A 144,179-nucleotide genomic window follows, 5' to 3' on the forward strand; every position below is an offset into this window, starting at 1 on the left:
CACATGTCACCCCAAACCATATTTTCTTTCGGTCCTCTCTCACTCCACCACTTGTTCAGCCAATAACACTCACCATTAGGACCTAACTACTCTTCTTAACTAAGCCTAACCCAAGCAACCAGCTGCTGCACCACACGTGAATACAACGCCCGAAACTATCACCTTCTTCCCAACTCACACCAAGCCTCCGAAGACCGAGCTTCTCCCTCAACCAAACTCCCATGACTCCCTCCTAACAACTCACTAGGCTCTACACCGTCTGAAACATGGCTGGGTTGGGTTTGAGCCCATGCACAGCTCGATCTTACCCCTTTGCGCGCGATCCACCGAAACCATCCAAACCCCCTTGCTGCAAACTCACGGTTTTTAGTCCCCACCCCCTACAGATCGTTCCCGACCCAAGGACAGCAACCTCACAAGTAAAGGGACCCTTTCAGCAAGCCATGAGACAGCCCCCTTGCACTCAACGTGAAAATATGAATAACATAACATATAATGCATAGAAATGGTGCAAAAACCGAAATATTAGCCATGTGCTTAACTAGATCAAACAATTTCATGAAGGTTTGCACACACAACAGTAATATTGACGTGTATGAAGCAAAACAAAGTAACAAGCGTGCCTGGGGATGATTTGGTGAACAAACCAAGGAGAGGGAGACCCGAGAGGATTTATCCTTTGCCAAGACTGGTGTAGTCAAAAGTTTCCTTTGCAAGAATGGAGGATGACCGAATTATTCAGCTGAGATTTGATGAAACCGAGAGGCTTTTGAATGGAAAAAGGGGTGATCGGCTGATGGGGGGTTACGGGTAGGTAAAGAGATGCTTAGGATTAAATGATATTGTTAATTAGAAGGTTAGTGGACAATAATCATGTTAATTAAATTTTTAAAAGATGTTTAAGCCCAATGAGCTTAAATGTAGGCTCGTTAAATCCAAACGCACTCCCGAAAAATATTTCGTGTTGGAAAGATTTTGAAAATATAAGCCGAAATCTCATAACGTCCCCTGATTCGATTAAATTTGCGTACCTTTAAAAAATAAAATCATATAGGTAAAAATACTCAATCAAATCTCATTTTGAAAAATACCCTTAAAAACACCTTATATTAATTTATAAAAATAAATTGTGTGATAAAAATAATTTTCCTGAAAATTCTCTGATCTCTGTTCCTCGTTCGATCGTGAAATGCATCTAGAAATCCTAATGCATGAACTTTTAAAATTTCATGAATTAAATCTTATCATGCATGAATGATGCATAAAATGCATAAAAATAATTAAACACATATTTAATAGAATAAACATGCATTTAACGCTTTAAAACGATTTAATAAAATACTAAAGAAATTTAATAACTTGCATGCGTGTGGTTCCTTTGGACCTTCAAATTTCGGGACGTTACAATCTACCCCCCTTAAATTGAATTTCGTCCCAGAAATTCGCTCATCCTCGATAAACAAAAAGTTCAGACTCTTAATTCTAGTATTCCAATAATTCACAGTTTTGTTGCGCTATTCTGATAAAATAAGTACTAAGTTGTCTTTATGTCTCCTCAATCCTAATTATTATGCCTACCAAAATCCTCCTTTGTGAATCTTAACTTAAAACGACTTATGGTGATTTAGTTCTATTCTACCAAGACCTCGTATTTGACCTTTCTCGGAATTCCTCATATTAGAAATGAATGTCCAAACTTATCGCACCTTAGTTTTCTTATATTATACCTAGAATGTTCATTGTCCTATTACATTAGCATTTAAGCAGTTCAACTTAGGAAACCTTAGCCCAAACATTTACTGTCCAACTTTTATCCTCGATGATACACTTAAAAGTTAACATTATCTCAACCCCATAACAAATTTAGCCTAAGATCCTTGAATCGTCTTTATCCTACGGCATTAAACTTACGTAACTTACTATGTACAAGTACATCCCAAATTTAACAGTGTTGCAAATCTTAAATTCGAGTAGTGATAATCTATAAAACTCATAGTATACCATATCGATCTTCTATCTAAATAATAAAACCTTTCTAGTCTCAATTGCATGCTTAAATTATTCTCTTCCCAATTACAATAAAGTTGAGGCCTAAAACCCTTGAACTTTCTTCATTGAAACGAATGTCGCATTCTTAATGCTTAATTAATTCTAGCGTATAAAACTTAATAAGTTATCCCATGGTAGTCTTAGACTAACTCTAATAAATCAAATTCTCTTATAACCCCTAGAGTTCTAGAATTCCCATATCACGATTTTAGATTTCTTACTCGGTAAAAATCTTAACATTCGTTCCTTAGTAACCTATGTTGAACACCACTAATTCTCTTTCGTTTTTATTGCACCCAACATTTTTGTTTGAACACCTATTTCATAAACTTGAAATTCAAGCTTACGCAACCCAAATCGTCCTAGATAACCTAATTCCAACACCCATATCCACTTATTCTCAAGTTTCTTAATGACTTTCAAAAATTTCTCAAGACAAGGTGTCTACACCTCACCTCTTACATACGTCTATCAAATAACATAACCATCAATCATACCCAACTTTCTAGAAAAATTAAATTCCAACAAAGGTATAATCTTAACTGTTAAGATCATGACTAAAGCTTATGACACATCAAACTTAAGTTCCCAAAAATATGTTAAATCAATGTCTAATCTTATAACTTATTTAACTGCTCAACTTTATCTTAAATTTTCATTACTTTAAATTCTTAATTTACCACAACATTATTTCACTAACGCTTAGCCCAAGGTTGATTTATCCTACAATGTCCTTAATTATCATTCCTTATAACATTATAATCCAGATATCTAAAGGTTCTAAATATCCTTCAAGCCTAAATCACCAACAATTCCTATCATTTATACCATTTAATTCTCACTTACTGCTAAATGAGTCCCCAAATTTCTTAAAAATTGCAAAATTAGTTCTTAATTTCCTCGAATATTATCCGATTTGTCCCTAATTTCTAAAATTTCACAATTACCCATAAATTCTTGGCGTTTCTAATTCCATTTTATAGATTTTTCGTAATATAAATTTCAGAAATTTTAAGCTTATTGAACCCAAAATCAATTCCCATAACCTCGAAAAATTACTGATTTTACCCAAGTGTTCCCCAAAACTTCGAATTTAATCCTCAAAAATTTTGGAATTTGCAATTTGGTCTTTAAAGCTCTCGAAGATTACAATTCTGACCCTAAAACTCTTCGAAATTTGCATTTTTGTTCCCATTAAATTTTAGACTTAGCCTCATTAAACCTTAAAATTCTCGAAACTCGGAATTTAATCCCTAAATTCGGTAAATTCGAAAATATTCCCTTAGAATTTTATTTTTGCACTTAGGTACTCAAATCATTTGTTATTACAATTAGGTCCTTAAAATTCTCAATTCATGCAATTCAATCCCTAAATCCAACTAGGTAGAGCATGCATCCTAAATAAATTCTATGTTTTATATTTCCAAAGATCGTCGTAGTTTCGAATCATTAATCCTTATAAGAAATCCTCAAAAATTAATTCAGCTAGCAACCACGAACCATCAGTAATTTTTTAGAAAATCTACAAGTCCCAAAGGCATTCATAATTTTTAAGTTTAACTTATGACCCACGAGTAGAACATCAGTACTACTAACCGAAATTAATATAGTCAAATCATTTCCGACCTCTCTCCTAATGCCCAATAGCAAAATTCCTATTCATGTCCAATTCCACCACAAAGCCAACTTGTATGAAAATCATATAATTTCTCATTTCATGTCGTAACATTCATAAAAATTGTAAATAAAAAAAATTTAAAGTATCTAATCTCAAAACATACCGACAGATAAACATGTACTGCAAATCACTGTAAAACGTATATCGTGTGTACATGCAGGTGATAACAGTAAAACATTTAAAACAATTAAAACATAAAAGCTTACAGACTTGAGGCTTTGAAGACTAAGCGGCAGAAGCTGGCGGTGGCACAACCCTATACAGAACCTTTACTCTGATACCAAATGAAACGTCTACTCGTTTTAAATAAGTGCGGAAACATTTTTTTTTTAAAAGCTCACATTTGCGAATCGAAATAACATTTAAATGTTTCTCATGCATGCGCTGTACAGAAAAATATAACATTTAAAAATGATCTTAAATATTTGACAGTTTAAAATAACCAAACTCATCCCAAAATCATACGTAATCATTAACCAGACAAAATCTTAAAAATCATCAACGTAGGAAAATATTCATCTCCACTCAATCTAATAAAGTATAATGCGGAAAATATGCGGTCATCGGGTCGTGTCACCGCACCAGGTCTGCCTACTCAGAGTTCGGCACCTCCAGTCCCCTCATCATTAACCTCACCTGCATCACACACGTCTAGTGAGTCTAAAGACTCAACACACCTGTACCGTTAATAGCAAATACATATACATAGCACACAGTAGTGAAAAGTATCATACTCAACATACCTTTCATGAACTTTAAAAATGTAACCTAAACGTGTCGTGTAAAATCATGACGTGTCAAAACAGCTCATCATTAATAATCATTCATCGTTCATCATTCATCGTTTATCCTTTATCGTTCATCATTCATCATTTATCATTGATGAATTCAGTTCATTAGAGGTGACTATCGTATATCATTCATCATTTACGATGGATCCATAATACATAGAACCGCGGTACCCAGCGGCTGTCGGACATCACTGACAGGATTACTGATTGACCGACAATTTCGGTTAGGAATAAATCTAGCAAGCGGACTAGGTCAAGTAATAGTATTTGGAGATGAGTCCAGGTATCGTACCCACAGAGATCGATGTTTAATTACTAGAATATGAATTATTTTTCCTAATTTAGGCTAATAAAGTTCAAATGATGGGAGATAGATTAATCAAAACTAAATTAAACAATTTAAATAAATTAACTAAAGCAAAAAAATCGAAATTATTAAATTAGACGAAAATTCAAATTATTTAAAAACGACTAAGGCGCACAACGGTACCGAGACAACTTATAATCTACGTGTCAAATTTATATTCATTAAATTAATTATTTAATTCACGACGGAATTCACAAAATTATTTATTAAACGATTCCTCGAATTAATAAACCTAATTGAATCTAACAGTCCAATTATTCCTAACTGAATTTAATTAGATTTAACCGCATTAGATCGCTGTGAAATTCCAGTTTTTCAACCTAAAGTCGCACACTGAAATCGAATATTATTTCTAGTCAATTTAACCATGTGTTGATTGATGTGTGAAGCAAATATTAATCTATCGTCTTCCGGTTTTAGATTAACCAAAAAATATTCAATTTAATTGGCCAGATTAAAAGAACACGTGATAAACGACATCAATCAATGAATAAAATAAATAATATAATTGAATTAAATTCAAAACATCAAAAAATAATATGTCTCGGCCCCTATCATGGCCTTAGTCTATAAAAATCTACTCCATAAACTTAAAATAAAAGTCAAAATCAGTGTTTAAATTCAATGAAGAAAACATAATTAAGAAAGAAGGAAAAGATTTCTCAATGATTTGTAGCGTGTGTGCGGAATTCCTCTTGCTTCTGTCCTTCACTCTTCCTCCCTTATGTTCTTCTTCCGCGGTGATACTACTTCACAGTTGCTTCTGTTCTCCTCTCTTCCGTGGTCTTCTGCGCTTCTTTCTTCCTGTGTCGGCTGCTTCTCTGTACGCTTTTCTTCCTTTTATTCTTCTAAATGGGCCTCTCCTTGTATTCTTTTTAAGCCCATCTCCACTTAAACCTTATAGATAATAAGATTATAGATTTTATTTTCAAATATTAGACTCCATCTTTATCAAGAACTTCAATAATATCAAGATAATAAAATAAAAATATTTTATTTCCTTTGAAGTTTTGTTAATTTATTTTATTTCCAAATTTAATCATTTTTCATCTTTTATTTAAATCTACAATTATCAATTCAAACAACCACATAATTAGGGATAAAAATATTAGATAAGGGCAAATATTATTAAATCAAATCCCTAAAATCTTTAAAAGATTTGGCCTTATCAATCCCCCCACACTTAAGATTTACACTCTCCTCAGTGTTATGCCATTCAATAAGGATATAGAATTTGGATGTAGAATAGTAAGAGAACACTTCCCTGGCAGTGTGCTTTGATATCCATGGAGTACAACATGGGGATGGTGGAATTCTTCAGTGCTGGAAATCTTTTATTTCAACAGTTTAGTTTGTCCAGAGTCTAAATCATATTCCTTCATTCCAATATTCCCTACACACACCAAAATCACAGAGGACTAAACTAACAAAATGAAAAAAAAAAACTAATAAAATGAAATTAAATAAAATAAATCACTGGGTTGCCTCCCAGCAAGCGCTAAATTTTTTGTCTATAGCTAGACAACTCCCTTTAGAAATTAGTTTGGTTCATGCAAAGGAGTACTCGGCTCCTCTTGCTCCACAATTCCTTCATGAAAAATTTTCAGTCGATGTCCATTCACCTTAAAGGGATTTCCAGAATCTCCACGGATTTCTACAACACCAAAGGGAAAAACATGAGTAACAGTAAAAGGCCCGGACCATTTGGAACGAAGTTTATCTGGCATGAGTTTCATACGAGAGTTATAAAGAAGAACTTTTTGTCCAGACTCAAATTCCCTGTGCACAATCCTTGCATCATGCCACTTCTTTGTCTTTTCCTTGTAGATTTTTGCATTCTCATATGCATCAAGACGAAATTCCTCCAGCTCATTGAGTTGTAGAAGACGTTGATCACCTGTAGCTTGCACATCAAAGTTCAAAAATTTAGTAGCCCATAATGCCCTATGCTTTAGTTCAACAGGAAGGTGACAAGCTTTTTCATAGACCAAATGAAAAGGGGAAGTTCCTATAGGGGTTTTGAATGCTGTTCTATATGCCCACAACGCATCATCCAATTTACTAGCCCATTCTTTCCTCGAAGATCCAACGGTCTTCTCAAGAATTTTCTTAATCTCCCTATTTGACACTTCTACTTGACCACTAGTTTGAGGATGATAAGGTGTTGCCACCTTGTGCGTGACCCCATATTTAGCCAAAAGAGATTCAAAATTGCAATTACAAAAATGTGTTCCCCCATCGCTAATATTGGCTCTAGGTGTGCCAAATCTTGCAAAAATATTTTTCTTTAAAAATTGGATCACAACCTTAGAGTCATTGGTTCTACAAGCACTTGCTTCCACCCACTTGGATACGTAATCCACAGCCACCAAAATATATTTATTTCCTAAGGAATCTGGAAATGGCTCCATGAAATCAATTCCCCACACATCAAACAATTCACAGACTAAAATATTATTCAATGGCATTTCGTGTCTCCTTGAAATATTACCAACACGTTGGCATTCATTGCAATTCAAAACATAAGTGTGTGCATCCTTGAACAGTGTAGGCCAGTAGAATCCAGCTTGAAGGATTTTTGTGGCCGTTTTACTTGCCCCAAAATGTCCTCCAGTTGGACCACTATGACAATGAGCAAGTATAGAACTTACCTCTTCCGCTGGAATACACCTACGAATAATGCCATCTGCACAAATTCTAAACAAAAGAGGATCTTCCCAAAGATAATATTTTAATCTGAAAAGAACTTCTTTTTCTGTTGATATGTAAGATGAGAAGGAATAAATTTGCATGATAAATAGTTGACAAAATCAGCATACCATGGTAAATTAGAGATGACATAAAGTTTTTTGTCAGGAAATTCATCTCTAATTACATACTTACCTTCCTCGGGCTTCTCCAATCTCGATAGATGATCAGCAACTTGGTTTTCAGCCCCCTTTCGATCCACGATCTCTATGTCAAATTCGTGCAGAAGAAGGATCCATCTTATCAATCTTGGCTTGACATCCTTCTTGTTTAAGAGATACTTCAAAGCTGAATGATCCGTGTGGACTATCACTTTACTCCCTACAAGGTATGACCGAAACTTGTCCAAAGTAAACACAACAGCCAGCAACTCTTTTTCTGTAGTAGCATAGTTTAATTGAGCTCCTGAAAGTGTCATGCTTGCATAGTAGATTACATGCAAGCATTTGTCTCTCTTTTGCCCCAAAACAGCCCCTAAAGCAATATCACTTGCGTCACACATGAGTTCAAAAGGTAGATTCCAATCTGGTGCGACAATGATCGGCGTGGTGGTCAACTTTTGCTTTAATACCTAAAAAGCTTGTAAACAATCCTCAGAAAAAACAAAAGGAACATCTTTCATTAGCAAATTAGTTAAAGGCTTAGTAATACTCGAGAAATCCTTGATAAATCGCCTATAAAAACCTGCATGACCAATAAAGCTACGAATTCCTTTGACATTAGTAGGAGGAGGAAGCTTTTCTATTATCTCTACCTTAGCTCTATCCACTTCAATACCTTTTTCATAAATTTTGTGACCAAGGACAATTCCTTCCCTTACCATGAAATGACATTTCTCCCAGTTAAGTACAAGATTTGTTTCTTCACATCTCTTTAGCACTTTTGACCAATTAACCAAAAAAGAGTCGAAGGAAGAACCAAAAACAGAAAAGTCATCCATGAAAACCTCAATATACTTTTCAACCATATCATGAAAAGTCGACATCATACAACGTTGAAAAGTAGCAGGAGCATTACACAAACCAAATGACATTCTTTTATAAGCAAATGTACCGTAGGGACAAGTAAAAGTTGTCTTATGTTGATCTTCGGGGTCTATTGGGATTTTCATATATCCAGAATAAACATCTAGAAAACAATAAAAAGCATGACCTGCCAAACACTCTAACATTTGATCAACAAAAGGTAAGGGGAAGTGATCCTTTCTTGTGGCATCATTCAAATTGCGATAATCAATACAAACACGCCACCCAGTCACAGTTTTAGTGGGGATTAATTCGTTATTTTCATTTTCAACAACAGTGATTCCCCCTTTCTTAGGAACAACATGCACAGGACTTACCCACTTGCTATCAGATATAGGAAAGATCATACCTGCATCAAGGAGTTTGATTACCTCCTTTTTGACGACCTCTTGCATAGCTGGATTCAATCTTGAGTAGTGGGAGAGTGCTCCTTCTCCATTAAAATTTTGTGCATGCACATGGATGGACTAATCCCCTTGATGTCAGCTATGCTCCATCCAATGGCACATATGTGATCCTTCAGCACTCCTCATCACCTGTCAAGGAAGAAGAAAAAATTATTGGCAGTTTATCTTTTTCCTTCAAAAATAAATATTTTAAATGAGGAGGAAGTGGTTTGAGTTTGAGGAATGGGGGTTCTTCTATGGAAGGTTTAAGTGATTTTGGAATATGCCCCAACTCCCCAATCTTCGAATTCAACGATCTTGGCAAAGGCTTTGATCCCTCCAAGTAGTTCATACATTCATCCACCTCTTCTCTGCTGGATTCCGTGGACTTTGGGCTAACCAAAAGCTTTTCCAGTGTGTCTTCAATTAAAGTATCCTGCACACTACACTCAACAATATCATCAATAGCATCTATTCTATAACAATCAGAAGATCCAGCAGGATATTTCATACTACGAAAGACATTAAAAGTTACATTCTCATCGTTCAACCTCAAAACTAACTCACCTTTTTGCACATCTATTAGAGCTCTTCCAGTAGCTAAGAAAGGGCGACCTAAAATTAGGGGGATCTCACGATCCACCTCCATGTCTAGCACAACAAAGTCAACTGGAAATATAAATTTATCAACTTTAACCAAAACATCCTCTATAACCCCTCTAGGATATTTAATAGACCTATCAGCAAGTTGAAGGGAAATAGTGGTTGGTTTAACTTCTCCAATCCCCAATTTCTCAAAGCATGAATAAGGCATAAGATTTATGCTAGCACCAAGATCACACAATGCTTTATTAAAATTAGAATTACCTATAGTGCAAGGAATGGAGAAACTACCTGGATCCTTAAGCTTAGGAGGTAATTTATTTTGCAGAATAGCTGAGCATTCCTCAGAAAGCTTAACAGTTTCAAAATCAACAAGTTTCCTCTTTTTAGTCAAAATATCTTTCAAGAATTTAGCATAAGAAGGCATTTGAGACAAAGCCTCTACAAAAGGAATATTTATGTGCAATTTCTTAAAAACTTCAAGAAATTTCGAAAATTGTTGATCCAATTGTAGTTGTCTTGCTCTTTGAGGAGAAGGAAATGTATTAATATCAATATTATCATTAGAATCAAATTCATTACCTTACTTACCTGTCTTCCATCTAGTGGTGGCGTGAGTGTTCTGTTCCTTAGCATCTTCTGTCTTTGATTCCACTCCTCCATCATTCTTTGCCCCCATATCTGTAGAATTCTGCCTTTTTGGTTCCTCTTCCTCGGCCTTGATCACTGTACTCAGTGTGTAGAACCCGTAAATCAGTAGACGTATAAGCCATGCATAATTCTAGATTTTTAAAAATTAATTGACTTCATTGCATGATTATTTTAAATGCATTTCTTTGAAGTTAATTATTTATTTTTTTCATTTCAGTAGTTTGATTTTTAGCATTCCAGTTATTTCATTGAGGCCGGACTGGAGTTGGAGTTTTGAGATAGAATTTAAGATTTGAGAAATATTTCCAGAAGTTAATTTAGCTAGCAAGTAAGTTCATTTAAGTTAAAAAGAAGGTGTGAGGATTTAATTTAAGTTGCTTAAGGTGATTAAGAAATAAGCCCATTTAAGTTGCTTAATTAAGGGGTTAGCTCACTAAATTAATTAAAGGATTAGTAAGGCTTTTAAGGATTATTAGTTGACTAGATAATCAACATCTCCCCTACCTTTTTTTTTAAAATTTCGGCCCCCTTAGATTTTTGATCAACTCATTTGCCAACTCACCCTTGACCAATTCTTTGCCATCTTTTAGCATGCTAATAATTCCAATTATCTATCAACCTCCATTTATTAATTAATTAGCATGATCCTAGTCTAGATTAGGATGGAAATAATCGGCCACTACACCTAGCAAGCACAAACAAATCAATTGATATCAAACTAGAATTCAAAATTCAAATGAGAAGACTTAGTCTTGATATGATCCTATTATAGTGCACCCTTCTCCTCACCTTCATAACCATCATTTCTCCCCTCTCCTTTTCGAAATTTAGAGTGTATTCAGATTAGAAAATCGTGAGCCATAGCTAGGGAGAAAGGCAAGAAAAATCGAGAGCCAAGAAAGGTAGAGAAGCAAGCAACTCCGTCTCCTCCGCGCCGTCTCGTCTCTTCTTTTCGTTTCTATTTCAAACGATAACCAAGGCATGTCTAGATCCTTTCAAAACCTCAATCAAGTCCTATTATCATATTTTTAACGTTACATGATCATCATTTTATAGCATAACCGAAATATATCAAGAATTTTCAGAAAAATACAAAGTGCAGATTTCGGCCCCTTCATGATGCTCTTCACGGTTGTGCTTGTTTGTGTATATTCAGGTGGATGGTTCGACTCCAGGCTCCCAAGGCGACATCTATACACGTAATAGGATGAATTAGGATCAGATTTGTCCGTTCCTTCAAGCCCCTGGTTGCTGGAAATTCAGAAATGGACAGCAACCTCTCATTTGGTCCATTATGAGTTTCGAAATTCAGTTTTGATGGCAAGGAGGAAGGATCTGATCTTGGCTGCCCCAAGGGCCTATAGCCATGGTTAGATCACTCCCCTAGCATGTCTAAGACGTGACTAAGTCGCCCTTTTTGGTGGCTTGGTCCATGGCTCATCGGTTTTAATAAAAACATCACAACAGCCCCATGTCCCTTCGGCCCCTTCAAATTTCAGCATATGCATTTCGGTTTTGGGTTGCTTGGTATGGATCTTGGTTGGCCTATGGCCCATAGCCACGGTTCATACCATGCTCTTAGATGTCTGGATCGTGCCATGGTCAATCAAATGGCCACTGGAACGACGCAAGACATCGATCAAAGCAAAACACTACACACGCATGCACGTTGGTTCTCGGTTGGAGTTTCGGTTGAGTTATGGTGTGATGCGGATTGTGGCTGGCCTAGGGCCCTTAGCCATGGTTCAAATCACTCCTTGGGATGTTGGTAAGAGTCTCTGGTCGGTGGTTCACGCCTCCAATAGCCGGTAGTCTCGAAAACAACACAAGTTACGCAATGGTACAGTTGCTGGAATTTTACAGCAAGTTGCTGTGTCGGTTCGGTGGCTCGTTCGAGTTCTAGGTTGGCTTTTAGCCTATGGCCTTGGACTGGACAGTGCCCCTTTGAGTTGGGAAGGTTGTGTTTTTGACCGTTCGTGATTCGGATCATTTTTGAGGTCGTACGAGAATTTACGGTGCGATGTGCCAAATTGACTCTCGAAAGAGCGTCTCATGTTTTGGCCTCCATTTCACCTAGATTTCGACCCTCATCATTTTAGGAGCATTAGTTCATAATTTTAAACTTATTTTAATCATGATTATACGTCGGTTCAGTGTTGGTTCGGGTTGGTTCGGAGTCATGATTAAATACGAAGTCGGTAGACGTAATTGTCGCATTTTCAAACGTAAATTTGCATAGTTGGGCAAGTTTAAGCTATTGCATATTCTTCATGACAGTTAGGTTGCAGCGAGCCTGGGGACGATCCAACCCAATCCAGTTGGTAAAATTACAGGATTTTTCATTATGCCAATTAATTATATTACGTGCATGAAAATAGAAAATACTTATTTTTGAGATTTATGCGATATGGCTTGTGGTCAATTCACTATTATGGGAGCATTATTTTATACGGTCGCCAGTGACCGATCAGTTCAGTTTGGTACCACCCGGTCGCCAGTGACCGGCCAGCTCAGTTCAGTTTGATACTCCCCGGTAGCCAGTTACCGATCAGTTCAGTTCAGTGCAGGGGCCACAGGCGTAGACCATAATCTCAACAGAAAATTTTTATCGGTTATTTCAGTACAGGGCTCCAAGGAGCAAACATTTTCACTATGATTTTTAGTTCAGTTATGCACGTATTATAATTGCTCAGTACAAGTTATTTTCAGTATGCCTCATGACATGATATTTTATCCCATGCACATTTTACTTCAGTATTTACTCGTTACCTACGATATTTGCATGCTGAGTCTTTAGGCTCACTAGACTTGATTGTTGTAGGTACTGATGAGGCCAGGGCCGAGGGCGGGGACCAGTGAGCCAGCTTGGGTCGGCAGTAGTGGCACCCGAGGACCTCAGTTTCAGCACTTGCCACTTTTTATGCTCATACATTTTATCAGCTGTTGAATATTTTTAAATTGTTATTTTCGGCAAACTTTATTTTCTTCCGCTGCTATATTTTAAACATTGAACTTGAGTTATCAGTTGATTTTATGAATGAGGCACTCCATTTATTTTTAAAAAGAAAATTTTTAATTTTCCGCAAATTTTTCAAGCAAGGAATTCTAGGGCCTTTGCAATTGGTATCAGAGCGGTGGTTCTGTATAGGGTTACACTACTACTGACCATGAGAAGCTCATGAAGCCACGCCTTCGGTCTGTAAGTTTTACAGTTCAGCATTTTATTTATAGCACGAATTATTTTGACAGCATGCTTCCATGAAATAATTTCAACCAGATTTTCAGCATTTCAGTGTTCATTTAAAATAAATTATGGAATTATGCATGTTAGTTACGTATGGGTTATGTTTGGAACAGTATGCCCCCTAGACGTCAAGTAGGACGCCCGAGAGGTAGTGGCGAACACCGTCGAGAGGACGATGACGATCAGAGACAAGAGAGGCAGACACCTCCTCCTCCTCCTCCACCTCTACCACCGCCCCCACCTGACATGAGTGCCCAGATGCTAGCTGGGATGACACAGTTTGCGGGAAACAATGCGGTGGTGACTAGGCCGACAGGGCCAGAGGCTGTTTACAAGCGATTCATGAAGATGCGTCCAAAGGAGTTTTCTGGGACGTCTGACCCCATGATTGCCGAGGGATGGATCAAATCCCTCGAGGTTATCTTCGAGTTCATGGAGCTGGGAGATGCAGACAGAGTTCGTTGTGCCACCTATCTGTTTAGTGGAGATGCCCGCTTATGGTGGGAAGGAGCGTCGGTAGCCCTGACCTTGGCTACACTGTCATGGACGCGCTTCACGGAGGTATTCTACTCCAAATATTTTGCCGAGGAAGTGCGCACCAGGTTGACCACTGAGTTCATGAGCCTGAGACAGGGAGATATGACGGTTACGGAGTTCATCCGTAAGTTCAAGAGGGGCTGTCATTTTGTGCCCCTGATCGCGAATGATGCCAAAGCCAAGTTGATGCATTTCCTGGTGGGTCTACGGCCGATCTTGCGCCGGGATGTTAGGGTGTCTGACCCTGCTACTTATGAGATTGCTGTCTCCAAGGCCCTAGCTGCAGAGCGGGATCTGCGGGATATCGAGAGGGATCGCCAGGGCAAGCGCCCAGTCCAGGTACCACACCGCCCTCCTCCTCATCAGCATCAGCAGCAGAACAAGAGGCCTTTTCATGGACCGCATAGAAACAGAGGCCAGCAGCAGCGGGGACGCCCAGCCCCGAGGACTTATGAGCACCCAGTCTGTCCCAAGTGCTCACGCCGCCATCCTGGAGCATGTATGTCTGGCTCAGGAAAGTGTTTTACGTGTGGCAGTCTAGACCACATGTTGCTGCAGTGCCCTCAGAGGAATCTGCCTACCCAAGGCAGAGTTTTTGCTCTCCATGCCGCGGAAACCAACCCGGAGACTATGTTGTTGACAGGTACCTTTAAGCTTTAAGTTATTATTTGAATTTCGTGTTTTGGGAATAAGGATTAAGATTGAACTTAGAACTGTGATATGATTGCATGCTCTACTCAGTAGTATTTTGGAGATTTAAGTTAGAAGAACTTTGACCATTGCATGTCTATAAGTTTAGTTCTTGTAGCTACTGGATTCAACTTAGAGCTCCGCTCTTTCAGGGAGAATTTTTATATCTGGTTCCGCTACCAAGGCCTTGATAGATTCAGGGGCCACTCACTCATTTATTTCGGAGGTCTTTGCAAACTTTCTCAAGATCAAGACCATTGGGCTAGACATAGCATTTTCAGTAGTGTTGCCGTCAGGCGAGGAGATGGCAGCCACCAATGTTATCCGAGATATAGACCTTGAGCTGCACGGTAATCTTGTTTATGCGGATCTGATTGTGCTACCGATGCCGGAATTTGACATCATCCTAGGGATGGACTGGCTATTGAGGAACAGAGTGTTGATAGACTTCCAGCGGAGATCTGTTCTTGTCCGACCGCCTGGAATGGAGCAGTTCTTATTTGAGCCGGACAGGTACTTTCCTTTACCGCGCATTATTCATTATGTTCAGGCCAGGAAGCTCATGCATAGAGGGTGTCGGGCATTTCTAGCGACCTTTTTATCTGTCCCCGAGGAACCCAGCCAGTCAGCCTCAGATGTTCCGATTGTCAGAGATTTCTTAGACGTTTTTCCCGAAGATGTCTCTGGTATGCCACCCGAGAGAGAGGTGGAGTTTTCCATTGAGCTTATGCCAGGTACGACTCCGATATCCAAAGCGCCGTACCGACTAGCACCGACAGAGATGGCAGAGCTTAAGAAGCAGATACAGGAACTTGTGGACAAGGAGTTCATTCGCCCTAGCTTCTCACCTTGGGGCGCGCCAGTCTTGTTTGTTAAGAAGAAGGATGGCTCTATGAGACTTTGCATTGACTATCGGGAGTTGAACAGGATTACAGTGAAGAATAAATACCCACTTTCGAGGATTGAGGATCTGTTTGACCAGTTGCAGGGAGCTTCGATTTTCTCCAAGATTGATCTGCGCTCTGGTTATCACCAGTTGAGGGTGAGAGATGCTGATGTTTCCAAGACTGCTTTTAGGACTCGTTATGGCCACTACGAGTTCCTTGTGATGCCGTTCGGACTGATGAATGCGCCAGCGATCTTCATGGATCTCATGAATCGCGTATTTCAGCCATACCTCGACCAGTTTGTGATAGTGTTCATAGATGACATTCTCGTCTACTCCAAGAGTCGGGAGGAGCACAGCAGACATCTGACCACAGTGTTGCAGACATTGCAGAAGCACAAGTTATTCGCAAAGTTCAGTAAATGCGAATTCTGGTTAGAGAAGGTGGCGTTCTTAGGCCACATCGTTTCTAACAGTGGTATTGAGGTAGACCCAGCAAAAGTTGCAGTAGTCAGAGATTGGGTTGTGCCTCAGAATTCATCAGAGATCCGCAGTTTTCTTGGCTTAGCAGGATATTATCGGAAGTTCATTAAGGGGTTCTCTTCGATTGCAGTTCCACTCACAGCACTGACCAAGAAGAATGTGAAATTTGTTTGGAGCGAGGAGTGTCAGAAGAGCTTCGATACTTTGAAGCAAGCTCTTATCTCAGCACCAGTTTTGGCCGTGCCGTCAAGGTCCGGTGAGTTTGTACTGTATACCGATGCTTCGAAGCTCGGTCTTGGCGCCGTATTGATGCAGCATGGGAAGGTAATAGCTTATGCTTCTAGACAGTTGAAGACTCATGAGAAGAACTACCCTACCCATGATCTAGAATTGGCGGCCGTAGTTTTTGCCTTGAAGATTTGGAGGCATTATCTGTATGGAGAGAAATGTCAGATCTTTACCGACCACAAGAGCCTCAAGTATTTCTTTACGCAGAAGGAGCTGAACATGCGTCAGAGGCGTTGGTTGGAGCTTGTGAAAGACTACGATTGTGACATTAGCTACCACCCGGATAAAGCTAATGTAGTTGCGGATGCATTGAGCAGAAAAGTCGCAGTGATGGCTCATTTGACGATTCAGAAACCTCTTCAGTTTGAGATACAGAGGTTTGATCTCGAGACTTATCCTCGAGGTAGAGTTCCTCGTCGATCTACCTTGACCATTCAGTCTTCCCTTTTGGACCGTATTCGCAGTGGTCAGTCAGCAGATGAGCAATTGGCACAGTGGAAGAAGAGAGATGAAGCCAAGGACAGTGTCTTGTATTCAGTCAGTGATGGTATTGTGAGATACCGAGATAGGATATGGGTTCCTAGCAGTGATTCTATTCGAGCAGATATCTTATCAGAAGCCCATACGTCGTCGTACTCTATTCATCCAGGGAGTACAAAAATGTACAAGGATCTGCAGCTATTGTATTGGTGGCCTGGTATGAAGAAGGACATCAGACGTTTTGTGTCCGAGTGTCTGACCTGCCAGTTAGTGAAGGCCGAGCATCAGAGACCAGCAGGTTTGCTCAAGCCTCTCCCTATTCCCGAGTGGAAGTGGGAGAATGTTACCATGGACTTTGTGACCGGATCGCCGAGGTCAGCCAGAGGATCGAATGCTATCTGGGTGATTGTAGATCGTCTTACCAAGTCAGCGCACTTCTTGCCTATTAAGACGACTTTCACCATGGTTCAGTATGCAGAGCTGTATATCCGAGAGATAGTCCGACTCCATGGTATTCCAGTTTCGATCGTATCTGACAGAGATCCCAGATTTACTTCCTCATTTTGGAAGAGTTTGCATTCGACTTTGGGTACGAAGTTGCTGTTTAGCACAGCTTTCCATCCGCAGACAGATGGGCAGTCAGAGCGAGTTATTCAGATCTTAGAGGATCTTCTCCGTGCTTGCGTCATTGATTTCTCTGGGAGTTGGGAGTCGAACTTACCATTGGTAGAGTTCACCTATAACAACAGTTTCCAGTCGTCTATAGGTATGGCTCCGTATGAAGCGCTGTATGGACGCAAGTGTAGATCTCCTGTTCATTGGGATGAAGTAGGAGAGAGAGCAGAGTTGGGTCCAGAGATTGTTCAGCAGGCAGCAGAGGTAGTAGCCAAGACCCGTGATAGGATGAGGACTGCTCAGAGCCGACAGAAGAGTTATGCCGATCAGCGGAGGAGAGACTTAGAGTTTGCAGTGGGCGATCATGTCTTTGTGAAAGTGGCACCTATGAAGGGTGTCATGAGATTTGGCAAGAAAGGGAAGCTCAGTCCGAGATTCATTGGACCGTTTGAGATCCTCGACAGAGTTGGGACGCTAGCGTATCGTGGCGCTCTTCCGCCGAATCTGGCCGGAGTACACAATGTGTTCCACGTCTCCATGCTGAGGAAGTATATGGCAAATCCTTCGCATGTGCTGAATTTCGAGCCGTTGCAGCTTACTCCGAACTTATCTTATGAGGAGAGACCCGTGCAGATACTAGACAGGCAGGAGAAGAAGCTTCGGAACAAGCTGGTTAAGCGAGTCAAAGTCAAATGGCTTAACCATTCTGAGGAGGAAGCTACGTGGGAGTCTGAGTCAGAGATGAGGGAGCGTTACCCCGAGTTATTCGGTGAGTTCTAATTTCGAGGACGAAATTTATTTTAAGGGGGGAAGGATTGTAGAACCCGTAAATCAGTAGACGTATAAGCCATGCATAATTCTAATTTTTAAAAATTAATTGACTTCATTGCATGATTATTTTAAATGCATTTCTTTGAAGTTAATTATTTATTTTTTTCAGTTCAGTAGTTTGATTTTTAGCATTCCAGTTATTTCATTGAGGCCGGACTGGAGTTGGAGTTTTGAGATAGAATTTAAGATTTGAGAAATATTTCCAGAAGTTAATTTAGCTAGCAAGTAAGTTCATTTAAGTTAAAAAGAAGGTGTGAGGATTTAATTTAAGTTGCTTGAGGTGATTAAGAAATAAGCCCATTTAAGTTGCTTAATTAAGGGGTTAGCTCACTAAATTAATTAACGGATTAGTAAGGCTTTTAAGGATTATTAGTTGACTAGATAATCAACATCTCCCCTAACTTTTTTTTTAAAATTTCGTCCCCCCTTAGATTTTTGATCAACTCATTTGCCAACTCACCCTTGACCAATTCTTTGCCATCTTTTAGCATGCTAATAATTCCAATTATCTATCAACCTCCATTTATTAATTAATTAGCATGATCCTAGTCTAGATTAGGATGGAAATAATCGGCCACTACACCTAGCAAGCACCAACAAATCAATTGATATCAAACTAGAATTCAAAATTCAAATGAGAAGACTTAGTCTTGATATGATCCTATTATAGTGCACCCTTCTCCTCACCTTCATAACCATCATTTCTCCCCTCTCCTTTTCGAAATTTAGAGTGTATTCAGATTAGAAAATTGTGAGCCATAGCTAGGGAGAAAGGCAAGAAAAATCGAGAGCCAAGAAAGGTAGAGAAGCAAGCAACTCCGTCTCCTCCGCGCCGTCTCGTCTCTTCTTTTCGTTTCTATTTCAAACGATAACCAAGGCATGTCTAGATCCTTTCAAAACCTCAATCAAGTCCTATTATCATATTTTTAACGTTACATGATCATCATTTTATACCATAACAGAAATATATCAAGAATTTTCAAAAAAATACGAAGTGCAGATTTCGGCCCCTTCATGATGCTCTTCACGGTTGTGCTTGTTTGTGTATATTCAGGTGGATGGTTCGACTCCAGGCTCCCAAGGCGACATCTATACACGTAATAGGATGCATTAGGATCAGATTTGTCCGTTCGTTCAAGCCTCTGGTTGCTGGAAATTCAGAAATAGACAGCAACCTCTCATTTGGTCCATTATGAGTTTCGAAATTCAGTTTTGATGGCAAGGAGGAAGGATCTGATCATGGCTGCCCCAAGGGCCTATAGCCATGGTTAGATCACTCCTCTAGCATGTCTAAGACGTGACTAAGTCGCCCTTTTTGGTGGCTTGGTCCATGGCTCATCGGTTTTAATAAAAACATCACAACAGCCCCATGTCCCTTCGGCCCCTTCAAATTTCAGCATATGCATTTCGGTTTTGGGTTTCTTGGTATGGATCTTGGTTGGCCTATGGCCCATAGCAACGGTTCATACCATGCTCTTAGATGTCTGGATCGTGCCATGGTCAATCAAATGGCCACTGGAACGACGCAAGACATCGATCAAAGCAAAACACTACACACGCATGCATGTTGGTTCTCGGTTGGAGTTTCGGTTGAGTTATAGTGTGACGCGGATTGTGGCTGGCCCAGGGCCCTTAGCCATGGTTCAAATCACTCCTTGGGATGTTGGTAAGAGTCTCTGGTCGGTGGTTCACGCCTCCAATGGGCGGTAGTCTCGAAAACAACACAAGTTACGCAATGGTACAGTTGCTGGAATTTTACAGCAAGTTGCTGTGTCGGTTCGGTGGCTCGTTCGAGTTCTCGTTTGGCTTTTAGCCTATGGCCTTGGACTGGACAGTGCCCCTTTTAGTTGGGAAGGTTGTGTTTTTGACCGTTTGTGATTCGGATCATTTTTGAGGTCGTACGAGAATTTACGGTGCGATGTGCCAAATTGACTCTCGAAAGAGCGTCTCATGTTTTGGCCTCCATTTCACCTAGATTTCGACCCTCATCATTTTAGGAGCATTAGTTCATAATTTTAAACGTATTTTAATCATGATTATACGTCGGTTCAGTGTTGGTTCGGGTTGGTTCGGAGTCATGGTTAAATACGAAGTCGGTAGACGTAATTGTCGCATTTTCAAACGTAAATTTGCATAGTTGGGCAAGTTTAATCTATTGCATATTCTTCATGACAGTTAGGTTGCAGCGAGCCTGGGGACGATCCAACCCAATCCAGTTGGTAAAATTACAGGATTTTTCATTATGCCAATTAATTATATTACGTGCATGAAAATAGAAAATACTTATTTTTGAGATTTATGCGATATGGCTTGTGGTCAATTCACTATTATGGGAGCATTATTTTATACGGTCGCCAGTGACCGATCAGTTCAGTTTGGTACCACCCGGTCGCCAGTGACCGGCCAGCTCAGTTCAGTTTGATACTCCCCGGTAGCCAGTTACCGATCAGTTCAGTTCAGTGCAGGGGCCACAGGCGTAGACCATAATCTCAACAGAAAATTTTTATCAGTTATTTCAGTACAGGGCTCCAAGGAGCAAACATTTTCACTATGATTTTCAGTTCAGTTATGCACGTATTATAATTGCTCAGTACAAGTTATTTTCAGTATGCCTCATGACATGATATTTTATCTCATGCACATTTTACTTCAGTATTTACTCGTTACCTACGATATTTGCATGCTGAGTCTTTAGGCTCACTAGACTTGATTGTTGTAGGTACTGATGAGGCCAGGCCCGAGGGCGGGGACCAGTGAGCCAGCTTGGGTCGGCAGTAGTGGCACCCGAGGACCTCAGTTTCAGCACTTGCCACTTTTTATGCTCATACATTTTATCAGCTGTTGAATATTTTTAAATTGTTATTTTCGGCAAACTTTATTTTCTTCCGCTGCTATATTTTAAACATTGAACTTGAGTTATCAGTTTATTTTATGAATGAGGCACTCCATTTATTTTTAAAAAGAAAATTTTTAATTTTCCGCAAATTTTTCAAGCAAGGAGTTCTAGGGCCTTTGCACAGTGCATTCACTCCTTTCGGATTTTTCTCAGTATCACTTGGTAGTGTTCCAAGGGGTCGATTTGCTAATTGATTGGCTATTTGACCCATTTGAGCATCCAACCTTCGTAAGATAGCATCATGATTCTGCAGTCTTGTCTCCATCCCCACAACATGTTTCATCATAAAATCCTCATAAATTGGTCTTTGATCTTCTTGTTTGAATCCTGGAGGTGCTGCAGGTACCAATAATCCTTGTTGTCTCACTTGTTGAGGAATGGGTAGTGGAGGAATATGTGTTGGATTAAGGGAATTCTCCGTATTCTTCCAAGACAAATTAGGGTGATGCTTCCATCCGGGATTGTATGTGGAACTGTATGGATTTGATTTCTGTCTCCATTGATTCCCCACAAAATTCACTGCTTCTTCATCAAAGATGGGTTGTTCCTCGATGAATATTCCTTGGACCTGATTTGCTTGATTTGATTTCAGCTGAGAGAATTGATGGACCAACCCATCAATCTTAGCAGTAAGTGCATTCAACACATCCATTTCAAGAACTCCGGCCTTCTTTTCTCGTTTAATATCTGTCCAACCCGCACTATTTTCAGCCATATTTGAAATTATTTCAAGTGCAACTCGTGGAGTCTTCCTGTATAAGCTACCATTGGCTGCCGCATCTAGCATGGAACGCACAGAAGGATCAACTCCGTTATAGAAAATCTGAACTTGTTCAGATGAAGAGAAACCATGTTGAGGACACCTCCTCAACGTCTTTCTAAATCTTCCCCAAGCTGTATGTAATGTCTCCCCATCCTTCTGGCGAAAAGATGAAATATCCATACGCAGTTGTGCTAGCTTGGTGGGTGGAAAATATTGATTCATGAACATTTCCACCAAACCATTCCATGTAGTAATAGAGCCAGCTGGTAGATCTCTAAGCCATTTTGCTGCTTCACCATGCAAAGAGAAAGGGAATAGTCTCAATCTTATGGCATCCGTGCTCACTCCATTGAATTTGATTGTGTCACAGATAGATAGAAATCCCTCTAGATGTGCATTAGGATCCTCGGTCTGCAATCCTCCAAATCTCACTTGATATTGTATCATTTGAATGATGGATGGCTTCAACTCAAAATTATTTGCTTCCACAGTAGGGCGAGTGATGCTAGAACCATAACCTCCAGTAGTTTGTCTAGTAAGATCACAGACAGTGCGATCATCTTCCTCGTTGTCCATTACTTCAATCTCCGTTGTTTCAACTTTCTTCTCTTGTTTTAATTGTTCTTCCACGTCGAAGTCTGAGGATTTCTCCCTTTGTGCTCTACGTCTCCGTCGAAAAGTATTCTCAATCTCTGGATCAAATGGCTCTAATTCTGTGTCTCCTCTAGCACGGCTCATGCACAGTAAGATAATTCCTGAAAATAAACAAACTTTAAACGTACGAATATGCGTAAAATCAACAAAATTAAATAAAAACCTAATCTCAAGAAAATAGTAAATCCTAATATTAAACAATTCGATCCCCGGCAACGGCGCCAAAAACTTGACCGACGATTTCGGTTGGGAATAAATCTAGCAAGCGGACTAGGTCAAGTAATAGTATTTGGAGATGAGTCCAGATATCGTACCCACAGAGATCGATGTTTAATTACTAGAATATGAATTATTTTTCCTAATTTAGGCTAATAAAGTTCAAATGATGGGAGATAGATTAATCAAAACTAAATTAAACAATTTAAATAAATTAACTAAAGCAAAAAAATCGAAATTATTAAATTAGACGAAAATTCAAATTATTTAAAAACGACTAAGGCGCACAACGGTACCGAGACAACTTATAATCTACGTGTCAAATTCATATTCATTAAATTAATTATTTAATTCACGACGGAATTCACAAAATTATTTATTAAACGATTCCTCGAATTAATAAACCTAATTAAATCTAACCGTTCAATTATTCATAACTGAATTTAATTAGATTTAACCGCATTAGATCGCTGTGAAATTCCAGTTTTTCAACTTAAAGTCGCACACTGAAATCGAATACTATTTCTAGTCAATTTAACCATGTGTTGATTGATGTGTGAAGCAAATATTAATCTATCGCCTTCCGGTTTTAGATTAACCAACAAATATTCAATTTAATTGGCAAGATTAAAAGAACACGTGATAAACGACATCAATCAATGAATAAAATAAATAATCTAATTGAATTAAACTCAAAACATCAAAAAATAATATGTCTCGGCCCCTATCATGGCCTTAGTGTATAAAAATCTACTCCATAAACTTAAAATAAAAGTCAAAATCAGTGTTTAAATTCAATGAAGAAAACATAGTTAAGAAAGAAGAAAAAGATTTCTCAATGATTTGTAGCGTGTGTGCGGAATTCCTCTTGCTTCTGTCCTTCACTCTTCCTCCCTTATGTTCTTCTTCCGCGGTGATACTACTTCACAGTAGCTTATGTTCTCCACTCTTCCGCGGTCTTCTCCGCTTCTTTCTTCCTGTGTCGGCTGCTTCTCTGTACGCTTTTCTTCCTTTTATTCTTTTAAATGGGCCTCTCCTTGTATTCTTTTTAAACTCATCTCCACTTAAACCTTGTAGATAATAAGATTATAGATTTTATTTTCAAAGATTAGACTCCATCTTTATCAAAAACTTCAATAATATCAAGATAATAAAATAAAAATATTTTATTTCCTTTGAAGTCTTGTTAATTTATTTTATTTTCAAATTTAATCATTTTCATCTTTTATTTAAATCTACAATTATCAATTCAAATAACCACATAATTAGGGATAAAAATATTAGATAATGGCAAATATTATTAAATCAAATCCCTAAAATCTTTACAAGATTTGGCCTTATCACTCATCCACTGTGCCTAGGCCTCATCATCAACATCAGCATTTACATATACGTCTTAAAAATTTACATATAGTTCGATAGCCACAACTAATTCCCATCATTCAAAACATCATCATTTACATTACTTATAAAAATCAAGCACAAATGCAATTTCCTTTAAATTCAAGCATGCAACGTATATTTTCATTAAATCTTAAAAATCGTGAATCATGATATATAAACATTTCAAATATCATAAATTTGTGCTCAGGTCGCTGCCAGAACCAAAATCTCATCCCGGGTGCAAAATGACCATTTTGCCCCTGGAAACCCAAAAATTATCGTTTAACCCCTGGACCTCTAAAATTGATCCGAAGCTTACCAAACTCCTTAAAATGTCCCAAAACATATTTATAAGCATTCCTTCACGTAAACTTGAGCCAAAATCAGAACTTAACCGATTCGTTTTAAAACTTGGACCGAGGTCCCCATTTTAACCCGAATCGACTCGAAACTCGAACGAATTTTTCCCAATTTGTTCACCATATCTTACATACACTTAAAGCTCCTAAAACATGTACTCAAGCTCCTAAAACCACAGCTGAAACTTCCAAGAAATTTGCAACCCTCGGCCGTCCCCTTCCCTTGTTCTCATCTCAACACATGTCACCCCAAACCATATTTTCTTTCGGTCCTCTCTCACTCCACCACTTGTTCAGCCAATAACACTCACCATTAGGACCTAACTACTCTTCTTAACTAAGCCTAACCCAAGCAACCAGCTGCTGCACCACACGTGAATACAACGCCCGAAACTATCACCTTCTTCCCAACTCACACCAAGCCTCCGAAGACCGAGCTTCTCCCTCAACCAAACTCCCATGACTCCCTCCTAACAACTCACTAGGCTCTACACCGTCTGAAACATGGCTGGGTTGGGTTTGAGCCCATGCACAGCTCGATCTTACCCCTTTGCGCGCGATCCACCGAAACCATCCAAACCCCCTTGCTGCAAACTCACGGTTTTTAGTCCCCACCCCCTACAGATCGTTCCCAACCCAAGGACAGCAACCTCACAAGTAAAGGGACCCTTTCAGCAAGCCATGAGACAGCCCCCTTGCACTCAACGTGAAAATATGAATAACATAACATATAATGCATAGAAATGGTGCAAAAACCGAAATATTAGCCATGTGCTTAACTAGATCAAACAATTTCATGAAGGTTTGCACACACAACAGTAATATTGACGTGTATGAAGCAAAACAAAGTAACAAGCGTGCCTGGGGATGATTTGGTGAACAAACCAAGAAGAGGGAGACCCGAGAGGATTTATCCTTTGCCAAGACTGGTGTAGTCAAAAGTTTCCTTTGCAAGAATGGAGGATGACCGAATTATTCAGCTGAGATTTGATGAAACCGAGAGGCTTTTGAATGGAAAAAGGGGTGATCGACTGATGGGGGGTTAAGGGTAGGTAAAGATATGCTTAGGATTAAATGATATTGTTAATTAGAAGGTTAATGGACAATAATCATGTTAATTAAATTTTTAAAAGATGTTTAAGCACAATGAGCTTAAAAGTAGGCCCGCTAAATCCAAACGCACTCTCGAAAAATATTTCGTGTTGGAAAGATTTTGAAAATATAAGCCGAAACCTCAGAACATTTCCCGATTCGATTAAATTTGCGTACCTTTAAAAAATAAAATCATGCGGATAAAAATACTCAATCAAATCTCATTTTGAAAAATACCCTTAAAAGCACCTTATATTAATTTATAAAAATAAATTGTGTGATAAAAATAATTTTCCTGAAACTTCTCTGGTCTCCGTTCCTCGTTCGAGTGTGAAATGCATCTAGAAATCCTAATGTATGAACTTTTAAAATTTCATGAATTAAATCTTATCATGCATGAATGATGCAAAAAATGCATAAAAATAATTAAACACATATTTAATAGAATAAACATTCATTTAACGCTTTAAAATGATTTAATAAAATACTAAAGAAATTTAATAACTTGCATGCATGTGGTTCCTTTAAAGCCTAAAATGCATGTTTCTTTCATTAATTTATGTTTAATTATTTTTATGCATTTTATGCGTAATTCATGCATGGTAGGATTTAATTCATTAAATTTTAGAAATTCATGCATTAGAGTTTTCTAAGTGTATTTTACGTTCGAACGAGGAACGGAGACGGGAGAATTTTCAGGGAAATTATTTTAATTACATGATTAATTTTATTAATTAATATAAGGTGTTTTTAAAGGTATTTTTCAAAAATGAGATTTTATTGGGTATTTTTACTCGTATGATTTTATTTTTAACGGTACGCAAATTTTATCTGATCGGGGGACGTTTTGAGGTTTCAGCTTATATTTTCAAAACCTTTCCAACACAAAATATTTTTCGGGAGTGCGTTTGGATTTAATCGGCTTAATGTTAAGCTTGTTGGGCTTAAAACTCTTTTCAAACCCTTAATTATCATATTAGGGTCCATTAATTATTTGATTAACTACCTAATTATAATCAAACAAACCCTTAAACTACCGTAACCCCCCCACAGCCGATATACTTCCCTTTTCCCTTCAGATTACCCTCGGCTTCACCCCCAGTAGCCGAAAGGAGTGGATTTCTTCACCATTCTTGCAAAGAAAAGTTTCCCCGGTGTCCCCTTCGTCTCGTTTCGTTCAGCAAATATCTAAGGCACGCATTTTACCATCCTTTTACGCATCATACACGCTATATACTTGCTGTCATATGTATATTTGTCTGTGAAACTTCCGATCCAAACGTGAGTGCACATGGTTTACGATTTCTCAAATGTTTCTTGCATTCTTTTGGTTTGCCACTCACGTTTTTCCTTCAGTTTGTGCAAGGGCTCTGCTGTAGGTTACTAGGTTGTGTTTGAAGGCTGTTATCACCGTAGGGAGTGGAGTGGTAGGCTGGAAACGAGGTCATCACAGTATTTTGTAAGGGTGGTCTCGGTTATTGTTTATTAGTTCGATAATGGGTTTGATCGACGTAGGGATGATTCGGCTGTACATGGGCTCGAACCCAGCCACGTTTCAGATCTTGTAGAGTCTAGTAAGATGTTTGGAAGAATTCATGGGTGTTTGGTTGAGGGAGAGGCTAGATCCTTGGAAGCACAGCGTGAATGGAGATGGAGACGGTAGCTTTCGGTCGACTTCTGCACGTGGCTGGTGCAGCAGCCTTAAGTATCGGTTGGCTTAGTTTAGAAGGGTCATTAGGGTCCTAAATGGTGAGATTTAAATGCTGGACAGGTGGTGGAAGAAGGAAGGACCGACATGTCTAGGAGTTGGGACCATGTGTTGCATTATGATTGTATTGAGGGAGTTGGCCGAGAGTTTAATGAGAGGTAGGGTGCTGGCCGAAATATTATAGTATTTAGGAGCTGTATAATGTTTTTAAGATATGGTAAAAAGTTCGGAAAATTTCGATTAAGTTTTGAGTCGATTCAGGTTAAAATCGGGACTTCGGTCTAAGTTTTAAAACGAATCGATTAAGTTTGATATTGAGATCGAATTTACGATCTAGAAATATTTTTAAAAAAAATTTTGGGACATTTTATGGAGATTGTAAGCTTCGGGTCAATTTTAGAGGTCCAGTGGTAAAACGGTAATTTTTGGGTTTGCAGGGGCAAGATGGTCATTTTACACCCGGGGTGAGGTTTTGGTCCTGGCAGCGCCCTGAGCACAAATATATGATATTTTAAATGATCATGCATCATTTTCACGATCTTTACGCAATTATGATAAATACGTTGCATGTTTGGTTTAAAGGAAAAGTTACGCATATGCATGTTTTTATTAAGTGATGAAAATTATGATATTTTTGAGGGATGTGAATTGGTTGTGACTGACGATGTATATGTATACGATGACATGAGATATGATGAGCTGAGGCCCGGGCTCAGTGGGCGGGTAATGTTGTCGCTGATGTCCCCCGCAGTCGGGTACCACGGTTTTATAGATGGATCTATCGATAGAGCTGATACGATAGAGCTGATACGAAAGTCACAACTAATTAACTAAATTCAATCAAGAAAAATAAAATGTATACGTTTATGATGACATGATTTGACACGAGAATGAAAATGTATGTGGGGACCCGGGCTCTAACTCAATTATCTTTGGGATTAAGTGGATCTTTTCTAGGAAATGTGGGTCAAAATTTTGCTTTTAACAATATAAACAAGTGTATCTAAATCATACACAATACACCATACATATTGCTGTCATATTATTTAATTCAAAATATCATTCACTTGTTCGATTACAAGTATCCTACTAGTGTTTAGAATTTCAGTACATGTCTAGTAATAAACTACTAGTTCTTCTTCTCCGCCCGAATCTCCACGCTATCTTGATCTCTCATCTTTGTCTCGACCTTGATCATGTCCCATCTGTTGTCATGCACACATACAGACACAACAACAGCCGGAAACTCCAGTGAGAACAAATCCCAGTATAAAACATGTACACATGCATATACACAATATCAATCATGAACATACTATCATGAATATAATCAATAGCAATACGTCCCATAGTCTATGAAACATAATTAATATAAGGCAAGCAATTTAAATCAAACTCATATCTTTGACTCGACTCGTATCTAAGTTTAGGGATCCCGGTGTGAATAAGACGTAACAAGTCTCCCACCTACTCTCCCAATCGGGGTGGCGGTACGTCTTATTCCTAGACTTCGGCCCTGTCTGTATCGAATATCTACAATCGGAGTCGATCTTCTCCTATGTCTAGATACCACCGAACGTCTAGAAACTTGGCATATCTGCCAATGACTCTCCTATCTCAATGCTTGCATATAAATCAATATAAAGCACAGCACAACAAGGTATAGAAATCTAGTATGTGATTTGTGGGAAACTCAAACCGGATCTGATTCGAGTTATATCTCCCCAATCAAACATTGAATTATACCTTTCGTAGTTCAGTCTTTGTCGATGTCGAAATCTCGATGTTGAAGTTTGTCAAGACCAATCTGAAATGACATATTCAAGATGCATTCTATCAATTTCTAACTCAAATCAATACATGTGGGTATCAATATTCATTCCTGGTACATTTCGACGGCATAACGGCATAATCTCGCGATACCGATCAACTCAAACATCAATAATCAATAACAATAACTCATAATTCTCATCATAACATCATCTACCATGCTGAAATCTGCATAATCTCATACACATATATGCTGGAAAATCGTAATAATCGCATACGGTAATATTTCTTCGATCCGGTTTCGATTCCACTTATCTCAACATATTATGAACACATCATATAGCTCAAAATCTGATTTCCCCCAACATGCTATTTCAATTCAAGTAAGAACATAACAAAACTTACATCCTTTAGAAGTCTAGGATGCAAGGAGCAAGAATCTAAGCTCGGATTCAAAATCGGATGGTTAGATGTTGCACAATCAAGTTTCTAATATGGGATGAAGCTTGTTGATATTTTTTCCCTGGAGGTTCGTTCTTCAGCTGAAAATTGTGAAGGAGTGAAGAGGTGGAAGCATTTAAATGCATGGCAAGGACACTTGGCTTATTTTTCATTCTGCAGGTCTCACCGCAGGTGCGCTCACTTTGCACCGCGGGTGCACTGAGCATACTGTATCACATCCAACAATTCAGAAGACACGGCCGCAGGTGCGCTGCATTTTATACCGTGGGTGCACGGACCTTACTGCCCCAACACCGCGGGTGCGGTTGTTTTTATGGCGCATGTGCAGTGTCTCTTTGCCACCAAAACTCGAATTGCAACGTCGCTTCTCCATGTATGTTCTTCCATTCCCTTATTCATAATATAGGATAACTCAAAAGTATCAAACTATAATCTCGGGCATTACATTTATCCCCCTCTTAGATACGAGTTCGTCCTCGAACTCACAAGCAATAAATCAAAGCATGTAAAAGAAGTAATATAATCAAAAGCTGAATAAATACTCACTTCATGGAAATAACTCTGGATATCTCTGTCTCATCTCTGATTCTGTCTCCCAAGTCGCTTCTTCAGTGCCATGACGACTCCACTGGACTTTCACTAGCGGAATAGTTTTCGTTCTGAGCTGTTTTTCTTTCCAATCAAGAATCTGAATTGGATGTTCAATATAACTCAAAGTGTCGTCAAGCTCTGCTTCATCAAGCTGAATTACATGAGGAACATCAGGCATATATCTACGCAGCATTGATACATGAAAGACATCATGTATCCCAGATAGAGAAGGAGGAAGAGCAAGTCGATATGCACGATCACCAATCTTCTCAAGAATCTCGTACGGACCGATGTATCTAGGAGACAATTTCCCACGTTTGCCAAATCTGACAATACCTCTTAATGGAGAAATTTTCAAAAATACTCTATCTCCCTGTTCAAATACTAACGGTCGACGACGTACATTTGCGTACTTGGCTTGCCTATCCTGCGCTGTCTTCATTCTTTTCTGGATCACTTTAACTTTCTCAGTCATTTCTTGGATCATATCAGGTCCAAGTTCTGGTACTTCAGATATATCATCCCAATACAGAGGAGATCTGCACTTCTTGCCATATAATGCTTCAAACGGTGTCATCTCAATGCTCGTCTGATAGCTATTGTTGTACGAAAATTCACAAAGAGGTAGTGAATCTTGCCAACTAGTGCCAAAATCTAGCACTACAACTCTCAGCATATCCTCCAATGTCTGGATAGTCCGCTCTGACTGTCCGTCAGTCTGAGGATGATATGCAGTACTCAGGCACAATGTCGTACCTAAAGCCTGCTGCAAACTGTGCCAGAAATGTGAAGTAAATCGGGGATCACGATCTGATACGATAGATTTCGGCACACCATGCAATCTGACCACTTCTCTGACATATATCTCTGTCATCTGATCATGTCGGTACGTCATTCGTACGGAATAAAGCATGCTGATTTGGTCAATCTGTCAATCACGACCCAAATCACATCTCAGCCCCGGGATGATCGTGGTAACTTCGTAACAAAATCCATGGAAATGTTATCCCATTTCCATTCAGGAATAGATAGACTCTGAAGTAAACCTCTGGGTTTCTTCCGCTCAGCTTTCACCTGTTGGCAATTCAGGCACTTAGATACAAACTCTGCAATGTCTGATTTCATCTTTTTCCACCAAAACTGTATCTTTAGATCGTTGTACATCTTTCTGCCACCATGATGAATACTGAACCGACTACAGTGCGCTTCTGATAAAATCTGTTGTCTCAAATCTGAAACATCTGGCACTACAAGACGGTTATTCACATACAAAACATGATCATGTACCTGATACTCTGACTGATGTCCGGTTCTGACCATCTCAATCGACTTCTGAACATTCTGATCATTTTTCTGTGCTTCTTTAATGCGAACAATCAAATCTGGTTCCATTTGAATCGTAGCAATTCTCAATGGTCTACTATCTGTATCAAATGCTAATCCAGAAAAACAGCACTCTTCAATCAAATTCGAAATACCTATCGTCGACAAAGATAGAGCACATACCTTTCGACTCAAGGCATCCGCTGCTGCATTAGACTTCCCTGGATAGTACTTGATTTCACAATCAAAATCTTTCAACAAATCGAGCCATCTACGCTGTCTCATATTCAATTGTTACTGCGAAAACAGGTATTTCAAGCTCTTGTGATCAGAATAGATTTCAAACTTCTCGCCATAGAGATAGTGTCGCCATATCTTCAGTGCAAACACAATGGCTGCCAATTCAAGATCATGAATTGGGTAACGAGTCTCGTGGGGCTTCAACTGTCTCGAGGCATATGCAATGACATGTCCTCGCTGCATAAGAATACATCCTAGCCCTCTGTGAGATGCATCACAATATACAACGAAATCACCAGTACCTGAATGAATAGTTAATACAGGAGCACTGGTCAGTCGTCTCTTTAACTCCAAGAAGCTAGATTCACAGGCTTCAGACCACACAAATGGCGCATTCTTCTGTGTCAACTAGGTAATCGGCTTCGCGATACTGGAGAAATCTTTAATAAATCGTTGATAGTACCCTGCCAAACCCATGAAACTGCGTATCTCTGGTACAGAAGTCGGTCTAGGCCAACGGATCACAGCTTCAACTTTACTTGGATCAACAGAAATACCGTCTCCAGATATGATATGCCCCAAAAAGACAACCTGTCTCAGCCAAAACTCACATTTTGACAGTTTAGCATATAGTTTCTCATTTCTCAACGTTTGCAACACAGTTCTTAAGTGTTCGGCATGCTCAATCATACTCTTGGAATATACCAAAATATCATCAATAAAAACAATAACAAACTCATCCAGATACTTCTGAAAGACACGATTCATCAGTCCCATAAACACCGCTGGAGCATTCGTTAAACCGAAAGGCATGACGATAAACTCATAATGTCCATACCTGGTTTGGAACGCTGTCTTCGGTATATCAACATCTCGGACTCTCAGCTGGTGATATCCAGATCTCAGATCGATCTTGGAATAGACAGAGGATCCCTGCAACTGATCAAATAAATCATCGATACGAGGCCATGGATATTTGTTCTTTACCGTTGCTTTATTCAATTGTCGATAATCAATGCAAAGTCTCATCGAACAATCTTTCTTCCGAACAAACAGTACCGGAGCACCCCAAGGATAAACACTCGGACTAATGTAACCCTTGGCCAATAAATCTTCGAGCTGTTCCTTCAATTCTTTCAATTCAATAGGTGCCATTCTATAGGGAGCTCGAGATATAGGAACGGTACCTGGTAGGAGATCAATACTGAAATCTACCTCTCGGACTGGAGGTAACCCTGGGATCTCATCTGGGAATACATCCGCAAACTCGCATACCACTGGCAGATCTGCCAATGCTGGGCTCGATTTCAGTGGATCTACTGAATATACAAGGAACCCCTCTGCTCCTTTCTGCAACAATCGGCTCATAGACAACACAGATATCAAGGGAATCCGAGCTCTGGAACCCTTACCATAGAATTTCCACTCATCAGCCATCTCTGGTCTGAATCTGACAATCTTCTGAAAACAATCTACAGTGGCTCTGTACTTGGTTAACATATCGATACCGACAATACAATCAAAATCAGACAACCCAAGCACAATGCAATCTAAGTCAATCTCGTTACCCTCAAATTTTAGCATGCAATGTCTAACCAATGTCACTGATATCAAACCACTCCCCAAAGGAGAAGAAATCGATACTACGGCAGATAATGACTCGACAGGTAAAGCATGCATTAATGCAAAATGCTCAGAAATGAAGGTATGAGATGCACATGTATCTATCAATACATAAGCAGGATAACTGCAAAGAAAACAGTTACCTGCTATCACATCGTCTGGTGCATCTTGGGCCTGCTTTTCTGTCAGTGCAAAGACTCGAGCCTGCTGTTTGGGAGGTTGGCTCACTGTCTGGCTACCTCTGGTTCGGGGCTGGGTCTGTGTAGGTGTCGGTTGAAAGGAATGAAAAGATAAAGCTTGCCTCTCAGGCTGAGTTACTGAACCAGATTCTTCTACACTCTGAGCTTGTTGTACCCCTTTCTGTGGACAGACCCTGGCGAAGTGTCCCTGTTGTCTACAGATATTGCAGTGACCCATCACACCCTGACACAGCTCGGTGGCATGTCTGCCTCCACAAGAACTGCAATACACACCTGTATATTCTGTACTCTGGCCAGGACCTCTCTGTCTGGATCCACTGGAGCTTGACGAACTGCTCCCTGATCTCTTGAACTGTTTGCCTTTCACTTTCAATTGGTCTTTCCTCCCGCTGCTACTACTCCCGCTCTCAAATCTGGGAGGGGGTTGAACTGAGGGTTATGGCGGTCTCGAAGTCGGAGCGACATAGGAAGTGCTTCGTTGCCTAAGCAATCCAGCTTCTGCACCCTTGGCACGGTTCAAGGCATCTGCAAAGTTATTGGGTCTACCGGTATTCACCAAGGTAAAGATATCAGGATTCAAGCCATTGATAAACTGATCTGCAATGGCCTCGTCATTTTCTGCCACGTGACGAACAAATCGAAGCAATGTCGAAAACTTTGCCACATATTCTTCGATGTTTAACTGTCCCTGTTTCAAATTGGAAAACTCATCACCTTTATCCTTTTGGTAGGACACGGGAAAGAAGCGTTGATAGAACTCTGCTTTAAAAACTTTCCAAGTGATCTCTGTGCCACGATGCTCCAATGCTCTCTTCGTGGTAAGCCACCAGTTCTTTGCAACTTCTTGCAGTTGATGCCCAATAAGTTTAACTCGTCGCTCGTCAGTGTAGTCAAGAGACTCAAATAGCATCTCAATATCATCGAGCCAACTTTCACACTCAACTGAATTTTCTGTGCCCTTCAGTGTCGGTGGTCGAAACAACTGAAACCTCTTTAGCAAAGTCTCCATCGGTGTAGCGGTCACATCCATCGAATCATTGGATGTACTGCCCTGTTCTGGTGCCCGACCTGCTACTGGTTGCGGTACTCGTCGAGGAGGCATATCTGATTATCAAACAGATTAGTACACAATCTATACAATCTGTCTCTGTCCTTCTCTGATCATATACCTCTGATCCAGAATCGTTTCTGATTCAGTCTTTGCAAATACGTGCTGTAATCAACTCAGATAACAATACAACATGTAATAGGGAAAGCAATAAATCATGCTAGCACAATAAAAGCAAGGAAGACGACTCGATCTACCCCGCTCATTCACTTCTATATCAGCCTACAGAACCTACTGCTCTGATACCACCTATTGTGGGGACCCGGGCTCTAACTCAATTATCTTTGGGATTAAGTGGATCTTTTCTAGAAAATGTGGGTCAAAATTTTGCTTTTAACAATATAAACAAGTGTATCTAAATCATACACAATACACCATACATACTGCTGTCATATTATTTAATTCAAAATATCATTCACTTCTTCGATTACAAGTATCCTACTAGTGTTTAGAATTTCAGTACATGTCTAGTAATAAAATACTAGTTCTTCTTCTCCGCCCGAATCTCCACGCTATCTCGATCTCTCATCTTTGTCTCGACCCTGATCCTATCCCATATGTTGTCATGAACACATACAGACACAGCAACACCCGGAAACTTCGGTGAGAACAAATCCCAGTATAAAACATGTACACATGCATATACACAATATCAATCATGAACATACTATCATGAATATAATCAATAGCAATACGTCCCATAGTCTATGAAACATAATTAATATAAGGCAAGCAATTTAAATCAAACTCATATCTTTGACTCGACTCGTATCTAAGTTTAGGGATCCCGGTGTGAATAAGACGTAACAAGTCTCCTACCTACTCTCCCAATCGGGGTGGCGGTACGTCTTATTCCTAGACTTCGGCCCTGTCTGTATCGAATATCTACAATCGGAGTCGATCTTCTCCTATGCCTCGATACCACCGAACGTCTAGAAACTTTGCATATCTGCCAATGACTCTCCTATCTCAATGCTTGTATATAAATCAATATAAAGCACAACATAACAAGGTATAGAAATCTAGTATGTGATTTGTGGGAAACTCAAATCGGATCTGATTCGAGTTATATCTCCCCAATCAAACATTGAATTATACCTTTCGTAGTTCAGTCTTTGTCGATGTCGAAATCTCGATGTTGAAGTTTGTCAAGACCAATCTGAAATGACATATTCAAGATGCATTCTATCAATTTCTAACTCAAATCAATACATGTGGATATCAATATTCATTCCTGGTACATTTCGACGGCATAACTGAATAATCTCGCGATACCGATCAACTCAAACATCAATAATCAATAACAATAACTCATAATTCTCATCATAACATCATCTACCATGCTGAAATCTGCATAATCTCATACACATATATGCTGGAAAATCGTAATAATCGCATACGGTAATATTTCTTCGATCCGGTTTCGATTCCACTTATCTCAACATATTAAGAACACATAATATAGCTCAAAATCTAATTTCCCCCAACATGCTATTTCAATTCAAGCAAGAACATAACAAAACTTACATCCTTTAGAAGTCTAGGATGCAAGGAGCAATAATCTAAGCTCGGATTCAAAATCGGATGGTTAGATGTTGCACAATCAAGTTTCTAATATGGGATGAAGCTTGTTGATATTTTTTCCCTGGAGGTTCTTCAGCTGAAAATTGTGAAGGAGTGAAGAGGTGGAAGCATTTAAATGCGTGGCAAGGACACTTGGCTTATTTTTCATTCTGCACGTCTCACCGCAGGTGCGCTCGCTTTGCACCGCGGGTGCACTGAGCATACTGTATCACATCCAACAATTCAGAAGACACGACCGCAGGTGCGCTGTATTTCATACCGAGGGTGCACGGACCTTACTGCCCCAACACCGCGGGTGCGGTTGTTTTTATGGCGCCGGTGCAGTGTCTCTTTGCCACCAAAACTCGAATTGCAACGTCGCTTCTCCATGTCTGTTCTTCCATTCCCTTATTCATAATATAGGATAACTCAAAAGTATCAAACTACAATCTCGGGCATTACAATGTATACGTATATGATAACATGAGATGACATGATTTGACACGAGATGATTTTACACGACACGTTTACGTTATGCTTTTAAGTTCATGAAATATATGTTGAGTATGATATTTTTCATTGATGTGTGCTATGTATATGTACTTGTTACTCTTGGTACAGGCGTGTTGAGTCTTTAGACTCACTAGGCGTGTGTGATGCAGGTGAGCTTCATGATGAGGAGACTGGAGGTGCCGAACTATGAGTAGGCAGACCTGGTGCAGTGACACGACCCGAGGACCACATGTTTTCCGCATTATGTTATTATGAGATTTGAGAGGAGATGAACATTTTATATACGCTAAGGATATTACGATTTTTACTCCTTTACATTTACGTTTGATGTTGGTCATTTTAAACTGTGAGATTTTTATTGTCAAATAAAGACGATTATTTTAAATGTTATTTTGTAATGGCGATCTACCGTTTTAAAATGCGGAAATATTTTTTTCTAAAAAAATCTCACGTCTTGAAAATAAGCATTTAAAAATCTTGCATGCCTGCAGTCCTACTAAAAATACCAATTAAAAATAATCATAAATATTTGCCATTAAAAATATAGAGAAAACATAAACGAGAAAAATCTTAACATCCATCAATGAAATAAAACAGCGTATATAAAAATCCTCAAATCCTCTAAACTCATGAAATCATAAATATGCGGAAAACATGCGGTTCTTGGGTCGTGTCATCGCACCAGGTCTGCTTACTCAGAGTTCGGCACCTCCAGTCGCCTCATCATTAAGCTCACCTGCATCACACACGCCTAGTGAGTCTAAAGACTCAACACACCTGCACCGTTAATAGCAAATACATATACATAGCACACAACAGTGAAAAATATCATACTCAACATACCTTTCATGAACTTTAAAAACGTAACATGAACGTGTCGTGTAAAATCATGACGTATCAAAACAGCTCATCATTAATCATCATTCATCATTCATCGTTTATCATTTATAGTCCATCATTCATCGTTTATCATTCATCCTTTATCATTGGTGAATTCAGTTCATTAGAGGTGACTATTGTACATCATCATTTACGATGGATCCATCATACATAGAACCGCGGTACCCGGCGGCTGTCGGACATCAGTGACAGGATCACCTATCCACTGTGCCTAGGCCTCGTCATCAGCATTTACATATACGTCTTAAACATTTACATATACTTCGATAGCCACAATTAATTCCCATCATTCAAAACATTATCCTTTTCATCACTTATAAAAATCATGCACCAATGCAATTTTTCTTAAAGTCAAGCATGCGACGTATATCTTCATAAAATCTTAAAATCGTGACCATGATGCATAAACATTTAAAATAACATAAATTTGTGCTCAGGACGCTGCCATGGGAGGTGGGGGACATGTGTTGGTTTGTTGGTTGGATAATGTGAGTGGCCGAGGATTTGCAATAAGGCAATAGGTTTAGCCGTGAGTTAGCGTACTAATTTTGAAGAGTTTAGAGGTTGTTAGATGGTGTATTAAGTATGGTAAAAATTTGGAAGAAATTTGGTTTAGTTTTGACTCGATTCGGGACAAAACCGAGACTCCGGTCCAACTTTTTAAAGCGAATCGGTTAAGCCGCAATTTAAGCTCGAGTTTACGTCTAGGAATGCTTTTAAATATTTTTTGGTATATTTTAAGGAGTTGGTAAGCTTCGGGTTAATTTTAGAGGTCCAGGGGTGAAATGATAATTTTTGGGTTCTGATAAGCACGAATTTCATAGCATTTTGAGGGCTTTATTTTGTCATATTCGTGCTTATCTGGCATTTTTATTCCGAGTTTTGCGCTTAATTCATGTTATTATTGCTATTTGCAGGTTTGACCAAAAGATAATAATAGCCGAAGAAAACAAAGAAGAGTCAAGCGTCACAATGCCATGTCAGAAATACCCGGAAAAATAGGAAAATAGAGGAAGAGAGAACCCGGACCCAGACACGGACCCCGTGTAAGGGTCCATGCCTCAGAAGCCAAAAGAAGACATTGACAGAGCCTACACGGACCCCCTGCCAGACCTGTACCCGGGGTCCGTGTCATCTGCCCTCGAAAATGAAAAATCCAGTGTGTACACGGACCCCGAGACGGATCTCTACACGGGGTCCGTTTCCAGTATTCCGGAAGAAGGTTTGGACAGAGTCTACACGGACCCATTTCCTGATGCATGCACGGGGTCCGTGTCCTTGAGATCAGAATAAGATTTTGACGAAGATTTGTTCGTGATTTGGAAGGAAATAAAAGCAGGAAAGACCTAAACAAAAAAGGTTTTTTTTTTTTGACGTTTCAGAAAGAGGCCGCCATTCAGGGAAGAAAAGGAGAACTTTGAGACTTTTGGAAGACGGCGACGGCTTGGGAGAAATGAGAGGAAAAACGTGCCTTCCACGCAAGATTCGCCCACCATCACTGAGATTTGCTCTTCTCTCGTTTTCTTATTTTCGTCATGAATTTGAATATTAGATTTTCTTCTAGTCTAGAATTTATGGAATAATTTTTTATTGTGATCGGGACCACGATAGGGACAAACTATTGATTTTGTTCGTTCATTGGATTATTTGATTTATGAATTAATTTTATGTTATTGATTAATGTTGGCATAATTTTCGTGCTTTTAATCTGGCCAATTATTTGCATGTTTGTTGTTTGATCTTGACTCGAAAGAGAATAAATTAAATTTAGCTTCAAAAATATTAATCAACACACGGTTAAATCGACTAGAAGTAGTATTCGGTTTCAATGTGCGATTTTAGGCGACAGCTGTGATTCCATCGTTGAATAATGCGTTTTTGTTTGATTAAATTCAATTAGAAATAATTGGACTGTTAAATGAAAAAAGGATTATAAATTCTAGAAATAGATTTATAGTTAATTCAGGGAATTTCATCGTGGCATCGAATAAGTTGTGGTTAATTAATTCCAATGCATGATAATAATCAAAGTTTGGACCGTTGTGTGTTCCCGATCATTTTATTAAATTTGAAAATTCCCAAGTTTCAACATGTCCTGAAAGTCGAACGTAGTTAACAATTTAGCATAATTTGATTTAATTTCACCGGTTTAAATTATCATCAAATCACTTATTATTGTTCGCCTAGATTAAATCGAGTAATTTAAATCTTAGTATTTAAATAATAGTCTCTGTGAGATCGGTACTTGGACTTTTCGTCGAATTACTATAACTTGACCTAGTCCGCTTGCTAGAATTTTTCCCAACCGAAATAGCCGGTCAAGTTTTTGGCGCCGTTGTCGGGGACTATTTGTTTAATATTAGGATAAATTATTTATTTGAGACTAGGCGTTCTTATTTTTATTTCAGATTTTTGCTTTCTTTGGAGTTTGAATTGCGCACTTGAATTTTGATTGCAGGAGTCTAGTTCGTGTTATATGAGCCGTGCTCAAGGCGTCGAAAGTCTAGTGCCACTTGATCTAGAGATTGAAAGCACTCTCCGCCGCATTCGTAGTGCTCGAAAGAACAACAACTTGGCTCTTGAATTCGAATCTGAAGAGGAATCTGAAGTAGAACTTAAACCATAATTTAGAGACATGGCCGGAGAAGAGGATGAGCGTACTTTAATGGAGCTTCATAGACCAGCGTTTGGAGGTTATGGCTCTAGTATCGTCCGCCCTACAATTCAAGCAAACACATTCGAACTGAAGCCGGCCGTCATCCAGATGATTCAACTCCAAGTCAAGTTTGGAGGCGCACCTTCTGAAGACCCCAATGCACATCTGGAGAATTTTCTGTCAATCTGTGATACAATCAAGTGCAATGGGGTGAGTACTGATGTCATTCGACTCAGACTATTTCCATTCTCCCTGCAAGGTGAAGCTATGGAGTGGCTTCGAGATCTTCCCGCTGGTTCTATTACTACATGGGTTGGGTTAGTCGAGGTCTTCATGCACAAGTATTTTCCCCCAACCAAGATTACACAGTTGAGAAATGAAATTACATCATTTAGACAGAGAGATGGGGAATCATTGAATTCAGCATGGGCAAGGTTTAAAAAGATGTTAAGAATGTGCCCGAGACATGGTTTTTCGATAGGCCAGCAGGTTGAGACGTTTTACTATGGGGTGGATCCATCTGTTAGATCTATGCTTGATGCGGCTGCAAATGGTAGCCTGTACAGGAAAACGCCAACCGCAGCGCTTGAAATCATATCTAATATGGCAGAGAGCAATGTGGGTTGGCAAAACAACCGTAGGGAGAAGAAAGTCGGATTTCTTGAGATGGATGCTTTGACAGCAATCACAGCAAAGCTTGATGGATTGACACATCAGATGGCACAGTTACAGGCAAATAAATCAATACCAGCCAAGCCAGTGCATCAAATTCAGGGAAACGCTGAGATAGTTGGTGGATCATCATCTAGTGACACGCCATTCATGCCAGATATGTCTTGTGAGGGAATACAGTGTTTTGGAGGGGACTCGGTGAATTATGTGGGGAACCAGGGTCGACAACAATATAATCCATACAGTTTCTCATATAATCCGGGCTGGAGGAATCATCCGAATTTTGGGTGGAGACAATCAGAAAATTCTTTTGAGCAACCACATTTTAATCGTCCACAGCATCCTACACAGCAAAAGCCTCCTCAGCAACCACCTAAACCTCCGCAAGGTACAGGACCTTGTATGCCACCCGGTTTCAAGCCACAGGATAGCAAGTCAAATCTTGAAGATATGCTCGCCAAGTACATAGCCGGGAATGAGATGAGATGGCAAAATCACGACGCTATGATGCAAAGGCTGGAGACTCAACTAGGGCAGTTGGCGACACAAATGGCTACACGTGCTCCGGGTTCACTACCTAGTGACACGGAAAAGAATCCGAAAGGTGTCAATGCTGTCACGGTGACATCCCCCCAAAAGCAAGAGGTAGTTGATGTTGAGGAAAATGTGCAAGAAAATGGGTCATCCAAGCAAGGGCCCGAGGATGCAAGGAAAACAGGTAAGTCTCTATACTCAAATCCCACTGTTGATATTAATTCACTCCCGTTTCCCCAAAGAGCAAAGCAATTGCAACTGGATATCCAATTTTCAAAATTCCTTGAGATTTTCAAAAAGCTGCACATAAATATCCCGTTTGCAGAAGCTTTAGCTCAAATGCCCTTCTATGCAAAATTTCTTAAGGAAATTTTATCAAACAAGAGGAAACTAGTGGATTTTGAGACAGTGAAGCTTTCGGAGGAATGTTCTGCAATTCTACAAAATAAGTTGCCTCCAAAAGCTAAGGACCCAGGTAGCTTCTCTATCCCTTGTACCATAGGAACTTCATTTTTTGGTAAAGCTTTGTGTGATTTAGGTGCAAGCATTAATTTAATGCCTTATTCATGTTTTGAGAAGCTAGGAATTGGTGAAGTTAGACCTACTACAATTTCCCTACAATTGGCTGATAGATCTATTAAATATCCTAGGGGAGTTGTAGAAGATGTTTTAGTAAAAGTTGACAAGTTCATTTTCCCAGTAGACTTTGTGGTGTTGGATATGGAAGAGGATCGTGAGATTCCTCTTATTTTCAGAAGACCATTTTTAGCCACTGGAAAGCTCTGATAGATGTACACAAGGGTGAGTTGGTGTTGAGATTGAATGATGAGAGTGTAGTTTTTAACGTTTTTCAGTCCATCAAATACCCCAATGATACATCTGATTGTTTTAGAATTGATGCTACTGACGAGTTTGTTGAGTATGGTTTGCAGGGACTCCTTGATGAGGATCATTTGGCGGTCTGTTTGACCCATTCATGCCCTCAAGAATTGGGAAATAAAGAGCTGGATGAATGCATTCATTATCTGGAAGCAGGCAGACCGATCTCAAAAACGGTAAACTCTAGGATTGGGGAGCTTGGGCATGTCCCAAGACCTTTAAAGTCATCCATCGAAGAAGTCTCAATCCTAGAGATGAAACCTCTTCCTTCACACTTAAAATATCTATTTCTGCTTGATAATGATAATTGCCAGTAATAGTGTCCTCTACTTTGACAATTACGGAAGAAGAAAAGCTGTTGCGAGTTCTGAGAGATAATATCAAAGCTATAGGTTCGAGTATTGCAGACATAAAAGGGATCAGTTCATCCATGTGCATGCACAAAATTCTGATGGAGGCCGATCACAAGACATCTACCCAACCTCAAAGGCGTCTGAACCCAGCTATGCAAGAGGTGGTGAAGAAAGAGGTGATAAAGCTACTGGACGCAGGTATTATTTACCCGATTTCTGATAGTAGGTGGGTAAGTCCAGTACAAGTAGTTCAGAAAAAATGTGGGATCATGGTAGTAAAAAATGAGAACAATGAATTGATTCCTACCAGAACTGTTACAGGGTGGCGTGTTTGCATCGATTATAGAAAACTGAATGATGCCACCCGTAAAGACCATTTCCCCCTCCCGTTTATTGATCAAATGTTGGAAAGGTTAGCTGGACATCCTTTCTACTGTTTCCTTGATGGCTACTCGGGTTATATGCAAATTCCTATTGACCCTGAAGATCAGGAGAAAACCACTTTTACAAGTCCTTACGGGACATTTGCATATAAACGAATGACATTCGCAGCAACTTTCCAACGCTACATGATGGCGATTTTTCATAACATGATTGAGGATTTTATAGAAATATTCATGGATTACTTTTCTGTCTTTGGATCTTCATTCAATACTTGTTTGATTAATTTGTCTAAGGTCTTAGAGAGATGTGAGGAGTCAAATCTGGTCTTAAATTGAGAAAAATGTCATTTCATGGTGAGAGAGTGAATAGTGTTGGGGCACAAAATTTCTGAAACTGGGATTGAAGTTGATAAGGCTAAAATTGAAGTAATAGAAAAACTCCCAGCCCCAACAAACATCAGAGGATTGCGTAGTTTTCTAGGACATGCAGGGTTCTATAGGCGCTTCATAAAAGATTTTTCTTGCATTGCTAAGCCACTGACCAATTTGCTGATAAAAGATGTGCGTTTTGATTTTTCTGATGAGTGTGTGCAGGCATTTAAAATTTTGAAGGATAAATTGATCACCGCACCTGTGATGATAGCACCTGACTGGGGGACGCCATTTGAGGTGATGTGTGATGCAAGTGACACAGCTCTAGGGGCAGTGTTGGGGCAAAAGAGGGAAAAATGCATCCATGTCATCTACTATGCTAGTATGACACTGTCAGCTGCCCAACTGAACTATGCCACTACAGAGAAGGAGCTTCTTGCTGTGGTTTTTGCTCTGGATAAATTTAGATCTTATTTAATTGGGAGCAAAGTTGTAGTGCACACCGATCATTCAGCCTTGAAATACTTAATGTCTAAAAAGGATGCAAAGCCAAGTCTAAGTCGCTGGATTCTTCTGTTGCAGGAATTTGACTTGACGATAATCGATAGGAAGGGGACAGGGAACCAAGTTGTAGATCATCTTTCGCGTCTAGAGAATCTTATTCAAGGTAATGACATTATTCGCTATGATTTCCCGGATGAACAACTCTTTGAAATCAACAGTTTACCATGGTATGCTGATTTTGTTAATTATTTATCAAGTAAGTTCATTCCTCCCCATTTTACGTATCAGCAAAAGAAGAAGTTTTTCTCAGATTTGAAATATTATTTGTGGGAGGATCCTTATATGTTTAGAATATGTGCAGACGGTATAGTCCGGATATGTATTCCCCAATGAGAGGTAAGCGAAATTTTGTTTCATTGTCATGCTGGTCCGGCTGGAGGCCATTTTGGGGCAACTAGAACTGCATCCAAAGTCCTCCAGTCATGTTTTTATTGGCCTACTCTGTTTAAGGATGCGCATGAATATGTCACAAAATGTCCAGATTGTCAGCGCACAGGTAATATCTCTAGGAGCATGAATTACCTCTCAAAAATATTCTTGTGTGTGAAATATTTGATGTGTGGGGTATCAATTTCATGGGTCCATTCCCGGTTTCTTTTGGGAACAAGTATATTTTGGTGGTTGTAGATTACGTGTCTAAGTGGGTGGAGGCAACTGCATGCAAGACTAATGATTCTAGGGTTGTCGTTCAATTTCTTATCAAAAATATTTTCTCACATTTTGGCACACCTAGAGCCATTATTAGCGATGGGGGTACTCATTTTTGCAATCGTCAATTTGACAGTCTGTTGGCTAAGTATGGGGTCCGACATAAGGTGGCCACACCTTATCATCCTCAAACTAGTGGCCAAGTCGAGGTATCAAACAGAGAACTTAAATGCATTCTTGAAGAGACTGTCGGTGCTTCAAGGAAAGAAGGGTCTAGAAAACTCGACGATGCACTTTGGGCTTACCGAACTGCATTTAAAACCCCCATTGGCATGTCCCCGTTTAGACTATTGTATGGGAAGTCGTGTCACCTACCTGTTGAACTTGAACATAAGGCTTATTGGGCTACTAAATTTTGATGATAAGGCCACAGGTGACGAGAGAGTGCTGCAACTGAATGAACTAGATGAGTTTAGGTTGGATGCCTATGAGAACGCCAAGCTTTACAAGGAGAAAACCAAACGTTGGCATGATCAAAACATTGTTCATCGAGAATTTGTGGTGGGACAACTAGTACTGTTATATAATTCTCGACTAAAATTGATGCCAGGTAAGTTGCGTTTATGGTGGTAAGGACCATACACCATCACGCAAGTTTTCCCCTATGGGACGGTGGAGATCACTAGTGAAACAACTGGAGCATTCAAGGTGAATGGGCATAGGCTGAAAGTTTATCATGGTGGTACCGTGCCCGATGAGCCAACCAATGTGGATCTGCAAGATCCAAACTGAATACAGGTAGCACAATCAGGCTATTGACTATAAATTTAGCACTTGCTGGGAGGCAACCCAGTGTTTATTTTAGTTTTCTTTCGTCTTTTCTTTTAGTTTTTTTACGTTTTGTTTTATGCATATCTCGTGAGCTAATCTCAGTTAATGGTGGTGCAGGTAATTTATTCACTGGCGGTGGGATTTCTCAAGTGTGGGAGAGTCTATCAGGGCGAGCGGTTTCAGGACGTCAAATAGACCAGGGAAGTTTCTGTACAATTCTTGCATCTTGTATGCTTGATTGAGTTTCAAATTTGATGTATAGATTTATAGAATTGTACATTCATGGCTTCACATATGGATTTGGTTCGTAGTGTTCAGGGAATTGATATAAAAAAATGTTAAACTCGATCTACCCGAGTCGACACGGACCCAGCCCCGGATCCCTGCACGGGGTCCGTGTCTCATTTCTTCCAATTTGCCAGATTCCCGAGCCTAGCCGGACCCTTACACGGATCCCTACACGAGGTCTGTGCCTTCTAATTTTTCAGGCAGATTCAGAATAAAATCGCGCAGCCCTTCCCCCAAACCCCTAAATCCCCAAATCGATCTTACACCCACACACATCTCGCACCGCCGCCTTCAGCCGAGTACCGCCGTGCCACTCCACAACCACACCAGCTCAGCCTCTCCGCCAGCCGCACCGCCCTACTACCGCCGTCTTCACCATTTGCGAAATAGCACCTCTTTTTTTTTTCTTCCGGTAAGCGTGGCTATCCTTTGTTTCCAATCTCCGAGTATTATACATTAATTCAGATTAGGTGTTGGGTATAGTTCTTAAATTGTTGGGCATTGATTATTCTTGGATCATATTGATAATACTTTTGAGATATTGCTTCGGGTATATTGTTGTGGATTGCTTAGCGGTGGGTTGGGATAGACTTGAATTGGTTCGGATTGTTTGTGATAAATCGTGGATTTTTGTGAATGCACTGTTAGGGTGATTTGCTTATATCGTCATGCCTCCTCGCCGCCACACTAGTAAGCGTGCTCGGGCCGGTACATCCTCATCTTCTGGGTCCGCCAGGTTGCCATTTGATGCTTCAAGGTTCACCTCCCGAGAGAATTTCGAATGGTACTCGGCACTTCGTGGAAATTCCATCATTGTGGAACGTTCTATTCATCCACGGATCGACCACGAGGTGCCACTACGGGCGGAGTTTGAAAATTTTGGTTGGGGACCACTTCTAGACATCGCCGGACCGTATTACCCTGACTTGGTCTGGCAATTCTACGCGAATGTGGAGGAGAAAGAGATCATCGGGTTGCCTAATTTGCGTACTTATGTCAAAGGCGTTCCGATTGAGTTGACCAGCGCATACCTCGCCACTCTTCTGAATGTCCCTAATGAAGGGCCGCCGGTGGTCTTTAATCAGTTGGATCTATTCATGTCCGACATCACACTCCGGATCCCGCATGATCGGAACCGTCTACATTATTTCACATCTCCTACCGGCTTTCGGTCCAGCGTCCTCCTGACATCCCTCCCGTTGCTGGATCGTCTCATCTGTTACTTCACAGGGGCGAATATCATTCCGAGGAAAGCTGGGAACAATGAGATCCGTCATATGGATCTCTATATCATTGACAAAATGTTGAATGGATTGGGGGCCATTCCTGCTATTCCGGTGGCATCGATTATGATTTCACATATGCGATCTGTCGCTCACGTTGATCCCACGAAGAATGGGACACCTTATGCCCCCTTCCCTATCATCATTTCCAGGATCTTGGCGGCCCATGGCGTCGATCTCACTAGAGAGACCTCCCTCATGCCCACTTCTACACAGATGCTCACCCCTCAGGCCATGCAGGGTATGTACTTCATTTTGAGACAGGGTGCCTGGTACCGTAATCCAGGGAGTCGACATATCAGTCCCCATCCCCATGACCCACCAGTACCTCCCCCTACCATTGATGAGCGAGCCTGGGAGGATCGTGTGGAAGAAGAAGCGGCATTGGATGCCCGGGCTGGATCTCAAGCTGGTTTGCCCCCTCGACAGCACGCCCCGAGAGGTACACGTCAGGCTTTATCGTCCTTATTTGATTGCTTGGACGACATACGCACTCGATTGGCTCGAATCGAGCAACATTCAGCCGATGCCTATGCACCACCTTGGGACAGATCCGCAGTTGATGGCTTGGAGGACTTGGAGCTGGGATCAGATGATGAGTAGTCAGCTTTTTTTTTTATTCTAGGATTTGTGGCAGACTGTATCGCTTTTCTAGATTTGAGCATTTTATTCATATATTGTATTGATGTTTCAGGACATGTTCTTTATGATTATACTCTTTTGGCTGTATCCGGGTGCTTGAGTGTGTCTTTTTCCTATTCCCTTTTACGTTTCCTTGTGCATTCGATGTCGGTCTTTTCAGGAATTGCTGTGCTCTACCCCATTGTCACCACCTACTCGACATTTTTCCAGGGAAGTGTGTTTGCTTTAACTGTCTTATTTATACATGTTACATCGCTTTACACTGAGGGCAGTGTCGACTTCAAAGTGTGGGGGTGGGTCAGTTTTGTTACACATCGTTGCACACCACTTAACGCCACTTTTCACGTAGGATGAGACTATATCTAGAGAAAGAATCCTTGTTTTACTTGATAACCGGATTAATTTGTTAGATTTTGGATCACTCGGGAAATCGTTTCATGACTAGTTTTGAATAAGAGGAGTCGTAGTTGCAAAGAGAGAGTCAGACATAAACCAGTTCTGTATTGACATTTCATTCCATGCACGTGGTCAGTCTTTTGCTCATAGAAAGCGAATTGGTGCAAGGTGAACTTAAAAAAAAAATTAAAAACCCTAGAACTCGTCTGATTAGCCCTCGAAGCGAAAATACGAACGATGATGACTTAGGGATGATTTAGGCGATCTTTGGACCGTTTGAGCCTTTCAAGCCTACTTGATACATCATTTATTGTCTCTAGTAACCCCTCTTGAGCCTGTAAAAATCGAATGGTGTGTGTCAATGACACACAATTAGACCCCATTCGTAATTTATTCAATGTCCCACATCAACTACCTGAATTTTAGCCTATACACTTTTATCCTACCCGAACATTTGAGAGAAATAAACCCTTCGAGCGCTCTGAAGTGTTCCAAAACTCACATGTGCGGAAAAAGATGTATCTAAAGGAGTTGTTGAATTGCCTTTGAATGAAAAGAAGTGGATAAAAGACGTATCACATGTATGGTATTGAAGACACCCGAAATATCTGTGGTTGAAAATTGAAGGACAATAGAAAGGAAAGAGATAATAGAGCTCTAAAGATGATAAAAGTACAGTAATCAGTGACGAGTTAAAGAGTTGAATGAATGTGCCGCAGGAAAATATTTATCTTCTCACTTTTGATTTCCATGCCTTTTATTGTAGCCGTGAACCTTGGCCTTACGTTATAAACTTAAAAAGACCTATTAACCAAGTCATCGTCGTTCAACATTTAGTAGAGAGGGGTATGAAAGTCGAGCATATGGGGCGTTACGAAAAAAAATGAATATAAGTGATCCTGGAACCAAGTAGCTATTGATGAGTATGAATTCTGACTTGCACACTACACACATCTCGTTTCGTTGATCTTTACTGGGTAATGTTTGAATCTTGATTTGTGATGAAAACGAATCTTGTGATATTCGAAGCATGATCTTTTGTCTGGGAGTGAAGGAGTTTGACAAATTGAGAAGTTTTGATTGTACTACTTGAGTTCTGAATCTAAAATATGTTTCATCTTTATTTCTTGTCTGATTTGTTCGAAGACGAACAAAGGTTAAGTGTGGGGGAGTTGATAAACACGAATTTCATAGAATTTTGAGGGCTTTATTGTGGGGACCCGGACGCTAATCAAGTTCATAATCGTCATTGGGACCATTTAATCAATTATAATAAACAGGGTCTAATTTATTTTTTTTTAAAATGCGGAACGTAATGGAAATCATACTAGTATACAGATCAGTATAACATGAGGTACAAGTCCTTTAAAGCATACATTCAATACAGACGAAAGTTCAACAACTAGCTATCAAGTGTTCAAACCCTATCTATAGCAACGTCAAAGTCCGTGGTCTCCACTCTATTCATGATCTCTCGTCATCTCCTCGACCCTGATCATGTCCCACCTGTTATCATGCACACATACAAACACGACAACAGCCGGATAATTCCGGTGAGAATATAATCCCAGTATAAATCAACGAACATGCAATCATATGATAAACATAAAAGCATGGACAGATAACAGCAATATGTATCAAAATCTGAAACATAATCAATATAAGACTGTCGACAATGCTCGTGACTCCACGACTCAGACTAGACTCAATCCTAATCTAGGGATCCCGGTTTCCAGACGTTGGTATTCCTATATTGACCAACAGTAATAGAAGAAACTCCGATTCTATCCACGTCGATATAACCAAACATCCAGTGTCTTGACCTATCCGTCACAGACTGTGGCACTATCACCAATACACTATCTTGTGACATCGTGCAATGTGCCCGTGGCGATCCCACCACTATCAGGCACTTCTGTCACAAGATCACTCGACTAATACCTGCTTTACATCCATAGAACAAGCATATCAAGTCAAAGCAATGAACATAATAATAAGAAGTATGTGATTTAGGGAAACTCAAGTATATCCTACTTGAGTCGATCTCCCAGTACCACATTGACTTGTACCTTTCGTTTGTAGTCTCGGTCTGAAGCAATATCAGTTTTGAACTCAAGACTGTCTCTGTAAATCTGAAACGACATATCGAGAATCATAATATCAATATTTCATTCTCAATTCAACACTGAATCTGATTAATCTGGATTTAAGTCAAATCAACGGCATAACGGCACAATCTCAGTATCCCCGTCAATACCAATTCAACAGACATCAATTACAAATCATAACTCATATCCGATACAATCTGTAATTCATTCAACAATCCAAATCTGTCCAATATCAATCGATATATTCTGAAAAATCATAACAATTCCATAATCAACTTGTTCTTCGATCTGACTTCGAATATATGATGTCTAGTACTCCCAGAACACATAATATAGATCAAATAACAATTCCCCCAATATCATAATTTCAAATTATAACAGAACTCAATACAATTTACGTCCTGTAGTAGCTGTCGACGAGAGGAGTACAGTACTGTGTCCGGATTCAAATTCTGATATACGGATCTGTCACAATCGAATTTTAAATAAATTCAAAGCTTGAGGTTTGCTCTGGAATTCTAGCCTCGATTTCTCGTGAATAATGAAGGAGACTTTCAATTTTATATATGCATGGTGAGGACAAGTGTCCCACTCAATCCAAGTAATTGCACTTTAGTCCCTAAAACCTTCACTATTTACAATTTGGTCCTCAAAACTCTTTTTAATTCCATTTCAATCCTAATTAATTACAAAAATCGTGGAATTTAATTTATCATTCCAAAATTCATAAATTAAATAATCTCGGATTAAAATGATAAAATCTCGGGCATTACATTTATTTTGTCGTATTCGTGCTGATCTGGCATTTTTATTCCGAGTTTTGCGCTTAATTCGTGTTATTATTGCTATTTGCAGGTTTGACCAAAAGATAATAATAGCCGAAGAAAACAAAGAAGATTCAAGCGTCACAATGTCATGTCAGAAATACCCGGAAAAATAGGAAAATAGAGGAAGAGAGAACCCGGACCCAGACACGGACCCCGTGTAAGGGTCCGTGCCTCAAAAGCCAAAGGAAGACATTGACAGAGCCTAGACGGATCCCCTGCCGGACCTGTACCCGGGGTCCGTGTCATCTGTCCTCAAGAATGAAAAATCCAGTGTGAACACGGACCCCGAGACGGATATCTACACAGGGTCCGTGTCCAGTATTCCTGATGCATGCACGGGGTCCGTGTCCTTGAGATCAGAAACAGATTTTGACGAAGATTTGTTCGTGATTTGGAAGGAAATAAAAGGAGGAAAGACCTAAACAAAAAAGGTTTTTTTTTACGTTTCAGAAAGAGGCCGCCATTCAGGGAAAAAAGGAGAACTTTGAGACTTTTGGAAGAAGGCGACGGCTTGGGAGAAATGAGAGGAAAAACATGCCTTCCACGCAAGATTCGCGCACCATCACTGAGATTTGCTCTTCTCTCGTTTTCTTATTTTCGTCATGAATTCGAATATTAGATTTTCTTTTAGTCTTGAATTTATGGAGTAATTTTTTCTTGTGATCGGGACCACGATAGGACAAACTATTGATTTTGTTCGTTCATTGGATTATTTGATTTATGAATTAATTTTATGTTATTGATTAATGTTGGCATAATTTTCATGCTTTTAATCTGGCCAATTATTTGCATGTTTGTTATTTGATCTTGACTCGAAAGAGAATAGATTAAATTTAGCTTCAAAAATATTAATCAACACACGGTTAAATCGACTAGAAATAGTATTCGGTTTCAATGTGCGATTTTAGGCGACAGCTGTGATTCCATCGTTGAATAATGCATTTTTGTTTGATTAAATTCAATTAGAAATAATTGGACTGTTAAATAAAAATAGGATTATAAATTCTAGAAATAGATTTATAGTTAATTCAGGGAATTTCATCGTGGCATCGAATAAGTTGTGGTTAATTAATTCAAATGCATGATAATAATCAAAGTTTGGACCGTTGTATGTTCCCGATCATTTTATTAAATTTGAAAATATCCCAAGTTTCAACATGTCCTGAGAGTCGAATGTAGTTAACAATTTAGCATAATTTAATTTAATTTCACCAGTTTAAATTATCATCAAATCACTTATTATTGTTTGCCTAGATTAAATCGAGTAATTTAAATCTCAGTATTTAAATAATAGTCTCTGTGGGATCGATACTTGGACTTTTCGTCCAATTACTATAACTTGACCTAGTCCGCTTGCTAGAATTATTCCCAACCGAAATAGCCGATCAGGTTCTCAGGGGCAAAATGGTCATTTTGCACCCGGGGGAAATTTTGGTCCTGGCAGCGCCCTGAGTTCAAATTTATGATATATTAAATGTTTATGCATCATGATCACGATTTTAAGATTTTATGAAGATATACGTCGCATACTTGGCTTTAAGAAAAATTGCATTGGTGCATGATTTTTATAAGTGATGAAAAGGATAATGTTTTGAATGATGGGAATTAGTTGTGGCTATCGAAGTATATGTAAATGTTTAAGACGTATATGTAAATGTTGATGATGAGGCCTAGGCACAGTGGATAGGTGATCCTGTCACTGATGTCCGACAGCCGCCGGATAACGCGGTTTTATGTATGATGGATCCATCGTAAATGATGAGGTACGATAGTCACCTCTAATGAACTGAATTCACCAATGATAAATGATGAATGATGAATGATTAATGATGAATGATGAACGATAAATGATAAACGATTAATGATGAATGATGATTAACGATGAGCTGTTTTGACACGTCATGATTTTACACGACACGTTTATATTACATTTTTAAAGTTCATGAAAGGTATGTTGAGTATAGTATTTTTCACTGTTGTGTGCTATGTATATGTATTTGCTATTAACGGTGCAGGTGTGTTGAGTCTTTAGACTCACTAGGCGTATATGATGCAGGTGAGTTTAATGATGAGGAGACTAGAGGTGCCGAACTCTGAGTAGGCAGACCTGGTGGGTGACACGACCCGAGGACCGCATATTTTCTGCATTATAATTTATGAGATTGAGTAGAGATGAATATTTTCCTACATTTATGATTTTAAGATTTGGATTGGTTCATGTTTACATATGATTTTGGGATGAGTTTGGTTATTTAAACTGCAATATTTATACTGCTTGGATGTAGGATTTTCTCATATTTTACTCCGTTTTATATAGATAAAAATAAAATTATTTCCGCATTTTAAAACGAGTAGACATTTCAAAAGCATATGTTTCAGTCGGTTGTTAAAAGATTTCAGTTGATTCAATGTATTTAATCAGTCAGTTAATGAATATATTTCAGTTGAAATTTCGAGGACGAAATTTTTATAAGGAGAGGAGATTGTAACACCCAGAATATTTCTAATGGTTTGTATGTGTGCTATGTTAATGTTAATGATGTTTAAAAGCATGATTATGGTTATGAGAACATGGAATGAAAGTTTGTTGAAGTATTTGTTTGTTTGGTTGGTTCGAATTGTGGCGGTAGTTACGGGTTTTAGCAAAAATATTTGGATATTGATTCAAATGATATGAGGTTTCTTTCATTAGATAGCTGAGATATAATACTACAACTTTCCTTACCCGGAGTCCGTGTATTTAATTTTTGGCAGCCGTAATGGCACTAACCCTTACACGGACCCTGTGTAAGGGTCCGTGTATGTTTAATTTCCCAAAAAAAAAGGATGATATTTCAGTAAGTTCAATGGGTTTAATCGGTCGGTTATTGCATATGTTTCAGTCGGTTAAAAAAATATTTCAGTTGGTTCTGTGGGTTTTATCAGTCGGTTAATTCATATGTTTCAGTCGATTAATAAAATATTTCAGTTGGTTCTGTGGGTTTGATCAGTCGGTTAATTCATATGTTTCAGTCGATTAATAAAATATTTCAGTTGGTTCAATGGGTTTTATCAGTCGGTTAATGAATATGTTTCGTCGGTTAATAAATTATTTCAGTTGGTGCAACATGCATTTCAGTCAGTCCAACACACCCACAAAATCATTCATGAAAAACATCATTCAACCATACATCACTTCGACAAACCCATTTCAAATCTGTTACATTTGAGAGACTCACATCAACATAAATCCGAGAGACTCACATCATACAAAATCATTGCAACTTTATAAAATCCATTCACCATATCACACAGATGTTGCTAAATATTTTCTATATGAATTCACAATCTGATCATTCAATGAATTTGGAGACTGCTGAGACAACTCCACCTCAAATGTCTTGATCATCCATGCACCGCAATCAGAACTGTAAAATAAATTATTTTAAACTCATAAAAATATTTCGAGTTCAAATTATATAGTAGATCGTGTATTATTTTTTTAAAAAATCCAAAAATTCAAAAACATACCTGCTGGCATTTTGCGAAAAATCTTTGGGCCTTGCTACTGTCCAAATGTCTGGAATATTGACCTTGCAATAATGTAGAAGATGTTGAACTACATCTTCTACCGGCTCAATATAAACATTCATTTCAGCATCTGTGTAGCAACTATGATTGCAATCATACATAGTAATGATTCCATCTTTCACGTTGACTACAACTGCTACCCAATGTATAGGCAAATTTAATGGAATCAATATGAAAGATGCATTTGCCCATGGTACTGAACTCCAACGACGACAATATCCATCAACATAGCGAAATAAATTCTTCCACTTGCTATTTTCAAAATCATCAGGAGCATAACGATATGCGAAGACTATATCTTGAGAAAAATATGGATCCATTATGGCAACATCCTGTTTTACCAAATGTGGGTATGTCTTCTGCAACACAGATAGACCGTACATGCTCTCTTGTATGTGCTGCACATGTTGGAAGCATGTTATATATATAATATTATGATTATAACATAAATAGAACACAAAATCCTACTCACGCTTTGATCGAGCCAGTGTCTCAGATTGAGAAAGTCCGTAAACCACGACTTGTAATATGATCCAAACACACCTGCTTTAAATAGATCATTCAATCTACTTATTTCTTTAGTAATAGTTGGCAATACTTTCTTGATGGAAACACATTGCACCGGTTCAAATGAACCATTGTAAGGACCGGTATAACCAAGTGTTGCCAAAGCAGGTGTCTCGGGTAGCTGTACATATGGAGAGCGACAAAATTGAGATTTCTTACTCTTCCGAGCATCTACATATGTAATGCATGTGTTTTAGATACTATTCCATATCGTCAAATCATAATTCCAAAAAAATAAGAATAAAGTACAACACATATCTTGTGAACTACAAGAGATGGTGTGATTTCCTGTTGTAATGGATTATCGTTAACAAACATAGTTGCTACATCACCAGCACCAGCTAGGCTAGCATGTGCAGCTTCTTTATCACCACATTCAACGATAGAGGTCTTTTGTGGCTCACCTACAACTAAAATAAAGTATTGTATCATAATAAAATAAATGATTATTTCAAATATATAATTTACAAACACTTAACATATATTACTATTCTTTTTATTGGACCGTGCGTAGAAAATAATCCGTTCTCCAAATCGTTGTCATTTGGTGGAGGTTGGCTCATCTACGATTCAACAAATAAATCAAGTTAAATAAAAATATGTAAACGTTTAAATTAAAATTTGAAAATCAAGCGTACGATGATGAGTGGCGTTGTTAAGTGGATCAAACACTTCTTCCTCTCGGCTCATTCCTTCATTCAAGTCTCGATTGAAAGAAGTTACCTCTTTGACCGGGTTATCTATGATTTAACAAATTAAATTGGATTTAAAAGAAAATATACCAAGATGTGTAAGAGGAGATATGAATGGTTCAACAATCGCCTCTTGCCCAAGAGTCACTCCTTGATTTGAAACAGTTATCCCTGGCTCACCTACAATTAAAAAACATATTATTATAATCAGATAAATAATCATCTCTAAGATTTTAAAACTCACAGAGCTTACATTTTTCATGGGTCTTCTTTTTCTTAGATTGGGCAAAGACAGTGGTTGGTTCATCCGAACGTCTTTTGGATGAACTTGAAATGTTCAAAACTTCCATTATACGTTCAAGTTTGTTATCCAAATTTGAAATCATATCTTTCAACTCCACAAAGTTTCTGTCCACGTGCTCTTATAAAGCTTTAACTTGTCCACTAGTATCTGATTGGCCAAGGACATCATTTCGTTCGACTTGATGGGATTGTTTTTCTAGTGCTTTCTTGGCTGGACAAAGTTTAGAAGACCTCTTTGACTTATTTTTGGGACAAAGTTTCCTTTCATGGACTTCTTATTTGGATTAAATGGTCTTTTTAGATTCACAAAGAGTGAGATTCTTAGTTCAGTACACAGATTTTCCCTCCAACAACAATGAATTAATATAGGACAAATGGGAATATGTACAAGAATCTTCAATGAAAATATTTCTAATATAAGAAGCAATAGATTCTTGATCTGTAGGTGACAAAATACTCCTAACAATCTGTAAATTTAACATATTTTAAATTAGTAATACACAAATAGAAAATATATTAATAAAACTAAATTATATGCTAAATACACTAACCTTTTTACCACTATTTGATGCATCTAAAATGTCAATATATCTAGGAGATCCTTTTTTTGACCAGTTGTTAGAAATCCATTAGCACATGCGTGGAAGAGATGTATTGTCTCCTTCTCTTTGTTTCGCAAAACGCTCCCCAATACCACGAACGCATTCGTATTCAAGAATATAAATTCAAAAATTATAAAAACAAATATAATCAACCATATTCGAATCATATGGAAAAATGCAAAAAAAAATTAATTACCTATAGCGGATTGATGAATCCAACCATATCATGGGTTCCACTGTTCGAAAACTGGCCGTTTTCTGTTTTTTTGCTCAACACAACTTCTTTTTTCTTCAAATCAAGCTTCAAATCACAAACAGCTCCTTTGAAAGCTATTGTACCCCAAGGGTACTTATTAAAAACATCAATATCATCAATCAAGCTAAAAATCTCTTTATCAACTTGAGGATTCTTAACTGGAGCTAGAGGCCATAGTACACCACAGACGAAGTACAAACAAGCCATCGTCACTCTCTCTATACTCAACAACTCATCCACACTTTTCAAATCCTTCAACTTCATTTCAACTTCTTTCACAGATACTTTATCACTACCTTGAAAATATCTATTACAAAAGTCTGAAACTTCTACTACTTCATCAGGAAAATTATCAGAACAATCCAACCCTGTTATCAATGCATACTCCATTCTAGAAAACCTAACTGGTTTATCATTTACAACAAACCACATTTCATCATCGTCTGTTGCATACACTTGTCTCATCACCATAAACCATAAAATCTGACTAGATAAATTATAATCCGCATCATACTTAATCAGATTGCCAAATTGTGTGTTTTCAACCATGAAGTCCATGTCATGCTCATTCAAGCAATCTAATATAAATTCACTGACTTTTTGATATTTGGAATGTACACGTAACTTGCAACTAAAATACTTCTCCTCTGATAGTTGAGATTGAAGATTAACCTGAAAAAAAATTAATCAAGTCAACTAGTAGTATCAATAAATTAAATTCTAAATTATGTGAAATTCATTAAATTTATATGAAATTTAAAGAGCAATACAAAAAATAAATATTTTTCAAAAGAAAAATGAACATACCCAAATCTTTTGTGCAACCATCTCTGACATTCTTCGTTCTACCAACAAGAAGTTTCAAAGAGAAGAGATCTTGATCGAAAAAAATAATCAACTTCAAATTTCATATATTACATGAAATCTTTGATATTAAAAGATTGAGACAAAGTCAATCAATAATATCAACAATTCAATCATTTCAATCTACAGACATGCTTATTGGTTAATTCATTAACAAACTGAATATGTTAAAATTCATGAAATTTCTAAAACAATAATGAACATACCTAAATCTTGTGTGCAACCATCTCCGATTTTTTCCTCCTTTAGGAATTTCAGTTGGTTGATGCCTTTAGTTGGATATAGATATGGATAGTATACTTAACCCATCCAAAAACTGAAATAACAAAATTTCATTAAATTTATGAAATTTGTTCCAATAACAAAAGAATTATGCTATACTTAATAACAATATGTAAACTTTTGTTTTAAATCATTATTTAACTAATATGAATTGCTATTGATATTGTATCAAGTTCATTCTCTCTTATAGTATCCATTCTCTCTTATTTCTTCTTTTCTGGAGCTGTCAAGTTCAAATTGGAAAATTTAAGAACTCAAACTCCTCAGCAACCCATCAAACGTGTTATGAAATATTTTTTTCTTACTAACTCAAAACCACTCACTATTAAAAAAATCGCCGCCTAAATAATCGAATCATCGAAAAACAGAAAGAACATCATTCAATTTCAATGCAACAGGCTTTCTTTGCTGCCTCACTTCCTAAAAATTCTCAATCAACACCGAAAAATAAATAGTGTTTGTCTCATAATTATAAAATAATATACAACTAAAGCATATGCCTAATTTATTTAAATATATCTTTTTCTACAATCTTGTAGAATATTCTAACAAATCAAATATTTGTGAGATAAAAAATATTACAACAGAACAAACGAGATATTTATGCAATACAATGCGTACAAGTAGCTTTTTGTGCGGCTGCCTGTGGTTATGATTGCAGCAGAATAAAGAAAATTAACTGAGACAAAGCAACACAGAAAGATAGAGAACATGCAAGATTATAAATTATGGGACCTGGGATTTGGACCTGAAACAATCTGGCAAATGATGCAGCCGCAGTGGTTTGGTGTCATCTGTGGCGGGCCTGAAGAAGGGTTTCTTTACTTCCTCGAAATGGCAGCAGAGGAAGATGAAGGAAGATGAAATGGTCGAGAACGAATGGAAAGAGAAGAGGGGCTGGGGAGGAGATTACCGATTAAGTGATAGAGATTACCGATTAAGTGATATATTAGGTTTTTTATTATTTAAAATAATAATTTAAAGAGGGGCAAGAATGACATTTGTAGTGAGAGGACTATTTAAATGACTTTTTGATGGAGTCTATTTTCCTAAAATTTTTCCCCAAATATTTTGTGCAACCATCTCTGATATTCTTTCTTCTATCAACAACAAGTTTCAAAGAAAAGAGATCTTGGTAAAAAAAAAATTAAAATCAACTTCAAAATTGATGGAGGAAATGAAATATTTGATATAAAAGAAGTTGAACAGTTAGGAAATTCATCTCCTACACAATTCCAATTCATCCATAAACAAATAAAATAAAAAACGGAATAACCATCTATTACCTATCAAGTGTTTCAAAGTTCAAGCTTCTATCTATCACCATTAATTGATGCATTTAGCTTCTAACATTTTTTGAAGCATTATGATGGTGAGGTAGGAAAACATATATGTAAATTTAGCATTGTAAATTCTAAACTATCTAAAGAAGTAGGAAAACAAATCCATAAAACTTGAATTTTCAATTCTCAAACAATTTCAACTTTAACTCACTAGCCCAATAGATGTTTAAAATTATTTTACGCAAACATTCATTTCAAAAATGACAAGCAGAAGCTCAACTATTTTTCTCTTAGTGTTTACCATTCAAATATATGGTTTATGACTGAGGAATTCACACGCAATCGAGAAATCAATCTGTCCAATCCATCGTCTTTTGTGCTTTTGAGAAGAAAGGAGAGTCTAAGAAAAAAACTGAGAAAACTGGCACGTCTGTTGGAGGGAACGTGAGCTGTTGAAGGAAGGGGAAGAGATCTTCTGTTTAAACGTTTAAGTATTTTTTATCACTTATGTAAGGTCCAAAATTAAGACGACGTAATCCAACTGCATGCGAATCTAGGAAATAATGAAAAATAAGTAATAATCGATTTTAATTGCTAATTAATTATGTGACATACTTATTCATATGTTAAATGAGATTTTATTGTCATCATGCATAAAAATTGTATTTTTAGGAATATTCAAAGTGACGATCGAGGAACGGGGACCGAGGGCTGAAAAATGTAAAATGTTTTTATTAAATGATTAATTTTTAATTATTTAAAATATGGTCGATGCTTTTCATATTTTTGAAAATAGGGGGTTTAGAGGTGATTTTATACGCCGGGACGTAAATTTTATCGGTGTTGGTTTTTCAACTAAAATACGAACTTTTTGGCAACCCGGCTAATAAATTCACATATTTGCTAAAAGAAAAACTTTGTTAATATTTTAATTATGTCCTAATTAGACTAATGGGCCTAATCAGATGGCTTAATAGGCCTAATAAGCCTTGAAGGTGATTTAGTAGTATATAATGTATTAATTAAATTGAAAACCCTATTCTCCTAGCATAAACAATCGGACACTTGGTTATTTTCTGAAAATACTCTCCCCAACCCCCTCAACCCTCACGGCACACACACTCCCAATTGGCAAGGAATTTTCGAAAGTTGCAAGCAAAATCAAGCCAAGGTTCGCGTCCCGTTCTTCGTCGTCAACGGATATTCGAGCGTTTATAACGCAAAGGCACGCCATACATCTCCTTTTCTCATCCATCATATCATACTATTGATTGAATTATTGTATGCATGAAGAACATTATATTTTTTCAGAATTTTCGGTCTATGGCATGCATACATGAGAAAACATGATTTTTGAATCCATTAACTTGTGTATTGTTTGGTTAAGGGGCTGCCATGACATAAGGATGGGTCAAGAGTGGTTTACACCTGTTTTAGAGTCACACACACTCACCCTAAACACCACAAAGAATCGGCAGAACAAGAACAAACAACAACTGTGAGTTGCTGTCAAGTGGGGAGGGATCGGGTTTCATGAGGGAGAGGCTGGCAGGGTCTTGGCTTGGGCCAGGGCTCGGCCAGGGGCTGTCATGGGTCAGGGCTCGAGTCCTAGCCAAGCTAGGACTCGAGTTAGGGGCTGGGGAAAGAGTCCTAGCCATGCTAGGACTTTACCCGAGAGGCTACCCCCAAGTTGCGCAGGGTTCGTATGACTTCCAGGAGATTGGGGCTCGGTCTGTGGTTCAAGGGCTGGGCTAAGGGGATGCACTAGAGTCCTAGGAGGGTTCAAGGGTGGTTGGTTCAAGGGCTGGGCTCGTTGGTAAGGGTTGGGATGCAAATTATAGAGTCCTATTGCCATAAGGGTTCTCGACCAGCTTAGGGGGTTAGTGAGGGCTCTCGTTTTTTGTGGTTTGGGCTGGGTTCTTGGTGGTCCAAGGGTCCGGTAGGTCAATTTAGGATGTTGGGCAAGTTTTGGTTGACATGGTTCGGGGGTAACTCGTGAAAATCGAAAGTTGGCTCGGGGTCGAAGTTTAGGTGTCAATTTGAGTTTTTAAATAAAGAAAAATTGGAAAACGGCTCATGGGGGATCGAATCGTGATCCATAAGGGCTAAAATAATATAAAAAGACTAAATTTAGAATTTAGGAATTTTATATTAAAGTTTGGGATTTTTCGGGATTAAAACACCGTCAAAACAATTAATTAAAAATAAATGAAAATGTCTAATATTTAAGCTAAATAAAATTATGAAAAAAATTCATGTAAGCTTAAATAATTATTTGGGATATGTTAGAGTCATGAAATCACGAAAGAAGTCGAAATCGTAAAATGTCGAGTCTAGGGGTAAAACGGTCGTTTTACACCCAGAAATTAGTAAACGTCATGGCATTGCCCTAAATGCTGTTTTTATGATATTATGACTATTCTTGAATGTTTATGAGATGTTCATGATTAATTATGATTTATTTAAATGTCCATGAATTTTTCTGATTTAAGGCTGATATTTAAAAGACATGTTGCATGCTTGGTTTCATAAACAAAATGTTATGTTATGCATGATTTTTATAAAGTGATGAGATAAATGTTAAAGGAAGTGAAGTGATTGTGACTAATTCGTTAATGATGGCGATGTCGTGAGGGTGATGGTCCCAGTGGGAGCCCGACGATCGTGTTTCCATTATTACGAATATGAGGATATGATGTTTGAGGTAATAATGGGAATATCGTGAGGGGAGAAGGCCCCAGAGGGAGCCCATTTATGGGAGAAGGCCCCAGAGGGAAGCCCCGACGATCGTATTTCTTTTCGATGAGGATAGGCCAGTGCCCAGTTGACCGGTGAGAGTGTTGCTGGTGTCCCCCGCCGCCCAGTACTGCGGTTTCATGTAGATGGATCCATTGACTTTTGAGGTTTGAGGAAAGTCACAATTAACGATCTGAATTCAACAAAGGAAAAAGAAAAGGAAAATGAAAAATGTTTATGATCATGAATATGTTTTATGTCATGTCATGTTGAGGAAAAAGGAAAAAGGTTAAGGTTTATGAAATGCATCATGAAAATATTTATGAAAATGTTTATGTTTAAGTTTATGCATCTTCATGAAAACGATATTTTAAGTACAAGTATTTTTCACTGTTATATGTTGACTGTATTACGTATTACTTGTTATCAAGATTATGGTGTGTTGAGTCTTTAGACTCACTAGGTGTGATGGATGCAGGTGAGTTTGATGGAGGTCTTGATGGTTGACCTGACTGGGCAGAAGGTACACACAACCCGAGGACCAGCGCTACATTTTCCGCATTACGTTTTATGATTACTGATTTAAGTTAAAGATTTTTAAGATTATTTATTTATGCATTTGAGAGATTTTTGAGAGGTTTAGTATGGGTTATTCTTTTCAAATTATTGCTTTTTAGGTTTGGTAAACAGTAGACGATTTCAGTTTTATGACCTTTTCACTTGATTTTTAAAATGCTAGTTGGATGATGTTTTATTTTAAAAGGTAAAATATTTTATAAAAATATTTTCATGAGGTTTATGTATATGGCCGAATATTGAGTGTTTAAAAAAAAATTTCTAGTACTTTTAAAGCAATAAAAAGGACAGGACGTTTCAACTTAAATAATGGTTTTAAATTAGTTAAGAAAAGGATAAATTGGGAATTTGACAAATAAGGGCTATTTTTTTAAATGAGATTGTGAGGTCTATTTTTCTAAATTTTTCCTATTTCTGCAGTGGCGTTGTATATTCAACAATTACTACTTTCGCCTAATTTTCTATCATTACAACATATGCGAAAATCTGTCAATAGTGTCGCACATACTTTAGCTCGTAAAGCTCTTTCGACATTCAAATAGTCTAATAACGATTTACCTATTTGGTTGTCTAAAATTGTAATCAAAGACACTGCAGGTTCTTTATGATGAATGTGTTTTTTTTTTAATAATAATAATAAAAAAAACAAAACAAAACAAAACTTCCCCAATATCCCAACATCTTTCCTCCTACGGGTCGGGTTTCATGAGAGTTTGGTCAAATCTAACCCGACCCGTGATCTGACGGGTCCGATCCGGATTAAATCCATGAACTCGTCAAATTTATTTTTTTCAAACACACGATAAAAAAATTTTAAAATTAATTAATCATTAAATTTATTTTTAAATTTATATTAGTAATATTTAGGAAAAAAGTATTATCACATGTTAAAAATTTTATATTTTTATTTAATTGATAATTAATAAAAATGTGTAATTATATGTTTTCATATTAAATATATTTATTTCAATATTAAAATATTATAAAATAAAATTATGAATAAAATATTTATTAATAAATACAAGAAAAATTATAAAGATATTAATAATATATATATATATATGTGTGTGTGTGTGTATGGGTTGGATCCGTGCGCGTCTGGCTAAATTTAGGACTCGTTCCAACCTGCTTGTGCATTTAGACGAATCTAGACCCTCTCGTCGGGGTAGGTTTAATAAAAGATCGGATTTTGACCCGACTCATTGTCATCTTTATTTCCTACTCCAACTATCCTCATATCTTTCATCTCAATGTATTTTTTATATAATTATTTTGTTTTCAAAGTTTCCAGTTTCATGTAAATAAAAGCTAAATTTTAATATTAAATTTTTTACAGTTATATGTTTTAGGTTTTCCTTTATAGTTATGTATTAATTATATATATGAGACCAGGGGCGTAACCATAGTATGGGCTATCAAATTTTTTTATATATAGAAATAGCGTAGTCCAATTATTTTCTTAAGCTCATCAATTACAAAATAAAATGAAAAGAAAAAAAGAGAGAAAAGTAAAAAAAAATAGAAAAAAAAGCTCATCTCTCACAGCTTCAGGAGCGCCTGAAAATTGGAATTCTCATCTCAATAGAGCTTCTCACTCTTTGTGAAGCCTTGAATCCCAGTGATGTCTTCAAATCATTCTTTGAAAGTGCTATTTATTCTTTGATTGATAAATTTTATCTCTATGATTTTTACATGAAACATTTGAAGACTCAATTAGATCATTACAAGTTTGATGTATTTGAGGATCCGAGGTTTAAAGATGTTGATTCTCTTCCTAAATTATGCCGACTACTAGTTGAAACAAAGAAGTCGAGGATCTATTTCATTATTGATAGACTGATTCGTTTGGTCTTCACTCTTCCAGTTTCCACTGCTACAACTGAGCGAGCATTTTCAGGAATGAAACTTCTCAAGACACCGTTTCGCAACAAAACGGAGCAGGAATATTTAAAAAATGCAATGATTTTTATATCGAGAGAGAGATTGCTCATGACATTGATATAGATTACATAATTGATATATTTGATCTTTTGAAAAATTGAAGGTTGCGACTAAAGTAGTTTTTTTTTAAATTACCCTCTTTCGCGTAATTTTTTTTTTATTATGCTTATTCTTTCATATGATTAATGTTTGAACTTTTGGAAAATATTTACCCAAATTTGATGATTATATTGTGAAAATCGCTGGCTACGCCCCTGTATGAGACGCCTATGCAAGACGGCTAATTTTAATAATTTATGAGGTACTTTGAATTTAAAATTATGTTTGAATTCATAATAATATTTCATATGTAATTAAATTATATTTATTAATTAATCACGCCGTATATTTATATTTATTTAAATGATACTTTTCAATTTGTCACTCCAAAACTCATGTTAATGAGTCACTAGACAATTAGAACAAAAAATTCACGTTAATAATATTCATATAATTTTGTATATAATTATAATAAATGAGTTATATAATAAGGACGAAGTCATAAAAATTAAGGGAAATTGATTTTTTCATAACTAATTATAAAAATATATAATAAAAAATAATAATCATTTTTTATTCGCACATATTGTAACAAAAAATATGATTGTTTCAGTAAAATAAAAACAATAATTTCAAAATAAATTACCTGAAATAGGTTAAATGTGATTTTAAACAACCAAGGCATAAACATATTAAAAGTTGAAAAGTGGTAATTAACATTTAAAAAAAAGGATCTAAAAGTTAAAGAACTAGAGAACGAAGAATTGGGATAAATTAATATGGAAGTTATATTTTTACTATTTTATCCATTTTATTATTAGTTTTTATTATTTTGTTAAAAAAAACTTATATTCATGTTATTATGGATACTTTGCTTAAGAATGATGAACCTTTTTAAGAATCTTGCAAAATGTTTATTTTTATTTATTTTTCAGAATCTTGTACCTTTTATAGTATCATGTACTCTGGATCCAAAATTTTGTTCTAATTCGAATAACTAAAAGTGAAAATTAATTTTCACATGTTACCAACAACTTTAACTGATTAAGTTATTTATAACAAATATATCATACATCAATGATCTTTATAAATTTAATAAATCATCATGAATCCTTATATACGGTAACAATTATCATCTTTCTGATGCAGGTTGCATGTCAATAACGAAATTAAGAAAAATATAAATGCTATTTTAAGAAAAATATAAATACAAAATGTTTCACCAAAGATCCAACATATAAATAAGGATGCAGATAAAAAAAAAATGGTTCGTCGGTTGAATTTGTCACCCAATTATGATAGTATAACTTATATAACTTATCAATCTGTCTAAGCCTCTAACTAAGAGGATACAAAATTTATTTTGTGTTTACGAGGTGGAGAAAAGAACACATGGAGATGAGCAGTCAACACAACTCTGATACAGAAATTAAGAGTGGTCAACTTCAAATGCTATAACATAATCACCATATACCTCCATTTGGTCCATGCCAAACCTTGAAGATAGTTAATCCCCATGCTCTCCAGCATATATCGGTGACGGCTGAGACAAGCCACATCTGGTTTATCCAGCTACAGAGAAAATGCAAGAGAAGACTATTTGAAACTCGTGTCACGAATCTATCCTGAAAAGAAATGCACTTGTTTGATGATATCTTCAAATTCTACTCGTGGAAATCCTGATAAGGAGAGGATCCACTCGAAGAATCACTTTCGTAGGGTGTGGTCTCCTTAGGAGACGTGGGAAGTGATTCTTTTGACTGCAACAATAAACCTGACATAGAAACAACAGTCAGCTTGTTTTTCATCAAACAAAAGACAAAAATAGAGTATTGTTGAATTGAGATATTGTATTTAAAAGAATTGAGCTAAACCCCGAATAATTACATGTTTAGACACTACCACTGGATTTTATTTGCCTACAAAACTAAGATATATAACCGATACGATACGACGAAGTCTAAAGAGAGGGAGGTGCACTAACCTTTCTGTCCCCTAGAACGGAACTTCTTAGTGTGCCGTCTAATTAACCTTTTAGCTTTGGTTATAGTTAGCTGTCTGGCAAATGGAGAGAACTCTGCATCACTTTCACTCCAATCCACATGGAGCTCACTCTCTGCTTCACCCCTCATAGTCCGTAAAACAAAAGCCTTGGCCTTGCGACGCTGAGAATTGAAAAGGCCCCTTACAGAGGTAACAAAACCATCGCCTGCCCCATCACCAGTACGTTTTGGCCAGGATATTGGATACTTGTCAGATTTTTCAGCTAAACCTCCATCGCTATCACTGAGATTGAGATCATTTTCTGTAACAGCAACACCAGTGGCTTGCGCTTTATCTTTAAACTTTTTCCCCTGTGAATAACAACAGTACCAGCATGAAATATCACTGAGGTAAAACCTTACATGGCATGCAAATAATTTAAGACAGTCCCTGGGTGATGAAAAACTAAATCATTCATCTTTTCTGCCCAAGCAGCGAATAACCCATGCTTTCAATCAGTTATAGCCAATATATATCATGCTTGTGTTGGCAGCTTTACACATCAGAATGGGGTTGCGTATTTTCCAGTGGATGGAAAAACATTCGCAGTATAATTTACACCATTTCCGACTTTTGTAAGGATCCATACCATGCTTGTACATGGGGTATATGTGTTTGTACGAGAGATAGCAGATAAAGTACACACAATATTACCTGCATGCCCGTGACAGATTTTAGAACTCCCCAAATAATATGCTTCTTAACACGAGAGAACAACCGCCTCCAAGTTCCAGTAAATTCAACACGATGGAATGTGTCCATAAGCAACCTTAAGTCGCTTACCGCGAATCTTGATCCTTCATACGTAACTAGCAGCTCAACCTACTCCATGGTGGCGCTTGAGTAAGATACAAAGAGCCTAATAAAAAGAAAACGAACAAGGGACATCAATCTTACAGAGAACCAACCTGACTAATCTTGATATTGTGAAACTCCCTCAGTTTTCGGGGTCTGGACCTTTTCTCATCTTGCATTTTCGCCACCTTTTTCTCCTCATGAGAGGACCGACCAGGTTTGACTACTTTGATCTCCTTCAATTTATTTTTTATGGGCTCATCATGCTGGTCAAGAATAGCAAGAGGCCCACTTTTTGTTGAAGTGTGCAATTGTAACACCAATTCATTGGCAACAGATTCTGCCACATTTTCTTCCCAAGTTTTATCGAAGGATGACGTTCTTCTTAATTCAGGGGTTGAATCACCAACATTGTTTGCTTTTAGATTCTGAAGCTTTGATACCTATGCAAGGAACACTCAGATAATCTGCACTGTCTTTATGTTGACATTCAAATAAGCCAACACTGTGGACAATTTGCATTTGTTAATTGGAGGGCCAACAGATGGATTCACCTGTCTACAAGTCATTGGCAATAGAATTTTACTGTGTTTTTATGTTTCCCATTTCAACAATTTGCATAATTAAGTGTTACTCCTCATTGGTCGTGACATGGATAGTTGAGGTGTTGGGATTTCAATCTAACTTGCGTAGTTGGACAGTGAAAATTCTCCATCTCTATCACTAGTCACTAGTCTCACTAGTAAACTAAATGGATGAGATAATATGAGCCCATAGCATCTTATTACTATAAATAAGGAGATTCGGAGCTTTGTCAGGATCTGAATTTGATCAAATTCATCTATTATAGGTGTAAGGCTCGAGATTGATTAGTCTTCATTGATGTGATATTCGGAAGATATGAGTATGCATGACATGTAATGAGAAGCACTAAATGAGATTATGAAGTGTTGCATAAAGTCTAGACCGCACCCGCGGTTGATGGACAGAGAGTTGGAGATTAATTACGGAAGTGACACCGCACCCGCGGTGCTAGACAGACCGCACCCGCGGTGTTGTACCAGTAGGGTCAGCGCACCCGCGTTAAAAGACAGAGCGCACCCGCGGTCCAAGCTTCGGGGAAAGTTGATGCATATCAATACATGGAGCGCAACCGCGGTGCAAAAGTGAGCGCACCCGCGGTGCGACGTGCAACATGAAAAATAAGCCACGTTTCCTGGTGTTGCATGTAGTATATATATAAGAATTTCACGCTTCTTCTTATCAAAATTCAGAAAAAGTGGCAAAGCTTTTGAGAGAAAAACCTTACGCCTTTTGTGAGAAATCCGTCCGTCTGTTTTTGAATCCGACTTCAGTACTGTGTTTCTATCGACGCAGGCTACAACTGGACGTAAGTTTCGTTACGTTTAGACATGATTTGAATTTATGATATTGTCAGAATTGAATATGAATCAGATATGATGTTTCTGCTACAGTAGACATGGTATAACTAAAGTCAGATTAAAGAATAGACTGTTTATGAAATTGTTATGAATTTCAGAGTTGATTTAGTTGAGATTCTATATCAGAGTTGTGTTATTATTCAAATTATGAGTTGTACTGGTACTGGTTATGAATTCTGGTATTATATCTGTGATGTTGAGATAGACGGGGTTATCGTGACTGTATTGCTATGCCGTCGAAACATCAGTAGATTGATATTGATCAGATTCAGTAATGATTTCGATTATATCGTGATATTATTGATATGAATTAGATTGTACCTTGTTCAGATATGGATCAGATTATATACCGAATTGAGTATTGATCAGAACAAGTTTTGAACTGAGTTATATACTGATGCTGTATTTATATGATTGTCATTATCAGAGGTGGATATGGACAGATTGGAATACAAGACTTCGTCTTCGTCAGACCGGGAAGACAAAGGTATAATTCATGTGAATTCGGGAGATACGACTCGAATCAGACTTGATTGGAGTTTCCCTAAATCACATACTAGATTTATTATTTATATTTGATTATGATTAAGTCTTGTTTATAGATTTATATTCAAGCATTGAAATAGGAGAGTCATTGGCAGACTTGCTAAACTAGATGTTCGGTGGTATCGACGCGTCGGATCAGATTCAATCCGATTGTAGACATTCGATACAGACAGGACCGAAGTCTAGGAATAAGACGTACAGTTACCCCGATTGGGAGGGTAGGTGACAGACAGTGACGTCTTATTCACACCGGGATCCCTAGAGTTAGAGTTGAGTCGAGTCAAGACATGAATTGAATTGAGTTGCATGCTTATTTTATTTTGATTCCAGAGATTATGGAATCCATTGTTACTGCATGCTTATTTTGATTTAGTTTCATAGACTATGAAACCTATTGTTATGAATTCTATGCATGATAATATGCTTTATGATTTATATTGTGTATATGCATGTATACATGTTTTATACTGGGATTTATTCTCACCGGAGTATCCGGCTGTTGTCTTGTTTTGTATGTGTGCATGACAACAGGTGGGACAGGATCGGGGTCAAGAAGATGATGAGAGAAGATGAGTTAGAGTGGTGATTCCGGACTTATTGTCGACTTGGTTTAATACTTGAAATTTAGTAGTTGAACCTTGGACTAGTTTGAATAATTGTTGTACATTATTGTAATTTTATACTGAGATGTATAATAGATTGATTCCATTACCTTCCGCATTTTAAAGAAAAATTTTTAGACCATGTTTATCTTAATTGATAATTAAATCCCAAGGATGATTAAGAAGATGATTAGCGTCCGGGTCCCCACAACAGGTGGCTGAGAGGCTGTTGAATTCTTCCCTCTTGTTCTACTCTAATAGTACTCATTATTATAGCTCAGGCCTCTGCGATTCTTGCGTATATAATCATGTTCATCTTGTAAATATCATGTAATAATTATGTAAGTTGAAAATATTGAAACAGGCACAAACAAAACATATCCACCATTAAAATTGGGACATTTAAGATACTTGAGTAAAATTGAAAACAGCACCAACAGATTATAAACAAGTTACTAATGCAGCTGACGAAGGCATTATTTGTAGGTTTTCTCCAGCTGACTACTTCGTAAATTTGCTGACAAACCTCGACAAATTCACAGAGACGAATAATTTTCCTGAGTCTAATCTTGAAAATCAGGAAGCTTTGTGATCTTTCCCTCTCTATGTTCTTCAAGGTAAGGCCCTTGATTTTTTTTAGGAGTAAGATTCACGTTATATATTTCATGATCAATTTTTTTTTCAATAAAATTATTTCACTAAATAATAAACATATTCATGATTATTGCAACTTTAAGATACTCACTTGCAGAGCATCATCATGAATGCCAGATTGGATAGTTAAAGATACTGCAGAGAGGGTAGATGTGCTTGATTTGGTAACATCAACATCTTTTGTTAAATGGGTGCTAGATGAAGATGCCTCTTGAACTGTTGACCCTTTTTTTATGCGCCTTGCACCAGCTGTTGTTGAAACCATCCATACTTCCTATACATCACATAGAAATATGGAGATATTAATTTTTCGTTTTTCTTATAAGGTAATTATCTGACTGGAAGCTTCAAAAACATAGTTATACCAACCTGTCGCCTTTGGGAGTCTTGTTCTTCTTCAGGAAAGAAATATTGCCACATCAATTTGTAACATGTCTCAGTCAAATGTATCTTTAAAGGGTAAATATCCACCTATACAGGGAGACAGAATCTTGTTATGCACGAAAAAAGAAAACTATTCTCGACCACATTTCAAACGATGTTTCATTTACCAAGTAGAACTTTAAAAGTCAAAAGTGATTCCACTATTCACATACGTCAAACATAAGCTGCCAAATTTTTAAGAAAGTGTCATACTCTTTCACCATGCAACTGACAGACACTACTACCATCCATTCCACAGATAGGACGGATTCAGCAGTCCACCTTAGTCAATTCCAAGTTTATTCTCTGCTGTAGCATCGATAAGCTACTTCAACTCACTACCATCGTCTGATGTCAGATGCAAACCCTCACAAGTTACCGAAGAAGACTAGTTTTCATTGATGCAGTACTTAGACCAGTTTCACTTGTAGGACACTTCTCTTTAATGAAGAAATACTCCCACGAAAATTTATGTGAATCATTTCTTAAATACTTGGGCTACGAGTTAAAGTTCACTACAGCACAAGTAATACACCAATGACTTTCCAGTAGGGATGGCCTACATAACGGGCCACGGAACTGAGACTAGCAGTTTAGCTGATGTCATGCATGGATGGGGTCCGGTTTTGGCGATATTACACACCAGTAAAATAAGATGATATTTTTCTATATATAAGAATTCATTACTCTGCTGACCTGGAATAATTCAAGAGGTGCGTTTCCATCTTTGGAAGATCCTTGCTTTGCATCCACACGAAGCATCACTTGCCTGCATTCAAGATGACATAAGCAGCATCTCAAACTTTTGATTTATTCAAGAGGAACATCCATCAAACTTTTCGGGCCTTTTGAATGCCTTACTGAATCCAATGAAATTGATAAATATAAAATGCCATGCCATATCACAATCGTGAGCATAAACTGTAAGCACTATTTTAGTTTTCTTTTTTTCTTATACGTACAAGAGTGGGGCGACAATGTCCTTTCAAAAAGAGAGAGTATATATTTCAAGGGATATCGACTAGGAATAAACGGAGAGTCACTGCAGTAGTTCAAACAGGAAGGAACAGTTCTGGTTGTATATTTTATGAAAGAATGCCAATCCAAAAATTTCATCATGTATATTATCACAAACTGCTCCACATCAGAGTTAGCTGATATTTCAACAAGACAGGGATTTAATAAACCCGGAATGACTTTAAGGATACAAAAGAATTTCTTTCATAAAATTAAACCATACGCCAATCATAAAATCATACGTTGGAACAAGGGATGGTATGTGAGAAAGCAACAAGAAAAGTAAACCAGCGAGGAAAATGACCAGTGAAGAGATTCATATAACAGAAATGCATACTTTCCCCATTCAGAAGGAGGATTCCACGCAGACAGAAGCATGTCAGACTTTGCATTGGGAAGACAATTTCTTACAACAAAGTACTTTGTTGTAAACTTAGCAACACCGACGTCCTTGTAATCCCGGTCAAAATCATAGATCTGCAGCAAGAGATTTTTTTCAAATAGGATCTCTGTTACAAGGATAATGAACAGTCACAGTCCTTATAAGATCTAATGTAAGTATTTTATACAACAAAATATTAGGAGTCAGTCAAACACAACTGGTTAGCTACCATGTTTTCATTGCCTATATGGAAAGAGAAAAAAATTGGGAAGATAACATAGAAAAGCCAACTTGGAAGACCATAAATTTAAAGATGTGAAGATCAACAAGTGGTTACCAGAGAACTATTGAATTAGGAATGATCAGTATTTGATAAAAGATTGGGTGGGTTATGGGTACCACCGTACCAGCACTAGAGATATGATTAAGTTGGAGTTTTAAGCTGATTTTAATTTGTTCAAAGTGAGGCACTTGTTAGGTGTAATGGTTTAGGAGCCAACACTTTCAGCTTTAACAGAAACTATAGGTATTGGTAACTACACAACTCAAATTTTTTTAATCACATGACATCCCAAATGTCACATTACATTTACTTTCTTGATCGGGCCAATTGTTGCTCCATTACAATTCTCTTTCTAAATTGCACCAACTTCCACTTCATGGGAATTGAACACATGATATAGTTTCCAGTACCAATTGTAAAAGTCTAATGCTTACCAATTTATCAAAAATAATAACTAGTGGTAAGAGTGGAACTTAAATGTTTTAGTCCATAGAGCAGCAAAGCACCACATTTGACCACTCATAAACAATAACCCACACACATTTTTTAATCTTTCATCATTTGGAGAAAAATAATCATACTCATAAGCAAAGTTAGCATAGACATGTTAATAAAAACAAAAAATAGCAGTGTTCTAAATGGCGGTCGAGGCGGCCGCCTAGGCACCGCGGCCCTTGACCGCGCCGCCTACGCATGAGGCAGTTGTTTAGGCGGCCCAAGCTATACGGCGTTGGGGAGGTGGGTTGAGGCGGCAAGCGGCAGTCAAGATTTTTAAGTGAAGTCAATAAATTTTAAAAACCTAGTCTCAAAGTCAACTAATTTTAAATCTCAAAACCCTAGCACACCTCACTTTGTTTTTTTTCTTTTGGTTTTCACTCTCAAGTCTCAACCATTATATTGTATGAAGATTTGTTATGTTTAGTCTAGTACTTGTTCTAATGATGGATAATGGATTGAAACTTTGAAATTTAAACTTAGTTTTTTGGTATAAGTAATTATATTACTTTGTGAGCATAATAACATTAATATAATGATTAATCTTTATTAATTATCTTGTTAGTTTGCATTTATATATTTATTTGCACATTATCTAGATGATATTATATTGTATGAAGCTTCTTTGTGCTTAAACATTATTTAATTACACGTCTTACATAAAAAATGATGACTATTTGTGATTATATTGCATGATTGCATATGATTATCTATAAAAAATTACTTAAAAAAATTCAACAGCCTGGGCGGCCGAGGCGGCATGCAGTCACCGACCGCCCCGTCACCGTCTCCCGCCATTTACAACCTTGAAAAATTGTGAACAAAATGAATCTGACAAGAGGTTTTCCATAGCCAGGAAAATGCTACATGGGCATGTTGACATTTAGGAAAACAGCACATCATTTTGCCAATGGACACAACCTGTGGGGCTGGAAACATTTAGCAAAATATCTGTCCGATTTCTTGTGAAGGAAAGAAACAGATGTCGATGAAGCACGGTATAGATAGAGGGCAAGTAAATCATGCAGTTCAGAAAGAAAACCAAGCACAGAGGATTCAAATGCCAGGGAAGTTTATAGCTAAGAACAGTAGTAGTCATCGTGAGGACAAGAATTGGAATGAAGCACTTGTTATTACCAAGGGACGGGTTTATACTCTGTGGGAGCTGGTTCGGGATGTTCTTGGTAAAGCAGTCAAGAGGAGGCTTGAAAAATTTCAATTCCAAGCTAATAAGGCAGTGTGGTGGCCGAACAATGATGAAGAAGCTACGTATTACTTGAATTTTAAGAGATGTTTTCTTGAAAGGAAGGTTACTCTGTCTTTTGAGAAATGGAATTCGGAAATTAATAGGAAGGAGATGGACTTTGAATGTTGTAATAATTGGTTCAAGATTTATGGAATCCCTTGGAACTCGTGGACGACAAATACGTTCAAGAGTATTGGGAACCATTGCGGTTGCTTGTTTGTGACACTGCAAGGCTAAAGGATTTATTGGCAGCTAAGAGTAAACTGAGAGGGCCTGAAGGTGGATTCATTAATAGTGTGATGCAAATCCCATTAAAGGCATTCGACTAGTGGTGGATTCCGTTGACATTGCAGCTTATGAGTTTTTCAAACGACGGTCTTATGCACAAGTGGTGATTAATGGGTTGAGGGTGAGGGCTGGATGGGGGAACTCGAATGTTTGTAAAAAAGAAAATGGTGAGCAGAAATGAAGATTGGCACAGATCAAGAGCAGAAGTCACATCAAGATGACAGTGTAGAAGCAAATGGGTACAGTGTGAATGAGATAAACAAGCATGACAGGTCGAAGGAGGAAGATCATCGTTCAGCAAGTAATGTTTTTATGCCGGCATCATTATTAGGAGGGAAACAAATCAAGATTTTTAAAAGGATCATTCCAAAAGGGGCCACCGAATTTGGAAGATTGTCTATTCAATCTATGAATTTGCAAGATTCAGAGGGGGCCGAAGGCAGTAGACTAAAGGAGGGGAAAGGGAAGACAGTGCATAAATTCGAGAAGACCTACTGTCAAAGGAAATACCTAAACAAAAATGACAAGGTTGGATCAATGGATGAATTTTAGAAAAAGAAGATCCAGTGATTCTGGAGAATCAAGTGTTGGGGGATGTAGGCTTGGATAATTTGGAAGACAGAATTCTAAATGATTTAGAAGAAGATTGTGAGGAAGGGTCTGAATGTTATGTGTCAGATAGTCCTAAGCTGTTAAATCAGGTTTTCCAGCACCTAATGAGGAGATCGTGGAAGATATGAAGAGGTTGTTTGCATCAACACCAGCTCTTTCGCATACAAGCAGATACAAGCAGGATACTTCCACAGGAATATGAGACATCTACAGTGGGAGAGGTACTTTCTTGCTTCCAAACCTCAATTCTTAAACATTCATTCCACCTAAATTCTAGTGGGAAAGGTACTTTCTTGCTTCCAAACTTCAATTCTTAAACATTCATCCCACCTAAATTCTATCTTCCCATCATTTTTTTCTGTTCTGGGGTTGTCTAGAGGACTACTAGGTGGGGGAGGGCAGCCACTGGTGGGTGGGTTTGAGCCGGGTAAGGAGGGAGATAAATTCAGAAGGGAGGAGATGGGGAGAATCCCTCAAGTTGAGGTACAGGAGTCGGGAGTGGGTGTTGAATTGGGTGTTGTAGGGAGGATGCTTGGTTCATCCCTCCTTTGGCTCGAGTTCTACAATAATTGGAGATCAATATATTATCCACACAGCATAAATCTTTTATTATCCATCCCATAAGCCAAGCAGTGCTTAAGAATATTAGTTGAATATTGATGTCAGCAGATTGTAATTTATTGATTGCTTTGCAGAAATATGGCAGATAGCAGGACTCCACAAATTATAAGCCATGAAGAAACCAAAAATATATACAGAAGATGGTTAATATAAAACAAATGCGCATTTCTGCTGGTATTCACATAAGCTGACCATTAAGAATAATTTCAATTCCAGCTCTTTAATTGAAGATGAACACAAAAAACACTATAACCGACATTCAAGCAAGCACCACGCAATATCTTTATACTAACATAGACTCACCATATCATTTAACTCTGCTTCCGCAAAAGATTTTCCATCAACAAGCATGCCCCAAACTACTTTATTAATTTGCAAAGAAATTCGCATAGCATAAGATGGGCTTTTATTTCTCTCCTTTTCCATTAATCGTAACTGTGCAGCTTTCTGCAAAGCTATTCTTAGGGAAGCTGATGCAGCCTTCCTAGCCTTTTGCGCATTCAAGAGCTCTTTTCTCAGTCTTTGCACCTGAGAATGACCCCGATTAAGTAATAAATTCCATCACATTGAAGCAGGCATATGCAGGTACGCAGAAAAGCAAAGAGCAAGTAGGTGCCTATATTTTTTTTAAAATTAAAATTTCAAGTCAAAAAAGTATTAACACAATTTTCAGGACTAAAATTTTTGACTTTGAATACTTAGATTCTCATATTCATAATATTTCCAAGAAAGATTGCCCTTTGTTTATAATCAGCAAAATCAAACATCAACTGTATCCTTGCAATATTTGTAGATCACAGTTTCAATGCAAGTGAAAACTCATGAAGCACACAACGCAGAAACAAAGTATGCTGTAACAAAGCATATGCTAGCACACCAAAAAGGACACTATCCCAACAAAAATTAGAAAGAGAACTATCGCAAATATAAAAGCACTTTGACGTGTTAAAAGTCTTACTAATGTGGATCTTCCACCAGTTATCATACATCGATCCATTTCAATTTCGGGGTATGGATCCCCAGAATTGTCAACCCGAAGAGACAATTTCCGTATATCGTCAATAATCAACTTCTGGATTCTCTCTTTCTGTTCAAGATTTACTTTTGCTAGTTCTACCTCTTCAACACCATCAGGAACCACTTCATCTGCCTCCTCTTCAACATCTTCGTCGTCATCAACAGGATATGACAGATTGCTTTTTCGAGGCCTGAATAATTAACCTCGTCACTTGAAGTCCATGAACAAGAAATCAACCACAAATTGCTACAAACCTAAATACTGTAAATCTAAGTGCACTGTTAATACTACATAGACTACAAAATTTCTGCTTAGTATGAAATTATACCTAAAAGTACAAAACTTAGTACTATTCGAAGAGGTTATTTCCAAGTTTAAATTCAGAACACAATGTACCATAGACAGCTTAATAGACATCAAGACTTCACTTATCAACCTCAATTTGAATCATCAACTCATAATTCTACATTAATGATTAATTTCAAGTTTCAACCCACGCATGCACACAAACACACAACTTTCAAAATAGGTCGATGAAAAAAAATTCAAAATAGGTAATCCAATAATATCAGTCATATAAAAAGAACCCTATCCAGCAAGTTACTATATGTGACAGATAACCACCTCATTCAAATCTAGAACGGGTTAAATAAATATTTTATACATATTTGATGGAATCAATTAGAATTACAAGCAAAAGTTCTCAAGTGATAGAAGTATCTAAATGCACATAAAAAGAAAATTTTGGGCACCCATATCATTTCTTGCCTCAAACTTTAAAAGTTTCATGATTCGACCATATATCATATGAGCAGTCTCCATAATATAAGATCTTGAGGAGCAAAATTTGTACTCTCTGTACTTTTAACTAGTGCCAAAACATATGCCCATACATAATAATTGCATCAAATTTGGCATTGACATAATTGAAATGACAAAACCCCATGTAAAGGCATTCACATGTACTACATTGCCAGAATATCATGTAAAAAAATCAAATAGTAGATTGTGGAATTCTTACTTAGGAAGCCGAGCAAACAGAAGATTGGTCAACACATCAAGCATGACTTGAAATTGTCTGGATGTCATTGTAGCCGTAATATTATGAGAATTGAAGGACAGCTCTTTCAAAGGCTTTACCTGCAATACAAAGTAAATTAAGAACTTCAGCATTTATATTTAGCATATTTAACTTTCTTTCAGCCATTAGTAGCTTTTATCCCATGAAACTTAGATCTTTACTTTCAAATCAGCAGTTCCTCCTTTATGACGTGTGTAGCGAAAGTACATGTCACAGGGCATAAAAACCCTTTCAAGCAAAGCTCCAGTGCGCTTCACTTTGGGTGAACTCCGACGAATTTTAGGAAGCCACTGCAGCCCAGCACCTGGATCCACATCAGTTGGGGCTACATGAGCCTGCACATGCTCCAACATAACAGAGAATTCCATGCGATTCCATGTCATTTCAGGCTGAGATTCAGGTAGGTGTATCTTTTCTCCCCCAAGTGCTTGTTCGATCATCTCATAGCCAACAGCAAGGATTGAATGAAATGACCGAGCTAAAACACGGCCACTTACAGCTGCAAGCAAGAATCTACCCTGTCAAACAGTGATTTATCGTGTTAGTCATGACTAAAAGCTATAAAAATTTATTACTAATATTGCAATCATCCATCAACTTTATTTTTCCCTTTTCTGTTGATTTCTACCTTATTTTCATTTGTGACCCTCCATTAGTGGAGCAAGTTGATATAGATCAAGCCCTTTATTAAAAAGTGTAGGCCCATCTTGCTAATCAGTGGTTAAACCAAGACTTTATCATTTAAAGAATATCCACAAATCAGGTGTGTTGTATTTTAGATTCCCCTGATAATATATAATATTTCTATCCCAATCAGAGTGAAATCAAATATTACAATTACAAGCACGAAGGTGGCCTTGAACAAGCTTGAACACTTCAATTTCATGTATGATACAATACGTTACATATACGGCAGTGAAACATGGTCTAAAATGATAGGGTTAAACATCGTATAAGCACATTTAGAAATAAATACTTAGCTTAATTTATGTTGAAGAAATCTTAGTTAATATTTATGGCATTTTTACCATCAAGTGTACACGATGTATCAATAAGTAATATAATGAATAGCCAAAGGCCATAGGTTTTGTAGCAATTATCTAAAATAACAAGATTAGGATTCTCAAGTAAGATTCGCCAGTTCATCATTAACTATTAATGGTCGTTGGAAGAAGAAATTTGTGACATGCATTGCTTGAGAGATTAGGGGATAAGATCACTGGTATTCATATTTGCTCTCTCTTTACTCTCTTCAAAGGATTATTGTCACTGTACATCAGTACCAGAAAGCCAAGAAACTTGCTAAAATCCTTCCTTCAGTTCAAATATCATTTCTAACAAATATACAAACCCATGGACCATGTAATCACAGAATACCAAATTTTTATTTTTTTTTTTTGGTAAATGAGGCACCATGAGATCTATTGTCGGAGGTTTTGAAGATAAGTTCCCCAAAGTTGTCCTATTAACATTCTGATATACATTATAAAGATGCCCATACACTTCAGTAGCATATAGTAACTCACATTAGATTCTTCTGAGTGAAGATTGAATTGCGGCTCAATGACGTTCACCATGAAATGGCGTGTCCCCTCTTCCTCGGAGTCATCAAGATTGCTATATTTTGCTGTAGACAGGCACAAAAGATACACATTAACTAGGAGAAAAGAAGGTAGCTAATATTTTGCAATTGTGAAGGATTTCAATAAAGGAGGCATGATGTGGCTAATTCATAATAGAGGATAGATTCACAGCATGAAAGACTTTAACTAAGTAACAACACTAATTTACCAATGCAAGGAAACAATCCCATGTAAAGGGTAACAGCATTGCTGAAAGAATCAAATCAATGGTAGTGACAGATATTGAGAAGGGACAATCTAGGAATGCAATTAATGGCTCAATTAAAATATATATTCAAATATGTGACATCGTGTAAAAATTACTAACTCATGCAATAACTTTGCGAAAAGGGAGGTTGATTTTTAAAGTGGTACTGTACTTGAGACATCCACATTACCACAACAATTTATGCAGTTGTTTCCAAACAGTGACATGGTTAAGTGAAACAATAAGAGCATATGTATATATATAAAAAAATTATAATTTCAGTTCTGGAAATGTAATTAAGACAATAAAGGACACTTCAAAAACAAAGACAAGATTATTTACAAGAAAACATGATGCAGGAGACGACGGTTCATTTATTTTGTAAAAAATTATATTGATACAATAATATTCAAGATTTACAACTTGTTATACTACATTCTCGTGGATCGTGCCTTTGGGGAAACTTCCCACTTGTGACTCGGTGCAAATAAGGTGGTCTGTCTGTGTCTTATGCTCGCAATGGTGTAGCTTATGTCGGAAGCAAGTGGAGAATCAGGACCATCTATTGGTGCCTTGTTTTTTTCGAGCGGTATATGGATAAAAGTGTTGCAAAAGTTGGGCTTTGAATGAACTTTTTCGAGTAAGGCACAAGACACGTTCATTATGGAGCCGGACCTTCCCAACGGGAGAAGATTTACGAGCTACTGGTATCTGGCAATCCATTGCATTTTTTGGTCAATATCGCTGAAGAGGAAAAACAGAATATTTTCAGATTTGTCGGAGTCCATGGATGACGTCTGGGAGAAGATAAAATTCAGAGTTGCGAAATGACCGACTAAGCTGACAGAGTTTATCACTTATCTATTTCAGATTTAGTTAGGGATTGAAAATTTACATGTTCATGACGATAGTGTGGTAGTATTTTTTCGATTTCAATTGTAACTTGTTTTGCGGATTACTCATCCGCTCTATTGTAACACTTCTACTATTATAATAAAGTTTAGTTTCCTATCAAAAAAAATTCCCATCTACAAGATTGAAACTATAATTTACGATTAAAACCAAATCAAAAGTGCAACACACTATAGTAACATAGATAGAAATATGCATACACTCAAAGTCTCAAATATAATGGAAACATATACGTTTGTGTGTTTGAGAGAGAGAACTTTGAATTTACCAGTCACACTTGAGGAGGGATTTTCCATTGCAGCCGACTCTGATGGTGAAGGCAGTGCTTTAGAAGTCTCGATATACTGAGAAGAACTGGAACCATAATACGAAGACGGTGACTTTTGGTTATCATCTTTGGGTGTTTCAGGTCTATCAAGGACCTTGTTCTCCTCATGCAATTTTCTTTGAGCATATTGACGAGAAGGAGAAGGTTTTGGAGGTTCAAATGCCTTAGATATCCCACCTACCCAAGACCAAACAGCATCTCTATTTTCAAGAGTCCACAGAAGCTTCAGTCCGTAAACAAAAATACGCCTGCAATTGTCAGCAATGACAATGTTATATCCATCATCATCACTGGGGTCAGATCTTGTATGCTCATCACTCTCGCTCCCATTTTCAAACTCAGATCTCACATATGTCATCTCAAGATTTCTTCTTCCAGCTTCTTGCCATGCTAATAACCTTGCAGGGTCAGCCTTTGGAGCTTGCCGGCGGATTGTGAAGTAATCAGATGATAACAAAAACCCATCATCATGATGCCTTTCTGTGTGGTTGCTAGAGGAGCTATGTTTATCGCCATAAACTCTGCCTGTTGACGTGGGCAGGGATTGCTTCCTTGTCATTTGAATTACTTTTGCAACAGTTGGGCAATCTTCCTTATTTATAAATACTTTGGGTATGTGTAGGTCAAGACCCTGATACACAAGATCGAGAGGATCCCGTCTGCATTCGATGGTATATTTTTGTTTACCTCGACTATAATAGAGTTCATATTTCAACTTTGTCATCTTAAATGCTAGTCCCTTTGCTGGGTCATCGTCATGTAACGGCATGTGCCTAACATATGTGGGGGTGACATCAACCCTGAACATAAATTCTGTCATTACTTTGTCCAACGACAGATTACCTGATCTCGGAATCCTAGGGAGCCCATAACGGGGCCACCTAGAAAAGGTTCGCAACTTATGGGGAGGAAGGTAGTTTAGGTTCCAAAATTTGATCAACCATGCCAAATCATGATGTCCAAGATTCATAATCGGTGAATCAATTGATTTATTTTCTAATTGTGATGGACAAACTGAAGCTCCGTCCTGAATGACCTGATCATTGATGGAAAAGGATTGTGATCGACGATCACCGCAAGGAACAGGTGGCCTAAGGGAGAAATTCCATTTGAGAGAAAGAGATGTGGATCTGAAGGGATCGTAAACCTTTTCACGAGCTTTACCTTCATTAGGAAGTGCAAACAAATAATGATTTAGGGGATTTCCAGACTCACAATCCCATTCCATTGTCACTTCAACAGTGAAAATTGGGGCCTGAAGGAAAGGCCCAGAAAATCCAACAAAATGTTTCGACATGGAATTCTTTAGTAAGCTCTCTAAGCTGCTCACTAAAATCTTGAAATCGTTGGAGGACAAGTAAACACGACCATCTGATTGTTGAATTTCCATGTAGCCTGATATGATATGAAGTTTGTCTAAGTTTTCGTAGGGATCAGTGGTTGCAAGAATGTTCCATCTCGTCTCAGAGAAATATAAAGTGGTGTGTCCATGAATGTAGTTTCTCATTTCATCCCACCAAGGTAAACTTTTTTCCTTCTTAGGTGATTGAACATCTGGATTTGGATTCCTTGTGCTTAAATTGGCTCTACGAAGAGCCACAGTAAAAGCGTAGCTAATATCAGCGAAAGATGGTTCGAAACCAGTGCCAAACGAAATTTCTCCTTTCTGAAAATGAATAGGCAAATCACAATAAGTTTTGATTGGAGGAGTTGTGCCACTAGCTGAACGTAACATATCCACTTTCCTCCATTTTCCGATGAAGACATTTTGGTGAATCTGCGGCTGAAAACAGGTTGCCTGCAATCAAAATTGGAACATTTGAGAATGTCGTATATATGCTCATGTTGTTGTCTCAAGATAGTAAAAAATAAACTGCATAACAGATAGGGTAAGGCTACAATCAACAAATTGGTCTATTGAAAGACTTATCAAAAGGTCTAGGCAATAAATTTTCTAACATAGACAAGGTGAATCAGTTCACTCAAACATTTCAGTTACAAGGCAGCGTGAATCAGTTATTGAGAGAATGTCCTGCACTGAAGGATCTGCAAGAATTACAAACGCATATAATAAATAGACTACCAGGTTGTCGACTGAGATATCAAACATGTAAGGTGCCTTTGCTACCGGCATATGATTTTGACATAGGTGTGAATTTGCTGTCAGACCAAAAAATTATTTGCAACGCATGTCAACCAGAACCAAATTCTTTTTATTTATGCAAGAGAATATTTCCCACTTTAGCTTCTCTGATTGATGGAAAATACTTTAATTTATACCATTTGGTATCTTCATATCCGAGAATCAACAAATTCGACTCCGCATTGTTCACAAAGTTTTTAGAAGTATGTCTCAGCTTTACCAAGTACAAATAGATAGGTAGGATTTAGGAGACATTTGTTGAAAATTTATACAAAAGGGCTTGGTGAATGCTGAAATTTATCCATCAGTTAACTGCCGCTGAAATTTATTCATCAGCTAACTGCCAAATCAGGGCATAAAAGAGCATGAAAGAGAGAGAAACACCAAAAAACACAGACCTGCTGAGCCAGCAGAAGACGACCTTCACATCGACCAGAATTTGCAGCAAATAGTGGACATGTGTAGTTTCTTATCTGAACTACAAGAGAGCCTGCATGCAAAAGGATGTTTCCTCCATAAAGTCTTGAAAATGGAATGTTATGGGCACGACATACTGGGTCAAGCTTCTGCAGAACTTCAATCATCCCTGCATCACCACCTTCAATTTTTGTGAAGCTTACATCTAATTCTGTAGCACAAACAGAGAAAAGAGAAGTTCTGGAAGTGCTAGGTTTGAAACCAGATTGGAAGCCATCTTTACATGCCTCAGATCCCTGGCCCTGTACAAGACTCTGGCATGCCTGGTAATATGACCGGAATGACTGCCTGTATATTTCCTCACGCAATTTCTGAATAGCTGAAGCATCTCGAAGATCTATCTCCTCCCCATTGTGATGAAGCTTTCCTTCGAATGAAGAATTGTCTTTTTCAACAACCTCATGGCATTGTCCATTCCGAGAAATACGCTCATCAAGAAAGTTTAACCTAACAGCTAATTCACGAGCCTCATTCTTCAGGAGTTGATAATGCTCGTCAAGCCAACCCTGTATTGGTTCCTCCTCAATCTCAGCTGTTAATTTACGTATGCTGAACTTTATGCACCCGGTTCTAGACAAACTACCCTTTTTGTGTTTTGACTGCTCTTTCTTCTCTGGAAACATACATTTAGTTTTAGCAGAAGTCACAAGCTTCAAAGCTCGAAGCATATCCTCCACAGAATCATCAATGGCTCGCAGCTGCAACCTAAATGGCATGCATACATGGACATCAATGGCTTGAATAACCCAGTCCCAGATAGTTACTGTTTCAGATTTCGCATCAGGTACTCTGCCAGAACCATTAGGGATTCGAGATATTTGCATCCTGCTGGTTCTAAAAATTTTAGCTTCATTGAGGTGGAGAAAGAGTCCCTCAAGAAGCACACCTATTTTGGCATTCTCAGAGAAGATGGACTGCACCTGAATCAAGGCTTCAACCCCATCTCCAACCTCAGCAGATACACTAAGCATCTCCACATCAACAGCAAAAATGGATTCCCTTTTGTTCAGTCGTTTGTCAGATGATTCCAAAGTGGTCTCTTTCTTTGGCTCATTGTCATTCATAACAGAAATTGTTTCCCTGTTACACTCCTCTTGCAGCTTGTAATTGTGGACCATTAACTTCAAGTGCAATCCTAGTTCAACTAATGCAATATGCACATCAGGTTCCCACCTTATTGATATATCGGTGGCACTGAAGAGAGAGCAAACAACGATATCTTTCAGACCACCTGATCGCCTAACAAGCTTCATATTCTGCATGTCAAGTAACACAACTTTTGGTCCAGGATTGTTGTCTTCGGGAAATTCCTGATAGATAGACCTAGCTCTTTGAAGCTCCATCTGTACTGATTTTTTTTCTTTGTTCATGCAAAAACTGAGATGATAAACATCGAGTGAAAGAGAATACTTCAACCTTGTACAACCATATGATGTAGTCGACATTACATGTGCAGTTCGCAGAGACCCATCTACTAAGTTAGTAATTAAAACCTTACCACCTTGTGATCCATAATTAACACGTTTGGGATCTGGAATAACCGCATCCTCCAACCCCACATCTCCACATATATTTACAGAGCATCTTTCTAGGTTGAGTCTCAACAGTTGAATTCCTTTCCTTGATGGCTTGGAAGACCTTGTTTCTTTGCTTTGTGCTGGTTTCTTACTCGAAGCAGCTAAATCCTTCAATAAGGCCTTGAAGGATAGAGCAGCTAATATCAGTGATTCAAGACGCCTGAAAGTCAAGTAGACACTCATGCCAGTGACATCGGCTCCAAGAACCATCATACACTTCAACCCATCTTCAAGGGAATCCATGTCTTTCTTGCCCCAGTCCAAGCTCACCTTAGCAATGTGCATTAATGAACCCGTGTTTGTTTCCACGCCAAACAAACTCTCTTTCAAGCATTCTTGATATTCATCAGACATGTGTAGATTTATTTCACCAAGTTCCATGTGTAGAGTTGCACCAGTATTGGATATGTTGTTTGCAAAGACGTGTGATGATTGCGAGCAACCCTGCAGTTGCAAAATAGGTAATTATTCAGTAAATGGCATTGCAATCAAAGCTAAAGAGAAAAATGAGTCATATCAACTACTTCTAGGCATAAAAGACGAGGGCAGGTCCTAATGAACTATCATTAAAAATAATATACTTGTTGACGCCTTTCAGAATTAATTGTTGTCTTTCATATATACCTATTGTAACTAGCTAAAAATATTTTAAAATAATGCCTTACCACAATGTAAAAGGTACACGAGCAAAGGGAACTATCTTAAGAAATCAACATCCGCTTGTAAAAAGCATGTCTCGCCATAATTTAGACAACCAAAGGACCAAAACTTTTTCATAGAATAGGATTTCTCATATCCGCATAAATTATATTTGGTGCATGTGAAACCTCATGGAGTCCATGAAATACAAATATGGGAAAGAATTCAGAGAGATTAAAAACAACATATAAAGGACTTTTCATAATCCACCAAAAGAACAAAAAGTTCACAATAGGAGAGCAGCAGCAAAGAAAGTAACTTATGCATATAAACAAAACAACTGTCAAACAAATCCTCCATAACTAAAAAGCAATCCATGGGATATGTTGAAACTCAAAAGGAAAATTTACATGAATGGAGCCCTTAACATTTGGAAGATGCGCTTGTACCAGAACTAGCATCTGAGGTATTTCGAGTCTCATTCACTTGAGATAACTTTGGCTTAAGGTAGGAAAACGTAGGATAGATAAATGAAGTAGCTTATCTGGTTTTCTCATTAGTCAAAATTCTTTTATGCTCGAAACTTATTATGGATATTTCAAGAAAAATATTAGAGTAACAATAATACACTACTATTTATTAGTACAAATTTTGCACTACTTTCTGCTTTATTTTGGTATCTTCTTCTCATACAACTCGTCAATCTAAGCCCCCACGACCCTGCCACATATTCCCTAACAACCATAGCATAAAAGCATTGAAAATCATGTTTTTGAAAATAACTTGCATTAAGCCCTGCAAAATCATGTAATATGCAGGGAGCTAGGGATCGCCAAAGCACCATAATTCCAAAATTAGGTTCGATCAAACCATATATATGACCGATAAGTTCCTAACTTAAGGGATCTTTTATTATTGTAACAGAAATACATCATGCTCGAATGCCTCCATTGATTGAAATTACAGTTCACGACGAGATAACTCTTTGAAGTGATAGAAAGACTGGTAATTTATTCTCAGTAGGTTCTTACATGGTACAGAGGAGAACCATTCAAACTGTAAAGAACAACAGTCATCTCTGGGGCTGAAACAGTGCAAGTCCACATGACAGCTCTCAGTTCAGGGGACTGTGATTTTTCTTTAGCAGAATTTTCTTCCAAAAGTCCCATTTTAGGCTTTCGTGGGGGACGCACACGCATGAATAGCTTTAATCTGTTCAAAATTAAGTTGCACTGGGTGCCTCCAAGCTTGACATCAATTTCAGATCTGATGGGAGAATTATGCTGCAAAGGAAAGCATCCCACGCAAGTAAATGATAAGACTAAAATTAACAGGCAAGACTTGAAAAACTGAAATTAGTATTATATCTTCCGGCAGATGTTAATTGAATGATTCCACCGATCCATTTACATATATAATGTAAGTGCCAAGTGTCTGTGGTGCATTATAGCAAGGATAAAGTCGACATCATAAATTTCAAGTATGAAATTACATGCAAAACCAAACAGATGTTTTACCCAGGTCCTATTATTGTCAAGATGCTAGCCCAACTGGATAGAGCTTGTTTCATGTCAAAACCTTAACAGTAATTTTGTAAATCCGCAGAAACACCCTCTTTAAGTAGATAAGCAAGGTAGAGAAGTAGGAGCTGAAAAGTGCCTATTTTAAACTTAAGATGAATCGGTAGCACAGAATTTTGCCCGCATGTTAAGTTTGAGGGAGCGGGAGCCACAACTTTATGGAAGCATTACGATGTCCGTCAGTTCTATTTCTACAGCATGCAAAATATCGGAACTAAGGCTTCCATAAAGTGAACTTTTTAAATTGCAATTCTCACAAAAAGAGAGATTATTCCAAGGTTAGTCTTGGTTTGAATGAAGGATAAGCCCCAATCACAGAGTGAATAATTTTAAATACATTTAGTGGTGATACGACACACAAAAATAGAAAGAAAAAGAAAACACATGCGGGCTTTAATAATTAGTCAATTAGGGCTCACTTTTAAACTGGATGTTAGCAAGTTAATACTCTTGATGCACTTCAAAGCTAAAATCCATTACAAATTTCCAATAGCATCAAGTTTCGTCCCACTTAACATCCTCTACAACCAGAAACCATCTATAAAAGTTTCGATTAATCTGACTTTGTTCTAAATCACTCCTCGAATATGCAACAAATATTAATATCAAAACGCTTACAGAAGCAAGCAGGAAAACAGAGAATGGCCTGTTAATAAGAAAAAAGACAGATCTTTTATAAGTTTTAAATTAGTTCGGAACAGCAAGGCAGATGAAACAATCTGATAACCCCCCACAGCGCTGTGAAGGTTAAAATGTTGCATTTTTTATTTAAACAGAAGTTGAAATGAAAGAAAATTTCTATTCGATCCATAAGTTGCTTGGTAGTCACCCTAAACCTCTGAGGATTTTCTAAAACAGATACGGACTAACATTTTGGATGCAGTTGTTCCAACAAAGATAATTCTACTGAATAAAACTTGAGAAAACCATACCTGAAGGGGTATGTAAACTGAGGAAACAACATCAAGTTTCAGCACTTCCACAATCGAGATGCCGACTTCTCTGAGCAGCTACAGCATGATAAATTAAATTAATAAAAGAGGATAAAAACAATATAAGCACAATCTTTGAACTTACATAAATCTCGCTGAATTCCAACTGAACATCAAGCCTCACACTTTCCCCAACTTCTTCAACAGATTTAGATGTTATGCATTTCAGTTGGATTCCCATTATGTTATTCTCAACCACCAAACCATAACCACGATGAATAAACTTTACATCAAGTTTTGGCAAGGTAAAGCCAACCTGTTGAAAAAAAATCACAGATAAATCAATTTAATCAGTGAAAATAGCCAATGTAAACACCCAGTTTAACGAGGCGAACAAAATAGAAGCAGCCAACCGTAAACACCACATTGTGAGATGCGCACTATGTCCTTTTCTTATAAAGGGGAAATGTAACTATAAATTTTTAACCCATACAGAATATCATAGGTTTGATGGATACAAACCGAGGTCTTTGAAGGCAATATTCAAGCAAAAATACATACTTAGCGTAATAGAACCTCCCTTTTCTAGTTACCATGCATTTTATCTCATTTATTGGCCACACTCTGAATAATAATCAATCGTGAAAACTGACCAAAACTTCTGCCTCTCTCAAAACAAACCACTGCATCCACAATAGAGGTCCACCTTATAAAATCCAAGATCCAAATCTGGCAAAAATTCTTTCAATCTCAAATCTTTCGTTCCTAAATCAACCCCGTAACTTGCATCTACGATGGATGAGCCCACGGTCCTTTAAAATATGCAGCATAGTTTGTGTTCCTGTTCTATACTCCTGGTGGTTGGCCACTTAAATGATTCGTGTCACAACCATCAAGTTTTATATATATCATAGACCCATGTTCATGTCAGTATAAACATCAAACCAGATAGATATTCCAACATATTTTTTATTCCTTTTGCTTCGTCGGTTTTGACAGTAAAATCACCGACCAAAGCCACCAAAAACAGATATTGTATAATGGCTCTCAACACTCTTCGAACAGTTCAATTAGTACATATTTCCAGCAAACTTCTCCATCTTCAGCTTGTCTGTTTCCTCATGAGATTCAGTCATTAATGCCGGAAACAAACAATGATACTCTAAAGCACAAAATCAGATTGGTGGTTCCCATTACTAGCAGTAGTTATTTGATAATAATTTTAAAAAAAAATTCATTTTCATCTTCAGATTCTTGTCATATCATAATTTCAGAATTAATACAGGAAAGAATAATCTGGCAATGTTTTAGATTTGTGATCTTTTTCACGACTCTACAGGACATACCATAAATTTAAAATTTCTTTGGATCAATATAAACTCGTAGATTAGATCAAATTGATTAAGTGATCGGTTCTAATTTGAATCCTGATGCTAATCTTTTTCCTAGTTGCCGAAATATTTTAAATATGTGTAAAGTATCTTAAATTATTGAGTTTTCAATACCTTTTTTCCTGAATTTCAATTCTTGCTAAGGGTAAGCACAGTCCCATCTCTTTTTTTCTGTTACCTGTCCTATGTTTCTCCTGAAATGCAAGAACACGAATCTAACTCCCATACTATATCCCTTCCGTTTCATCACTAACAAACAATCAACCAAAATCAACTCCAACAAAGAATTACTTTTATCAATCCAAATTTAATAGCCTCTTTTCTAGAAATTTCAGTTCGAAGATTAACAGACACGGGCTTCGGACATTTTTGAAATTCAGATTAAGTTCCATCCAAAAGATTCCGTAATCATACACCAAGTCGCAGTATAAGTTTCAACTATCAATTTCATTCAAAACACACAACAGACTGATTTATTTAAACTGACCTATATGTACACTACAGAATGCAACATCCTTTGACAAACTAATAAACTTAACAATTAAAAATACAAATATAGCTCGATTAAAGCTGCCCTAATATCTTTGTCCTCCAAACACAGCGATGCATTCAATCTACCTAACGATACGCATGTCACATGAGAGACTATGAACAGAAAATTTACTCAACCTTCTCTGGAAATATAGAATTGTACTTGGATACAGCAGACAATGCATTTGTTCCCCTTGGTTTTTTTGCATGCACAGATTCTTCTATTGCTGGGGAAACTTCTGGAAAAGGCTGAGGAGAGGTGTCGGGCTGATCCTTCTCCTTAAACAGCAGATCCTCACACAGATTTATGCGAACTTCTCCACAGGTAGTATCCAAATTCTTAACAACTACACCTGCTTCCCTGCATCAACAATAATAAAGCTCATTAAACACCTTAACAAACCACTATATATTTGAGATTTAGAGAAATCATTGGGGACGAAAGAGAGGCACCCAGTAATAATCTTTTTATCCCACTAACAACAAACCAATTCATGGCTTAATAAATAAATACCTTCTGTTCTAATCAACAAAAATGATAATACTCTTCTTGCGAGACTGATTAAGGATATCTGCAAATCAGTTACTCTGAAGTAGAAATTCCATAAAATAAAAGCCTGCGAATTCATTTCCATTTTTCATTTCATAAATTCCTAATCCAACAATTTTTGAAAACCAATATTTCCATGACGCATCTCATTTCATAAAAAAACTAAAGCAAATTAATGGAAAACAATGGAGAACTAAGACTTACCTATTATGGCCAAACTCACACAAGAGAGAGAATTCTTCACAACTGAAAGGAGGACTGGTGTTGTCAACAAACTGGTTGGTAGTGATAGATCCGTCGGAGATTACTGATTGATCAGATGTTACTCGAGATTGACTTAAGTGAACATTAATGGGAACAAGCTGCAGCTTTACAAACAAGCCTCCCTCTGATCCACCATCTTTTGATATGTCTACTCTCAGTTCTTTGACATCCAAGGAAGCTTTAGATGTCTGAGGTTTTAAAATACAGAATTCAATATCAACTTATGATATAAAGATCCTTGAAATGTGTTTTAGTACATATCATAATAATACTAGAGATCCTGATTGTGAGAAGGAAAAAAGATAATAAAGTTGTACATGATCCAAATCCAAGTATGTAATAAATTTGGAAGCTTTTCCCTTTGAATCCCTTTCCCCTAATTGTGCTATTGTGCCAACCCAATGACAGAGATATGAAGTTATGGAAAACTATAATATATCGACAGAAACTTATGTTCTTTCTCCTTCATTCTTCGTTTGTATTAGTAGTATCCATCATGACTTTAATGTTCAAATAACACAAAAACACATAACCAACAAAAATGATCTCAAGTAAATCAATAAAAAAATCTATTGTATGTCTATAATAATTTTGTAACCTAAAATTATGTTTGGTTGCTTAGATGAGATTTAATAATTCAATCCCATCAAATGTTTGGTTGCAAATTTATTTATTGATTATTTATCCAACATCGATTAAATTATTAATTATTTATCTGACAACAATCAAATCAATGAATACTATATTACACTTCATATCTTAATTTATTTATTTTTAATAATTATTGAAAAGAATAAAAATGTAATTTTGTCATCTTATCTCAAATTAATCAAAGCAAATATTTTTTTTATAAGAAACGATATTATATTAGGATAATAAAAGATAATTGCCGATATGTCAAAGATAGTTGAAGCTCTGACTAGGGTCCATTTAGTTAGTTGATGTGAATTGTGATTTGATAGGATTGGATGGATAAATAAATATTATGATAAAAATATTCGAGTTTCATGTTGAACCAAACATATTATTATTTATTCATTATTATTCAACATGCAATTCAAATATTTTAATAATCATAATATTTATTTATCTATAATCCTATCAAATCAAAATTCACATCATCCTAATTAAACAGACCCTAAATATATGGTCCTCATTTCTTTCTTTTTACGGCTTCTGTATAATTGGAGACAATGTTCAAGGGAAATTTTATTGCTGTAATTAAACAGTTTTGGAATTTCAAATTGTTGTGCTTCTTCGTATCTAATTATCTCGTGAAAGGTTCAAACAAAGGCTTAGTACAACGAATCCTTTTGATGAATTCAAGCTTCTATTTTGTAGGAGGATATGCAAGGACAGTGTAATTGCTGAGAGACCTTAAGTAAATTTCACTGTTCGTTGCAGCAGTTATTTTTTACTCAGGAGCTATCACACATTTACTTCTTTTTTCTTAAATAACTACAGCTTTATTATGATATTATCATTTCCTTCAGTAATTATTTGGCTAGAATTTCCCCCTTTTTGCGTTCTTACATAGTTTGTACAAGATTATCAACAATAAAGTTCTTGATCGCTTCATTTGGTTACTTGTTCTTGCTGATTTATTGTGACTACCTCCTCCATGTAAAAGACATGGATGTGTGGATGAAAGTTTTATAGCAGTCAACCAAAAGGTTATATATCCTCTTTTCATTACAATTATTTTATTTATTTCAAATATATAGCTATGATTAAATGTAGACGAAAAAGCAAATAACTTTCCTAATGTCTTTGAATGAGAATTGAACAAGAAAATGTAGTGATATAGGACTAGAGAGGCCAAGAAAAAACATGGATGTTAACAAGTTCATTTTACCTTTAGACCCAAGTCAGTCACTGAAATTGACAAGAATCTTGCCATGTTAGCCACAACCATCCACTTTCCTCTGCCTGAGGTTCTAGGTTTTTTCATTCTAGATTTCTGTGTGCTTTTCTTTGAAGACCTTATTACAACTTCTAAATCACATATTAACACCTGCAATTTTGGATCCCTGGAAATAAAACCAACTCCTAGCTTAACCAAGGACTGCCGCAAACTTAGCCTGATTTCGCCTACAGATATGGATTCAATAGCACCCTGTAACATAAGACCCGTCAGAACGTGCAAAACAAATTTCAGTAATGAACTGCTGCAGTACGTGTGAACATTTGATAAAAATGCTTTCATCAAAACAGAAAATCAATAAAATTACCAATGTAACAAACATTGTTTCGTCATTTACAACTGTTATTACATGAGCAACACAAGCAGGAAAATTCCAAAGTTTTCCTCCCGTATCTCAACATTTTTAACTACATGAGCAACACATAACCAGGAAAATTCCATAGTTTTCCTCCATATCTAAACATTTTTTCCAAGTCATGTGTCCACAAATATTCCGTACATTTACAAGAGTCAATGCAGCTTTCAATAACACAATTGAATTAATCTTTATTTAGAGATATGTCAGAGACACTAATTAAAAAAAGAAATACCTTGTTGAACTTCACGACAACATCTCTCAAACATTTCCATCCAGCAACACGAAATCCAACTGATGCTCCCATGAATCGGCTGAGGACCCATGCCAGCAACCTGGAAGCAAACCTGAAACAAGATGCATCAATAAAGTCAAATGATTGTAAAGTAATCCTTCATTGACATACAAACTTGAATATCATGTAGTGGATCACAATAATTAATGAAGAATTTGCATGAATAGTTTAATTATATTCAAATTGTACAATAAGCAGCAACTAGCCCCTGCACAAAGAAAGAAAGAAGTCAAAGACTCAGAAAACTCATAAACAACGCATGTTTTGTACAACACAGCAGATATCAGTACACAAGAAGGAAAATAGAACAGTAAGCAACCATATATTGTGGCACCACTCCAATATTAATGTCTACGCAGAGATGGAATGATAAGCAAGAAAATGCAATTCTCAGACAAATATAATCAGTCTCTTTGATGTGGAAATTATTATGAACTCAAAAGAAGATTCACATAGGCATCTCAGTTGTGCAAGCTTGCCTTCAATGTAAATTAACTTCCATTATTTTACGCCACCCTTCAGGTTTTTCTATCCAATTCACCACCAAAAAGAGCAAACTCAGAGAACAGCTGCAGCTAAATGTGTTGCAACAGCAATTTTTAACAACTGTTTTTGTGAATGATAATTGATAGGTTATTAGGTCTTTAAGTTTGTTCCCAAAAAAAGTTATCTATACGCTCTGACTTTAAAGTTTTTCAGTTGTTTAGCACTCCATCGATCATATATCGCCGGGCATCATGGTGTCACAAAGATGCCACCACCATCTATTTTTGAAATCAAACTTGAGAATAGAAAAGGCATCATTTTGCCAAATCATTTCCAGCTGTTTGGTAGTAAGATGTGGATGATTTGACGTTCACTTTGTATTCTGGTGCCCGGTATAAAAACAATACTAGTTTAAAAGTTCAAGTCGAGAGGAGGTTTGAATTTTCATGTGCCACGAGGGCCACATTGAAGTACGAACAACTACATATTGTTAAACAAGAAATGCGGAAAATAATCCAGAGAAGGAATCAGCGGGGAGGAAGTGATATGGTCCCCCAAAGAACTTCAAATCTCATGTCCCATTTTTTAATAAATTTAGGCTCCGCTTGGATGCATTATTCACAATAAAACATCTTAACCATCCAATGAGTTGATAAATAAAGAATCAAAAGGACATGATGATCAAATAAGGAATCAAATTCCTACCTCAAAATTAAAGAAAAGGATCACCGTTACTAACAAATCAAGAACTCAATCAAGAGCAGTATCGAGCGCCTCATGATTTCAAGAAAACTACTGGCAAGAGTGCACGCACATTACACCACATACATGAATTCCAAATAAAAATAAAAACTTAAAAAAAAGCCATAAACTCAAACGGCTGACAGACATTACATGAATATAATCCATAGTAAGATGGAAACGATAAGGAATCCAAACAAGAACTTGGCCGGGGAAGCCCCCATTATAATTCTATCAAATTTTCTCCGATCCGGCAGCAATATCTTCCCCACAATCTGCACGCATTTGGTAAAATGAAATTAAAAAATGAATCTTTCGACTAAATGAGATAATCCCGTGTAGAGCCCATCACAGAAGTAGATGAAGAATCGAGCATTCATTATCCTGGAATATGATCAGACAGAAAGTGAGGAAGAAATGGTCGTAGATGTGAAGGAGTGTTTGTAGGGGAGAGGGAGAGAGAGAGAGGGAGAGAGAATCGACAATTATAGTAATGGAGAGATGTGGATGCTGACTGTGGGGCAACCGGGCATTCCTTCGACCCGGCATACATATGGTTCTTGGTTACCCTGTAATTTACAGTTTGGCCCTTGGAAGAAATTAAATATCCATAAAACACCCCCCATTAACATTCAATTATAAAAATTTAGCCTTTTATATTTAAAAAAGAGATATATTGAAATATGTTGCATCCTCATTGTTTAAAATTGTGAAATTCACTATTTAGAGAGTTTATACATTTGCTTTGTACAAAATAGATTTGCAATCAACATAATGTTGAATTTAAATTCAATTGCGTGATAAATTTTGTTATCTTAAGTTCTAAAAATAATAATTATAAAAGATCTTTTAGATTTCTTAAAATAATTTTTGAATTTTTAAGTCATTAAGACAGGTAGTGAGATTATGTTTGCTCTTTTGGGTCATTTGGGGCTAATAAATATGCTAGAAATAAATTCACATATTTGTTGAGCAATATTATGATTGAATGATTAATTTTAAAATGATCCTACTCGATTTTTTATTTATAATTTTAATCAACTATGAAAACATAATGCAATAGAATATCAAAAATTATAATAAGTGATGCTCATTTATAAAAAAAAAATTACTGCTTTTATCTTTTATTACATAAAAGAAAATGAAAGATAATATTTAAAAATATACACAGTTTTATTTTAATTAGAAAACCTAAAATATTACAACAGTAATCATTAAACACTCGATCTAACGTAAAAATTCATTCAAATTTCATATTTCAAATAAAATTTTATTAATTGATATCATTATATACATTTCCACGCACATAAAAAAATAAACACATTTTAAAAAATGCATATCACTTGACATCATAATGAACAATTGTCATTGATAATGTCAAAAACCTGGAAGAATGACTAATGATAAAGTAAACCAAACCAATAAACTTGAGAGAAAATTTGAATAAACTAGTTCAAAGCATGTACTTGCTGACATCCCAGACAATACAAATTACAGCATCTTAAACCATATCTCAAGGTGTTCCTACAAGTTCCCTCATTTTTCGACAGGAAAAACATGCACCAACTACAAGGCTACAAGGCTTGTGATTTCATGAATCCATGAAACACCAAAAATTAGAAGATTGGTCGACGACTCCAAGTATCATAAAATTATTTAGGTACCACAGCTTACAGTGCATTATTTTCTTTCTCATTCTTTGTTCTTCCCTGCTGACTTGGACTTCCAATAGTTGAAGGGTAACTGTCTTTATCAACCGATTCGTTTACTTGATCCAAGTTCCTCTCCTTCAAAAGATTGCTATTTGTCAAAGTCGAGCGCATTGCTCTTGGTAACTTCAATGGGATATCAATTTCATCATTATTTTTTGGTTGCATTGGCGCTTCAACATTCTGTGCTAGGGATGTAGGAGGTGGAGCAGGGACAAGTTGAATAACGGATTTACGCCATTTTTTCCTGTTCATGGGTTTTGACGCCCCAGATATTGCCTGAAAGTTAAGAGGGGAAACTCAACAACTTAACATGGTTTGATATATAATTAGAACTTAATGCCAGCAACTTCAAAACAATGGTATTATACCATTTGGCAACAAAAGTAAAATTAATATAATTTCTTTCACTATATAACTTGAAGACTACTTACTATGTTGTTGCTGATGTCGGATAATGGCTTCCCAGTATTGCCTCCATCTTTCGTGTTGGCCGGCTTCTCAGATAAAGCATTCTGAAGTAGCCTTGCACCTTGAGAAGCAAGGCTATGATTTTGTTCCGCGTCATCTGTCCCAGAAATATGTCCGGCAGATTCAAGAAATTCAGTTTGAACTGAGTCCTTTGCATAAACTTCTTCCCTGTTGCTACATCTGGTGGGTTCACAACTGCACGACATGTTACAATTGCCCCTCGCAGCACGACACTCACATCTAGATGTTTTGCAGAAAGAACCTTTGGTACAAGAGCAACAAACTTGCTCTGTTGAGCTCACGGGATTCTTTTCTTCTAAATCCATGGAAATTTCTAAAGCATTGTCTTTTTTCGAATTTCTCTTGTTAGCTTGTCGTCGTTTTCTCTTTGCACACTCCCACACACTGTCATCATCTGTAAACAGATCAGAAGCCTCTGGTTCATATTCATCAGATGTATCCATGTCTTCCAACAACTCGTGTCTGTTCAATCCACTATCAAATACCATGGAGCTCCGGAATCCCTTGGAATCAATGCCAAATAAAAATGAGAGGTAAATTGTAAGAAAAGATTAAATTAAATACTCCAATGTTTTTCAAAAAAGAGGAGCTTCAACAATTCTTGATAAAGCAAAATACTATGTAACGAAATTATAAAGTAAAAATTATTTTTGTTGGATTATGGTTGCAAGGGTATTGACGCCAACAAGACCATACCTTGGGCCGCAAATCATACACATGACCTTTGCTAATATTAGTCAGACTTGTTTCAAAGTTCATCGTCTTTTCTATGGAGTGTCTCTTCCAAGCCAATTTCTGTCGGAAGTATTTTAATTACTGACATTTAGTCATCATAATTTTAAGTTTGGAGGCAATAAAATCATATGTGGAATGAAACTAAGATTAAAAAAAAAAGATCAATCAAGAATTACAATTATTTAAGTCATCTCCCACTTAACACAATTTTTTGCACCAAAATGGAACTTCTACACCAAACTTAATTTCATCCCCATTCTTAGAAAAAAACGTTCCCAAAATTATCTACTTCAAATCACATTAAAAAAATAAAGATTTTATAAATTACTGTTTTATTTACATTAATTCTTTTATTTCATCCAAATATAATTATAAAGTTATTAATAAATTCATTTATTATTTTAATGTTTAATTTATTTAAATAATTAATCAAGTCATATAGTAAATTAAACAGTATACGTAAATAAATCAATAAAGTGACAACAAAACTTAATAAAGTAACTTTAAATACAATTCATGTAATGATAAATGTTATTGAAATACATTTAATTATCTTATTTTTAATAAGTTTGTATGTCAATACAACAAAAAAATTAAATTCCTCATAAAAATATTATATAAAAATTAATCAATACTGAATTAAAACTCTTTATATTAAGAAAATAATTAAAATTTTCTAAAACTATAATGTGAATTAGTATTATTTTCAAATTAATTATAATGATTCAAATTTGAAAAAGAAAAAGAAAGAAAGATCACTAACACAATTATTTGTACATGTTTTTGTAGGCGCATATTGTCCCAACCAGGCACATCCCTTATGTTAGAAATGCCATAATAGACATCATTCAATATTGTACAATAATATAGAACACGAATATTTCCAAAAAAAATATGATGTAAAACAGGAAAGATACAGTTTTTCTGACATAATCGAAGATTCATAATATATATCACATTGTTAATGGATTAAACTACAACATTTTAACATCAAAACTAATTTTCAAATATAAAGTTTATATTTATTCTTTTCACGAAAACCATTTAAAAATTAAAAAATAATTTTCATGTTATATGTTACAGTGTTAATATGACGCAAATTTATGATTTATATTAATGCACTTCCCAATAAATTAGCATATGTTCGATAAATAGCATTATATATGAGCTGTTGACTGGTGAAATAAAATCAATTCTTTCATAATATGAGTTACCATTAAATTCTCCCGGCGTGCGAATTCAACCTTTGTTAATTCCAACTGCTTGATCAAATTGACTATTTTTTCCTTCATATCTTTGATCTCCGTATCCTTCTCACTGCAATCAACTTCCATGTCTCTCAGCTGGCATCTGTTCAGCATAGGTAGAATGTCATCCATTAAGGAAACATGGATGTTTTAGTTTTCTAGACTCATTCCATCACTTAAAGAGCCAATTACCTGGAGGACGATGCCAAGTTAAAAAGATAATTCATAATATTCTTAGCTTCCACCAGCGAACGAATTTGGTTCCACCTTCCTCTACCACTAAATGCTCGCCCACACTCCTCTGCTTCTGATAATTGAGATGCCATGGAAACAAGAGTGCTTGAAGAAGTAGCAAGCATATTCTCAAGAGCTAAAATTCTAGAATTTCGAGCACCCGGAGACATTGTCTGAGGGCATTCACTGCAATAGAAAGTTAGAAACAATCAAATGCTTTAGTGAAAATCCCCCCGCACTTGATGCCATTTCTTCATATAAAAAAATTAGAGCGGTCAACCAAAAATATTAAGGCGAGGAAATTCAACCTTAAATTCGTCTTCTCAATCAATGCTTCTTCCTTCAATCTTGCCACTTCTTCAGCCATTTTTGCCCTCCTATATATACACACACACACACATACACAAATATACACACATGTATATCAAGAACAAATTCAAAATAAAATAAAAGAGATGTACAATTTATAAAGCGTGGGAAAAGGATGACAAAAATTAAACGAGGTGGACCAAAATACAATTGGTTTGAGAAAAAGTAAACACTGCATCACCTAGGATTTAATTGAAATATGAAAGATAGCCACGAAAGGAACGAAATCGTTCCACATAATACCACAAAAAGGTATTTATGTCCATGCATTTATTGGCTGCATCTTCTTCAAACACAGTTTAGGGATAATGTTCCTCGTATAGCATGGAAATGACAGATTTATTTGATTATGGTTATACGGTATGCAACATAAGATGCATTCTACATTTGGAATATGTCTAGCATTGCATGGCATATAAGCCATTTCCATTGGCACACTCTCACAGATGGCATATGTCAAGAGGAACTTCATTAACATCATGCTTTCACTGGTTCTCTCTCCAAACCATGTAATATGAATATTTACAATGATGAAGCACGATAAAAATTATAAAAAATAAAAGAACCATTCCAAAATGAGTTGCTAGACTTACTCTTGCATTTGTCGCTCGTACTCTGATCGAACTTCATGTACTCGAACAGTAACTTCAAGTTCATGTTCAATCGCCTGTACTAATGCCTTAAACAAAAAACAATGAATGTAGAATTAGACTAAAGGGAAGATAGATTCATGAACAAGGAAACGAGTGTAACATGTGAAGAATTATTTAATCAATGACGACAACAAACATGGAGCAAACCCTTCCTGTGAAGATAGATAGGTACCTGAATCCCAGAGCCATTCTTATTATTTATTGCACCTACAAATATTAAAATGTATCAGATAATTCAAGATAACAAAAAGCATAAGCATTACAATTTACACATGGCAATACTACTTCAAAATAATTTAACCTGGGAATTCCCGTGATGCTTTGCGAGAATCCACCAAATCTTTAAGGCGCTTGGTAGCCATAGCAGCTTCTTCAGTCTTTCGTTGCAACACCTGAAAACCCACACTTAGTGTGATCTCTCTGATATGATCACTACCAAGTTTGTGTGTTGTCAAAAAATTACCAGTTTTTGTCTTTGGTTGAGTGCCAACAGCTTGTGCATCTCATATTCATTCCTCCTTCCTTCTTTCTTTAACTACAAAAAAGACATCAAGTTACAAGTTAAGTTACGTGAAGAATTGGTAGCATTTTAAGATGATAATGTTATGCAGCAAAGTATAAGCGGGTTTGGCACATATAGACTTGTCATGCTGTCATTAGTCAGAATGCAATTAACCTATTGAGTAAAATACCAGAAAATGAAAGAGAAAGCTGAAGTAATTCAATTTGAAAATTCGAGAATCTTAGAAAACTAAAATGAAGTATAGAAGTACCTGAAGTACTTCCTTTTCACGAGTAGCTTTCCACTGTCTAAATTGTTCCGATTCTTGCTTTATCTTTTGTTGTAATTGAACCTTCAAATGACGAGGAGCATAAGCGCAAAAAAATTGACTACTAATTTTGTATACAAGAGTGACACATAGCAAAGCAGAACCTTTTGCGTCTTTATCCTCTGAATCTCATCCAACAACCTTTTGGCAGCCTCGTCGCTTTTTTGTTTTTGTCTCAGCAGTTGAGCTTGGGCATCCTGTTTTTTCTTCAACTCGGCAACCTAAAGGAAAAGTGGAGCCATCAACAAAAATTATATATATAAATATAAACATGTTTTTCAAGATTATTTACCTGTGTCTCAAGTATGTTGAGCTTTTGAAGATACTCTTCCTTCAACTTTTGAGCACTGTCGCCAGAATTGGATGAGATGTCCGAGAGATTCTGTCTCAAACCTTCAATCTCTTTCTACGATGCACAATGGTATTTGAAAGTACATGTTTCATTTGCAGCTTAATTTAAGTAATACACGCTTTCATAAGAAAAAGTAATACATACAGAAAGTAATACCTGCAAGGCCCTCTTTTCAAGTTCCAAATCATTAACTTTTTTCTCATAATGCAGCTTAAGAACTGAGGTATCAGGGCCCGTAAATCGCTTCATTTCAGCCTTAAAAAAAGAGTGGATTAAAGTTTAATAACGTATGCAAGTGTGTACAAGACACAGATGAAATTTCAGATTTCTAAAAATGATCAGAAGTGATAAATTGGTACAAAAGCTCCAACAATTATCACCTACTTATTTCCATAATGGTAGTACATTAGATAATTCGGAATTATTTTGGAGATTACCATTTGTTGATCATGTTCATGTTATTTGTTAATATCTTCTTAAGTATAGGGGTTCCAATAAACCTAAACATTCAAATTTGTATGCTGAAAAATTCCAAAACAATGTCTACCTCCTTTTCTTCAAGTCTCTTGTCCAATTCCTTGAGCTCCGTATCCAATTTTTGTTGAAGAGAAGAATAATCAATCTCCTTTTGTGCAACTTCTGCCCCACCTGCATGAATTGTATGGAGAACACATTTTATCTGCATGAAATGGGTTATTTTGTCTAAATATCAGTTGGTTGAACCAAGTTAGTATTCATAGCATTTACATAAATATATTGTATTAGTGTCACTTGTTCAAACCATGGAGAAGATGTCAAAACAAAGCCACCAAAAATTTTGAATGTCTCAACACTTGATGATAAGTTACCATCTTTTTCAACATTTTGTAAATCAGAATCAAAAAGGCATGAATAACTTCCGTGAGTCCCATCATCTTCCAAAGAAAGATACACATGATTATCACCGCGTCTTGAACCGTCTAAACTTTGCAATCGTAACAACTGTCCCTCAAGTTCTTGAATTTTAGTGACGTATCTTTTGATCATATCAAAGTCCTGCAAGATGAAAGAATTTAAACTAAAAAAAGAACACTTCTCAATTTCAGAAATCGTAACATAAAAGAAATGACAGTACGTAACATTAAAATCAAACCTTATCTGATTTAGTGTTGGTGTCATCCAAAAGTTTTCCATTTTGTTGAGCTGATTCAATTTTCAAAACAAGTGTATCCCTTTCTGCCTGAGCATCAATAGCACGCTGCATCAAATTCTCATAACCAATTCGACAGTCCTGAAGTTCCTCCTGTAGAGCTATTTTACTTGCTTCAAGTAAAGATATTTTATGCTTAAGAATCTGTAGACCCAGCAAATGGAGTAAAAATCAAAAGTCAAAACTACAACAACTACTGTGGGATGATCATGTTAAGATTACATATATGTAGAACAAAAAGTTAGACAAACATATCAATTAGACTTAGATATCTAAGAGGCGGGGAAATCAAAGTTAGTCCTTTTTTATGGTGGAGTGGTGCCCCCTTGATAATGACACATAGGGTTCATGCATGGGACACATTAATCATAGAATAAGAATCTCTGTTGTACTTTAATTTCTTCTGATGGTGCGGTGGTGCCGCCTTGAAAGTAAAGCAACTCTGCCTGCAACTGTTCAATTTGATTTCGCATCATTTGCGTTTGAGCTGCCATTGGATCACGATTGATCTACATGTTTAAAGAAACAAAAGGAGTACCATGACATATAAGTCTTATCATGTGATGATGAAAAATCTATTTTGATAAATGGACTACAATGGAATACATGGGCGGTCTATTCTAACGAAAAGCTAACACATCAATGATGAAGCTTACGATTGCTTTATTTTGAATATTACGAGCCCGATTCGCATATTTTAATGTGTTGATTGTCTCCTCTGCGTTCGTGTCAGCTGGACTTACACAAGCTGTAACATTTTAAAAAAAAACTGTTATAATAATATGAAAATTCACAAAATGTTATATTATTAATTACATAATGTGGCCATCATAATTTAGTAAGCACATAGAGAGAGATATACACACGAGAGAGAGAGAGACCATATGAAGAGCATACCAATCATTATTGTTTTACTATTTCCACCGAGAGAATCCTGCAAAGCTCGAAAAACTACTCAGTCTCATAATCAAGTTCATGGAAATAAAATAAAGGGGAACTTTATCAAAAAAATACAAGCCCGCCACAAATTTTGACATACAAATAAAATAAAATAAATTACAGAAGATCAACTTTCAGCAGCATTAGTGCAAATTGGAATCGGATGAACATAAGAATCTCACACTACGCCATTTTCATTTGAAAGGTGGAGATTTTCAGATAGATTTATATCATTAATACCAGTTCTGCTTTAAATTCATTCAACCTATTTCTACTACTATTGTTTTTTATGTGAAACGTTTTTGGCTTCTCCGCATCATTCAGCCATGTATCATTAATAAAAGAATCAGCTAAATATCCTCGATGTTTTCTTTGATCAAGGTAATAGAGTTAAAGTAGCCCGGAAATCTAACTTCATAAAATGCAAATATGTGTTTTCATCATTGCCTAACAGAAATTAGGGTAATGACTTAACTAAAGCTGATAATTGTTTCCTCAATCATAATAAATGTACATTACAACATTTGACATTCTAAGTTGAGGACTATAGCAAGACCACGACATATTTTGTGCATGACTATAAAATACTTGTGCAAGTATCTTTTCCCGTTATAACAGGAAAACATCCAGAAATAGCGAATACATCCTTGCCTGTAATATACGAGTTAACTTGCTATCACGGTAAGGTACATGGCATCCTTCTTTTCGTTTCTTGTCATCACCTAAAGCACTGATGACATTGCCTAGAGCCAACAACCCCTTGTTGATGTGAATTCCTAAGCATTGACAAACATATCATATAAATTTGAAACATCAAAATTAAAAGAATTAAGAAAAAGTTTTAGATAAAAAAATTTCATTATCTGAACAAGAAGAATGTTGAAGGGTGAACAATACAAAACAAATATGGAAGGAATAATCTTATGCAATACAAACCCCTCTTTTTGGGAAACCATCCACATAATACACTGAAATGCACAAATCTTAACCCCCACATCATTTATTGTTTAAGGAAAAAAGAACATTAATAAAAATAATACAAAAAAATTATAATAAGAGAACTAATTATCACACAGAATTGAAAATTCTTCCCTTCAAAATGAAGCACTACCTTCTCGCAATCTTGTACCATCTGCACCTGTCCTCTTCGCACGCTCGGAGCCCGCAAGGTCTACTAAATGAAGCTTGGCAATCAAAATTTCATCACCAATATCATCCCCACTTGAAGATCGAGCTATTTTCTTTTGTTCCATGGATATTCTGAAAATTGCATGTGATCGACTGGCAAAAAGTACGTGTATTAGAAGGATTTTATATAAATTGTTCTACAAGTTCAAACAACAAAACTCGAACACTGCAAGTGCCATCAATTTTACAGGTTGATTCCAAGCACTTCATTTCCCTTCAGATTTCCTAAAAATGAGAAAAGTGTGTATATGTGTGGCATGGTGACAGAACAATTTGTTTTCTTAACAAAAATGTTTCCAAAAAAAAAAAAAATAGCGTACCTTGATTGACTATTCATGTTTGTGCTCCCAGTGGCACGGCATAATGAACCCTGCAACAGGTAAGAAGCCATCTCTTCCTTTGTCCTTACCTCTGCCTCTGTAACACCAGCCAGTGTGATCCCTCCACTCACAGTTTCTCTAATTTGAATAGGAACTCTTGCGGGACCCACGGTCTTTGCCATGTATGGTGTGTCAACTTTTGAAAAAGCCGGAGCCGGATCCAGTAAGTCAAATACTTCTTCCTTAAAAATCTGTAAGATTAAACTCAAAAAGTTACCAACTTCAAACGCAAAACATAATATTTATGAAACACCCAATTTATAATCTTATACCTCAATAAAGGATACCCTAACCAAAAACTCGGTACACTCCTTCATGCTTTCCATTTTTGTAAATATTGTATCCATCACATTAGGAATAACCCCAGCTTGGTGTCCTTCGCCATTATAATTGGTGCCCATTGTGTAGGTCTTCCCCGACCCAGTCTAGCAACATAGAATAGAAGATAACATTGTTATGAAATTAATTGTTTTTAACTGAATATCACAAATAACTCAATTGAAACTACGCGTGTGAATAAGCTACCTGACCATAGGCAAGTACAGTGCCATTGTAGCCACTAAACAGCGCATCGACCAGTGGCGCTACACATTCATCATATATGCAAGAAGATGGACTTCCCTTGCTACCAAATAAATTATCAAATGTGAAGGCATGCGATCCAATTTGCACCTTTTTGCACATAAAATTGAGCAGAAAACTCAGTTATAAATCAAATCTATGTAGCACAACGACTGCACATATGAAATGAGTAACATGTCCAGATTTTTCCATGTATAGATCAGTGTAATCAACCAGTTCAATACCTGCTTCTGCGCCGGATAGACTGTGATGCAGTCTGTGCATCCCATTAGTAGCTCCGGAGTAACTAGCGGTCGTATATTCACAGAAACCCTCACACTCTGGGATGAATCGCCGTTCTCCATCACAATTACTTATCCAGAAACCTGAAGCCCGAATTCAGAAACAAATTACAAACAGAAGAATGGGGGATCCAGAATTTGGGAGTATTCAGGTGAGTGAAAGTTACCACCGGTGGAGAGAGAATGCGCAGCGATGGGTGGCGGAGAGGCGGAGATTGGATTTGAAATTCGATGGGGAGAGAGATGAAAAGAAGAAACGGTTTGAATTTGAGGAAATGCCGCCGCCCAGGTCCGAAATTCAAATGGAACGCTTTATTATTATTATTATTATTTATCTTTAATTAGTGGGCCTATTTTCCAAAAAAAAAAAATTAGTGAGCCTACAGTAATAAATTTTATTTTTTAAATAAATAAATTTGATTATTTTCTAACATATAATTTGGATTTTGGCCTCCCATTTCTTAATTTTTTTATACTTCATTAAAAATATATTTATCAAGACCATACAAATTTGTCCTTTTTCATTCTTGAGAAACCTCGATTTTTTTCAATAACCTGAAGAAATCCTTAACCTCGACTAACATTTTAGACATAGTGCCTTTGAATGATTCTGTAATGGCCCTCGTTATGATCATGACATGCATGCAATTTGATTCTTTCTGCATCTTCCTTTTTTTTCAGAAAAGGTGTTACTATACATAAAAAATGTAGAATATCAATCTTTATTTTGAGGTCTTAGGTCAATTACTCAAAAAACTATCAAGATATTATATTTTCCCACTTGAAGTAAGATTCATTTTTTAATATAAGACTAAATTTGATTTTGACATTAATATTAGCTGGAGTATTTATAATTGAACCGAAAACTATAAACAAATAAAACATCCTCGCATAAATATCCATATGTGCATAATAATAAATTTAAATAAAGCTAAATGTTCATCTCAAGATATCGGACACTTCATTAATATTCTATCTTTTGACAAAATTTTAACTTGTAAGTGATATATTGATAACAAGAACATGTCAAACCATAAATCTTCATTTGAGTCGATTTAATATTAACATGTAAAATCGAATAATCATCATGTATTTATTATCATAAGTGCATGTGTACTTATATTAAATGATAACCTTATTTTGAACCGATTAATTATCAACATAAGTTACATGCACAAAACCGTTGATTTCTTTGTAGAACGGTTTATCTTGGAGCTGGATATCTATTTATTGTATTAAAGAAAACTCGATTATTTGTGGATAAATTTCTTGAGAAAATTTTTCAAATATTTCTGATATTTCAAAAAATTTATTTCTAATAAACAATTATCAGTTGTGTGTATTAGATGGAGCACATGAAATTTGATAATCAATAAAATATGGTCTATAATCATCTTTCATCAACCTCTTTTATTTGAAATTTTGATACAATGTTAAAGTTCGGCTGACATCTCGATCTGACAGGTTGTGGGTAATTGTTGGTTAAATTACTCATATAATTTTTCTGCTCATAGATTCCTTGAGATTGTTCCTAGTATTGAATCTTGAATATTGCTCATTCGTTAATAGCACATAGCAATGTCAATAGTTGAAGAATGTTCCTTCTTTGGTTCCTATAATTCAAGTATTCTCTTCTAATGAATCAGCACCACCAATTCCAGCACAACCTATTTCTATTGTTCCATCAAGGCTAGATCTTCATCCCATGTTCTCTTTGTCCCAAGACCTAAGGGCATTGTTATTCGTGATCCTCTGCCTAAAACCACCGATCAGGGTTTAAACACCCAAATGTTTATGGCAAAAGTAAAAAATTATATTTGATTCTATTTCTGAAGAAAATGTCGAAGAAAAAGTTTTCAAATCCTCCATGCAAATCCATATTGACATTCACATGGAAGAAATCGATGTTTTTGTTGATCACGAGATCACTTGATTTGATGACTATGTAAAACTTCGTACGATAACAAGTCTTGTTGCTTTTGAGAAAAATCAGAAGAAGTTGAGGAAAGCAGTAAAGCTCAAGGCAATGGTGTTCTCTCGGGAGATGACAAATGTTGTTGCTACCCCCATGCCAGAAGTGCCTACATCTTGGAAAATTTGGAAGTTTCTAAGCTAAGAGAGACTATGACTACTCTCAAAGCCAACTATGATTACCAGAGTCCGGTCCCCTTTCACGATGTTAAAGTTATATAACAACTCAGCTATGATCTCTCTACTCTGGCCATGAGTGCATGTAACTATAATGGAAACGAAGTTTACTGTGGGGACCCGGACGCTAACTCCATCTTATCAATCATCATTGGGATTAAAAGGATCAATTAAATAAACTAGGTCGAAATTTTTTTTAAAGTTGAACATCTCATAAGCAAGTGTACAAAATACTACAACAAGTTATGCTCCTTCTTATTTAATTACAAGACCAAGTGCCATCTACAACCTGATCAAGATACACAGCTGTTCAAAATAAAATCATAACAAACTAGTGTTTATCAACTACATGTTATGTGTTGAACAACAGCTCTACTTCTAAGCCCGGATCACCACTCTAATCTCGATCTATCATGCTTGATAGACATGTATTAATTGTGGCGATGAAAATAAAAACCAGCAGACCAGCATCACTCTTTAAGAAAACAGTAGACAAAAAGAAAATCAGAAGCTACTGGTCTAGTAAAACAAAAGCAGTAGAAAGGATAGAAAAACATAATCAGTAGAAGATGTTGCCTAACGTGACTACTTTAAATGTTACCGTTAAAGTTACCAAGTACTAGTATTAATTGTAGCATTAAATACTATACGAGTCATTTAATTCACTTTACCGAGTTTAGTATAAAACAGGACTGATTGTTTTATAGCTTTTCTACAGGAACCTGTTTTTTGGTAATAAAGCTGACTCTATCAGAAATCTGAAGACATCTTCTGATCATAAACGTTGAACTCAGTCGCTTATATATACATGGAACAAACCCTTACAGAAAGAGAACTCTACGCATAATATCTTTTCAAGGATCAACGCTATTTCACTCAACGAGACAACCTCGAAATTCCTTGATAACTTTGAGTTCAACACAAAGAAAAGTAGCACACGCTTCATAGCAAATATCTGATCTTTTGAAGATCATCTTGTGCTACTGATTCTTACACTCTTCACAATCTTTTACAACACTTATACTTTATCAGGAAGAGCTTGTAATCTGAAAAAAGTCTTTTCAGAACCTTTTGTATCACGTTTTTTTTGAGTCGAGTAACTAAGAGTTTCAGTAGGCAAAGGTGTAAGTCCTTCTGAAGTGGGTGTGTACAAGAGTTGTACTGTAATATCCAAAGTCTTTTAGTTATACCTTCTGGAAACAGGAGAAGAGGAGACGTAGAAGATTTCATCTTCGAACTTCCATAAACAACTACTGCCTACAGTTATTATTATCTTTCACTTACTTCATCAGATTGTTTCCGCACCTATAATTGTAATCTAGGTGAAGGTATACGCAACAAGATAAACTACTATCTCTAACAGGATTTTAGTACCTCATCAAAAGAAAGGAAAAACGAGTAGAGTTTATTCACCCCCCCTCTAAACTCAACTTCGATCCTCAACAATTGGTATCAGAGCAGGTTATTCTTGTTCGTGAAAAACTACAACAGATGGCACACTTTAGCAAGATCCCTATGTTCTCTAAGGAAGATTTTGATGATTGGAAGATTAGAATGCAAGCTCATCTTGCAGCACAAGATGATGACATGTGGTATATCATCACAGATGATCCATTGAAAATATTAAAGCCTAACACAGATGTTGCTGTTACTGAGGGTGCACCGCATATGTTTGAAAAATCAAGAAGTGAATGGACCAGCGAAGGTAAGAAGAAGGCCAACCTTGATAATGTTGCAAAGGATATATTATATAAAATTCTCGACAAGAATACCTTTAGCAAGATTAAAATGTGTTCTACTGCAAAAGATATTTGGGAAAAGCTCATCCAGATATGTGAGGCAAATGAGCAAACAAAAGAAAACAAACTGTCTGTAGCAATGCAGAAGTTCGAAAATCTAAAAATGAAAGCTGGTGAAACTCTAAATGAGTAATATGAAAGATTCAGTAACTTGGTAAATGAGCTAACAACTCTAGGGTAAAGAGCATAGCAACAGAGAAATAGCTCTCAAGGTGATGAGAGCCTTACCCAGAGAATGGGATGTCAAAACAATGGTTATGAGAGTGTCCAAAGATCTAAACAAGTTGGAACTGCATGACTTGTTTGCAGACATGAAAGCATACGAGTTCGAACTGGAGGTAAGAAGTGGAGAAGAGTCCTCAAGTCTACCTACCAAGGCTCTTGCTGCTACTGCTACTGCTACTACCTCTTCTACTGCTGCTACAGCTGTACCTCAAGCATTACCTACTGTGATCATTGACAGTACATTGGAGAAGACTGCATGAACAAATCAGTAGTGATGCTATGTCCTTGTTTGTAAAGAAATTCTCCAGGTTCATGAAAAAGAACCATCGAACTTATCAGGGTCCCAATCGCAACTTCAAGAAAGATTCACCATCTGGTGATATGGGATGCTTTAACTGCGGAAAAATAGGTCACTTTTTCATTGCTGATTGTCCTAAACCAAAGAAGGATGACCAGAAGAGAAAGGATCACAAGAGGAATGACAAAAAGTCCAGAAGAGATTGAAAAGCAATGATTGCTGAAGAAAGCAAATCCAAATGGGCGGACTCCAGTTCTGAGTCATCTGATTCAGAAAGTCATTCCAGTGACAGTGATGCAGAAGAAGTTAAATGTCTCATGGCAAACACTGATTCAACCTCGACATCTGGAGAGGTATTTGATTTTGATTCTAACGAATTCACACGAATTGATCTGGTTAATGCATTACATGACATGGTAGAAGAGTATTATAGACTTTCTCAATCATTCGAAGAAGTTAAGATCGAAAATCAGAACTTAAAGGATCAGAACAGTAAGTTAACTTGCTTGCAAGTAGACAGCTGTAATGATTTACAAGTTGAGATGAGTAAATTAAAAACGGAGAATGAAAGAGCAAAAGCAGATTACCAGAAGATGCTTTCTGAAAATCAGAAGTTATCACTACTGGTAAATGCTTGGAACAAGTCTTCTATTTCACTGGAAAAGATGCAAGAGTTACAAAAACAATCTGGAGACAGGAGTGGTCTCGGATTTTGTAATAATGAAGGCACCTCTGAAACAAATACTAAGCCAAAACTGGATATGTGCAAAGGGAAGTATATTCACTTTGTGAAATCCAGCGTGGTACAGAAACCAGAAGTACCTACTGTTTCAGTAGAAAGGAATGTAAATCAGATGAACAGAAGAATGCACTATGGTCTGGGTTATGTTAAACCTAAGGAAAAAGTTGACCAGAGTTCTAGAATCATGAGTGGATTCAACTCAGGAAGACAACCTCCTATGAAGGTTAAAAACTACCAGTACTATAATTCTAAACATGTTCAGAAGAGATACAGGCTGGACAACAGAAACAGAAGGGAAGAACAACATACTAGGATGCACAATGTTAAAAACAACAGAACCTTTGTTGCACACACTTCCATGGATACCCGAAGTACAAAAATTGTACAAATGTGGGTCCCCAAAGGACTGATAAGGCTTGGACCCAAATAGATTTGGGTACCAGATACTAAAATTTGTGTTTGCAGGAACAGCAGAAGAAAACAGAAATCAGTAACTCTACATGGTATCTGGACAGTGGATGTTCCAGACACATGACTGGACAGAGAAATCTACTCTCCGAGATAATGAGTTGCACTGGACCAAAGATAACTTTTGGAGACAACTCAAAAGGTAAAACCGTGGGTAAAGGTAAGATTATCCATGGTAACATAACCATTAATGATGTGTTATTAGTTGACAACCTTTGTTACAATCTAATTAGCATTAGTCAACTATGTGATAATGGTTATTCTGTAGCTTTTCAGAAGCACTCATGTGTAGTTAGAGATTCTGCTGAAACTACTGTATTAACTGGAAAGAGAGAATGCAACACCTACAGAGTCTCTTAGAACTCAAATCATGTCAACACTCCTACATGCTTAGTTGCCTCGCTTAGTAATAAACACTGGCTATGGCACAAGAAATTGAATCATCTGAATTTCAAGTCAATCAATCATCTCAAAAAGCAGAATATAGTTGATGGCCTACCTGATATTAATTTTGTTAAAAATCATGTTTGTTCTGCTTGTCAGCTTGGGAAACAGATAAGATCTAGTTTCAAGAACAAAGATAGCAAGTCAACTTCAAGATGTCTGGAATTACTGCATATGGATCTATTTGGTCCAATCTCTATCATGAGCTTAGGGGGAATGAAGTATACTCTTGTTGTTATTGATGATTTTTCTAGATTCACTTGGGTAATATTTCTCGCAGGAAAAGATCAAACCAGTAGCCTCCTTATCAAGCTTCTGAAAAGGATTCAAAATGAAAAATCTTCTTCCATCATTAAAATCAGAAGTGATCGGGGTACTGAGTTCACTAACAAAAATCTTGAGTTATATTTGGATGAACAGGGGATTCATCATGAATATTCAGCTGCCAAAACACCTCAACAAAACGGAGTAGCTGAGAGGAGAAATAGAACTCTAAAAGAAGCAGCTAGAACAATGCTAGCAGATGCAGACATCTCTCAGCGCTTCTGGGCTGAAGCAATTAACACTGCTTGTTACACGCAAAACAGAACTATGGTCAACAAAAGGCACAATCAAACTCCGTATGAAATATGGAAAGGGAATAAACCCAACGTATCTTATTTTCATGTGTTTGGTTGCAAATGTTTTGTACTAAATAATGGCAAAAATCACTTAACTGCATTTGACTCAAAATCAGATGCTGAACTATTTCTTGGTTACTCTGCTGTAAGCAAAGCCTTTAGAATTATCAACAATAGAACTCTTAATGTTGAAGAGTCGATTCATGTTGTTTTCGATGAAGACAGCAGTGCTCCTGAAATATCTAACACGTCAGATTTAAGTAACAGGTTAGACAGGATCCACTTGGAACTGGACAGTGAAGATGATGTAAAAGCAAACATCAAGGATCTTCAAAATCCAGAACCAGACATTCCGATAGTGGAACCAGAAGTACAGACATTAGATCTGCCAATACCAGCAGAAGACACTCAAGAACCTACTACTGGTTCCGTCGAGAACAATCTCAACATATCAAATCAGGAAGATATCCTTTTAAATCCTTTTATTTGGAGAAAATCTCATCCTCCATCATTGGTTATTGGTAATCCAGCAGCGCCTTTGAGAACCAGAAGGCAAATGATAAATGAATACATACATGCTGTGTTTATTTCTCAAGATGAACCAAAGAAGATTGAAGAAGCTCTTTTGGATCCCAGTTGGATAGAAGCTATGCAAGAAGAGCTGAATCAATTTGAGAGGAATAAAGTTTGGTTTCTAGTACCTAGACCTTCTCACCAAGCTATCATTGGAACTCGGTGGGTATTCAGAAACAAACTAAATGAGGAAGGAACAGTTGTAAGAAACAAAGCAAGACTGGTGGCACAAGGATTTAGACAAGAAGAAGGAATAGACTATGATGAAACCTTTGCACCAGTAGCTAGGCTCGAAGCTATCAGAATATTCTTAGCCTTTTCTGCTTTCAAAAACTTCAAAGTATATCAAATGGACGTAAAGAGTGCGTTTCTTAATGGTCTACTACAAGAGGAAGTCTATGTTGAACAGCCTCCAGGTTTTTCAAATCATTTGTTACCAAATCATGTTTTTAAATTATATAAAGCATTGTATGGTCTGAAACAAGCACCTAGGGCTTGGTACGATACACTTTCACAATTTCTCATTAATCATGGTTTCATCGTTGGTACTGTAGATAAAACCTTGTTTACCTTAGCCAAAAACAAACACATATTATTAGTTCAGATTTATGTTGATGATATCATATTTAGGTCAACTAACCCCAAATTATGTGCAAAGTTTGCTAAGTTAATGCAGGACCAGTTCGAGATGAGCATGATGGGAGAATTAACATTCTTCTTAGGATTACAGATTAAACAACTTGATACTGGAATTTTTATAAATCAAGCCAAGTACACCAAGGAGCTTCTGAAAAAGTTCGGTATGGAAGCATGCTCTGCTGCTTCTACTCCAATGAGCTCATCTATTAAACTTGATAAAGATGAAAGTGGAATTCCAGTAGAGGTAACTCAGTATCGCGGTCTTATTGGTTCATTGTTATATCTGACTACCAGTAGACCAGATATCATGTTTGCTGTTTGCATTTGTGCTAGATTTCAATCAAACCCTAAACAATCACATTACATTGCTGATAAAAGGATTTTAAAATATCTTAAGGGTACTCAAAATGTAGGCCTCTGGTATCCCAAGGACTCGTCGTTTAATCTTATTGGATACTCAGATGCTGATTATGCAGGATGTAAACTAGATAGGAAAAGCACAAGTGGTTTTTGTCAATTTCTTGGTAACAGGCTGATATCCTGGTTTAGTAAAAAGCAGACCTCCATAGCCACATCTACTGCAGAAGAAGAATATCTGGCTGCTGGAAGCTGCTGCTCTCAAATATTATGGATTCAGCAACAGTTAAAAGACTATGAATTCAAGCCTCCGAATCACCTATTTTCTGTGACAATACCAGTGCCATTGCAATCACACAAAATCCAGTACTTCATTCCAGAACGAAGCACATAGACATCAGAAATCATTTCATCAGAGATCATGTGCAGAAGAAGAACATTCGTCTGGAATACATTCCTACTGATCAGCAAGCAGCAGACATCTTTACAAAACCTCTCCCTGAGAATAAGTTTTCTTACTTTCGAAATACACTTGGATTGATAGATTTAACTTAATTATTTATCATTATCTGATATTTTGGCTTAACTTTTTCTCTGTGATTATTCAGTTTCTAATTTTGCAGAAGGTAAAAGTTGAACGATGGAGACAATCAGTAGACATAATATTTCATTAAAGATAATAGAAATGGGGGCGTACATTTTTCACTTCTGTTTTAACGTAAACTCTCCAGGATGCCAACCAAGCGGTCAGCTCTCCAGTAGAGGTACGTAAAAACTCATCTGAAAAAGCAATCTTTTTCAGAGTCTTAAGCTCCTTTAAGAGCATAAGAAGGTAGACGTCATCATCAGAGACAACATCAGCACTATGGAGACGTCGATAATACTTCGACATCATCATCAACTCCTTAGTAGAAGATGTTCGCCCACTCTCGAAGGAAGACCTAAGCTCCTGGATTTTAGTCCAAGTAGCAAGTGTCTTCTTCAGCACCTTGACCTCTATTGCCTCCTTTCTTGCAGCAGTCACCTCTCTCATGAACTCATCAGCCAAATCAGGACTATTATCTCTTGCCATTTTTTTTCTTAAGAATGACTATCTGGTTTAACCCATGTTCATATTTATAGATGAAAACCAGGGACCAAAGCTCGAGAAAGTCTTGACTACAGTAGATATATGAAACATCCCATATCTAGCTCTCATCGGATTTGTTACCATATATTGCACTAATTTAGGAAAAACTTTATTCTGATATTCTGTGATTCTGTGTCAGAAGCAAAAGGTATTTTGTCTCATTAACAAAACAAGGCTTATTTTATCTTCCAGTAGAAGCTATCAAGACGACTTCTCTTCTTCTGAATTTTATTCATCATTCATCAGTTATTTATCTTATTTAGCCAACAGTAAGTTATTTGCAGGAAAGCAGAAGGGAATATCAAGTACTTAAACTGAAATTTTATTAGAAACCATTCCAGTACATTAAACTGATGTAGAAGTAAAAGCAGTAGATCAACAAATGCTCTTTTAACAAGAAGCTTTACATTAAACTTTTTGCATTCAGTAATATCAGCAGATCGTAGTATCTTCAGCAGGAAAAGGATGGTCTACTTCGAAAAGATTCCAGCAAGCTTGGGTCTAGTAAGAATCTAGCAAGCTTGGGTCTTGTTAGCATTAATGTATAATCAGATACTTTACAGGGCATCAGCTTCATCGATCAACCAGCACTCTCTTATTGCATTAGAAAGCCTCTGGAAAAGATCGATGCTACATTTCCGACTAAATGAAAGAAACAAATCTTTTTGATTGTTGACATTACAACTCCAGGAGTTTGATCCAAGGGTCATTACGTAAAGAATGACATCTTCAAACTTCCTTCTGAACATTTTTGCTTCGGCTCCTGGATCAGACTCTAACTCTTCTTTAACTTGAGCTTTCATTTTAGATTATGAATGTTTAACTTCGTTTAAGTTGTGCAGGCATTTATAGTAATCTTCGGAAGACACAAAGACTCTTGCGACTGTTCATTTTTAACGGTTCATATTGAAAGATTGCCAAAAGTCGTTTGGTGTTTAATATCCACTTATTAGTTGCATTTACCGAGGGGGAACAGTATCTTAGTCAGACTAAGATTTTTATACCTTTTTCAGAAAACAGATAGAGTATTTGTCTTTTCGATAAAACAACAAGTTTGCTGGTTTTGTCACAGTGCTCAAATATTTCAGCACTCTGAAACTTCCAGCAGACGTTATCATAAAACGACAAATCTTCTTCTGATTATTTTTAGTAACCGTCTGGACAGCCCGCCTATTTCAAATTTTTAAATCATTCGCGTCTCTGACAAACTTTGCAAGTCTTTTCAAATATTCAACCATAAAAATACTGACACGTGTCCTTATGTTTACTTGACGGCTGTACATTCATTTTAAAATATCACCTTCTCATTTTTCACTTTTACCGTTTCAAAACTGTTGCTACTCAGCTACTGCTTTCTCTTAATCATCTTCTATCTACTGCAAATTTTATCTGATCCTTTCATCGTAGAGAAATGGCCGGAGCATACACTCTTAATGCATATCAAGTCAACTTTGCTTCAGTTCTCAATGTCAAAGATAAGAATCTTGTTAAAATGTTTCAAGACCTTAAGAAATCAGGACTTCAAAACTTCTTGGAAGCACCAGCTGTGATATACAAAAATGCTCTTCTGGAGTTCTACGCTAAGGCAACTGTGCATGAAGGAAAGATCGTCCACTCTCAAGGAGATGCATCCATCTCCATTGATGCTGCACTATTGGGCGCAACTTTTCTCCTCCCACTTTCAGGTACTTCTGAACTATCTGATATTTCCAAGCTAGAAATGTCTATTGCTCTTAGCACTTTGTCAGCCACTGAAGAAGAATTGTCTCCTTCTTGCCACAAAAAGTTACTCAAAATGGAATATCAAATTCTGGCTGATATTGTGGCGAAGGCTATATTAGTCAAAGCTGGCACGTTCGACAAGTTAACAAAGGAGAAAGTTCAAGTGATGGCTGCCATCACTAAGGGAACTAAAGTGGATTGGAGTCATTTCATATTCAGAATCATGAAAGACATGGTCATCAAGAAAAGTTCTGGATTTGCTGTTCAGATCATCACAATGCTCAAGGATGCTGGTTTCGCTTTTACAAGTGAACAGGATGCTGTTTCGGCAACAATGATTGATGCTGAGAATATACTCGCTTTAAGGCCCAAGCCAATCGTGACTGAATTTGTTGTCTTGTAAAAGGAGATTGGAGAGACTCTTTCTGAGACTCAGAAACCTCAACGAAAGATTAAAAGGAAAAGAGTGATCGTCTCTACTGATTCTGATAAAACAGTATCAGAAGAGTCTGTTGTTGATGTTCAACCATCCCTACCAACTCCAATCAAAAAGAAAGCACGGACTGTTCTTAAAATCAAGAAGACAGCAGCAATTTCTGAAATTGAGAAAGTGCCAATCAGACAGGTGTTTCCAGAAGTGGTTCCATCTGCACGAGCCAATGCCCCTACTTCAGTGCAAGCTGCTGCATCTGTTCCAGCAACATCTACTGCTTCTACTTTCAGACCAATGTCTGGAATAGTGATTAGAGAACCAACAAGGGGGTCTTCTGCATTTCGACCCATTTTGCCTATTTCATCAACCGACAAAGGCAAAGGAAAGATGATTGAAGAACCATAACTTTTTGGACTCAGAACAACTGTGACCACAGGTGTTGATCTTCATTTGGCAGAAATAGAAAGCTCTGCCAATGATGACATGAATTTCTTTGACGAGTGGCACAAGGTCCGAATTTTTTATTCTTTTGCTTACTTCAAGAAGAAAGGATCCTATGGGAAAATAATGAACACTGAGAAGAGGGTCTTTCAGCTTGCCAAAACAGAAAATGTAATCGAGGCCTTGCGTAGAAGAAGCTACATCCTCGAACAGCTGAAATGTCAGAAGCTGGAATCGGTTCTGAAAATTCTTAAATCAAATTTTGATCTACAATTCCTACTGCTGTTCAGGATCAAAACGTCATTCTGATTCTAACTGACAAATTGAAACAGATGAGTGAGCAACTTCTTGACCAAGAAAAGGGCTTTGGCGAGCCAATTGAATATCAAGTCGGCCTTGTTCCAGACTTTCCACAGATCCAGACAGTTGAGGAACGGACTACAGCTTCACCAAAAGCTTCTGTTCTCAGTACTCCTGCATCACCAACAAGGCCTCTTCAGTCATCATCTCTTTTGTCTATGCATGAACTGGCTTCCGTTGAAGAAGTCATTGAGTCAATTGTTCCCACATCCCCTACTACTCAGGAGGCAGTTCCAGCTACTTCATTGCCACAATCACCCTCTCCAACCGCAGAACAACATATGGCAGAATCAGATGCTATATCTCTTTTGCCAAATCTAGAGAAATTTTCTGCTGCTCATCAAGCTGAAATGAAAGTTCTTCTGAACCTGCAATTTGAACCCATAACTGCAGAACAATTAGCTTCACCTACTGCCGTTGCTCCAACAGAAGAGAACTTGGTCTCCAACTTGGTTGCTCCTGATGAAGAGATTGTTCCTACCATAATTGCTGCCGAACCAAATGTCTCTGCTATTCCAGATGAAACCTCTGCTGACCCTGGTCCTTCTACTGCTGTGATGGACACCACTTCCCTCACCACCAATCAAGTCTCTACTGCACTGATTGTCACTGATCCTGTTCAAACTCTCACGAACACTCGCGCTGCTGAAATGAGGCAACGCATGCTTGCGCGAACCCCCTCACCTGAATCAGAATCATTCAATTTGGAGTTTCAGATTGACGTTCTGCAAAGGGAACTCAATAACCTGTCTGATTTAGTCAAGCGGATGTCCGGTGAAAGCATATCAGAATTTAGTGGTGCTCAGTTCTTCAGAGAACGAATGAGCAAACAAATATATAAAACGGCGGAATCCGTGGAGAAAATGCATGCTGAAACCATTGTTTTCAGACAAGCTGTATTGAGAAATTATAGTCACATCGTGCTTGCTCAAACTGATATACTAAATCGACTCACCGAGCATGATGATCTCATTCGATCATTTTCCACCTCCATGGAAGTAATGGATGCCAAGATTGATTCTCAAACTCAATCTCTCACTACTCTCAATGATCGTATCTCTACTCAAGCTCCGTATCTGGAGATGTTAACCAATGGCATTCAAAACTTGTCTGGAAGAATGAATGATCTTATGGCCCATGTGATTGCCGCTGATGCCAAAAAGGGGGAAGAAAAACGAAGAGATCCATCTGAAGCAGAACTAAGGCAATCAGAAGCTGAACCTTCAGATAGAAAATTTCAGGATCCTCAAGATGAAGAAGTCATTTACAGGGACATTGGAACTGATTGACAATTTACTGTGTTAATTTCATTGATATTATTCTTTTGCTTACTGATTATCTGTTATTTAACGCTTTCCTACTGTTTAGGTTTTGGCATCACCACAAAGGGGGAAATTGATAGACATGAATTAATTGTGGCGATGAAAATAAAAACCAGCAGACCAGCAGCACTCTTTAAGAAAACAGTAGACAAAAAGAAAATCAGAAGCTACTGGTCTAGTAAAACAAAAGCAGTAGAAAGGATAGAAAAACAGAATCAGTAGAAGATGTTGCCTAACGTGACTACTTTAAATGTTACCGTTAAAGTTACCAAGTACTAGTATTAATTGAGCATTAAATACTATACAGAGTCATTTAATTCACTTTACCGAGTTTAGTATAAAACAGGACTGATTGTTTTATAGCTTTTCTGCAGGAACTATTTTTTTGGTAATAAAGCTGACTCTATCAGAAATCTGAAGACATCTTCTGATCATAAACGTTGAACTCAGTCGCTTATATATACATGGAACAAACCCTTACAGAAAGAGAACTCTACGCATAATATCTTTTCAAGGATCAACGCTATTTCACTCAATGAGACAACCTCGAAATTCCTTGATAACTTTGAGTTCAACACAAAGAAAAGTAGCACACGCTTCATAGCAAATATATGATCTTTTGAAGATCATCTTGTGCTACTGATTCTTACACTCTTCACAATCTTTTACAACACTTATACTTTATCAGGAAGAGCTTGTAATCTGAAAAGAGTCTTTTCAGAACCTTTTGTATCACGTTCTTTTTGAGTCGAGTAACTAAGAGTTTCAGTAGGCAAAGGTGTAAGTCCTTCTGAAGTGTGTGTGTACAAGAGTTGTACTGTAATATCCAAAATCTTTTAGTTATACATTCTGGAAACAGGAGAAGGGGAGACGTAGAAGATTTCATCTTCGAACTTCCATAAACAACTACTGCCTACTGTTATTATTGTCTTTCACTTACTTCATCAGATTGTTTCCGCACCTATAATTGTAATCTAGGTGAATGTATACGCAACAAGATAAACTACTATCTCTAACAGGATTTTAGTACCTCATTAAAAGAAAGGAAAAACGAGTAGAGTTTATTCACCCCCCCTCTAAACTCAACTTCGATCCTCAACAATGCTCTTCTCGACCCTGATCATGTCCCACCTGTTGTCATGCATACATACAAACACAACAACAGCCGGATAACTCCGGTGAGAAACATATTTCCCAGTATAAACAATGTATACATTCATTTCATACAAACATATACAAAAGCATATAACATTTGTAACACAATATGTATCGTAATCTACGAAAACATAAATCAATACAAAGCTGTAAATCAAACTCTTTAACTCTTACTCTTTGACTCGACTCTTATCTAGGGATCCCAGTTTGAATAAGAACGTAACAAGTCTCCCACCTACTCTCCCCTTCTAGATGGTGGTACGTTCTTATTCCCGGACTTCGGTACACTATATCGAATCTCTATAATAGGAGTCGATCTTCTCCTAATCACATCGATATAAACCAAACGTCCAGTGACTTGGCACCTCTGCCAAAGACCCAAATTACATGCTTTGCTATAACTCAATAGACTAAGCATATCAATCTCAAGAATCGCAAATACATCAAAGCAATAACAATATAGTATGTGGTTTTGGGAAAATCAAGTTATATCTTACTAGAGTTATCTCTCCCGGTTTAACATTGATTTATACATTTCTTTTCGTAGTTCTTGGTTGACGCAACAAATCTTAATCTGGCTTTGTTCGTTCTTCGAAGCCTTCAATACCAAATCTGGAATGACATATTCGAGAGGCATGACATCAATATACAACTCAAAACAAATCTTGATTTGAACAATCTCAATCTAATGACGTTTCGACGGCATAACATCGCAATCTCGATATATCCGACAACTCAGACATCAATAGATACAAATCACAACTCATAATCAATACAATTACAGCCCACAATTACCAAATCTGTACAATCTCATTCAACACAGGTTGAAAATTGATAACAATTGCATAAACTGTCCGTTCTTCGATCTGATTTCGATTACAGGCTTACCATAATCTCAAGAACACATAATATAAATCAAATTATGATTTCTTCCATACCAACTTTTCGAACCATACAGGAAAGTAATAAAACTTACATCCTTTTGAAGCTCTTGACGAGAGAAGCACGGAACTAAACTCGGATTGAAAATCGGACGGCCGGATCTTGCACCATCCCAATTCTAAAATATAAAAGCTTGAGAATTCTATGGAGGTTTCGGTTTCCTTGCTAAAAGTCTGGAGTGGAATGAGGTTTATTGACATCTTTAATTGCATGGCAAGCCATGTGGCTCATTCTTCATTCAGCACGTTTCGCGCATATGCGCGTCCAACACTGACGCATATGTGCGAGACTCTCTGTCTCGGCACTTGGCAATTTATCTTCTCGCGCATATGCGTGAGATCTACTGTCTCAACGCTTGTAAACTCATCTGCTCGCGCATATGCGCGCCTCTTCTCGCTCATATGCGCGAGACTTACTGCCTCGGCAATATTGATATTCACCAGCTCGCGCATATGTGCGCGAGACTTACTGTCTCGGCATGTGCTTCTCGCGCATATGTGCGCCTCATCTCCGCGCATGTGCACGAGGTCTGCTGGACTCCACACACACAATACTCATGCTTTCCCAAATCTTGTCTCGGAGTCGTCTTTCTATAATCACATCAATTCATAAAACAATAATTTCAGATTAAAAGGATATAATCTCGGGCATTACATTTACTGTAAGAGCTTCTGAAAAGGCTCGACTTCAAGTTGATTTCAATTTAAATTCAGTTGAGGAAAGTGCGAGATCTTCTCCGAGAGACACTACATCTAGTACTCCTGCAACCTTCCTCGATTATTGTTGCTAAACCTTAGCAATCCTCGTCTCTTCTCTCAGCTCGAGATTTAGTTATTTCCAATGTTGATGATGCTGTGAATTCCATTGCTCAAGCTATCTCCACTGATGATATAATTGTTGATCCTCCACAGAATCAAGCCATTGGTGATGAGGTTTCAGCTTCACCTCCTCTATCTTTAGATGACCTCATTCAGGTTGAAACTCCACTTCCGGATACTAATGGTGTTCCCGTTATTCCAGTATTTTTCTCCTCAACCATATGAAGAAGTGCATGTTATGAATGAAGAAATTCCAAGTACTTTTTGTGATAACCCGAATTTCCAGCATTTCCAACATTTCAGTAGCAATGCAAAATTTTCAGCAGAAGATAATATTTCAGAAGCTGGTACTTTTCCAGCAGATTAGAATCCAGCAGCAGACAACAGATAAAAATCAAGCAGCAAAAGATTAGAATCCAGCAGGCAGTTACTGGTTCAGCATATGACTTGTAACTGAAGCATTTAACATGGAATAAAGGTTGTTAATGGCAGATTATGGCCATTAATTGGGAGGCTAACAGTCAGAATTTTGCCTATATATAACACTCTCAAACCTCTGAAATGGGTTACACAAATCTTGAGATTATCACTTGAATTTTCGAGCTAAGAAAGTGCTGATTTTCGAGCAGCAGAAACCAGTTGCAAGAAAAAGCAGATTTCAGACTTCAACCGAAACACTTTTAGCAAATTACTGTAAGTGGGCTTATATATAAATATCTTGAAATCAGTTTGATAATTCTGTTTTAAAGTTCAGTTTCTGTATGTGTATTTCTGATATATGATTTTGAAGCACTGAAACTCCCTAGTGAACTAATGGTAGGAATATATATTCTGAACATTTCTGAATTCTGATTCTGATTCTGATTCTGGCCTCACCCCTTAGAGGAGAGAACATATAGGGGACTGATATCAGTTTAGCCATGAAATTCACTAACATGCTCAGTGCTTACTAATTTTGATTTCTGTTCTGAAACCTGTGATTTCTGAATTCTAGTTTCTGTTCTGAAAAGATGAGTTTCTGTATATTATTGTATTACTGTTTCTGTTGAAAATGATTTCGAAAACTGGGAGTTATTCCCGCCTCTGCTTACTGAGTGACAATCATATCACTCACCCACCAAACCCATCACAAATAAGAACGAGAAAGAAAAGTTAGAAGAAGAAGAGCAGTTTCAATTTTGGGGCTGGCGATGAAGATTGTTGTTCTCAGTTCTGATTTATATTTTAAATTCCGCTGCATCTGTTTAGATATTGTAATTCTGGTTTTACATTTCCGCTGTAAAACATTATTAATTGAGTTGTATCAGACATTGAATATTCAGTATTATGAATAAAAGACTGGTTTCTGAATTTTGTACTTCCGAGGCTTGTTGTTTTCGAATGTAATTTGAGAGCAACGCCGGTGTCAACCAACCCCCGTCCCGGGTTGTGACATTGAAGTGGTATCAGAGCAAACCAGGTCATAATCTGGGGAGGAGGAACTAGAAATAATAAGTTCTAATAGACTTCTGAAAATACGTTCTGAAAATTTCGGGAATAGGCTACTGAAAATAAGCTACTGTAATAGACTACTGAATTGATAGACCGAATACGTACAGTTAGGAAAATCAGTAGGGAAACAAAGCAGTAGACCAGTAGATCTGAAACCAGAACCAGTAGATGGAAACCAGAACCAGTAGATGGAAACCAGTAGTATCAAACAAGTAGCCGAAATCAGAACCAGTAGATGGAAACCAGTAGTATCAAACAAGTAGCCGAAATCAGAACCAGTAGATGGAAAACAGTAGAGCTGAATGCAGAAGACTGGGTCAGTAGACTCGGAATGCAGCAGACTGGTTCTAATAGTGCTGGAAAGCAGCAGACAATGCTGGAAAAGCAGCAGACTGATTGCAGTAGCATCAGAATTGCAGTAGCCCGTGAATTCTAGTAGGCGCATGCTATAGACCTTGCAAATGGCATGGAAGTTGAGGTGTTTTTCGCGCAAACTTCAAACGGCCATAACTTTTGATCCAGGAGGAATTTTTACTATTAAGAGTAGGCGTTGGAAAGCTCTCGACGAGGAGAACCTAACCTAGAACGATTCAATCTTTGAGGAATCTAACCTAGAACGATTCAATCTTTAAGGTGTATATTATTGAATCGTTCTAGCACCACCGACAAACCCCAAAATTCTTTGTTTAGATAGGGATATCATCATTTTCGTAAAATTTTCCAACTTTTCGAAACTTTGAGAAATTTTCATTTCCAAACGGCTAAGCATTTTTACACCAAACTTGGTACCATTCATGTTCTTGATGTGAAGGATTTTTAGTAAATTTTTCACGGAATTCTGAGACCGAAATATTTTGAGCTATTTTCTTCCATTGAATGCATAGACAGTACTGATTTTGTTCATTCCAATAATTGTCTATAACTCAACCTGTACTCTTGAGATCAATTCTGAACATTCACTCTCCTGTTTTAGATGAAGATCATGACTGATCAGAGTAGCTACATTAAGAGCTTAGAGAAGAAGAAGTACCTATAGAAGTAGTGGAAAAAGAACAGTGATAATGGAGAGATGATAAGATAGACTAGATTGGTATTATCATACGAAAAGAAAGAAGTGTAATATTCTTTGGGAATGTACCAAGATAAGTTGAATCATATTGGGAATGTACCTATCTGATATAAGTTGACTTACATTTTTGGGAATTTACCTATCGTAGATAAGCTTCTGACTTAAGATGAATTGTCTGACTCGAGGATAAAAAATTATTTATGAAAATATGAGATAAGGATTATATAAGCTTTGAAATTCAGATGTAGGAAAAATTTTGTGTCAATAATTAATGATATGTACATTAAATTTGGGATGCTAAGTGAAGGACCTCCAATGAAACTTGTTTGTGTTAAAACATGCTTGACTCGTAGTCTTGATTAAGGAAAGATTTAGTAAAAGAAGAATTGTCTGAGGATTTAATTTCTTCCGTTCAAGATTGAAAGAAATTTTAACTAAGTTATAATTATTGGGACTTGAAGCAATCGGCTGATAAGGAGTTATATTCTAAGATTCTAAATTGGTTTCAAGATTTGAGTTAGTAATCGTGTTAATTTTAAGATAGAATAAAATAAGTATGGATGCGCATATATTCAGTGCCGATCTTATACAGTGTACTTTGGGAATTGATTGGTTGGACAAGAATCATGTAATGGTAGATTGTCGGAGTAAGAATGCCAAACCCCAATACAAGAAGAAATCGTACTTCGTGGTAAAGATAAGGAACAGAAATCCTTCCTTTCTACTTCTCAGACCTAGAAAGTCTAACTAGCAATGATCGATCAGCGAGGTAAATAAAAAAAAGTTACTCTAAAGATAGAGGATATTCCAGTTATTCAGGAATTTCCGGACGTCTTTACCGAAGAACTCCCTGGCACAATCCCCGAACTTGATTCCTAGGGCTACACCAATCTCAAAAGCACCATACCGTATGGCTCCAGCAGAGTTTAAAGAACTCAAAGAGCAACTTCAAGAATTGTTGGATAAGAAGCAAATCCGACCAAGCGCATCTCCGTGGGGAGCTCCTGTCCTATTTGTAAAGAAGAAGGACGGAAGCATGAGAATGTGTATCGATTACATAGAGCTGAATAAGATCACAATCAAAAACAAGTACCCGCTTCCAATAATAGATGACTTGTTTGACCAACTCAAGGGAGCTACGGTCTTTTCCAAGCTCGACTTAAGGTCAGGCTACCACCAACTCAAGGTCAAGACGGACGATATTCCGAAGACAGCCTTCCGAACAAGGTATGGACATTATGAGTTCATGGTGATGCCGTTCGGATTAACAAATGCTCCGGCAGTATTCATGGATCTCATGAATAAAGTGTTTAAACCATTTCTTGACAAGTTTGTTGTGGTATTCATCGACGACATTCTAGTGTATTCATCAAGTGAAGAAGACCACAAGGAACATCTTCGTCTCACCCTCCAGACGCTGAGAGAAAAAGAACTGTACGCCAAGTTCAAGAAATGCGAATTTTGGCTAGAGAGCATCACATTCTTGGGACACATATTACCAGCAGCAGAAGTAGCTGTGGACCCTAAGAAAGTAGAGGCAATCTCAGATTGGCCTAAACCAAAGAATGTGACAGAAATTCGAAGCTTCTTGGGATTAGCGGGCTATTACCGAAAATTTGTTGAAGGATTTTCTTCAATAGCCATACCCCTCACCAAGCTCACACAGAAGAACTTCAAGTTTCAATGGAGTGAAAAATGTGAGCAAAGCTTCAAGACTTTGAAGAAGAAGCCTATCTCAACTCCGGTGTTAGTATTGCCAACTGAAGGCAAAGATTTCACCATCTATATTGATGCATCTAAAGGAGGTTTAGGATGTGTACTCATGCAAGAGGGAAGGGTGATTGCATACGCGTCGAGACAGTTGAAGACGTATGAACAGAATTACCCAACACATGACCTCGAGCTAGCAGTAGAGGTATTTGCACTTAAGATTTGGAAATACTGTTTATATGGTGCTAGATGTGAGATTTTCACCGATCATCAAAGTCTCAAGTATTTGTTCACTCAAAAAGAACTAAATATGAGACAAAGACGGTGGATTGAACTCATGAAGGATTACGACTTGACGATAAGCTACCATCCAGGCAAAGCCAACAAGGTAGCAGATACTTTGAGTCGAAAGAATATGAGTAAGGTGATCCTGACATCACTTTCAGCACAACCATGTCTTCGAGAGACAATCAAGATAAGTCAGGATAGAGATTCCGCTTTGGTGAAACTAAAAGAGCAAGTTAAAGAAGGGAAAGCACCAGATTTCGAGACGGATAACAAAGGAATCTTGTGGATAAAAGGACGATTGTGCGTACCAGACATCGATAACATTCGACAAGAAGTAATGTCTGAGGCACATAAGTCAAAATTTTCAGTCCATCCTGGCAGTACAAAGATGTACAGAGATTTGAAGAAAAATTTTTGGTGGAGTGGAATGAAGAAAGACGTGGCAATGTATGTTTCCAAGTGTCACGTGTGCCAGCAAGTCAAGGCAGAGCACCAAAGACCTGGAGGACTTCTGCAATCTCTAGAAATTCCAGAATGGAAATGGGAGCATATTTCTATGGATTTCGTAGTGGGTTTACCAAAGACGAGACAAGGTCATGACGGAATATGGGTAATCGTAGATAGACTCACAAAATCTGCGCATTTTCTACCTGTCCGCATGAATTATAATTTGAACAAGCTAGCCACCTTGTACATGAACGAGATCGTGCGATTACATGGAGTACCAGCTAGCATACTATCAGACAGAGATCCTAGATTTACATCTCGATTTTGGAAGAGCTTTCAACAAGCTATGGGAACTAAGGTTACTCTTAGCACGGCCCATCATCCTCAAACCGATGGCCAAACAGAGAGTACAATTCAAACTCTAGAAGATATGCTGAGAGCATGTGCTCTAGACTTCAGTGGTAATTGGAGCGAACATCTGCCCTTAATCGAGTTCGCGTACAATAATAGTTACCACAGCAGCATTGGAATGGCACCATACGAAGCTCTGTATGGACGAAAGTGTCGATCACCACTATATTGGAATGAGATAGGGAAAAAAGCAATTGTTGGACCCGAAATGATCCAAGAAACAGTGGATAAAGTCGCTTTGATCAAGGAGAGATTAAAAGCTGCACAAGATCGACGTAAAAGCTGGGCTGATCAGAAAAGACGACCCGTGGAATTTGAAGTTGGAGAAAAGGCATATGTGAAAGTGTCACCCATGAAGGGTGTAATCCGATTCAATATGGCTGGGAAACTGAATCTCAGATACGTCGGACCATTTGAAATTCTTGAGAAAGTGGGAACACTTGCTTACAGATTAGCACTTCCCCCTGATATGTCAAGGATCCATAATGTTTTCCACGTGTCACAATTAAAAAGATATATTCCTGATCCAAGTCATATTCTTGACGTTGAACCACTGTTGGTTGAGGGCAATTTAAATGAAGAACTGAAGTATGAAGAGATTCCGATTCGAATTGTGGATAACAAAGACTAAGTACTGAGAAATATGTCAAAGTACAATGGTCCAATCACACCGAAAGAGAAGCTACTTGGGAGTTGGAAGAAAAGATGCGAGAACAATACCCTTACCTCTTTGAGGATCATGTGTAGCCAAGTTTCGAGGACGAAACTTTTCATAAGGAGGGAGGGATGTGAGAACCCGAATTTCCAGCATTTCCAGCATTTCAGTAGCAATGCAAAATTTTCAGCAGAAGATAATATTTCAGAAGCTGGTACTTTTTCAGCAGATTAGAATCCAGCAGCAGACAGCAGATTAGAATCCAGCAGCAGACAACCGATAAAAATCAAGCAGCAGAAGATTAGAATCCAGCAGGCAGTTACTGGTTCAGCATATGACTTGTAACTGAAGCATTTAACATGGAATAAAGGTTGTTAATGGCAGATTATGGCCATTAATTGGGAGGCTAACAGTCAGAATTTTGCCTATATATAACACTCTCAAACCTCTGAAATGGGTTACACAAATCTTGAGATTATCACTTGAATTTTCGAGCTAAGAAAGTGCTGATTTTCGAGCAGCAGAAACCAGTTGCAAGAAAAAGCAGATTTCAGACTTCAACCGAAACACTTTTAGCAAATTACTGTAAGTGGGCTTATATATAAATATCTTGAAATCAGTTTGATAATTCTGTTTTAAAGTTCAGTTTCTGTATGTGTATTTCTGATATATGATTTTGAAGCACTGAAACTCCCTAGTGAACTAATGGTAGGAATATATATTCTGAACATTTCTGAATTCTGATTCTGATTCTGATTCTGGCCTCACCCCTTAGAGGAGAGAACATATAGGGGACTGATATCAGTTTAGCCATGAAATTCACTAACATGCTCAGTGCTTACTAATTTTGATTTCTGTTCTGAAACCTGTGATTTCTGAATTCTAGTTTCTGTTCTGAAAAGATGAGTTTCTGTATATTATTGTATTACTGTTTCTGTTGAAAATGATTTCGAAAACTGGGAGTTATTCCCGCCTCTGCTTACTGAGTGACAATCATATCACTCACCCACCAAACCCATCACAAATAAGAACGAGAAAGAAAAGTTAGAAGAAGAAGAGCAGATTCAATTTTGGGGCTGACGATGAAAATTGTTGTTCTCAGTTCTGATTTATATTTTAAATTCCGCTGCATCTGTTTAGATATTGTAATTCTGGTTTTACATTTCCGCTGTAAAATATTATTAATTGAGTTGTATCAGACATTGAATATTCAGTATTATGAATAAAAGACTGGTTTCTGAATTTTATACTTCTGAGGCTTGTTGTTTTCGAATGTAAATTTGAGAGCAACGCCGGTGTCAACCAACCCCTATCCCGGGGCGTGACACTTTTCATGTTCAAGCTCTTGTTGTTCATTCAATAGTTCCTCAGCCCAATACTTGATTTGCACTAATTTTTGCTGATGTTGGTCCCTCTTCTGACCCCAGATTTATTCATTCGGATGACGTAGCAAAAGCACAAGCTGCTAGCATTCAAACTATGCGAGAACGGATCGCCATAAATGAAAATCTGTCTCCTGAATTTTATGATATCTCTCCCGTCGAGTCCAAATTAGAAGATATTGAAGCCTTGGGAACGTCACTTGAATTGATGATCAAATACACCAGTTATGGTGTCACTGACAACTAAGCAAGTTCGGAACTTTAAAAAAACAAAATCATAGATCATATTGAGCTTATCAGAATGATCTTCGTATCTTTCAAAAATCTTTTGTTCTTCTCAGAGGAAATTAATGGAATCTCATGCTTCTGTTTTGGGTAAACAGAATGTGCTTGTTACAAGTCAGAATTTACTTTCCTACAAGATTGATCATCTAAAGGCTTCCTTCATCTCTCAGTTTTCTGAACTTTTTCATTTATCAAAGAGGTTGATGCCAAAAAATGGAAAAAATACCACCAAAAAGATCGAATTCCAGATAATCATGAGACATCCATCCAAACCTAGAATCGGGAAATTATTTTTAAATGCATTATATCTATTTGAGTTTTGATGGTTTCTAAAATGAATCATATGAATATTTTCAGTTGCTGAATTATTGTATCACCAAAAAATAGGAAATTGTTAAGAAATTATAAGTTTTGGTGATGTTCCCTAGATAATTGACCAAAATAAGAAACATTAAAATTCATCAGCCAAGCAAATTCAATAGCTCATAAGTTTAGAATACCATTCACTGAACTTAAACAATAACCTTTATTGATTCTCTACTTGCTATCGATTTATGCTACAACCATTAATGATATCGAATTTGTTCTCTTAAATCATGAACAAGTTATTTCAGCAAATCCATCATTCAGAAAATGTTCATATTATTATTCTAAAAGGAAAATATTATGGTCATTGATTGTCAGTGTCATAACCATTTATTTTTGCATAGTATTTTTGGAACAAGACGAATGACACGTGGCATCTTATACGAATTCAGTTATGGTCATAATACAACTTATTTATAACCGTTAAAAATTGAACATTGGAGATCATCTATAAAAGGCCATTGTTATCTTCATCAAACTTTGTAGACACTTATGTGATCAACTATATGTTATTCATTCATAGCTTTTCTGAAAATATTTCGAAGAACACACTTAGAGTTATATCAAATTTTTTTAGAGATCAATATGTTCCAATTCATACTCACTTATATTTTAGTTCATTTTAACATTTTAGTAATTTTTTGTAACTGACATAAAGAATTTTTCTGTTAAGAGATTTGTATAAATTTTGTGAAGTTGTTGCTAAGAGTTTCAATAGTCAGTTTTTAAGTCCCACTGAAATTAGTATTGACAGAACCTGTAAAAACCAAAGTATTTTAGTGAATACATTTTGAAAACAAAATAAGAGAAAAGTATAAGGATTTTGACATTCGAACTTCTAGAAACAATTCTTGTGTATTTTATTTTATGATATACTATTTTTCATCATGTTCACGAAGTTCGAGTGGACTTATTCTGCATTGATTTATTCAGTTGTGTACTGAAATTTGAATGTCAAGATACAACTTCAGCTGTTAACATCGGTTGAGGTTTTCATCAGTTAGAACTAGAAGAAAATTTGTGAGGTGTTTAGAGAACTAGAAGAAGATTTGTTTGGTGTTTAATCATTTTCTCTCTAAACAAATCAACTGATCTTAACAATATCTATTAACGACTTTAACAATTTTAATTATTATTTTATTTATTTATCACGAATAAATATATATATATATAAATATATATATATATATATATATGTGTGTGTGTGTGTGTGTGTGTGTGAAACCTTAGGATTAACCCATCCAAATCGAGTCCACACTGGATCATGGGCTCCGGCCCATCCCTAGCCAAGATAGAAGGCCCATGACATGCCCATGTATTCTCCTATAAATACCAAGTTTGAGTGTCCAACTCATTCATATCCACTATATTAATTTTCAGCAGCAACCTTAGATGCCCCCACTTATATCATCAGTCTTTGACTTGAGCGTCGGATGAGCTACGCCGGGACACCTCCTGCTCCCTTCTAACGGTCTCCTTCGTGATTTCAGGCCTAGAGTAAATTCGATGTCTGCATTTGGACTAGCGTCACCTACTGAAAAGACCCTAAATTTTCAGTGAGTATCACTTGGCGCCGTCTGTGAGAAGACTTGAGTTGAAACGTAGAGACGGTAGGCCGGAGTGGGAGCAGAAGAACTAATTTAGTGTCGTCGCTTTCTCCGATGAGACCCGAGCAGCCTCATCTTGAGGAGACGGGACGTGAACAACCTTGTCCTGAGATGAGAGCCGAACAACTTCGTCCCGATGATAATGTGGGGAACATGACCCTGGAACAATTGGGCCAATTCATTAACAAGATAGTAGACGAAGCCATGAAGAACCAAGAATCTATGTTTGCCGAAGAACAGGCCACTCGCCAGGAACGATAAGAGAATGCGGAGGGCCGTCAGAGCATGGTTGAAGAGGCGGCCTCTCCCAAGTGAGGAGAATCAGAATATGGAGGAGATGTGGAGGGAGATAAGAATGTTGAGGCAGCAATTGGGAAACAGAACTCCAGCACCCAAGAAAGAGAGTCCTTTTTCCCCCGCCATTTTGGAGGAAGGGCTTCCCCCAAGTTTTCAACAGTCAAGCGTGGGAGAGTATGATGGGTTTACTGACCCAGAAGAAAACTTGAGAAGATTTGAGAATGCAGCTTCGTTACATCAGTTTCAAATGATGTTAGGTGCAGGGTGTTCCTGGGCACGTTGGTGAGATCAGCCCAACAGTGGTTTAATATATTGCAGCCCAATTCCATACATTATTTCGAGGATTTTTCTACGGCTTTCTTGCATCGATTTGCTAGCAGTAAGAGGTATCAGAAAAATTACCTAAGCTTGTTCGTGATGAAGTAACAAGAAACTGAAACTTTGCGAGAATTTGTCCAGCGTTTCAACAATTCAGCACTGGAGATACCAGCGGCTACCTCTGACATCATGATAAGTGCCTTTACCCAAGAACTGAGAGGAGGAGAATTCTTCAAGTCACTAGTCAAGAAACCTTCGTTGAGCTATGATGATCTTTTAGCTCGGGCAGAAAAGTACAAGAATCTGGAGGATGCACAATGGCACAAGAGGATGGAGCAACGAACTGGGGGAAGTAGGGTTGAGGGAGGGGAGGGAAGAGGTAGGAAAAGAGGTGTGGGTGAGAGAGAAGAGGATAAAGCTAGAAGTATTGGACAATTATCATCTCATGTTCCTCTGAATAAGAATCGAGACAAGGTGATGGAGTTGAGAGAATCAGAAGGGAAGTGGGAGAAATCACAAAAGGTTGAGAGTGATGCTAGATTGCCTCCGCTTGATAGAGAAGAGAAAAAAAGAGCAGCGAGAAAGGTTGAAGACTGCGTAGGGCAATGCTTTAACGAGGCCCTGGAATCCTTATTACCTTAAAAAATATTACTCTTAACTTTATTGTTAATTTATTTTGTTTCTGAATTTGTCATGTGTAATCGGTTGAAAATTAATAAAACCAAGTTTTTGTTTTAAGTTCATTGATGTTGTTCTATTATGAGGATGACATGAGATGAAGTTTACCTATTTGGGCTATGCCTAGTAGAGGAGAAGAGGTGATGAGATTGAAAATTAAATTTTCCTACTTGAGCTATGCCTAGTAGAGGAGAAGAGTTGGGGAGATTGAAATTTATTATTTTCCTGCTAAGACATCGCCTAGCAGAGGAGTCAGAGGATGAGGAGGTTGAAGTTTTATTTTCCTGCTAAAGCATCGCCTAACAGAGGAGTCAGTGGATGAGGAGGTAGAAGTTTTATATTCCTGCTAAGTCATCGCCTAACAGAGGAGTCAGAGGGAGGGGAGGTGGAAGTTTTATTTCCCTACTAAGGCATGGCCTAGTAGAGGAGTCAGAGGACGAGGAGGTGGAAGTTTTATTTTCCTACTAAGGCATCGCCTAGCAAAAGACTTAGAGGGAGAAGAGGTGGAAGTTTTATTTTTCTGCTAAGGCATCGCCTAGCAGAGGAGTCAGTGGATGACGAGGTGGAAGTTTTATTTTTCTGTTAAAGCATGGCTTAGCAGAGGAGTCAGAGGGAGGGGAGGTGGGAGTTTTATTTTCCTGCTAAGGCATTGCCTAGCAGAGGAGTCAGACGATGAGGAAGTGGAAGTTTTATTTTCCTGCTAAGTCATCGCCTAGCAGAGCAGAGGAGTCAGAGGGAGAATAGGTGTAAGTTTTATTTTCCTGCTAAGATATCGCCTATCAGAGGAGTCAGTGGATGAAGAGGTAGAAGTTTACTTTCCTACTAAGGCATGGCCTAGCAGAGGAGTCAGTGGATGAGAAGGTGGAAATTTTTGTTGACCTGCTAAGGCATCACCTAGTAGAGGATTTAGAGGGAGGAGAGGTGTAAGTTTTATTTTCCTGCTAAGGCATCGCTAGCTGAGGAGTCAGTGGATGAGGAGGTAGAAGTTTTATTTTCATTCTAAGGCATCGACTAGCAGAGGAGTGAGAGTTAGAAGAGGTGGAAGTTTTATTTTTCTGCTAAGGCATCGCCTAGCAGCGCAGTCATTGGATAAGGAGGTAAAAGTTTTTATTTTCCTGCTAAGGCATCGCCTAACAGAGGATTAAGAGGGAAGGGAGGTGGAAGTTTTATTTTCCTGCTAAGGCATCGCTTAACAGAGGAGTCGGTGGATGAGGAGGTAGAAGTTTTATTTTCATGCTAAGGCATCGCTTAGCATAGGATTCTGAGGGAGAAGAGGTGAAAGTTTTATTTTCCTGCTAAGACGTCGTCTAGTAGAGGAGTCAATGGATGAAGAGATAGAAGTTTTATTTTCCTACCAAGGCATGGCCTAGCAGAGGAGTCAGATGATGAGGAGGTGGAAGTTTTATTTTCCTGCTAAGTCATCGCCTAGCAGAGCAGAAGAGACAGAGGGAGAAGAGGTGTAAATTTTATTTTCCTGCTAAGGCATCGCCTAGTAGAGGAGTTAGTTGATGAAGAGGTAGAAGTTTTATTTTCCTACTAAGACATGGCCTACCATAGGAGTCAGTGGATGAGGAGTGGAAGTTTTTATTTTCCTGTTAAGGCATCACCTAGCAGAGGATTTAGAGGGAGGAGAGGTGGAAGTTTTATTTTCCTACTAAGGCATTGCCTAGCAGAGGAGTCAGTCGATGAGGAGGTAAAAGTTTTATTTTCATGCTAAGGCATCGACTAGTAGAGGAGTGAGAGTTAGAAGAGTTGGAAGTTTTATTTTCTTGCTAAGGCATTGCCTAGAAGCGGAGTCAGTGGATGAGGAGGTATAAGTTTTCATTTTCCTGCTAAGGCATCGCCTAGCAGAGGATTCAGAGGGAAGGGAGGTGGAACTTTTATTTTCCTGCTAAGGCATCGCCTAGCAGATGAGTCGGTGGATGAGGAGGTAGAAGTTTTATTTTCATGCTAAGGCATCGCCTGGCAGAGGATTCAGAGGGAAAAGAGGTGAAAGTTTTATTTTCCTACTAAGGCATCGCCTAGAAGAGGAGTCACTGGATGAAGAGGTAGAAGTTTTATTTTCTTACCAAGGCATGGCCTAGCAGAGGAGTCAGAGGGAGGGGAGGTGGAAGTTTTATTTTGCTGCTAAGGCATGACCTAGCAGAGGAGTTATATGATGAGGAGGTGAAAGTTTTATTTTCCTGCTAAGTCATCGCCTAGCAGAGGAGTCAGAGGGAGAAGAGGTAGAAGTTTTGTTTTTCTGCTAAGGCATCGCCTAGAAGAGGAGTCAGTGGATGAGGAGGTAAAAGTTTTATTTTCCTGCTAAAGCATGGCCTAGTAGAGGAGTCCGAGGATGAGGAGGTGGAAGTTTTATTTTCATGCTAAGGCAGCGCCTAGCAGAGGAGTCAGTGGGCGAGGAGGTAGAAGTTTTATTTTCCTTCTAAGGCCCGGCTTAGCAGAGGAGTTGCGAGATGAGAAGGTGAGAGTTTTATTTTCTTACTAAGGCCAAAGCCTAGAGGAGCTTGAGGTGGTGAGAGTGAAGGTTGGACCATAGTAGATGAGCTTGAGGTGGTGAGAGGGCGATGAACTTGATGTAAGGAGGGTGAGGAGTTTGAAAGTGTGGAGAGTGGGGGTTCATATTTTTCCTACTATGATTAAAGTCTACTATATGATCTTGAAGATGAGGGTGAGAAGCTTGAAGTATGGAGTAAGATGGTTCATAATTTTCCTACTAATGTTGAAACCTAGTAGAGGAGCTTGAGAAAGAGGTGGTGAGTTTGAAAATTAAATTTATCTACGTGAGAAATGTAGAGCCCAAAATCAGTACACGTAAAACTCATGCATTTATTAAATTGTTAATTGTTTATTTAAGTTAAAATTTTTTTTATAGCGATGCACGTTAAATTGCTTTTCGAGTTTCATGTTTCAGGCGATTATTCGATGCGGGATCGAGGAAAAGGGGACCGGTGACGCTTCTAGCAATTTTAGAATGTGGCATTTTATTTTTAGTTAAGGATGGAGCATTTTAAATAATTTATTTAGTTTTTAGCATTTTAAAAGCCTAATTTATTTATTTAGTGATTTTAGGATTTTAAAACTTTTAAATTTTAGCAAGTGTGCATTTTATTTTAAATTAAGAAATTTTATTGAGTTAAAAGTGGGTTAACATTTTTAATTGTTTGCTAATTATTAATTAAGCAATATTTATTCCCTAATTAAGATTAAACTCACGCACACACACACTTTTCACACACACCTCACGTTGCGCACACACACAAATATTCACACATCACTTCCATTTTATTTTTTAAGTAAAAACCTAGGGTTCTTATTGCCAAGAGCATCTGCCCCTTCCTCTGATTTTCCAGCAAGTTTTCGTTGATTTCGTTGCAAGAAAATCGTTCTACGTTCGTCCGGGATCAATCCTTGCATCCTTCCAGCTTCGGTGTCGTCGTTTCGGTAACTTTAAAGATTTAAAGACATGTATATTATTCCGTTTATGCATCGATGTCGTCATAATATTTGTTTTTATGTTTATTATGTGTAAAAATTCATGTACGTTGTACAAAGTTTGAGCAAAAATGGTTGGATCGACTTTGAAACGTTTTTGGATATCAAAACTCGAAGTTTGCTGTCATCTTAAATACTGCGACTTTTTGATCGACTTTTTGGAAAAAATTTCAACTTATAAAACGTAGAACTTTTCAATACCTTCGATTTGACAGTAAAATTGAAATATTTGGTTAAGAAATGAGTGAGTTATGATCGTTTTCGTGGGACTGCTCAAACTGCGATTTTCTGAAAATGCGTTCTTGACGTGTTCTTGAAGTTTGTTTGTTGCAGGTTTCGTTGGGAATTGACGATTGATCACTGCTACGTCTAATTATGTCAACTGTCATGTTTAGACGATATTTGGTGCTTCGCTTCGTGTCGTTAGGAGCGTGGTTGCATTGAAGTCGTATGAAGCATTTTGTGTCAATTTTTGGGTTTATGGGTTATGTTGCGTTGCTTATGATGCATCGTTTTGGAGACGTTTGGGACGTTTTGTGGAGTCGAGTCAGTGCCATAGTGTCTGAGGATGAATCTCGAGGCGTTGTTCACTGTCCGTGTAATAGAATTTGGAGAAATTAAGCTTCTAAGTCGCGGAGTCCAGTGCACTCGGTGCCCGAGCGGTAATGTTTTACTGCCCGAGCGCCACTCTTTCTATCTGAGTGTAGTTTCCAGAAGACCTGGCGCTCGAGTGGGAATATGTTACCGTCCGAGCGCTGCCCCAGCTAGAAGAATGTTTGGTTTCCACTTATTTTCAAGTTCAAATAGAGAGTTCATGTCTTTTATTGTTGGGAAATGTTCACACATCATTTTAGAGATTGTTCGGGGTTCGATGTTATGGGTTAGTACGATGATTTAACGAGGTCAAGTCCCGAGTGATCTAGAATGTCATAAGCTATTTATGTACTTTGATGGTGAGCGCGATTACCTACATCTAAGTTATGAAAGTTAAGTGCTTGAAATGTGTTAATATGTACAGCAGTGTCCCCAAGCGAGATCCAACGAATCCCTCAACGTCATGTAAGTATGTTCGACGTTCAAAAGAAAATACTTTTAAGTTTTTGAGGTATGTTAAATGTCTTGTGACCAAATTATAAACGGGTTCCTGGTAAAGCATGACCAGGTTTAGATTAGGATTGGAAAGCGGTAAAGCATGACCAGGGAGCAATTCACCCGTTAAAGCATGAACGAGGATCTCATGTATGTGGTAGTGGACTTTCCCTGCCAGCCCAGTACTGTGATTTAGTCTGATCAGGCACTTTTATGTATGTGTCACTTGCTTTGAAACATATCTCTATGAAAAATGATGAAGTTTATGTATGTTCAAGTATGTATGAAGCAAGCATGTTTATGAAAAGTTTTATGATGATGGCACGTCTATGTTTATACTATTACGTTCAAGTTTCAAGTATGTTTATGCTATTACGTTCAATTCTCAAGTATGTACGCTCTACTTTAAAGATGCATGTGGTTTTATTACGTATTACTTGTTATGTCCAGTTTATACATGCTGAGTCGTTAGACTCACTAGACTTGATCAATGCAGGTGAGGATGAATTTGAGGAGACGAGAGGTGAGGGCCAGTGAGCTGGCTTGGACTGAGCAGGAGGCTAAACCCGAGGACCGCCCATGTTTTTAAGTTTTTATGCAATGCTTCAACTACTCTGATTTCATGTTTTTGTTTACGATGTTTAAACAAGTATTTTTCTTTAGCAAACTTTATATGTGATCTATCTTATTGCAAATACTTTTGGTTGGACAGTTTATGTATGATCACAATTTGAAAGTTTATTTGTATTTAAGAAAATTTTTATTTTTCCGCAAATTTTAAGTAGTTCAAATTACGGTACGTTACAAGAAATGTCTAATCGAGGAGAATATGAGGTGGAAGCAAAAGTTAGATCCTATTTACTAGGTCAGGCATGGCAGAATAGAAGACGTAACGAGAAGGAAAGAGCTTTGGTATGCTCGCACTCTAGCCGATGAGCTTTGATAAACTAGAACCCCAGTGGTTCCACAACGTCGAAGATAAAATCAGAAGAAACAATATATTCAAACATAAAATACTCGAGGAATAAGACCAAGGGAACGAGCAAGCGAGGGCGAGCAAAGCGAGGCTGGGATGGTGCGAGGGTGTGCGGCGTGGGCTGTGAGCAAAGGGCAAGGGCGTGCGAGCGTGTGGGCGACGGTTTGCACGGGGACGCTAGGGGAGAGGCGACGCTGCTGGGCGAAGCTTTGCGGAAGGAGGTGGGGGTGCGCGGCATGGGTGGTGAGATAGTGCCAAGCGAGGGCAAGCATGGGAGAGAGCGGCTGTGGAGTAGGCTGCTAGGGCGAGGGATCTAGGCTGCGCATGAAGGAGAAGGGCAAGTGTGCACAGCCTAGAAACCAGGTGAGGATGCGTGCTTGGCGAGGCAATTGCTGGTGAGGGAGCATGGCAACTGGCGAGGGCTGGCAAAGGTTGGCGAGGGGAGAGGAAGGCGAGGGTCGAGGACGGGTGCAGGGGCGAGGGTTGGCAGGGGCTGGCGAGGGGAGAGGATGCGGCGAAAGGGCGCAAGGGCGAAGCGCTGGGTGCGGGCGAGCAGCGTAGAGATATGCAAGAGACGAGACAGCAGGCATGGGGCGTGGCAACGACAAAGAGGCTAGGGCTGGCGAGTATGGTGATGGGCGAGGGCTGCGCGAAGGTATGGCTGTGAGGCGAGGGCTATGGCGAGGTGAGGGCGCCACAATGGTATGCAAGCGTGGGTGCTGGCAAGGGAGAAGGGCGGGGATGAGACGAGATGGAGGCAGGAGGAGGCTGAGGTCTAGACAGGCGAGAGAGGAGGTGTGGCGTGGGCGCACGAGAGGAAAGGGCGTAGGCGAGATGACGAGCGCAAGGGGTTGTGTTTGGCGAATAGGGGAGCCTAACGCAGATCTGGACCTTCAATTGGGAAGGTGATTTAATTTATTTCCAAATTTTTGGAGACAAATGAGCGGCACGAAAAGAATACACAACTCACATGTTGTAAGCCGAGAACCATGCAAATAATAGAACTTCGAACCTGCGATTCAGTTCGAATTGGGAAGGGGAGACTGGTGATACCCTAAGGATAAACCCATCCAAATTGAGACCACACCGGATCATGGGCCCCGGCCCATCCATAGCCAAGGTAGAAGACCCATGACATGTGCATGTATTCTCCTATAAATACCAGGTTTGAGTGTCCAACTCATTCATATCCCCTATATTACTTTTCAGTAACACCCTTAGCTGTCCCCCTATCTCAAGTCAGAGGGACTACGCCGGGACAACCTCCTGGCCCCCATCTAACGATCTCCTTCGTGATTTCAGGCCTAGAGTAAATTCGATATCTGCACTTGGACTAGCGTCACCTGCTGGAACCGGACCCTAAATTTTCAGTGAGTATCAATATATATAAATTTTAACTATTAGAACTATATCATAGGTTTTTTATTTCTCAACAACTGTCTTTTTAGTGTTAAGTGAGTGAAATAGAGTACCTTGTTATACCTCTTCATACTACCATCTTGTTAGAGTAGGTGTCCGTCGAGCCAAGTGTTGGCCGAGTGTTCACAATGAAACTCTATGTATAAACAATATTTATTTTAATAATATTTGAAATTATTGTTTTGACACATCTTTATCTGTATACCCATGCTAGTTGCATAGATAAAGTTCTTGAATATACAAATAGTAGAAAGACTATGAGATGCTCATATGATGAGTATCATGAAACTCATATTTGCAATACTGTATATTCTAAACAGTTCCTAATCGATTCAGCCGCCGCTAAGAAGGATATATGCCGCTCGAGTTCGAGACTAGTATCTGCGATGTGAGTACCATGTTTCATTGGTAGGGGACATTGTGATGTCCGAGCATGCAGATAGGTGTTCCTGGTAGAGTGCACTGAACAACCCTCCATATAGGACTTTTCATGTGGTTCTCACTTATCGAGTGGAAGCGTCCTATTTTATGGTTGTACACCATTAGTCCTTATGATCCGGGATAAATTGAGACTCTATATGCTAGCATTGCACTTTGACTTGTTTACTGACTCATATGGGGTCATCAGGTGGCAAGGTTGGCTGTTTTGTCGAAACATATAGGAGTCGATGCATTGTAGTCAGGGATTCACCGCTTACCTTCGGGTATGGATATCCTGTGTGTATGTAGTTTGAAATATCTGATCAAAGTATGTTAGTAATTAAGAAAGGGGTTTCTTAGATTACACCATCGATGCAACTACGAAATGACACATAGTATCGATTATTTGACAGCTCTCGATATACCAATAGTTGTCGAATCGGTCGGGATATATGAGTTGAAGGGATCGTACTGTACGCTAACCATAATTGAATGGTTCTTGCAGGCACTATCATTTGATATCTAGGGAATCATGTAAACGATGCTGCTAGGCGTTTAACATGATTGGTTGGGTACTATCAGACTTGAGTTCTGACGTTCTTATTATCAAGGAGTTGATAAGTAAGAATGGAGCAATTGGGGTATGCTCATATAAGGACATGTTTAGTCCCGAATCACATTAAGATGTGAACCCACGGCTAGTTGTATCATTGAACCATTGAGGGTCACACAAGTGTTAACTTTCTAGATCTCGTTGAGAAGTAAAATAGAACGGGTTATAAAGAAGTTTATAAGCGTAAATAAAATAGAAGTATGACTTCTATAAGGAGAATGTAACTTTTAATTTGAGGAAGTGTTCCTAAATTAAAAGTTGGCCAAAAAATAATGTATTTGAAAATTGTGATTTTCATAAACATTATTATGGACTAAATTAAATTAATTCAAGTGTTGAATTAATTAAACACTCTGGGCCTAGTAGAGTTCAAATAATTAAATTAATTCAAGTGTTGAATTAATTAAACAATATTGAGTCTTGTAGAGCCCAATAAGAAATAATTATTCAACTAGTGGGTTTGAGTAAAATCAAGTAAGGTTTAATTAATCTCAAATATGTTTGAGACATTTAAATAAAAGTCCATGAGCCTTGTAATTGTTACAAGTCCATGAGCCTTGTAATTGTTACAAGTCCAAATAGAATTGCGAACGATTTCAACAAAAAGGACGAAAACCCATAGTTGTAAGTATATGCACAAACACATATACGGGATTTAAAAAAAACCGCTCCATTATAATTTCTAAAAATGATAGGCAGATATATACACGATTAAAAACGATGCCCCTATGACAATTACGTGATGGAAGAGACCTAAAGGTGGAACAAACAGCGGAGCAAAGAAGCATCAGATGACGATAAAGTTCGCTATGCGCGGACACAAACAGCAACTCAAAACATTGTATCGTATCCAGAAGTTGAATCACAAATTAACAATTCGTCATGGACATAATAATCTATGTAGATGTATGACGCTCGGTCTATCGAGAAGCTTTTAGATGTGTCCTAAGATTCACTAGGATCATGAACTAGCATAGAACCCCATCAAATGCCATTGGTAGCCTAAGCAGTTTCTATCTTAAATGACCAAAAGTGTAGCAAATTACCCCAAATGAGTCACAAATGTAGATCCTTCGATAAATCACATTTTAGTTCCTCAGCTTGGTTGGGGTGGGAAACCCACATTCTTTTTGCAGCATGAAACTCACACGCTTGTGAAAGTGATGCACCATCAACATTATCAGTTAATGATAAAGGTATGTCAAGTGTAGGAGGATATGCCTGATCTGTGGAATTCACAATTCGATACCGGCCGAAATGCTCTGTAGCATTCAATGTGCCATCAGAAGCAGGGCCATAAGGAAAGATTTCGAGAGATGATGTACCATTACCTTGTATCTGATTTGTTTCTTCATAAAATTCTGGCAAATTCTTCAAAAGCAAGGAGCCTTCATTTTGTTCACTAATCCCTACTAGACTACAAGACTCTGATGTATCAACCAATTCTCCTGACACCGAGGTAAAGCGAACAGTTGAGCAATCAATATTTCCGGATAATATACATTTCGGCCGATCTCGTTCATCATAAGATCCAACAGCTTTGAAAGATTGGCATTTTTCATTAGCATCTACTTCTGAGACATCATCAGAATTACCGCTTGATGGTGCAGAAGATAGGCCAGCATCCTCTGTCATAGATTCATGATCAGGCTCTCTAAATTCTATAGAAGAGTAAGGAAAGACGTTTGCTCCAGGGATCAATCCATCTGCATGCTGGAAGGAGGGTACCACTAATATAGTATGCACAAAATGCTTGCCAGCTTCTATCTCTTCCTGTCAAAAGCCATAAATGATCATGGGAAAAAGTTCAGTGTTTTGAGAGCAACTGACCTAAGAGAGAGAATTACCAACACAAAATATAACCATGAAAGCTCTCATCTGGTGTTTCAAATGCAGTAGAGACTCGTTCCCAAGACACGACTTAAGAGGGAAAGATCTGTTTGCAGTGGTCGATACTCAAGAACAGAATTCATAATTGGAAAAAA

The 144,179-nt window shown here is 37.5% G+C and overlaps 6 protein-coding genes, 1 long non-coding RNA gene and 1 pseudogene across 8 annotated transcripts; 1 reads left to right on the forward strand and 7 right to left on the reverse strand.

The window, feature by feature from the left end:
* Nucleotides 1–9,177: 9,177 nt before the first annotated feature.
* On the reverse strand, nucleotides 9,178–22,749 carry LOC142544319 (uncharacterized). The gene is made up of 3 exons (XM_075651378.1): nucleotides 21,408–22,749; nucleotides 10,239–10,373; nucleotides 9,178–9,980 (listed from the first exon to the last, which is right to left on the reverse strand). The coding sequence occupies exons 1-3, from the start codon at nucleotides 22,747–22,749 to the stop codon at nucleotides 9,178–9,180; spliced, it is 2,280 nt and encodes a 759-aa protein (XP_075507493.1).
* Nucleotides 22,750–40,351: 17,602 nt separating this feature from the next.
* On the forward strand, nucleotides 40,352–42,364 carry LOC142544320 (uncharacterized). Its single transcript, XM_075651379.1, has one exon. The coding sequence runs from the start codon at nucleotides 40,352–40,354 to the stop codon at nucleotides 42,362–42,364; it is 2,013 nt and encodes a 670-aa protein (XP_075507494.1).
* A 12,055-nt stretch (nucleotides 42,365–54,419) lies between these two features.
* Nucleotides 54,420–55,482, reverse strand: LOC142544960 (uncharacterized). Its single transcript, XM_075651960.1, has 4 exons — nucleotides 55,371–55,482; nucleotides 55,195–55,265; nucleotides 54,663–55,120; nucleotides 54,420–54,559 (listed from the first exon to the last, which is right to left on the reverse strand). Exons 3-4 carry the CDS (start codon nucleotides 55,103–55,105, stop codon nucleotides 54,439–54,441), a joined length of 564 nt encoding a protein of 187 aa, XP_075508075.1. The 5' UTR covers nucleotides 55,106–55,120; nucleotides 55,195–55,265; nucleotides 55,371–55,482; the 3' UTR covers nucleotides 54,420–54,438.
* Nucleotides 55,483–55,578: 96 nt separating this feature from the next.
* LOC142544962 (uncharacterized) lies at nucleotides 55,579–57,020 on the reverse strand. Its single transcript, XR_012820166.1, has 4 exons — nucleotides 56,836–57,020; nucleotides 56,072–56,161; nucleotides 55,928–56,029; nucleotides 55,579–55,699 (listed from the first exon to the last, which is right to left on the reverse strand). It is a non-coding gene; the product is annotated as an uncharacterized LOC142544962 (long non-coding RNA).
* A 62-nt stretch (nucleotides 57,021–57,082) lies between these two features.
* Nucleotides 57,083–58,326, reverse strand: LOC142544321 (uncharacterized). The gene is made up of 3 exons (XM_075651380.1): nucleotides 58,213–58,326; nucleotides 57,950–58,018; nucleotides 57,083–57,814 (listed from the first exon to the last, which is right to left on the reverse strand). Exons 2-3 carry the CDS (start codon nucleotides 57,977–57,979, stop codon nucleotides 57,083–57,085), a joined length of 762 nt encoding a protein of 253 aa, XP_075507495.1. The 5' UTR covers nucleotides 57,980–58,018; nucleotides 58,213–58,326.
* Nucleotides 58,327–66,121: 7,795 nt separating this feature from the next.
* Nucleotides 66,122–95,882, reverse strand: LOC142547397 (protein SABRE-like). The gene is made up of 23 exons (XM_075655678.1): nucleotides 95,520–95,882; nucleotides 94,080–94,191; nucleotides 93,421–93,681; nucleotides 91,506–91,753; nucleotides 90,890–91,112; nucleotides 88,975–89,145; nucleotides 88,830–88,907; nucleotides 87,349–87,600; nucleotides 84,023–86,122; nucleotides 81,422–83,279; nucleotides 79,938–80,038; nucleotides 78,573–78,929; nucleotides 78,352–78,470; nucleotides 77,271–77,520; nucleotides 76,616–76,840; nucleotides 72,723–72,862; nucleotides 72,065–72,137; nucleotides 71,315–71,416; nucleotides 71,037–71,219; nucleotides 67,815–68,144; nucleotides 67,561–67,728; nucleotides 66,848–67,217; nucleotides 66,122–66,637 (listed from the first exon to the last, which is right to left on the reverse strand). The coding sequence occupies exons 1-23, from the start codon at nucleotides 95,588–95,590 to the stop codon at nucleotides 66,528–66,530; spliced, it is 7,902 nt and encodes a 2,633-aa protein (XP_075511793.1). The 5' UTR covers nucleotides 95,591–95,882; the 3' UTR covers nucleotides 66,122–66,527.
* Nucleotides 95,883–96,795: 913 nt separating this feature from the next.
* Nucleotides 96,796–106,824, reverse strand: LOC142547398 (kinesin-like protein KIN-4C). 2 transcript variants are annotated; one of them, XM_075655680.1, is made up of 27 exons: nucleotides 106,714–106,821; nucleotides 106,490–106,630; nucleotides 106,209–106,355; nucleotides 105,956–106,108; nucleotides 105,624–105,874; nucleotides 105,227–105,396; nucleotides 104,767–104,891; nucleotides 104,074–104,110; nucleotides 103,833–103,924; nucleotides 103,569–103,685; nucleotides 103,120–103,320; nucleotides 102,836–103,022; nucleotides 102,535–102,635; nucleotides 102,144–102,242; nucleotides 101,928–102,041; nucleotides 101,740–101,856; nucleotides 101,579–101,659; nucleotides 101,269–101,340; nucleotides 101,107–101,197; nucleotides 100,978–101,012; nucleotides 100,746–100,831; nucleotides 100,092–100,160; nucleotides 99,742–99,969; nucleotides 99,517–99,652; nucleotides 98,264–98,362; nucleotides 97,510–98,070; nucleotides 96,796–97,354 (listed from the first exon to the last, which is right to left on the reverse strand). In XM_075655680.1, exons 2-27 carry the CDS (start codon nucleotides 106,607–106,609, stop codon nucleotides 97,037–97,039), a joined length of 3,807 nt encoding a protein of 1,268 aa, XP_075511795.1. In that variant the 5' UTR covers nucleotides 106,610–106,630; nucleotides 106,714–106,821; the 3' UTR covers nucleotides 96,796–97,036. The 2 variants fall into 2 exon arrangements, with proteins under 2 accessions (XP_075511795.1, XP_075511794.1); XM_075655679.1 differs by having other exon boundaries at nucleotides 106,490–106,824.
* A 36,010-nt stretch (nucleotides 106,825–142,834) lies between these two features.
* LOC142544322 (putative ubiquitin-like-specific protease 2B) overlaps nucleotides 142,835–144,179 on the reverse strand; it is an 8,812-nt pseudogene continuing 7,467 nt past the window's right edge.

Source organism: Primulina tabacum, chromosome 5 (genome assembly GCF_025594145.1).
Source record: "Primulina tabacum isolate GXHZ01 chromosome 5, ASM2559414v2, whole genome shotgun sequence".
In the NCBI taxonomy this organism is placed as follows: Eukaryota; Viridiplantae; Streptophyta; class Magnoliopsida; order Lamiales; family Gesneriaceae; genus Primulina; species Primulina tabacum.

Coding starts and splice junctions, on each gene's coding strand:
- LOC142544319 (XM_075651378.1), bottom strand. CDS start 22,749: ATGAGCCGTGCTAGAGGAGACACAGAATTAGAGCCATTTGATCCAGAG. Junction 10,374..21,407: donor ACCCCTTGGAACACTACCAA/GTGATACTGAGA, acceptor CACTGAGTACAG/TGATCAAGGCCGAGGAAGAG. Junction 9,981..10,238: donor CACCACTAGATGGAAGACAG/GTAAGTAAGGTA, acceptor AGGAATGCTCAG/CTATTCTGCAAAATAAATTA.
- LOC142544320 (XM_075651379.1), top strand. CDS start 40,352: ATGGCCGGAGAAGAGGATGAGCGTACTTTAATGGAGCTTCATAGACCA.
- LOC142544960 (XM_075651960.1), bottom strand. CDS start 55,105: ATGTACGGTCTATCTGTGTTGCAGAAGACATACCCACATTTGGTAAAA. Junction 54,560..54,662: donor TTTTCGCAAAATGCCAGCAG/GTATGTTTTTGA, acceptor TTTATTTTACAG/TTCTGATTGCGGTGCATGGA.
- LOC142544321 (XM_075651380.1), bottom strand. CDS start 57,979: ATGTCAGAGATGGTTGCACAAAAGATTTGG. Junction 57,815..57,949: donor TGGTTGCACAAAAGATTTGG/GTATGTTCATTT, acceptor ATTTTTTTTCAG/GTTAATCTTCAATCTCAACT.
- LOC142547397 (XM_075655678.1), bottom strand. CDS start 95,590: ATGGGGGCTTCCCCGGCCAAGTTCTTGTTTGGATTCCTTATCGTTTCC. Junction 86,123..87,348: donor ATGGTTCTCCTCTGTACCAT/GTAAGAACCTAC, acceptor TTGCAACTGCAG/GGTTGCTCGCAATCATCACA. Junction 71,417..72,064: donor CACCTCTTGAATTATTCCAG/GTCAGCAGAGTA, acceptor CTCCCTGTATAG/GTGGATATTTACCCTTTAAA.
- LOC142547398 (XM_075655679.1), bottom strand. CDS start 106,609: ATGGAGAACGGCGATTCATCCCAGAGTGTGAGGGTTTCTGTGAATATA. Junction 104,111..104,766: donor AGTTAACTCGTATATTACAG/GCAAGGATGTAT, acceptor CGAGCTTTGCAG/GATTCTCTCGGTGGAAATAG. Junction 103,925..104,073: donor TAGTAAAACAATAATGATTG/GTATGCTCTTCA, acceptor AAAATGTTACAG/CTTGTGTAAGTCCAGCTGAC.